This window comes from Cotesia glomerata, linkage group LG6, assembly GCF_020080835.1.
Source record: "Cotesia glomerata isolate CgM1 linkage group LG6, MPM_Cglom_v2.3, whole genome shotgun sequence".
NCBI lineage: Eukaryota > Metazoa > Arthropoda > Insecta > Hymenoptera > Braconidae > Cotesia > Cotesia glomerata.
In genome coordinates this window covers 19,787,026-19,912,240 of record NC_058163.1, presented here as the reverse complement: position 1 = coordinate 19,912,240, position 125,215 = coordinate 19,787,026, and the positions used below count along the sequence as shown (strand labels likewise).

The window sequence follows — 125,215 nt, the reverse complement described above, 5'->3', positions numbered from 1 at the left end:
AAATTTAATTGCGAAACTATCCTAACAATAAAAAAACTGTATATATATTGTATATGTATATATTTACAAGTATTTATTTATTTTGTACATGAAACCACATAAATTTAAATATAATAATAATACAATACAATACACTAAGCTACATATAGCAGTGCACTAGGCAAGTGGTCACTTTAAATTTAGAATAAAAGAGAAAAGAGATAAGAGATAAGAATAATATAATAAAATCTTATATTGAGAGGACGGACGGTGTAAAAGATTATTGCCGCGTATGGAATAATAAAATATATCGGCTCTAGAAATCGGTATGGCAGTGGGTGCGTGAGTCCCAAGAATAAAAATAAGCGAAAAAAAACAAAACGAAAATTCCATATAAATAAAAATAAAATAAAAGATTAAGAGAAAGAGGAAATAAGGGTACATATCTCGATATCTGACCGTTCGATCTCTCGGTCCGGGCCGCCCGTATATTTACATGTATAATTTATATACCCCGTCCGACGAAACCCAGGCTAAGGGCGGACACCAACGGAACCTGGAGATTTTAGTCTGCGTCCTCATGCGCACCACTTCTTTTACTTCTATTCGTTTATTATATTCGACCATCATATGCCTTTATTTTTATATTACTTTTCCCTTTAATTTTTAAATTTTAAATCTACCCGAGCTCGGACAATTTTCACTCACTATCTCACATTTAAATATTACACATTACACATAACACATATTATTCATATATTTACCACACTTAAATACCATTCATTATTACATGGTAATAAACTATAATAATAAAAATAATACATAATACATACAACCCACTCATACATAAATAATTTAGACAGCATATACAAATGTAATACATACAGGTTACATTACATTATAAGTATAAGATTACTTTTATCACACGTTATAACTATTACAACTCATTAATTTCAACTTTTAATTTACACATACTGATACGTTTATTACATTACAATAATTATATTGTTTTTATATTTTTTTTCGCAATAATTCCAGCTTGGACTTTTCATTAAAATTTCTCCCGAAAAACGAGAAATTCTAGGGAATTTTAAAACTCGTATATCTTATCAACTATAAAAGATACGGTAAAATTGATGAGCATTTTTTTTTTGTAGAGAATTAAATTTCCTACAACAAAATTTCAATATAATTTTATTGTATCTTCAATATTTAACCCAGACTTTTGATTTTTAACTTCTCTGAAACTTTTATTTTTTCTTTCTATAAAAAAAAAAAAATGTATAAGAGTTTTAAATTCAAAATATCTTCTAAACGATAAAATATACGGAAAAATTGTTAAAGACCTTTCTTATACACTGAGAAAAAAAAAGTACTACTCTTGAGAAAATTTTCTTGTCACAAGAATATATATTCTTGATAATTTTCAAGAATATATTTTCTTGTCTCAAGAATTGATCGAATTATTTTTTGATTAATTCAAATGAACTTATTCGTTTGTTAATCTATCAAAATTAATGCCAATATTTTATTATTATCATGATAGATATTGATATTCTTTTGTCAAAAAACCAAAATTTATTTTAAACAATTCTTGAACCAAGAAATTTTTTTTTGGACAAAATTTTTTTTTTCTGTGTAGAGAATTAAATTTTCTACAAAAAAAGTCTTTTACAATTTTTCAGTATCTTTGACAGCAACCGAATAAATATAAAAATAAAATCACCATCGAATAACTTTCTTCCCGAATATACATCCAAAGAAGAAATTCATTAATTTGTTTAAAATGATTGCCTAAAAAAATAGTTATCTCTGAGAACAGCCAAAGTGTTGTTGATTCTCACATACCCGATATATCTCTAATTAGACATCTGAAAATCCGATAAGCTGCCGTGTCACGGAATACCTCGCCGATCGATAAGCTTGGATACTTAACGCTTTGGGTTAACTAAGAATAAATAAAAATAGCGTAAGAGCAAGAGCGGATAAAGCCAGCACCTCGAGCTCGTGGGATTTTAAACGGTTTAAATAATGCAGAAGAAACAAACCACCGCCCTCTTGTTCCTCCACCTTCGACCTTCCTTCATTCTAAATTTTCTTATTATAATTATTTTTATTTTTCTCGCGTCGTAACTTCCTCTTTTCGTTCTGAGCTCCCTCTCCACTCTCCACTCTCCACTCGACTCGACTCCACAATGTGTATTGTGACTGCAAGGGCGCAATTAATTACTGCGTGGCTGGAAGGTACCAAGCAAGCATTGTTGCATCTGTTGCGCTTAGCAATCCTGTAGCTTCCTTTTCTTATTTCTTCCTTGCATCCTCGTACTCGTTTGACTTTATACACTTAGTACCCCATACAAATACAAATACAAATACAAATACAAATACTAGTACAATGTGTGCTGGCTGTTGTTCACCATATCGGCATTCACACACTCGACCATCCGCCATCCGGCATTCGCTTAACTCTTCTTAACACACTGCACATACATCCTCAAGAGTTACGCTAAGGTATGTAGTACACAAGAAGAATATAGTACTGGGACTTGGGACTACTTATTAAAGTAACTAATAAATTAAAACTGCGTATAAGTAGGTAGTTGTTACTGTTACTGTTATTCTTATCCCTCGTGTTCTCCGGGACCTCTGGTATATATTAACAACCGTACGAGGAGTAACTATGTTATGTGGTGCATCTAAAACTTAACTTACTACATCCCAACTAGCCACGATGTACGCCTAAGAAGCATTAATGATGTCCGGAGGGAGTTGCCAAGATCAAGGGAGATCTTTTAAATACTTCTTACACCATAACCAACCAAAGAGTAATTATGTTATTTTATTTTCATCCCAACTCCCCCTTTCCTTTTTCTTCATTATTATATTATTTCTTCTTTCTTTCTTTCATTATTTTATTTTCAACCGAGTCTTTTTATGTCTCTGACGTTTACAACCCAGTAATAATACGGTATTATATTGTATTGCGTGTATGTACCTGTTATTTGTGAAAAATAGTTAAATTTGTTAGCAGTGAGACTCTGGATTTATTGCACGACTCATCACCATTAAAAACAAACTATTAATTGACTCAATTAAATTTCTTCTTGTGGTACTTAATAAATCAGCAGTTGAATAAACTTATCTTTATTATTTATTTATTTATTTAATTATTTATTTGTGGATTTTATAAATATAAATATAAATAAGATAACCAGTTCCGCGTTAATTCGTGGTTGTATTATTGCGTGCAAGGTACAGTAATAAGAGTTATAAACCTTATAGTCTTCTTATTCTTCTTCTTCTTCTTGTTCTTCTATAGAGAGCTGAGATTTTGCGGCAGAACAAAAAGGCGGATGATGAAAGAACGACTGAGAGAAAGTAAATGAGCTGAAGAAAGAGGAGACGGTGTTCCTCACGGGCACAAACGTCGAATTACGAAACACCTGTTCCACGAAATAACTTCATTGGACTGAGTGCATTCGTACTTAAATTCGTGGTTGTTGGTGAGCCCTTTGGCTTCTGTTATTTTATTCTTATTTTTATTCTTGTTAAAAGCGAGATAGAGTGAGCTATACGTGATTACTCTTAATTCGTCGGCGGAATTCAACTCGGTCTACATAGCACTAAATCCAATACATATTGACCCTCCAGAGACTCGGTTTTTAAACCTTACAAGCTCAGTTGATGGTATGATCCTCGATGGTGCAGCAGATGTGGGTGAATGGGAGGGCCCAGATTTACACTCGATTAGATCTGAGATTACAAAAGTTCTCCGGTGTTGTTATTATTATCCTCTTCTTTGCTCCTTTGGTTAAAAAAGCTTGAGTTATCATCCACGACCTTCCTGCGCAGCATCTTCTTCCCTGTCGCTCGGGCATTCCAGTGTATTATTACTAGAGGCGGTTGATATTACGTGTCTATTAGGTTCCAATGGGTGCTCATTCATGCGTGCCAATTTTAAACAACCTTTGAAAAGTTAAACCGACGTATAACGAGTACGAGGTGTTGTTATTACAAAGCTCTTTGGCTTTTAGAACAATTTTCACATTTTTTTTTAATAACAAGTCTCCGCTGGACTAGTATTATTCATATTACTATCATTACGCGTCTCTAAAGCCAAAGGTCTAAAAAATTTATAAAATAATCAATAAAAAAAATAACAAACAATAATTTTATAATTGCACACAGAGATAAAGTTTTACTTGAATCAAGATTTTTTTTTTCTGTGTAAGGTAAAAGCCCCAATAGATGATCACGTACCAGTATATGATCACTCCATGTATCTGTATATCTATATTCACAAATATAGGTATACAAATACATGGAGTGATCATATACTGGTACATGATCATCTATTGGGGCTTTTACCTTATTTAAAAAAAATTCATACTTTTTTTTAGGCATTAAAGACACGAATTATTTATCCAATCGGTTTCAAACAAAAATTTTAAAACTTCTAACAAAACATTTCATCAGCTAATAAATATTTAAAAAATAAATTTATTTTTGACTGGTGTCTTTTTAACTTTAGCGCGAAATAAAAAAAAAATATTTAATACCAAAAAAACATTTATTTTAATTACAAACCTTTTTGGTATAAAAAATATTTTATAATAAAATACTTGAATCTTTCTAAAGCAATAGACAATTAACAAAATAGCATGATTTTTTGGTATTAAATACGGAATAATTACAATAATTATAAAAACAATAAGCAGCAGCAATAATAAATGTTAAAATTTTCGAGACGACTTGTCAAACAAGTGTTGTCTCCCACAGCCTTGTTGGTTATATTCTTAACATGTTAGTCTTGTTTCTTCTTCTTAACAAAACACATAGATCTAAATGGTCGGTGAGCTGGCTGTCTCCCTACTTAAATGCAATTAATTAGCGTAATCTAACTAGCCCTGCAATTTCTCTGGGAATATAATTAAATGTAGTCGGACGGTGTCGTTGTCTCGGTAATGGCAGCTAACCGGTACGGAGACTCCGTCGTCGTGTTTGCTTGATGACACGTTCCCGTTTGCGTTTGAGTTTGCATGCTCGAGGCGTTTGTATGGAGCGTCACTCCTGAGGACTGCTGGTGGTTGTTTGCCGAGTTTGAACTCAGGTCACTGTAGTACGCGCTGCTGGGCGCGCTCGAGAGAAAGGGCCCGTCTAGGTCCGCGTCGCTTCCCGTGTACGCCGTGTTCTGGTAGGACGGGTTCACCTCGCTTCCAGCTCCCGTTCTCAGGTGGTGATGGTGGTGATGGTGGTGCTGGTGACTCGGGTGCTGGTGACGGCTCAAAGACAACGGCGTTGATGGTCCGTTCTCGTACATCTCGTAGTCTGGTTCTTGTAACCTGGAAGTTTTATTAAATTTATTAAAAATTTTTTCTTGTCAATTTTAATTAAAAAAATTAATTCTTCCAATATTTTCTTGAAGAGTTAGACGCAGCCAGAGGCGTGAAAAAATTAGTTTTTTTAATATTGGCATCTTTGTCGGACCCTGATCTCAAAGTAGTGCTTCACGGTGACCATTATAATTCTTTATTAGTTCATTTAGAATCAATCAAACAAAAAAAAATCACTAGTTTAATAGAAAATATAGTAGATCGGATTTTTTTTTCTATTTTGAGAATTAAGAAAATCACAGTCTCTAACAGTTTACTCACGAATTTTGTCGAAAAAAAGTAATAATTTATTATCAAAAATAAATGAAAATTAAAAAAAAAAAAATCCTTAAATCAAGTACTAGTTTTTTATATTTTTAATAAGAATGAAAAAATGGTAATTATTTATAAGTGGAGTCAACCCATGCTAGTCCGTGTTAAATTTTTTTTTTTTTATCAAATTGATCAATTTTTTTTTAATTGTTCGTTTTTTTATGTACTTTTCAAAAAAAAAAATATATAAAAAAAAAAAAGATAAAATAGAAAATTTATCCAAAAACATGAGAGCCAAAATTTTTTCCAACTTTTAAGGGCAAAAAAGCTATCGAAATCTTTATTTTTTCTTTTCACGACATTTTTTTATCATAAATGCGCCGTAAAAACAAGCATAATCAAAAAAAATTTTGAAAATATTAATTTTTTTCCTAGTTATGGCCCAAAATGGAATTGACCCCACTAGTAAATAATTATCGAAAATATTTTTTTTCAAATCTGTCGAATATTTTCTAAATAAAATTAGTTATCGGCTTTGAAAATATATAATAGAGACTTACGTATTTTAAATTTTAGTCTAAAAAATTTATAACTCAACAACTAATTAAAAATAATTCAAATTATTAAAAAAAAAAAAAATTTACTCACTCCAAAAAAAATTTTTTTCTTTAATTTGTTCTAAACAATACTTCAGTTCAAATTTTGTAAGGTATCTCGGAAAATATTCATTTCATTAACTTAAAATTATCAAGAAATATTTTTGAGCTATAATACTTCAAAACAATGCAACAAATAAATTTTTTTAATCTTGACCTTTTTAATCAAGAATAAATAATTACTACAATTGTAAATAATAACCTTTGATTGTGTCGCCTTTCCTTAAGAGTCCCAGTTTGGCTGTCACCGCTGTACCTACGATGCAGCCTTGCAGCATCAAGTTCATGGTACTCGTCTTCTTCCTCATCACCAGGAGTAGTCGCTCGGCCGCCGTAGGTCGAACTTCCTCTGAGCTGCAGCTGAAGATCGCTGGCGTAACTCGCGGTTTGCGAGTCTAGTTCCGCGTACAAAGCCTCGTCGGTTTGCATGTGAGTGTAATGATTCTCCACAGGAAGATTCATCGCACACCGATGCGGTGGTAAACTCAGGGGGGTTGCTACTACTCCTGCTGCGCCTCCTCCACGTCTAGATCCCAACCAAGACCAGACATTGTGACCTGTTAATTTTAATTTCATCAATTAATAATTGTAATTATTTTTATTAATTTCTGTCAGATAGTTTCAATCATTATTATTAAAATAACGATAATTTGAAAATAAATATTACTTAATCCTTTATTTTGAAAATTTTAATCATAACTTTAATAATGAAAATAATGTCAAAATTAAGGACTGGGCAGGCTTTAACAGTAAATTATTTTTTTACAGATTTAACAATCTTGCGTTTGATAACTGTTAATAATTTAAAGAAATAAATAAGTGATAGTAATAATAATATTGAAATTTTGACCGTTCAAAATTAAAAATAATAAAAGAATATAAAAATTAGTGCACAGAGAGAAAAAATTTCTTTTGAAAAAAATGAGCAATGTTGAGATAAGAAACTAATTTGTTGAAAATTTTCTACAATTTTATTTCTTAGCTGAATTAATCAAAATTTTTATCACCTAAATTTTCTTGTTAAAAAAAAAGTTTCCTAGTTCTGTGAAAAAAAACAATTTTGGATGAAAATTATTTGTCTAAAATTATTTTTTTTTTTTTTCAACAAGAAAGCTACTGTGAGAAAAATTTTGATTTATTCGGCTAAGAAATTGAATTATTGAATATTTCCAAAAAATTAATTTCTTGTCACAGCAATGTCTATTTTTTCAAAAAAAAATTTTTTTCTGTTTATATTAAAAAATATTAACTATAAAATTCTTATAAATATAAAAATTATTATTATTTATTAAAGAAAAATATTTACCTGGAGTTGGCGTGACGTCGTGATAAGGCGGTAATTTATCGAGCTCTAGCGGGGGCCGTTCAGGAATCACGGAAACACCTCCAGCAACTCCGACCGCTCCAGGGCTAACTGGTTCCTGGGGATTCGCGTCTTCAACCCCGACTCCGCAACAACTCGCTGTAAAATAAGTTAATCAATTTATTAAATAAATTTCCCTTCTCAATTTCACAACAGCTTGAACAAATTTCGGTAAATTAAATGGTAAAATCTAATATTCTCATTCAAGTTAATCCCTGATTGCTCATTGCTCATGATCAAATCAAATAGTATAGAGGTAGTTTTATTAATATAAACTAGAGAGGAAATTAGGATGGATTAATTTCAACTTAAGTATGGTGGGTGTGGTACCTCAAATTTCGCTGTCATATTTTAAAACCGTTAAGATCCCTTTACAAATTAACAACAATAATATAATATCAGAATATAATATTCGTTCGCTCAATACAAAACCGAACCCTTTTTTTTTATTCAAGTTGTGAGTATTCCTCAAGTTTACTTGCTAACATCTGAATTTCATTGGAAGTTGAGTCTAGTGGTGGTGTAGTATCACGTTGATATATGAGTGAAACCTCCACTCTGCTCGGGACTGTCAAGTGCCAGGTGAGGGTCTACTCTTCTCTTCTTTTCTCTCAACTCAGTCACCCATCAACTCTCAACTCTGCGTATTTATATATCATATATATTTATTATTATATTATTATATAGCAGTGGATAGGAGTCTATATTTCAGTATACATATCTATACCTACATTTACCCACACAACCGACAACCGCCAGCGAAAAATATAATAAAAATAAAATAATAATATACAAAACATGTGTGAGTTGAATCCTCGAGCATTATGACATGAACTTGTATGTATGAAGGGGCGCCTCCCCAGTACAGTATTTTTTCTCTCGTCTCCAACTTCTCATTGTGCTCCCATCATCGAGCCGTCATGTGAATCGTCCCGGATTGGATTTTGTGGATCTGAGAGACCGACCAGGAATGCAAAAAGAACGTGATTATCAAGAATTTTTTCACTTAATACGCGTTTCACATCTACGTTCTTTTTTTATCGACAACTTCAATGAGAACTTCTTTTTTTTTGTTATTTTAATCTGTACTGGAGAGGAAAGGGGTAGTTTTTCAAAAAATTACTTTTGGAACTTGAGTGTGGTCGATTTTTATGCAATTAAATGTAATTTGTGACAAGTCATGCCCAAAAATATGTCGCTTGTTTTTAGATAAATGAATTTATTAACAGTTGAGAAATTTTTCTATCAGTGGGTGATTTTATTTGTATCTTTTGATAATTTTTCTTGAAAATTTAATGATAATTTAAAATACAACTCAAATTATTAGACAAAATCATAACTTAATTTAATTGTCATGATATTTTCACATATTTCTTTTATTCATTTATCATTTTGAAGAATTTTTTTGTCTTAAATCAACTAATTAAAAGTTACTTAAAGTGAGAAAAAAAAATTTTTATTTTTAAAATTTCCCTGCTTGATTTAAAACAAAAAAATTCTTCAAAATAATTTTTTGAAAAATTAAATCAATAAAATAGTATTCAAAAATATTGTGACATTTAAATCAAGGCTTGATTTTGTCTAATAATTTGAGTTGTAATCTAAACTATTATAAAATTTTGAAAAAAAACTATCAAAAGATATAAATAAAATTACCCACTGATAAAATTTTTTAACTGTTAATAAATAAATTTATTTGGAAACAACTTTTTCATTTATAAAATATAATTAAATATTTTTTAATTATTAATAAATATTCATTAAATCATCTAATGTTAAAAAATCATTTATTAACAGTTAATTATTAATAAAGCTATTAACAACAACAATAAAATTATTGTTAATTAATAATAAAGTTACGCGCCAAAAGCTCTACCAGTTGAGCTATCCGAGACACTGTTCGTAACTACTATTCGGTCACCTAATTAATACATATTAATATATTAATAAAGCTTATTAAATATTAAAAAATTCTTCTAGCAATGCAAATTCAAAGATTTTTAAATGATTTCAAATTCCGAAGAACTGTAACTTCAAGACTTAACCTGACAAGTAACAAATAGCTTTTTTTGTCTTAAAAAAAAATTTCTCAAATAGTTTTAATAAATTTAGTTTACTTCTCACAGACAAATCCTTCTATCAGTTTAACTTAAGTATGAGGATTTAGTTTTTATAAATACAAACTGTAAATTGAAAAGTGGTATATTTTTAAGCACTCTCTTAACATAATGGATAATGGTGAATGTTAAGCCAGATATCCCGGAATAATCGAGTTGACAAAGCGTTGATGGACGTGTTCCTATCCCTACCTAATAAAATGTCATGCAGTCGAAAAACTGAAAACGTCGCTCAGAGTTTATCCCCGTGTGCATGTAATGCATGAGACCGCTCACAATGCGCGCATGTACTTGTCTTCGTATGACATCAACCATCGAGTAGAATATGAGTACACAGAGATGAGGACGGGAAACCTGAGGATCGAGATTGAAGCCTAGACCGAACCATCAGGAAATATAGAGCATTCATACATATACAGTTCTATACACTACAGAGAACATGCATAGACATAGACAGTCTATACTCTACTCGAGGGGTTCGTCATTTACAACCTGAGTTGGACTTGGACGATATAATCCGATTATCCGATCCGTGACGCAATCAGCAGCATCGCCCTCGTGTGCCTGCTCGCTAAGTCTCCTTTACTTATAAAATTCACGCTTCGGTGAATACACTTTGACGTTATATACCTACTAGTTGTAGTTAGAATAAGAATAATAATAATAATAATAATAATAATAATAATAATAATAATAATTATTATTATTATTATTATAAAAAAGAAGAATATGTGAAGAATGGTGGACCGAGACATTGAAATCAAAGCTCAAGTCGTCGTAAAAAATAATTGGATTGAAGGGGAAAGTAAGAACGGGGTAGCTGCTGGCTCAAAAATTTTTGTAGATTATTATATATTTTACTTATTTATTTTTATTAAAAATGTAATATATACTCAGGTAACACTAGATATATCTGTTCTACAAAGATAAAATAAAAATATTTCTAAATATTAATATTAGATAAGAAGTTCAGAAAATATCGCGTTCCAGATGCTATAAGGGCGTATACCGGCAAAAGGTACCGGTGAAAAGCTATAGGGCGTATAAAAATTTTTTTCTCGGGAATTGACGTATTTTTGTCCGAAATGTGCAGAAATGCAGAAAAAAATTTTATACGCCCTTATGGCTTCCGGGATCCACCTCAGATGCCATAAGGACGTATAATAAAAATTCTATTATTTTTTCCAAGTCCAAAAAAAATTTTTCTCCAAACTAAAAATTTTTTTTGGAATAAAAAAAAATATAAATTTTATTATACGCCCTTATGGCATCTGTAACGCGATATATTATGCACATTAATTATGAAAATTAACTTGTTTCAAAAGGAAAAAATTTGGACTAAGATCTTATTAAAAAATTTTATTATTTTAGACATCGAACATAAAAGTTTGAAATTTTTCTGTTTTGCAAGGTTCATTTTCAATTTTTAATGGATTTCAAGAATGTATTGAGTAAGTCTAACAAACCCCTAACATCAATATGATCATTCATAATTTCATAAAAAATATTAAAAATAGCCTTTTTTGGAGCGTCTAAATTAGAATATTGATTTGATTTAATTTTACTAGATATAATGATTTTCTGCTTGATTTAAAACAACAAATCTCCTAAAAAAATTTTGATGGTTCAGTAATTTTTTTTTCTCATGAATCAAGTTATTTTTTTTGTGCATTTCTTCCTAACACATCAACTACCGATCTTAAATCCTTCCATCACAACAAAAATTCTTCCTTGATCTTCTCACAGTAAAAGCTTTTAAGTTTTTAAAATTTCAACACTTTTATGAATTAGAGACTATTAGAAATCGATTGGCCAGTGCTAGGCAGCAGAGCATTAGGGAATAAATTGACTCGATAACGGGAGTGCCGGTGTCGGAGCAGGCGTTGCTTTAAATAAAACAGATAATAACCAGATAAAGTAAGTAATATAATCTAAACGAAGAAATAAAAAAGTGTTGATTAGCATAAATCCTCGACGGGGATAAAAGTATCCGAGGCTGAGTTAAGTTAGAGTTGAGACAGAGCACGCGAGGAGCGTCGGCCGCGCGTGGGGCACGAGAGACAGGAGGTGGAGGTTGCTACGAGTGTCGGATAATTAATTCGGCTGACCCCCGATCTCAATGCTGCTTGGGAGAGCTTCACCACCAGCAACAGCAGGATCACCACCAGCACCAGCACCAGCACCACCAGCAGAAGAAGAAGAAGAAGAGCCAATGCCAGGGTACCTTAGGAAGAACCTCCGTTGAGTCAACGAGAGCTACGTCTCTTAGAGCACTCTTCTTCTTAGATCGTATCAGCACGCTCGATTTCAAATCGGAAAGTTAATTAGACGCGTTTCACTGTTCTCCTTGTCGCACGTCTGCACACTTGTTCCTTTTTTCAACATGTCGTTCGTCTTCTCACTTGTTTCTTCTTTTTCTTCTTCTTCTTCTTCTTCTTCTTCTTCTTTTTCTTCTTCTTCTTATGTTACTCTCGTTGAAGAAAAGAGTAACCCAGGAGTCAAGAGAGTCAAGATTCAACCGCTTTCATTATGGCAACTAATTAAACGCCAATCGATCCTTCGAGCCTCATGTCTTCAATTGCCGGTCATTTTCTTCTTTTCTCTCTCAGTCTCTCTGGAACCAACTTGACTTTTATTTAAACTGCTGAGCCAACAACGCCACGATGGCGACACTAAACGACGGCGCCGATATCCGGATGTTGTTGCTTTATTCGTGACACCCCTTCACCAACGAAGTTACTGCGCTCGGGGTTCTGTTACGTGAATGAGAACTTTAGCTTCTACTAATTTTCTATCATCTTTAGTTATTTAATTCGTTTAATTGTCTAGCAGTTTAGGTTTAGTTTTATTTAAGAGAAAGAATTTTAATCTGATAAAAAGAATAAAGTTGATTCAAGGTAAAAAGTCTTGAATTAAGAAAATTATTTTTATAATTTTGAATCAAGCAGATAAGTTTTTGAATTGACTTGTGTTTTCAAGTTTTATTTATTCAAGGATTCGTCTACTTTATTTATGATAAAGAATGAGTTTAATGTTTAAGATTTTTCTCTTGAATTAAGTTTATTTTTTTATCAATAAAGTAAGAATCATTTTTAAAAATTTAATTGTTTTAAATTAAGCAAAAAAATTAACTTGAACCATGAAAATTTTTTTATCTCCACAGCTTTTCTGACAACAAAATCATTTAAAATGATTTTTAGCTTTTAATCTGTCAGTTACTAAAATAATTTTTAAATTTTTTTCAACAAATTTTAACCTTATATAGTTGATCATAAATTTTACGGAGACTACCAAAAACTAAATTGATTTTTTTCGTAATTTTTACTTAAAATTCATTAAATATACTGATCGTTAAATTTTTAAATTATTAGATAGAAAATATTTTGTAAAATTTACTATATCACTTGTAAAATTCCTAAACTAATAGATAAAAATTATTCCATGAATTTGTTATAATAATATTGTGATATATTATGACAAAACTTTTATGAAAATTGAGAATAAAACTCTGAACAGTTGTAGTTTAAATTCAAATACTGAGTAGAATAATTTCAATTTAATGAATAAAAACTTATTTAAAAAGTATACATATTTTATTATTGTATTTTCCCACCAAAAAATAAAGCAAACACAATTATTTTTTATAACTTGGTTACATTTTATTAACAAAATTATTTGGAGCGTCAAACTTGAACTTTTGTGCTGAGGACTCACTTAAACTAATGATTTATTTATTTTGGTTTTAGGGTAAACTTCCCAAAGCACTCGAGGCAACCAGCAACAAGGAACCCGCAACCCGTCCTTGTTTCGTAATTTCGTATAGTAGTCGGTTGTCCGTTTAGTTCCCCACCCCGTTACTTTTACCAACGGATACTGATGTAGCTTTTGGTTTAATAGTCTATATACACACAAGTAATCCGAGCCGTTAAAGCACAGACATTCTACTATACAGCGTCGACGAAGAATGCTTTTGTTATAAGCGTGTATGTCTCAAGATAGCAATCGGATCTTTATCGGTAGTTATATGAGAGATCGGGGACGTTAGTTAATTGGGAATTAAGGAGAGAGCGAGGGATTATCGACTCTACACTAAAAGTTTACCGATGTATATATGTATGTATGTATAGAAAGAAAGATGATATGAGTGTGTTAATAGTTATTAGTTGTTACCTCGGCCTCCGGCGCTCTTCATCCTGAAAAATACAAATTATTTTATCATTAGATATGTTATTTTTTATTTTTATCAACATTAGTGCATATAAATTCATCATAACGAGAGAAAGTTTGAAAATTTCATTGTTCTACTTAATCGCAAATATTTAGGGTTAATTAACAGTTAATGTGACCATTATTATTATTATTCTTATTATTATTATTAAAAATTAAAAATAATAATTATTCGTTAAATTTATTATTATTATAAATAAATAAAAAGAATTTTCATATGCAAGGATAAGATTCAGATAATTATATCCGCATGTATTCCAACAAATTTTCTCCTATTAAATAATAATGTATTCATTCGAGGATAAAAGAGTTATCAGATGCCTGATTAATACTTTCACTGTTATAAATTACGCAAATATGACTTTTATGGGATAATGTCATGATAATCAATTGATCTATTAAACGTATACATTATATAATTATAAAATACATGTTTTTGATAAGAGCTGCAAAGGCGTAGCCGACTTTATCGCATTAAAATATTAAATTAAGTAATTTAATTCTTGCACAGGAAATAAAATAAAATTCATGAATGAATGAATGATAATTCAGGGCCCGAAATTTTCTCGTGAGAAAATATTCAAATTTAGAACACGTATCTCGGTGACGAAATAAAAAAAAACTCTAATCTGAAATTTGATATTTTAACATTCAAGAACTAAACGAGGTATTGAAAATTTCATTCTTACTTTCCAGAGATTAGATCTTTGAAGAAAAAGATAAAAGTCAACCGTTGAATTAAGTTACCTAGTATTACAATTTTTGTAGCATCAGCAGTAAATTAAGAAATATAAAATCTAAAACAATTTTGTTAAAATAATTAAATTATTTAAATTCTTTAGAAATTTACAGAAATTGTCTCTCACTTTGTAATTTATATCCTATTCACGTTTTTTTTTCTATTTTCAAAATTTTTTTCCTCAAATTCTGCTTAGTACTATTTATTAGTACATAGTATTATTTATTCAATAATTTTAAATAAATTAAAACATACATTTTTAAACTCCAAATTGTTCAATCGTTTATGATGATTTTATATATAGTTATCTTCTCGGTCACCTGAATTTTTGACAAAAAAAATTAGGAAAACGGTTGACCCTGAAGGGCATTACTGCAACTTCCCGCCAATTCTATACCTAAACGCTTGAAATTTCACTTATGACGTTTTAGAGCTCTTCGAGCTCATAAATACAATTTGTGTATTATTTTGAGCTCTCCAAGCTCAAAAAAATAGCTTTTGTATGCTTTTGAGCTCTTCGAGCTCAAAAGTTTGATAGAAGTTTGATAAAACACTATTTTTTAAATTTTCAAATCGCAATAACTTTTGAATGAATGAACCGATTTTCACGCGGTTGGTGGCATTCGACGCAGTTTTTTAAGCTTCATGAAAAACTTTTAAGTTTATATTGATAGAGCGGAAAACTTCGGAGTAATTCCGAAAAAATACTTTTTTTGGTTTTCTTTCGTCAACGATAACTCACGAACGAATCAACCGATTTTGACCGGACTGGCGGCGATCGACGTGGTTTTTTGATTTTAAGAGCTGATTAGTTTTTGGAATTGATCGGTAAAGCCGTTTAAAAGTTATTCCAAAAAAACCAGTTTTTAAAAAATTTTTTTTGTAGTTTTTTTGCGATTTCTCAAAATCTACCGGTCCGAATCGTTCCAAAGAATAAATAAAATCTAAGTTTGGTCAAGCCCTTTCGAATGGCACCAACCGCGATCAAATCGGTCAAGCCGTTCAAAAGATATAAGAGGTTTACACACACACACACACACACACACACACACACACACACACACACACACACACACACACACACACACACACATACAGACATACATACAGACATATACAGACACCATCGCGGAAATAGTCAGTGAAGCTTCCTAGGACCTCGAAACGTCGAGATTCGATGAAAACTCGATTTTCGTAAGACGGGGTGAAAACATTAACTTCCCGATTTTTGAAAATCTTCGATTTTCCTAGCGGGAAGTTAAAAATAATATTAAGATTTTTTAATTATTATATAAATTAATCAAAAATATAATTCAAAACAAATAATTTTGATAAAATATAAATAAATTCGCCGTAAAATGCAATAATTAAAAAAAAAAGTTTTTAAAAATGTTAATTTTCCAATTTTTCATGTCAAAAAAATCAGATGACTGAAACAAAAAAATAACTTTAACATTAAATAATTAATAATAAATAATTAGCTTACCTTCGACAGTGAAGAAGCGTTACCATGATGACAGCTCCGATCGCCGCGGATATGAGGGACACAATTATCAGCGTAAGAACCCATCCAAACTCTCCAGGGGCTTCTGGAATCAACAATATTAATTAGACATTCCCAGAGGATTCATTTAATTTTGATTATTTACACAACTCAAAACAATAAATAACAGTGATAATAAATAAGACAGGTGGGTTAATAAATCTTGGATATATCTTGCATTAAATATTAAATGTTGGTACGTATATTTATATTTATAATTATCATACAAGCATCAAGTGGCAATAACAAGTCCGAGAGCGGAAGTGTCCATGGTTCTTCACATCATGCTTAGAGACTCAGGTAGTTTGCTCCGCGAGTGGTTCTCGGCTAATTGCGATCAGTATAAGAAAGGCACAATAAGAAGAACAGAAACAAGAGTAAGAGTAGAATAAGAATAAAAATAAAAATAAAAGCAAAAGTAAAAAACAAAAGCTGCCCTGAAAGAGAGAAAGAACCACAGTACGGTTGATGCAGCCACCCACGTATTTGATTCTTGATACAAGCCACGGCATGGCTAATTATCCCGAACCACGAATTGCCGAGAACGCACCAGCGCACCACCCACCGCCTCCACTATTTCTTTCATCTCGTCCTCATACTTTCATTTGCTTTAGCCTCCTTAGCCTTGTTTTATTCGTTTGCACCCCACAGAGACGAATCAGCTCCAAGTCCAAGAGCAGCTCCAACTTCGGCCCTAGTCATCAACGAGGATCCGGGAGAATAACTAACACGTGTGTAGTCAAAAAATTCCGATCACCAGAGAAGAAGAGCTGCTTTTTGACAATGACAGGAGTTTAATCACCGAACCCCTCCCGGCTGTCTCAAGGATAATCTAGATTCGATTCGACAGCCAGAAGTAACCATAAACGATTAACAGATAATTGACAAAGGATTTTATCGACCGATATCATCCCAACGAGACGTTTGAATTATTATTTTATTAATATTAATGTTAATGTTAGTCTGAGCAAGAACTCTCGCAGCTCATCGTCTGTCCGGAGTTATTTGCTCATTCCTCGGATAAGTCATCAGAGTGACGTTGATATAATCCAACTTAGCAGCGTGCAGTGATAGGACTTATCGATCATCTTTTGATCTCAATTTTGCACGAAAAAAAAAATCACCAAGAAGAATGTTTTCTTGAAAGCTTCACTCTTGCTTCGAAAAGAATGATGGAATGGACTGAAAGTTGATGTTCGTGTTAATGGTGAATCGAGTTTTGGTCGACATACCGTCTACTCGCAATTGCCTCATTTTCAGACTCTTTTGGTACTTGCAAAAATTTATCCGTGTGGGTGTTTTAAGTATCTATTGCAATATTATGATAAAAATTATTACTAAAAAAAAAATTTTTGCTTGTAAATTTTACTCTTAAGCAAAGTATTCAGTTCTTGAGTCAAAAAGTTCACTTTTGGATAATTAAATTAAAATTCTTTGAAAATCAGAAAGTTAACCAGACGAATTTTACTTATACGAAGTAGGGTAGGGCGGGGCTAGTTGATCACTTTTTGGTTCGACCTTCCATAACTTTAAGACGATGTATCGGATTTAATCAAGTCATATACTGTTAGGTTCGTAATTTAGTCTTCTTCAAAAGGTCTAGCGACACAAAAACGATCCGAGTTCAAATTTTCAAGTTATTCCCGGAAATACGCGAGCGCTCCAAATTGCTCAACGTGCCCCACTAGTGAGGCTAGTTGAGCATGGGTATGAGGCTAGTTGTGCAATGGCTAAAATAGACGGAATGTATTAATTATAATTATGTTATATATTTATTAATATAATATCAATATGAGTTAATTTAATTTTTACACATTATATTAAATCGTCACATGTACAAATCAATTGATAATTATTAATTTAGTAAAGAAAAATTTCATTTTTCAATATTGAAAATCTAGTAGGGCTGATTTAACACGTAGTCAGCGCCTTGCTCAACTAGCCCCAATTGAGGCAACAAAATAAAAGTTAGGTTATAAAAGAATCATAAGAATTAAAAATAAACAATCATATGTAATCAAAAGGGCAAACATTAAGTCATATTTTAATACTTTCATGATCACGAAATAGCATTTTCAAGCGAGTGTAGGAGAAAAATTCTAAAGACCTGTTTTTTTTTTTTTTTTTTTTGACGCAAAAAAAAAGAAAACGTTTTGTCAATTAGTCTAAACATCGGACGGCAGTTGACTTTCGCGCGATGTGTTCTTCTCTCGTAACCCTTTCTTTTCACCATTTACACTTTTGTTGTAAGTTGCTTAGTTTTCGAGATATTTCGATTGCACAACTTGCCCCTACGATCAACTAGCCCCGCCCTACCCTACTTTGATGTTTTGAAAGAAGATACTCGTATACTTCATCCAAGAATTTTTTGAGGATTAAAATACAAAAAAGAATTACAACCAAAAAATTGTCCTATTTTTGTTATTTTCTGTATCAAAAAGTTTTTAATACTTTTGAAAATTTTTTAAAATGAAATTTCGTATTAGGAATAGGACCTAAAATATAAAGTTCTTGAAAGAAAACTAAATTATTTTTAGTTGAAAAGAATTGTTGGTGGTTGAAGAAGTTTTTATCGATTGAAGATAATGTACTCTTGAATCAAGTGACAGTAGTTATCGATCGACGGTATAGATCTTTTGAGCCAAGAAGTTAACAGCCAAGACAAAGAAACTCTTGAAACAAAACAACCGATTGTTTTCAAAATAATTTTGGTCGTGGTTAAAATAATGTTTCTTTTAACTTTAATATGTCGATAAATCATTTCTCAGTTCTCGATAGAATGTTATGTAAGTACATATATATTTGATATAATGTAACATGTAACATTTAACAAGTTATTTGTATTGTGATGATTATTGACCTGGAGGCAATAATGTATCGGGTATATTATTCGGTACGCAGTGTGAAAATACTAGTAGGTAACACGCTCCTCGGACACGGTTGACCAGTAGGTAACTACGTGTCAAAAACCTGATTGTCTCGTTGGATCCGCTGTCTGCCCGGATAATAAATTACAAATTTCCATTAGACATTTGGGACGCGGACTGTGAATATACAATATACTACGAGGACTGGTACAGCCAACACGCTTCCTGGTTAAGCTATAGGCATTATATTATACTATAATACTATCGTATAGGTAGGTATTTTTTATAGACGGACCAGTGTAAGTTTAAGAGGTGGAAAAATATCCGTTTGTTCGTCCAGAGTTGAGATTTTAATCTGTTGAGAACGGAGGATCGTTAATAATCCGCGTCTTAGCCTCTAAAACGCTAACGCTTATAACTGTTACCTCTTTAGTCTTTCGACGTTAGTCTTTAGTCTTTGGTAAATATATTTTAGGTTCTTAGATGGTTGACCTCGTAATTTATTGGGTACACCACTAAATCTAAGGATAAAAATTATTTGTCAAAGTTTCGAGATTAATTTACTGTAGAACATCGGTAGTTTTAATCCACCTTTTCATTTTTATTTATGGCTTCTGATTCTTGATCTTTAATTAGTTTTAAATATTTTGTCACTTTAATTCCTAATTAAATTTTAGTGGCTGTTTTAATTGGATAGTCGTCAGCATTTTTAAGTTTGACTTTAATGTTCAATTCTTTTTAAGGAAAGAAATAAATTGATGGGATCTTTTATAGTGAAGTTAATTTCCTGCAAAAAAAGTCCTTTACGATTTTTTATACAGGAAATTGGATTCAAACATTTATGTTCAATTTTACGATACTTAAAAAATTTACATGTTAAGAATTTAAAATACACTGTGTAAATTTTTGTAAAATATTGACTAAAAAAAATAAAAAACTATTTAAAAAAATTTTATTGTTTCAAATTGTTCTCAAGTTAAATTTTCGATTTCGAGTTGAATTAATCAATTTTTCCGAGTTTAAATAAATTAGAAAATTGGTTTAAAAATCAAATTTTTTAAAATCATTTTCTTAGTCCAAGATTTTTTTCTTAAATCAATATAATTTTTTTATCAGTTCAAAAGTTCTTTCGTTATTTTATACACTGGCCTTGGGCTCATAACCTGTTGAAGTTTACAAAACTCTGATAAAACGATTAACTTGATTCAACAGAAAAAAATCTTGAACGAAAAAAATCATTTTTAAGAATTTTTGTATCTTTAATCACTCAGAAAAAAAATGGTTCTGAGTAAATTTTACTTGATGCAAAAAAATTTTTGATTGATTCAAAATGATAAAACTTTCTAAAATTATGCTCTTAATTTCAGATTTATCTTCTTTAATCAAGTTAACTTTTTTATCAGAACAAAAGACTGTAAGTGAAAATAAAATAAGTATTGATTAGAATTATAAGTTAATTTACTATGATACAAATAATAGTCATTTTTAATCTAGTAATGTTAGGCCTAATTGTTACAGTTTTTTTAAATATTTAATTTATTTTTTTTTTTTTTTAATAAAAATTAGTGATTTTTGTTAATATTTAATAAAAAATATACTCGACTAACAATTAATTTAAAAATTTATAAATTGAATAAAAAATTTTTCATTCAATTACAACGATACTTTATATAAAACTGAATGATAAGACATAAATATTATAACTCACGCAAACTTTTCATAACTAACTCCATAAATAAAATACAACCAAAGATTATTAGATCCTTAATTTTTTTCCTGAAAACGATAAATAAAACTCCGGGAAGCAAAGAAGTAGGTAAATTTTTCCACCTAAGCGTATTCATGCCCCGGTTGGCTTAATGAAGCAACAATTTGCTGTATGCCCACAGACTAAACCTAAGATTTTATCAGGGTTATAAATATAACTCGTTACACACCAGATACAAAGCCAAATAAAATAAAACCAGACGACAAAATAAATTCCCGGCTAATCTAACATGAACAAAAGTGTTTTATTTAGTTGTCGTACTATATGAAGTAGACTTTCTCAACGCGACCCGATTTTGCTGGTTGAGCTCATACGCGTGTCCTGATCTAGCGCTCAATCGGTTAGAAATTCCTACTTGCATTGCCGGAAATTGGTCTCATTCTCATTCTAATTTCTCTGGCGGTTATTTTTTTATCAACTTTTTTTTACCATTTAAGTTTTAGCCAGGCCGTAATCTCTCATCAGGTATCAACTAAGCTAGTTAAGTCTGCGAATAATTTATCAACAACTCCTACTGTACTATGTATAAATATACAATGTACACCAGCACCTGCGTTTACGTTTACATTTATTTACCCAATTAACGGGTTGATTTAAGACACATTAATTATCCCTTCTCGCCTTCGGCAATTACCAAAAAAATACTAAATTAATCCCGAAGGATTTATCGCGATTAAGATAAATATAATTATTATTATCGCGACAAATGAAATTACTCGCGTGTTATTCCAGCTCGAATTGATAATACCTTAGATCGTGTAATAAGTCTACATAAATATAAATATCAATATATATATACATATAAATTTATATCTAGATATATAAAAGTAGTATAGCTGTTAATAGTTTTCCATGTCGCTGTCTCTCGGTCCACTACACCAGAAGGACTTGTCGGGATTTAGTCACCAGCAGCGACGAGTCAATCGTTGTCTGGCACGCGATAGAAAACCGGCTTTATAGAAAATATATATCTCTGCCCTGCTGTGTCCCAGTGGTGGTTTAGTGTCCCATGGTTCTCCTCCTATCGGCCTCCGCTCACCCGTCCCATACTCAAACTAAAGTCATAAGATCCTCTTACGTCTTTAAACTCTAAGTTATACAGAAAAAAGATATCTTGGCTCAAGAACAATATTCTTGCCCATAGAAAATTTTGAGCACGACGTTATCTTGATTTAAGAAAATTATTTTCTTAATGTAGAACATTTTGATTCAAAAGCTTTAAATAATTGAGTAAGGTTTAATTATTTTTCAATAAATATTTGTTTACTTTTTCATTTAAACATAAAATATTTTAGACTAAAAAATTAAATCTCTCAAAATAAGAGCTATATTTATTGGTCCAAAACTAAATAATTCAACTTGAGAGTTCGCTTACGCTATGATTGCTAAGTGTTATTACTCTTTCTTAAGAGCGCAGTCCTAAAGTACGCACTCTATGGATGTAGTTTACATTATTTTTAGTTTGTCAAAAAATTAATATTCTCAAGTCTCTTACATTGATGTTCTTGAATTAAGTGATTGCTTGCTGAGCTTAGAATATAATTTCTTAAATTTTCAAGTCCTCTGTACGTTTGAAAGAAAATGTCTCTTAGTTTAATTTAAAAATGAATTGTTTTCCAATCAAAAGTTATTTTTTTAATACAATTAAAAAAAAAATAACAACTTAAAATTATATTTTTATTTTTTTGGAAAAAATTCTTGAATTAAGAAAAAGAGCTTCTTTTGCGAAAAAGCAAATTTTTGAAGACCAAAAAAATGTTATTTGCTCAAGTTAACTTTTTTTGTCTGTGTAAAATAAAATAAAATAAAAAATATTGATCGTGATTAGATTTAGATTCCATGCTGGATAAATTGAAGCTTAAGAATTGATGTGTTATCGAACGATTGAGGATTGAGACAAAAAATGATAACTAATATATATGTATATATATATAATTTAGTTAAGGTACACAGAAGAAGATGGAGGCATAGAGCGGTAGAGCGGGCGGTAGATCTATCACCGGTGATCTAGAGATCAGTTATCCGTCATTCGATCTACCGATTGTTGAACTGTAGATGTACTGTCGAGGTTTGAGGTGTGGTTCCACAGGTAAGTTATAGTTTAAGTTGTAACATGTGAGCCTTAGACCAAGTGTTTAGGTTCCTTGTACATGTGTGTACTGTCTTTTTATAATACCAATACAGTGGTGTTAATATAAATTCTAACCCGATATTACTGGATATTATGAGGAGCCGTTTAAAATAGTTCCGACTGAGCCGAGCAGATATTATTAATCTTTTTTTTTTTCACCAGAGCTATGTAATCTCCTGGTACAATCGCCCGGTAATTGGCTGACGATTACAGTGAAAGTACACACGCTGTCTATCATTTTTTATTGCAACATTTTTACAAGGGTCCAACAGCCATATGGTTGGTTTAATTATGGTATTAGGTATCAAATTATCAAGGTAGTTAACGTGTGCATCAATGTATGTAATAGGAGGAGATCGCGGTTAGAAGAGTTTGAAAATTGATATTAGGACAAATTTTCAAATTTTAAATCGGAGCTGTGGAGATGATTAAAATTGCCCTTTAATTCACGGATTTCTCACGAAGATTGGAGGGTCGTATTTAGAGGGTAAATTTGACTTCTATTTTTCAGTTTAGACTTTAATTTAGTCTCTACAATGTATAACATTAAGGGAAACCACCAGTGTGAGCTCTACAAAAAAAAAATAATTTTCGAGAATTTTTAATAGCAAAACAATTGCAGCGATTGTTTTGAAATTTTCAGGCCACATACAAATTTTTTGAAAAAAAATATTCAATTAGAAAATATTTCTTATACAGTGACCCAGAATAGAAAAAAAATTGAAATGAAAAAAAATGGCGGAGCTTTGAAAAAAAATTCTAAATTTCGCTAAAAACTGTGATGTTTTTTGGCCTATCAAAATTACACTTTCTATGCAATCAAAAAACTGGAGGGCCATTGTATACATTGAAAAAAAAATTAACTTGATTTGAGAGAAAAATTCTTGAACCAAGAAAATAATTTTGAAGAGTTTCGTTGTCTTAAATCAAGACGAAAAATTCTTGAATCAAGTAAAATTTCCTTAAATCAAGAAAAATTTATTAGTTCAAGAATTTTTATGCTCAAATCAAGATTAAGTTCTTCAAAATTATTTACTTGATTCAAGTACATTTTTTTTCAGTGCAGAGAATTGTTATCAAGTTAGAACGGTGGGAAATTTGAAAAATTTAGTTTTGATAAAAACGTGTTCAAAGATTAAATTAAGTATCTTTCTGACGGACAAAAAGCTTCTTTAAAACGTTGTTGTGCAAAAACTGTTCAAATAACATCCTTCGAAATTTTAGTATATTATTTTTAGGAGTATCCATTATCAAGAATAAAAAAATATTGATTTTATTGGAAATTTCACAGTAGTAGTGCCCCTCAACCAATTGAAAGTTATTTTGAATTATTTTATAGAAATTTTATATTTATTTTATTCAATGTTGCAATGTTGTAATGTTGTAAATAATAATAATACAATCCCAAGTACAACTAATAAGCAGAACTTGTACTTTTACTGTTTAAAACTCAATTTAAAAGAATCGGCCCCAAAAACGAGGAAACACGACGAGTTTCAGTTTTTAAGTCTGAAAAGGCGCAAAAAAATTTGCTCTCGTGTCTGACATCTTATCTGAGATTTGCCGACGCTTGTATATCGTTACAGAAACACACTCCAGGCGAGGGCTAAAAAATAAACCAATAAAGAATAAATATAAAAAAATGAACCAAAGTAGAGTCTGAAAAGCAGAAGCACCAGCAGCAGAAGTAGCAGCAGCATCGGAACGTAGTAACGAGCTCTCTTCCACCTTTTATCTCCTCGTTATTATTTCTTCTCCTTATTGCGCCACCGTCTCTCCTCGCTGGGCACTCTGCCACCGTGTACATTTATTTTTTTTAACACCTCGTTTTCGTGGCCGGTGTAAACGAGATCGGGAAACATGTACCCCGAGATTGAATACATAGACTATTTCTTTTTTCTTCACCTTCCCCGGACACACACTCTCTCTCTCTCTCCTTTCTTAAAATAAATATAAATAAAGTACAAAGGTGGGCTTCGCAACAGAAAAATAATCAACACCAAGATCTTTTGAACTGCGCGGATTTATCGCCCGCAAGAACAAATCGAGATGAGAAACCTCAAGAGCACAACTATATATATGTATATGTATAATATTATGTTATATTATATGTTAGAGTAGGGCCTTTACTCAGCATCCTCAAAGCACACGTGCGTGAACCTCACTCACGGATGTGCGATTGCGTGAGCCAAAGAGATGCTACTGCACTGATAGCTAACTTATAACATACAACCAAAAACACACTTGTACCCCTTTCTCTTTACTTAAAATATAAATCTTTGATAACAATACCAAATTTTCTTTCAAGCTCACGACTCAAAACTCTGAGCAATTTTTATCAGAGTACATAATTTAAATTAGAATAAAAATTCTTAAAAATTGCATATTTCATTTACTAAAAAAAAATGTAATTTTAAATGATGTATTAATTTATAGAATTGCTACTGTTATTTCTAAAAATTTTTTAATGTCTATCCCACTGATTTAGATCAATTTATTTTCCTTTTCAATTTTGATTACTTTGAAAGAACGAGCAGAGGTATATAATCAAAGTCCGAGATGATCCTTTAAAGATTGGAATCCCGTTAAGCACCGTATAGCAAATCTGCAGCTTTCCACAACACACAACGCACATTTCCCTTAATATATATCATGTGCGCTGTTTTCTGCACATTTTGCGAGATGAGAAGGCGCTCCTTAGTATACGAGGTGTGATCGCGTAATTATTCTGGTAAGAGCGAGTGAGAACTGACGCGATGATTGCTACGTTCTCGCCTCGAGGATCTACAACATCAACCCTATACTATACTTGCATCCTCTCGTTCCTCCTTTCGATCATTTTTTACTCTTATAATTTATTTTATTCTTTCTTTATATCCTCCTTATTTTATTTCAGTCACCAATCAGCAATTTTCTCATTTATGACACGAAGACTTCATTTGCAAAACTTGATCCAGTTTTTATATACATATGTGTTTAAATGTACATACTTTATTTGTCAAAGGATAATGATAATTATAATTATGGCAATGAAAGTTTGAGAAATCCACGCCTTACTCCATTTTTACTTCATGTTTTTTAAAGTAATTGTGATTCCAAGCCATGAAAATTTTTCTGTTGTTTGACGGGAACAAATTTGTTAGTTTAGTTTAACGAGTTTTTATCACACAAAATAAATTTTTTTTAAGTTCCAGAATTATTCTTTATTGAATTATTTGTTAGATGATGTAAAAATTGTTTTGGTTTCGTGAACTAACAAGAGTATAACAATGAAAGTAATCTCAGCGAGAAAACGAAAAAAATCTATCGATCTTAGAGCACTCTGATACTTTCGCTCTATGAGTTGTGCAAAACTTATCGAGAACAGAGAACCTTCATACGCTTTAGCGTTTTGAAGCGTGTAAAATCAACAAGAACAAAAATAGCAATAAAAAATAACAGCGATGAGGAAATTTCGCCATTTTGGAGTTACACATGAGATCCCAGATGAACAGATGCATTGAAAAGTGGTTGCAGTGGTTGGAGTATTTATTTCTCCTCTTTTTTTTCTTGTTCATGTTCATCTTCGCGTAAGTATGTACTACCTATAGTGTGTAGTGTAGTGTAATGTAATGCTCCGATGCAAAACGGAAAAATAAGAGAAGCAAAGAGGTAGAGGTAGAATAAATGTACAAAGAAGTAAAGAAGGCGTGAGGTAAAAAATTGTAGGGAGGGGCTGCGAACAAACGGAAACCCTTGCCAACGTATTTTGGATCGCCGGCCATGTTGCCTGGAAGTTTCTTCATTGGTTGATACACCGGATGTTGCACCCCACTCGTCAATCCTTCTGTTTGTATTTGAAACGCCTGTTTTATATAACGATACCTATGCTCCTATTGTTTTTTTATTTTGTCTGCTGGATAATATTCTGAAGGATCTAAACCCATTAATTTATACATAGATCGGTGTATTTAGTTATGTCTCTATTCGTGTCCGCAGTCTCTATTTTATTATCATCCGAGTAAAAACAGAATTCCGCCGCACCACCGCTGCACGGCTATTTAAGCGCCGCACCACCGCTGCACTACAGCCGTGACAATTTTGATTATTTTACAAGTTCTATTAAGTCCGTGACTTAAAGTCCGCCGTGACAAGTAAAGAATTTATCTATTCGCCGAACTACCGCCGCACTAGCGCCGTGACAAGTAAATAAATTTCTATTAGCCGCACCACCGCTGCACCATCGCTGCACCCGGGTAAAAATAAAATTATTAATTTTTACGAAAAAATAATAAATTTCGTTCGACCGCCGCACCACCGCTGCACCACCGCCGCACCATACTGCTGTTTGATGGTATATACATTGAAATAAAATATTTGTTGATCATTCAAATAGCTTAACTAAATTTTTTTAGTTAACTATGGCTTGCAGCGCAGTAGGCAATGTTCGAGACTTCCATGCAGACGATCCAGGTTCAAATCCCATCACAGTTCAATTTTTAAAATTCTTTCAGAGTATTTCGACAGGCGTACCGCTTCTGTGCAACCCGAGGACGAAATTAAAAATCTACATCAACAATACGACTAAAAAAATCAATAATTTCGCGGTGCTTTGGCCTGATTAAAAAAAATTTTTTTTTTTTAATATTAGGCATTTGATTAAAAGGAGGTTGATCAATAGGTCTTACATTAAGATTTCTAGTCACATTATTTATTAATTAATTATTGCGTGATAAATTAATTGATACCATTTTTTGTGAAATTGTAGGTATGATTTAGCATTGGTGCGGCGGTGGTGCAGCGGTGGTGCGACGATGCTAGGGGGAGTAAATTTTTAGCGTGCGGCAAAATAGTCCGCCAAACGGCGGTCGTGCAGCGGTATGGTGCGGCGGTGGTGCGGCGGTCGAACGAAATTTATTATTTTTCCGTTAAAAATAATAATTTCATTTTTACTCGGGCAGACACCAATACAACGCCATACCATAAGTAACAATTATAATTAGAATAATTATAATGATAATGACAACGGCTATTATTCGTGATCGGTATCTGTATTTTGATTTATCATTTTCTCAGCTACTTATTCACGGGCTGTCTCACGGGTTTATTCATTATTATTTTTGTGGGTTGTTGTTGTTATTATTATTAGTGTGGATATTACCGAGGAGATTGATGAAGACATTAAAGACAATGTGTTTTTCACTGTAATTACCGCGTGGCGGTATTATGAATTTTAACGCCGGGATCGTTTTGTTTAATGTTTAATGTTCAATGTTGTGATATGGAGGTGTTTTGTTATTAACGAAAATAAATGGGATTTTTCAGGGGCCTTTAATATTTATGAATTTCTTGTGGGAATTTAATTAAAAAGAGATTAATTATCTCGAGAGTTTCAAATCTGAATAATAATAACGGAGGTTGATATCGATGCCAGGGTCTTTAATTATTGTTGTAAAGTTTCGGGCTATCGATTTTGTTGTGTGGGAACAAAGAAATAATTAATCTGCTGATGAATTGTTTTTTGTAAAATTTTAAGCTAATGACTATTTAAAGTGCTCGAGCGCTAAATATTGAGTTTAAAAACAAAGGCAATTATGTTTTATCTAGTTGATTTATTTCATTTAGGAGCGATATAAAATTTTAGTTCTAAAAATTTTCAAGTTAAAAATTGATTAGAATTGTTTCATTTTCTAAAATATGGTGTTAAAATTGAAAAAATAATAACTTATTTTTGATTTTTATATAAAAAAAAAAATTAATAAAAGAAATAAAAAATTTTCTGATTTTTTCAAAATTTGGAAAAAAAAATATTTTAATTTTTAGTTTATAGTGTAAATTTTAATAGTTAGAAGCTCTGAACAAAAAATTGAAAAATTTATCATTAAAAAAAATATTTTCACAAGCTTTAAAAAGTAAATTGTAATTTATAAAAATTTTACTTTAGACTAATTTTCCAAGTTTCTTGTTTGAAACATCGAATTCTTAAAATTTACACTATAAAAAAATAAATTTTTCTGTCAATTTTTAATTTAAAAAAATTAATTTTTTTATTGATCAGTATTATAATTTTTTTCAACAAATAAAATTAAGTAAAAAAAAAAAAATTAGCAAAATAATTATAATAAAATTAAAAGTTATTTAGAATTTTTTAATAAATAAATTGACAAAAAAATTCTACATGTAGAAATTGTCAAAAAATTTTAATGCAGTTTTTAAAAATAATTTTTCACGGCTAAAAATAGTGAACAAAAAACAGGTAATTTATAAAAAATTGAACTATTTAAAGACTTCCGAATGACTCTTAAAATTGATAAAAAAATTAAGAGTACTTATCATCAGAATTTACTAAACAAATGAACATAAATATTATTTTCTATAAAACAACTCCCGACACTAAATACAAGCCTCATAAAAATGAAAACACATTGCTCTCTTAAGATAAAGAAACTAAAGCAGAAGTTAAAGCCAAAGACAGGCTCTTGATATCCCATAAAAAAGGAGATTGATAATTTCCGTTGTAGCCTCTCACTCTTATGTTATTCCTTCCTGCAATCAGCAATCAGGAATCCGCATTCGACTTATATTAACTCAAAGCCAGAAACAGACATAATTGAATCAACTTACCGAGAGTACCATCCAGAGAAAAAGAGGAATGCCTGTCATTTCTGAGGGCCCAGGTACACAAATCGCAGGTGGTAAGTCCATCGGTAGCAATCCTTTCTTCGGGAAGAAACGGCGGCCTAGGAGGCGGCGGAACGAAACTCCCTATCACAGCCCAGAGTGAATCGACGTCATTATTAGTGTAATAGAGCAACTCTTCCTCAGCAACTCCGGCAAACCAGTCCATGTCATTTGCGCTGGGACTGACTGGTGGGCTTGGCGTTGACGTGCTTGCCACTGTCATCTGCAACATGTCAAAACCTTGGATGTTAAACATCATGTCATTTACAAACACACATTTAATACATTAATATATATTAATACATTTGCATCGCCAGTTGCTACTCGATGAAAGTTACGAGTAGTATTATTCAAAGGTTTTAATAAATTTACACAGACAAGAAAGGTTAGCTTATACCAAGAACATTTTGGTCTTCAAAAATTTATTTTTGGGCTAAAGAGGCTTTTTTTAATTCAAGAATTTTTTTTAAATCAATTGTATTGAAAAAATTGAATTATGGAAATAACTTTTGATTAGAAAACCATTTATTTATAAATTAAGCCAAAAGATATTTTTACTGAAACGTACAGGACTTGAAAATTTAAATAATTATTCTTTAAACTTAGCAAACTTGAGGCGGCGTTGCTGTCATATTGTCTAAAGCCGAGAATATCATCTTCTTGAGTTGAATTATTTAGTTTAGGAGAGATTTTATTTCTTAGTCCGAAATATTTTATGTTTTAATGAAAAAACAAAAAAATATTTAATGAAAAATAATTAAACTTCACTCAATTATTTAAAACTTTTGAATCAAGATGTTCAAACCAAGAAAATAATTTTCTTGAATGAAGATATTCCTCGATTTCCTTAAAATTTTCTGTATATAAAAAATATACTGTTCTTGAGTTTTATATATAAAGATATGTTTTTTTTCTGTGTGAAAGGTTTTAATAAATTTATATAACTAAAATCTGTACACACATAAGTAATCCAAAGCAAACGCATGTATCTTATTTCTCAAGCTGCAGCTTGCCAAGCTGTTTGTTTAAACAAATACACATAAATGCCAGATATTTTATTTAAAATCAACTAAATGTTTCAATAAACACACGAGCTGGGGAATGAAAGATTTAAGTCAGTGACTTAAAAGTCAACACATTTTTCGACTCTTCAGCGACTACCATTCTTATATTCTTGCGATGCCATCCGGTCCTGAACAAACAAATGCGCCTAATGGAGCCGGATAGGTCAAAGGCCCGTGTCTCTTTGCCTGCTGGTGGATCTGTCTTCTTTAACTCGGAAAATGGTGAATGGTAGATGGTTGGCAAACAGAACAGATTATCATTGAGAATAAGGAGGCTGGAATCGAGGGTTACGTGTATGTTTTTTTTAGAGCTTACTGGTCTTTGATGACTGCTGGGGACTTAGTGATATTAAGATGTTATGTATTTTATATGGAAAAATTTTTTTCATTTAACGGATGTCAGATTTGAACCATTTTATTGCATAGTGGATTTTAGCTCTATTTTGTAATGTGAATATAAAATTTTTCGAAGTTTGAGGAAATATCGATTTTTTGATAACAGAGTTTTATTTTTGATGTTATAATGTGACATTTTTATAAATAATTTACTAGACATAGATCAAAAACAGAAAAAAGTAGAATATAGTATATTACATACCTAGGCCAGTAAAATAAGAAAAGTCTCAGATCACATGTAATTGTAGGCCGAGGCGAAGCCGAGGTTGACAAACATATGATCTGAGGCTTTCTTATTTACTGGCCAAGGTGTGTATACTATTTTTCTGCTCGACGTAGCCGGAATGTGGCAACTTTGTTTAGCGCAGCGGCCAGAAAGTTGCCACTTTCCGGCCGGAGGGCAGAAAAGAAGTTTTATAAGTTTTTGATAATTAGGTGTGTAAAAATGTTTAAATTTTTAGTGAGGGAATAAACTTTTTCAATAAAAAATAAAATTATTGATTTAAGTCACAAATTTTCGGTAATTATTGAGAAATAGAGTGCTGCCTATTTTTGGCTATAAAAAATAATAGTATATTACACTACAAGGGCTCTCAAACTTTCTGTCCGTGTGGTGTATACTATTTTTCTTTATTTTCGGCCGAAAGTACGCTGACTTACAAATCAATTAACGTTACAGTTAAATGTTCTTAGTATGTTGTCGATGCCCGCCCGACATTTGCGGCACGAGCGAAGCGAGTGCGGCTGGTCGGGGGCGGGCATCGACTTCATCTAAATAGACAAAAATAATAGTAACTTTTTAAAATTAAATTAATTCAATTGAATAGTCTTATTTTTATTAATTTTTGATTACTCAAATACATTAAAATCATTAATTTTGTCAGAATTTTAATTATTTCGAGTAATTTGTCAACTATTTTTAATTAATTATTGCATATTTTCTTTTTCATCACAACTATTACCAGTACATGAACTATAAGAATTATAAAAATTATTAATAATGAATGAAAAAAAATGATTCAATATTATTTGATCTTCCCATTTGACATGTTCGTCAATAAAAATATTAATGAAAATTTATTATTAAGATATTTAATTTTTTGGAACAAAAGAAAAATTTTCTCAAGACAAGAAAATTTACTTCTGTCAAGAACTTAATTTTTTGGAACAAGAGAGAAATTTTCTCAAAACAAGAAAATTCTCTTGATTTAAATAAATTGTCTTGGATCAAGACACGTATTTCTTGAAGCAAGGGAATTAATTTTGTTGGAATAAGTGAAATTTCTTGTGTCAAGAAAATAATTAGGAAAAAAAATATTTTCTTGGTTCAAGTGAACCTTTCTTTCTGTGTAAATATTTATCTGCAGACTTTTTAGGTAACGTATCTGTTCTTATAATTAGATTAGCTTCCGTATCGAAATTCCTTAAAATTTCCTTTTGATGATGATAACGCATTCATTTTTTAAAATTTTTATTATTTTTCACTCGATATAATTTTTTAGATTATAAATTTCAACACACAACGACATAAGAACCCACAAAAGCAATTTTAAGGTTAGGCCTGAGTGCACAATAAACCGCGTCAGCTCTGGTGAATACTTTTTTTTCGCTGCCTCGTACATCAATTCAGTGCACAACTAGTTTCTTCCAGCGCACTAGAGCAGCGCGCATGCGCGCCCCTACCAAAGCATAAATGTCGGTCTTTCTGATTCCCAACAGAAGTAGCAAGTACGTGTTTTCGGCCGTGAATAAAGAAATAGTATATTACACTATTAGGGCAAAAAGTTTGAGATTTCTGCACTGCGTGCCATGATGCCCGAGGCGTAGCCGAGGGCATCACGGCGCGGAGTTCAGATCTCTCAAACTTCTGCCCGTGTAGAGTATACTATTTTTCTTTATAGCCGGTCGAAAGTACGTAAAATAATTAATGTACTGCATCGAAAAAAAATTGATGCCTGCCCCCGACATTTGCGGCACGAGCGAAGCGAGTGCTGCTGGCCGGGGGGCAGGCATCAAATAAAAAAAAATTAATGTAAAATCAAATAAAAAATAATTAACAAACATTTTTTTTTTTTAATTTTTAAATTAAATAAAACTGAAATTTCTTGAATTCAACAAACATAATAAAGATTATTCTCGATTAAAAATAAAAAAAAAAAAAAAAAAACGAGCATATTATCTGAAAATTAACAATAATTAATAAAAATTAAATTAAATAGTTGTTACTGCGTACATTTTTCTAAATAATTCATTAATTAAATAAAGTTGATCCATTTTACACACGTCACTGTCAAACTGAATCTTAGTACAGTACAACCTGGTTATAAGTTATACATCGGATGATCTACTCACTCTTACGGCAGTTATATCTCTATCTATATATGAAGTATTTCATGTAAGTAGAAGAAAGAAAGAAATATAACCAAGTTGTATTGTACCATCAATCGTAAATGATCAGCTTAAACAAAACATAGTTAGTAACAAATGACTAATGTCAGTCGCGGTAACGAAAGCATTTTATGCTCCCGCTGTTATAGAGGGCGAATGTGTAGCTTTACCAATGCACGAATCTTTAACTTTCAGCCTTGAAATAGGTGCAAAAGATGCGTACTTTCGACCGAGGTATAAAGAAATAGTATATTACACACCTAGGGAAGTAAAGTAAGAAATGTCTCAGATCACATGTAATTGTCGGCCGAGGCGAAGCCGAGGTTGACAAACATGTGATCTGAGGCTTTCTTTTTTACTTCCCGTGGAGTGTATACTATTTTTTTGCTCGACGAAGGCAGAAAGCGGCAACTTCGTTTAGCGCAGCGGGCCGAAAGTTGACGCTTTCTGCCCGTCGAGCAAAAAAAAATTTTATTGAATATTTCATTTTTTGGAGCATTTGAGACTATAAATTGGTTGATTGTTAAAATTCAAAATTTAACTTATAAGTTTTTAAAATTCTAATGAAATAATTTTCTCTGATTTAAAAAGATGTTTTTTTTTTTATTGAACATTGTTAAAAGTAGAACAAGTTTAATAAAAACATTTTGAAAACAATTAAATTGAAAAATTCATTTTTACAAATTCTTATTATCATTATCGTAAAATAAAATTATAAAAAAAACAGATGACCATGAAATTGAAGAACTGAAAAATTACCGAAATTAGTTAATTCGTCGATTTTTTCCAGATAATTATCATATATTTATTGAAATTTATTATTTAACAATAATTTCCACTACTAAAAAACATATCAAGCCAATCAACTTTTTTCCCTGGATTCTTAAAATTCCCCTGTACGCAACTTGAATTAAGAATGAAAGGACACGGAAAAGTGATATTGCTCTTGAATAGCAAAGAAGAGTCCAACTCATCCTCGTAATATCCAGTGTAATGAGAGATTATGTATGAAATTCGCTTCGTCACCGGCACGAGGAAGAGAAAATCGAAAAGAAGAAGGCGATACCAACAACAAGGTTTAATTACGCTGATATCATGGTAATTAAGCTGGTCAATGCCACGCATTGTAAGATCAACATTAACAGTACAGTTCACAGTGAATATCTTGTACTTGTAGTACAGGGTCCTTTCTTAAATTTTTAAACTCGGCCTCGTTTAGCTGTAAGGTGCCTGGACCGACGCTACAAAGGATCCTCTGGTGGTTAAAATCCTCGGGTGAATCGTGGATTGTGAAGAAACTCTCTTCACATAATACTCACTACAGTGTACCAATAAAAACGGATAACTCGCCAGTCACCAGAGCCAACTTTTTTCATCATATTATATTAATATATATATATATATATATATATATATATATATATATATTATTATTATTATTATTATTATATTATATTACATTAATACAACTAAACAGTAATGTAAGTGTATAATGTTAAGACTTAAGCGACGTGACATAAACACTCGGACAATTTAATCCATTATCGTCCCATAAAATCTCCCAGCTGTCAAGATAATTAACAATTTTAAAAACAAGTTGTATAGATTGACCGCTCAATTCGCAATTAAACACTGTTTATTTTATTATGCACACTATACACAACCTCAAGATCAAAAGCTGGCGGCTTTATCACCACCGAAGATATAATACAGAGTTATTATTATTATTTATTTACTTCCAACAAAGTTTTTTAAAAACCGAGAAGACAAGAGTTCATTAAATTAAGTTAATTACAAAGGCCGTTATTGTTAACATTACATTATACCCACAATGATATCCTTAATCGTCAACACGCTTTATTCTTCGGCATTAGTCATCTTACTTTCTCATAGTAGTGTTATGTGTGGTAGTGTAATGTTTAATCCACGATATAATACTCATATACTTATACTGTCGAACAGGAGAAGAAGAAGAAAAGAGGGAGAGAGAGGATACTTTACTTGCTAAAGAAGAATTTCGCTTAATATTTACTCAAGTGAAGCTACATACTCCACACAAGAAACCATTAAAACCTGCTAAGATGCCAAGATTACAAAAGTTTTAGTTGCGTGGGAGACTATTTGTTTAAGATGTACAACTTTTATTTTTTATCATGGGATGTTTTCTGTTTTCTTCTTAGTTTTAGTTACTTCTCATTCTTAAACTTTTTGTCTTCTTTCATTGCTTCTTTAGTCACCGAACATATTTTACTTGAGTACATATTGAATTATTACTCATATTTTTGTAAACAATATTAATGTAAGAAGCATATTATTGCAAAGAAGAAAACAGTTTTGTAATTTCAATAAGATTTTTTGTCTATTTTGTTTATAAAAGAAGAATAGAATTATCTTGTACAAAAGTTTTTAAAAGAGATGGTAAAAAGTTTAGATTTTTATAAATTAATCGTTTTTTTGTGGAATATTATTTTCTTTTAAAGTTCGAGAAAAGTTCCCACGGAGTTAAAAACTATTTTTGCTGATCATTCTGGTGTAAAACACTGAAATACCCTGGATATGATACTATCTACTAATGTTATCTTTATCTTCCGATCTCTTCCCTCCAATAATACAGATTATAGTTATAACGTTATAAGTCATATGTCATAATTATAGTTCAATTTGAAATAGAAGTACAACAGTTTTCACCCTTTTTATATCGAGTCATAATATTGTATCAAACAGCTGGCTTCGTTAAATAAATAAAGAGGTTTTAATAATTGTGATTAAGATATTATTACCCTCTATTTCAAAATTTGAGAACAAAAAAAAATTACATTATTATTATTATTTATATTATTGAGAGAATAAGCAAAATTTTGTGGCCAGTGTATTTATATGATAAAATGGGTTTTTATGGTTAAATTTGGTATCGTTGGAAAAGTCTTAATCTGGAGTTGTGCCTTTTCATGGTTCCATATCATTCTCACCAATAGTCAATTTATGATGATAAGTATTTAGGCTGCATTCAAAAATACTCTATCTCTAGATACATAATTAAAAAATGACCCTGTATCTCGTAAACTATTGTTAGTTTTAAAGATATAAGCTCATCTCGATGTTACACTCATCAAAACCTTTGATTTAAGTACCCACATCAATTTTTCGTACTCTCTAAATTTGAAACAGTGAAATTCCACTGATTCATTTTAAGAGAGTATACTTATATTTATTATATATATATGCATATATGAAAAATATATCAAAATCCATGTGGGTACTCAAATGTAAGCTCTTGATGAGTATAACATCAGGATGAGCTTATATCTTTAAAAACGTCAATAGTTAAAAAAGTACAGTGCAATTTAACAAAAGTCATTATTTAATAAGGCAAAATTTTATTTATTTATAGTTCACAAGTTACGGCAGTCACGTAGTGACTGCAAGGTTGCTAGTTATTATTATTATTATTTTATTCGTACATTGTAATACAAAGAACTAATTGGAGTCGAATATAGCCCATAAAATGAATTTTTTCTTCGAAATGAAACATTGAATTTTTTGACCGTTCGGCAAATAAAATAAAACATTTAAGGATAAACATTTTGACACAGATGAGTGACGTTAAATTACCGAAATAAATTTTCCGTGAGGACTTGGAAGGATTTGACAGGTCTTCAAACACTATCACCGAAACGAGTTGACCTGGCGAGTTAAGCCTAGCACTTTTATTTATGCGTCAGCGTAAACATTATTGCCAGATGAGAGTACTCGCCCAAACCAGCTAAGCAGACAACGGACCATCAGAAATAAAAGTTAAAGCTATCCGTTTTATTTGTACGTCTGTTAATCTTATTTTATCCCTCAACTCTCAACTCGCGTTCTAAGGAGAGTCCCGAGGGTGAATAAGAGCCGTCTTTTCAAATTTTTAAGGACAGGCCAGGCCAGAGGACTTTGATTTGCAACGTCTAGTCGATGAGAAATAACGACGAGGTTGCTTTCTCTTGTTTGGTTTGTTCCTTACTTACCCCGTCGTTATCCCGTAGGGTAGTCGCCACTCTCGGCATCGTTATAATTATTACGTGTTGGCGTTTACGAGGCTCTCAGACTTTCGCGCATCCGATGCATGGCTCCGATCTTTTTTTTTATTTTTCATTTTCTCGGTCTTGCTTCATTCTTCATACACCTCTTCTTCCTTCTCTCCTTATCCTCATCCTTATTCTTATTTTTATTATTTTTTTATCCTCATTTCAATCCTCTTTTTATTCCACGTGATCCAGCCTATCATCATCCTTGACTCCATGTCGAACAGTCCGAATTATTCCTCTGAAGAATAACGGCCTGACATTATAACCACCAGTCAATTCACGACCGCCTTTTTATATTTTTTTATTTTTATTATTTTCATTTTATAAAGGGTAAGGGTATTAACGAAATTATAAATATGTAGATAAGTAATTTATTAATTTACATTCAAGTATCTTCGAGAAAATAACCGGTAAATATATTTTTCAGAAACCAGAAAATTTAAGTGATTCTCTGAAGAAATTACTCACATTGCTTTCAATAATTACCCGAAGTTACGTCTTAGTTTGAGTTGAGAAATTTAGGGTAAGTATCAAATGTTTGGCGAAATTAAAAGCCTTTTTTCAATCAATAATTAAAATTAAAATTAAAATAATTTTTTTAAAACAGTGACCCTCATGAAAAGACTTTGTGCGCGCAGTGCAGAAATCTCATACTTTCTGCCCTAATAGTGTAATATACTATTAAATAATTATTACATACATCAAAAACATTTAAGGAGCATTAAAGCACAATTTTTCCGATAGTTTGGGGTTAAAAAAATTTTTTTTCTTTTCTTAGACTTTTCGAACTTAAAAATGTTAGGCTAAGAAAAAAATATTTTTACATTTCAAAATATATAAATAGTCACACACTCATATAATTTACTGATTATATTTTAATTAATGTCCAATATGCTGATTGACTATAACTCACAAATTATAAACAGCACTTTACGCGCAGGCCCTAGAAAAAAAAATGGCGGAGTCACCGTGGGCATAATCCAAATTTCAACCGAGTATAATTTAATTTACACGAAATACACGAAATAATTTTTCAGATTATATCCCGTGAAGTTTTACGCGATCTAACCAGAAAAATTAATCGATTAAATCGGAGACTTCACTAAGTACAGTCCAATAGTATATTACACACCTGTGGCAAGAAAATGAGAAATGTCTCAGAACACATATATGTTGCCCGAGGCGAAGCCGAGGTCGACATATATGTGATCTGAGATATTTATTATTTTCCTGCCATAGGTTTGTATACTATTTTTCTGTCCGACAGAGGCGGAAAGCGGCAATTTCGTTTAGCGCAGCGGGCCGAAAGTTGCCACTTTCCGCCTGGAGGGCAGAAAAAATAATTTAGTATACTTTGAAGGATATTGACTATAGTTTGAAATTTTTTTTTCTGCCCTCCAGGCGGAAAGTGGCAACTTTCGGCCCGCTGCGCTAAACGAAATTGCCGCTTTCCGCCTCTGTCGGACAGAAAAATAGTATACAAACCTATGGCAGGAAAATAATAAATATCTCAGACCACATATATGTCGACCTCGGCTTCGCCTCGGGCAACATATATGTGTTCTGAGACATTTCTCATTTTCTTGCCACAGGTGTGTAATATACTATTCACTACAAATACCACGGAGTATACTATACGAGGATGTACAGTGGGTTATTGTTCTTTCCGAGTATTTTAATTCTCAAGAAATTTTTGGATGAAATATACGAGCATCTTCTTTCAAAACAGCAAAGTACTTCGTTTGAGTAAAATTCATCTAGATAACTTTCTGCTCTTCAAAGAATTTTGATTTAATCATCCAAAAGCGAACTTCTTGACCCAAGAACTGAATACTTTGCACAAGAGTGAAATTTCCAAGCAAACATTTTTTTAAGTAATAATCTTTATCATAATATTGCAATAGATACTTATAACACCCGCATTTATAAGTTTTGGCAAGTACCAAAAGAGTCTGAGAATGAGGGAGTTGAGAGTCGACTTGGTATGTTGACCAAAACTCGATTCGCCATCAACATGAACATCAACCTTTAGTTTATTCCTTTCGGCTGTCTCGCTCGGTTCACCTTAGCCCCGTCCAATCCTTCAGCTGTAGCTTGATGCTCATGCTCAGCATCAGCATCAGCATCAGAGAACCAGATGAGATGAGAAGAGAAGAGTCTTCTCTCATCTCATCTCATTCGCCCTGTCTTTTACTTAGCTCGGCATCAGCTTTTATTTCTTAGCGTCTATACTACTCGCGTTCGCGATTCGGGCGTACGGGTTTGAGGGGTCGTTAAAAGGATGGGTTTGAGCAGTCCAGGCCGTATATAATGGATAATTGACAGCCGTACCGGCCGCCGTTTGCTTTGCATGGACATTCAATTCGCGTGGACGAAAGCCCTGTACTATGCTACGCTATGTTATGTCCTGCAACCACAATACAACCATATCCCTTTACTTTGCTTTACTTTAGAAGAAAAGAGAAGAGAAGAGAATAAGACAAGACACTGTTACTGTTACTGTCGAACTCGTTGCCGCAGCACACAACACTGGAAAATAAAAAATACATCATCCTCGAGACAACCTGCTGAGTGAAAATTTTATCAGGCCACAAAAAACTTAACGCGAGCACACCTTTGCCTTCAAGACTGGTAGTAAAAATATTAATTAAAATTCACCAACTTTTTCTTCTCATCTTCTGACCGGGATAAATTAGCTCCAGTTTGATTTCTGCTTTATCAGCTTCAGGGACATGCAAAAAATTATTGCGGTTTAAGAATAAATCGATTATAAAAATTTTAATAAAGTTCGTTTAATTTATAAATATTATTTTTAAAATTAAAAAGTACGGAATTATAAAAAAATAAATTCTAGTAATAAATGACTTTACTTAGAATAATAAATTAATTAGTTTTTTTATACATTGTTATTATATCTGTTTGTTGTTACAATTAAATTATTTCTTTATCATTACTTAGCTATCATTGTTGTTATTACAAATTTTATTTGTTGCTTTAACAAAATCTATTTGTTGCTATATAAAAATTTATTTATTACCGTAACTATTATTCTAATAAAATAATTTATGTACTTTAACAGCAAAATTCGTAGCACCATATCTAACGAATTTATGTTACTCCAACAAGATATTTCTTGTTAAACCAACGAAAACATTTCTTAATTCGACTCGATAATTTCGTTGCTTCAAAAAACCGATTTGTCAATTCAGAAAAACGGTTTTGTAGAATTAACTAAAGTGTTTTGGTATATTAACAAAATTGTTTCGTTGATAAAATATATAAATTAATTATTGCAACTTAAGTTTTATTATCAAAACATATGATTTATTATCCCTATGCTAATATAATCATTTGCTATCACAACTTGTCTTGTGCTGTCCTAACAAAAATTTTTTTTAGTGTATAATATTGCGTGCCGATGGGTTTTATTGCGTGTCTGGTGTCAGAAGATTTGTTACTTTTATAAAAGTTTACAGGCCAGATAAAAATAAATAAATCGATAGTAAAAATTGATCGTAAATTAGCGTTTTTAGTGTTAATTCTCAGTAAAGGATAGGATATTTTTATGGCGAGTAAATTTTACTACTAAATAATACAGTCCTCCGTAAGACTATTAGTGTCGTCATTGGCAAGATGCCCAATATGCAAACAAGACAACGAACAGTCTTCAACTATTTTAATTAACCAAGGTATTTCAAGTTTTAGATTTTATAAATTTAATAGACCTTGTTGAATGTTACTATATGACCTATTAAAGTTAAATTTACTTAAAAAAATTAATAAGTATCTTAAAAAAAAAAACTACTCAATAATTAGAGTAAAATTATCGAAAGGGCTAAAATAATGTTAGTCTGCTAACTGGTTAGAAATGTTTTAATTGTATAAATTTCCATCAGAATTGATTTGTGCGATTCATCAGGGGAGTTCTTTGTGTCAGCTTTGGGAATATTAATTACCCGCGGGATATTTAATACAAATCGACGGGATACAAATGACCCTGCGGTACAGATTAGAGATAGTTTGCATTGAAATTTCTATGCCCTCAGAATTTGATGGTGATGAGTAATGATTGCGATTTCAAATTTTCAATTGTTAATATATTATATAATGCAATTTTGAAATTATTCACCTTCATCAGTGACATTGTCAATAATCAGTAATAACTATTGTTCTCGACATAACAATCAATATCAACAATTTTATTAATTGTTCGCATGTATACCAATGATTATAATAATTAATAGGTCTATATAGCAGTATTAAAAATTTTTGATTTGAACTTTAAAAAAAATTAATAATATTAAAACGAGAACAATAATAATAATAATGCTTTCAGTTCGTAAAAATTCTTGTTTAATTTTCGAATTTTTTTTAAGTTTAAAATTTTTTTAATCAATAATTATAATAACAATGGAAAAAATCTCCAATATAATAGATAAATTTCTATGAAAGTACTTGTAATTTTTTGTATGTCAAGTACTTATACCAGCGTGTCGATTAATTTTTTTCTTGGCCTAATCACTTGAAGATATAAAACCAGCATTTTATCTGTTCACCGTAACACGATATAAAATCCATTTATAAAATAAAGTTTGTAATAGAGTAATTTACTGGGTTTTATTGTACCGGAGTAACTAGACATAATTTATATTGAGTGAATGTCAGTAAAAAATTAGACAACAACCAGATCGTAAAACCTCCAGTGAGGCTCAAGTACGCAATAAATAAAATAAAATAAAATAAGTAATTATTTCTCGACAATAAAAAGTAACAATAATAATGATAATAAAAGCAAGTATATAAAGTTGATTACATCTCTTCTCGGGCAATCAAAATAATTGGGTCACGGGCTGATTGGGTGGATGACATTGCCCGATAATGAAGTCATCAAGCATCTTTAAATTGACCGGTGGAGGAATCAACGAGATATTCTCAACTCGATCATCAACAGAAAGAAGAATAACCCCGAGGGAATAATGACTCTCAGAGCTCTGGCACCTGCGGCTAGTTTTGCTAACGATTCTCCGCTTCTCTCATCCTTCCACAATTTTTTACTTTTTTCAGCTCTACAAACTCGTCGTCTTCATTCTAGACCTCTACATCCATGTACATGCATACATGTATATACCGATAGGTAGTCAAGATTTTAGAGAAACAAATGCCGACTTTAATTTTACCATTTTCGAAAAGGTTAGCAGGTGTATGTTTCCATTAATATCTCTTTCGCCATCTTCTCGTATAGTTTGTAGATCACCGCTCCAACAAAGTCCAATTTTTTTGGTCAATGTGTAAAAAGAAGTGTTAAAAATCATTTTTTTTTGCAATCATACAACTTGAAAATTAACCAGATTTAATTTTTTTTAACAGTCATCTATTTTTGTTCTTGAAGATCATCACAAAAATTTTTCCGAATAGAAAAATTTAATCAAATTATTTTATAAATAGTTTAGTTTTGATAAATTTTAGAAAAAAATTATTTCATTACTGGAAAAAAATTTGAGTTTAAAATTTTAATATACTTAAAATAAAAAAATTTGTATAATAAATTCATATTAATCTCAATTTTTCAAAATTTTTTGTATTTTAATTAAAAAAAATTTTTGTTGTGTAGCACCAGTTTAAGTTCCAGTTTCAGGTTTAGTTTATTAAGCCAAAGTTGTAGACTACACCAGAATCGGAGATCAGCAGGGCTCAGATTTCTGCGAAGACGAGGCCCCAGGGAAACAAAAAAAAATAATAAATAATAAAATAAAAAATGTAAAAATTAACTCGTCAAGCATTCTCGAACGCCCGGAGAGCTACGACTATCCATCTATTGGCGTCTCTTTTTTCTCATTCTCATACTTTTTTAACTAGCCGCTTTGGTCGGTAGACCGTTTTAAATACATTATATCTATCCTATCCGTACACCTTTTTACTTGTATTGCCCCAAGAACCAGGGAATAGAGAAAAAAAATAATAAAAAAAAGTTAGATCTAACCGTATTACTTTATCTTTCCATTAACAAAAAAGGACTTATTTATTTTTAATGTCTTCATTAGACTCTTTATGCCCAAACAGATAAAAAATGTTAAGATCTACAGTGATTCTATATAATTCTTATTAACACCAAAAATAATTTAACTATCGGTGATGTAGTGATAGATACTCTTTATTTATTACTGTTTGTATTAAGCTCGTTAGCTTTTTCAACTTGTAATTAATAATACTTGTTTTTTTTTTTTTTTATTTGAATATAATTATGAGATTCTATTAAACATACACGGAAAAAATTTTGAAAGTTTGGAAAACCAAAAGTAGCACACGCCGTAAAATAAAACATTAAATTCTTCGATTCCCAATGAAATATTTTTGAATTGATTGAATTGTTGTCGAAGAAGAATAAATAATTGACCGTGTTGTATTTTTTGTAAATTACTAAATTATTGTGATTATCTCACAGTGAAAAGAGCCAAAAATTGGCTTAATTAGCAAATTATAGGCTCGTTGAATTCAAATGTGTCAAGGTTACTTGTACTATAATTATTAAGACTTGAGACTTTTAATGAAACCGGCCCAAAGCCAGCATGTGTTTTAAACTTTTAAACGCGCTTTTATTTTGACTTTTTTAATTTACAAACTTTCATTTTATAATAAAGAGCTAAAAGGATTCATTTGCATAAATTATCAAAAAATTTCCTTTTAAACTCGATAAACTGTAAGAAATTTTAATTTTTTTAATTTTTTCAGCCTTCCAAAAGACCGGGACAATTTTTAAAAACTTTAAATTTATCAAATGATCAAACGAAAAACTATAAAAGTCGACACTAAGGCGGGATTCGAATCCGGACTTTCCAATAACAAGCCAAGAATTTTTTCATTTCTTTAAATAAGATTTTATTTTATTATTTTTAAATAACTTCTTTGGGTCAAGAAAACTTTTGTTATAAAATCTTTCATATACAAAAAAATTAACTTGATTCAAGAGAAACAAACTTCGAACCAAGGACATAATTGAAAAAAATTTTCCAAAAACGATGTTCCTGATTCAATATTTTTCTTCTCAAGTAAAGTCAACTTTTTTATCAGTATCCTAAAGATAAATATAAAAACATTTAATTAAAGACTATTTCAGCTGCAAATTGGTCCGCAGGTCAGATATACAACTGTAATAATTGTAATCATAATTAGGAAAGAAATTATCATTAAATACTCGGAAAGCTCATTAAAATTAATCAAGAACACAAAATGACTTATTGACCAGGTCTCAAAATATGGGTTGAAAGTAGGTATACCTTTCTTGAGCATAAAGCATAAACATACGAAGTAAAGAGTAAGTCGGGTGATGTTGAGCCGGATCGAACGAGGCCTGTGGTCTCTCTTCTTTTACCTCTCAAGTATAATGACTCAATCCGCGATCTACCTTCTTCCCCTTCCTCTCCACACCTTTTCCTTTATACTTTATACTTATGGTATATATATCCGTTTTTATATTATTTTCTTCCATTCTCTGATCCTCTGGCAATCTTCCTCCTCATTCTCATCCTCATCCTCATCTCCATTCTCATTCTTCACTCTATTCGGTACTGGATGCACACAACATGTCATCGCTCTTCTCGTTCTACTTATTCCTACTCAACTCAACGGAGTACGAGTTAACTCTGGTTGTTCTTTTCGCCATCGGCATCGGCGTAGGTATAAGTTAAGTATCTATACACTCCTCGCGTGACCGATACCCTCTTTTTATTTAAGCGTTTTCCTTGATGCAGATGCTAATGCTCTTGTTGCATATGCATCGCAAATATATACTATACTATACCATTAAATGTAAATATAAATAAAACCTGCTAAGATAATTTATGGCTCAAGGATCGACAGTGATATTTAGCGTTTGTTTGTGATGGTGAAAATTAAGGAGACACTTTATTATAAATACTATTGCCTCGGGATTATCATGCACCACTTGTTCCTATGATCTCTTTTCATTACGCTCCACTCTGATGCTGTCCACTTTCCACTTATCCGGCCTTCATTTTACAGTCCTACTAAATTAACGGAGTTAACGCAGATTAAACGATCACTCCTGAATTTTTTATTCTGCTTATGTCTCAAGAAATTTATTTATAGTATCTGGAGTTGAATGGAATTGAATAAAAAAAATTTAATGGTCTAACAACGATTATTTTGTTCTTATTTTTCTTCTGTGTTAATAAAAATATAAATAAGTTTGGAAAATCCAAATGAGCATGCCTTAAGCGCTCATGTCATACATAAATTATTTAGATCATAAAAAAAATTATTCGTTTTTAATTTGAATTTTCCCGCGAGTAGTATTATCCCCTCTGTAGGTCGAACTAAAGAAAAATTTTAACAGATGATAAAACAGTTAGTAATTATACCATCATGTATGTATGTATAGTTTCTGCTTGTTTATAGTTATTTCAATTCTGTTTATGAAAAATAATATATATGGCTGCCAAAATCGCAGAAAAAGTCACCGAACTGACAATCGAAAAAAATTAACTGTATCGAAACGGAATTATTTTGACACGCAATTTTCACAAGGGTTTTGATAAACTTCCTCAGGAATAAAACAAAAAAAAAATTGAATCGTGAAAGTGATTTTTGACAAAGTTGTAGTGTTATCAAGCCCATAGCTTCCGTGAATACCACGCTCTTATTCGTTTAATTCATCAGAAAAACGAGTTTTTTCTGAGAAATCTTATTTAATCGATAAGAAAATTTTTTTAACGTGTTCTGTAGTTACTATTATTTATTTCAATATGCTTTTTAACCATAATTTTTTTCGTTTAAATTATGAAAATCACGTTTTAATCGAAATCACGATTTTTAAGCGAGAGTAGAGCATACCTGCGCGCTTCGCGCTTAAGACATGCAATAATCAAAATTATGAGTTTAACATTGAATATACGAAAAAATTATAAGAAACCTTTTTATGAGGAAATTAAATTCTCTACAAAAAGAGTTGCATCAATTTTTCCGTAACTCTTATTTTTTAGGAGATATACGAATTTTAAAACTTTAATCAAAACAACAATACTTATAAAAGTTTAAAATCAAAATTTTGAATTAAGAATTAAAAATGCGAAAAAATTATTAGCGATCTTTTTTGCATGAAATTAAATTTTTTCTAACAAAAGTCCTTATCAATTATCCAAAATCTTCAATTTGTAGAAAATAATAACAATTTATTATGTTAAAAAGCCATAATTTCAAAATTCAGACGTTCAAAAGATATTTATCAAAAACCTCACAAAAAAAAAATTTCGTAAAAATAAAAAAATCAACAATAGCTCGCACCTTTAGCCATTTTAACTTAAGTCATTCAAAACGACAAGATCTTGTCTCAGATAAATTTAAACGTTAAAAATCCGGATTAAATTAAAGCCTGAGAAATTTTCCGTGAATAGTGATTTTGAAAAACTCGGAAACTCTCCCGTGAATTCGGCCTAAGGATTCCTTCTTGATCTTCAAGTGCAATCCAAAGTCCAAAGGAATACATACCTATGCTTATACTTATTTATAAATAAAAGAGTAAAAGAGGAAGGAAAAGTTAAACATTATGCAGAAAGTACGCGACGCCGGTGTCTCGGTCTCTTCACTGCGCTCGGATCTCAATCTCCGCGTGTCAACCGCATCGACAGGTTGATCCCTGCGGCTCTAATGACCCCATAGAAATGCGGACAATCGGACGTTTGAGGGACAACAATGGCGAAATTCAATCGAATGTGACCATTCTTTGCGACACATCAATACTTGTCCCTTACTTATTTTCCTGGTCCCAATTCCTACCCGCTGGTCCTGGCCCTTCAAATACTTTTATTTTTTCGACGAACCTTTTTTACAAAGTGTTTACTGTCGACTATTTACTTTTATTATATAGTCAGGCATTTCAATGGGGACCGATATAATATAATATGTGATGAAAATATATATCTTTATATATATTTATAGTTATATAAGATATACGTCTTTAAAAATATATCAAATTACTTGTGACATTTTTTTTGCTGTCCTACGCAAATAATCATTTTTTTTTTTTTTTTTTATAATTATTTGTAAACATCCCGTCAATTTTTTTTTTAACATAAATTTCGTCTATAGCTAAACGCTCTAGAATCAAAATTATAGGCTCAAACTTTGGGAATACGCCAGTCTTGGACGTATTTTTTATATTATTTTTAGTATGTCATGAAATTAATATTTTTACGCCTTGAACATTAATGCTGTTGAATTAAGTATTTACTAGCTAATGAGTTTAAAGAATAATTTTTTAAATTTGTAAGACAAAATTTATTTTGGAGCAATAAGAAATTTTTTTGGTTCAAGAAACTTTAACTTTATTCAAGAAATTTTCAATCTTCCTTAATATTTTTTTGAGCCAAGAAAATTTACCCTCCATCAGTGAAGAATTTTTTTTTTCAGTGTGTACATTTGAATAAAAATGTCTTTCGGTTTAGTTAAAAAGTAAATTGTTTTTCAATCAAAACTTATTTTTATAATTTAAATTTGTTATTAGTATTAATTTTAAAAAATTTTCTTGAATTAAGAAAAAAAATCTTTTTTAGTTTCAAAACAAATTTTTGAAAACCAAAATGTGGTTGGTTAAAGTTAATCTTTTTTTCTGTGCGTAAAATTTTTCTACGTATACGGGAATTGGGCCCATTTTGAAAACAAAGTGTGTATGTGTATATTTATTTCTATATATAATAGAAAATATAGAGATCGGTATGCAGATATTTAATATATTCCACCTACTCTAAGAAAAAGAGACCCCAAGACAAAGGAAATAAATGGCGCATAAATAGATGAGCTGTCGGCTGGTGGGTACGCGGATAGAAGGTGAGGAGGGGGAGGGGATATAAACGCCGGGCGGCGGAGTAGAGTGTATTGAGGAAAGAGGAGCGAAGAGAGCGCGAAGGCGAGATGATATCTGGCTCGTCGAGTCAGGGTGATAAATCTGTCCCAGGGTCCTCGAGGCCTGTCAGCCCGATACGAGCTGCTCGGACCGGAGAAAGGGAAAAGGGAAAAGGGAAGAAGGCTCTCTTTTCTGCCCGGTATCCTTCAGCGAATAAAACTACGGCTCGATGGCCTACGCCGCGAACCGCGAACTGAACTTTTATTTCATTTGCTTACACATATTCTGTATATTTATATTTATTGCATATATGCGCATGTGTTACACAGCAGTAGAGTGATTTCAGCAACCAGCAACCCGGGTAAGAGTATTCGGTCGTATGTCGTATCGGGCCTTTGTAAGCTGCAATGTGTTGCTGTGGTTCAACGGTATCCGGTTGCTACTGAACTACAGGTAGTATAACGCTCTACCGATCGCCCCAGTTGATCAAATTCTACGAGACCGTTTCGAATCATTTACACTTTTTAGCTCTGTTGCTTTTTATTTATTCACTATCCCATTTTATTTTGTTGCCTAACTTGTTTATAAGACTTTGGTTTACTGTTTATGCCGATCTGATAATTATTTGTTTTATGTATTTAAAAATAAATAATAAAAAGATAATGGCGTGTATTTGGCAACGAAATGAGGATTTGTATGCTTCGATTCTAAGGGATTGTCATCTTGCAAAATGAAAACTGGAGATGTATCTCAAATATGTATGGATTGTTGATTCATTTACTGATTATGTATGCATAGAAAAAAACATGAAAGTTGTGAAAAAATTAATGAATCTGTTATTAAGTAGCTTGAATGTAAGGTTGTAAACATGAATAGACTCGAATAAAGTCATGAATTTGGTTGATTTTTATGTTAGTATGTCCGAATTTATCGAAACAAGAAACTTATTGAATACTAGCTGTGTTACTTTTGTCAATTGTACTTTATACACCGAAAAAAATTTATTTGATTTAAGTGAAAAATTTTTGAGTTTTTGTTTAAATCGATCGGAAACATACAAATTTAGAAGTCGGATTTCTAACTTCTTTTTTCATTTAAAAAACGTATAATTTGAAGTATGAGAAAGTAAAATAAAATCAAAATAAAGTTAATGTTGATTTTTTATTATTAAAGTTGAGAAATGTAAGAATTTTTAAATTCATTTAATAAAATTGTTCTTTCAAATAATTTAAAGACTAAGTTGTTGTATTTTTTATGTTTTTGAATTTGAAAAAAAGTAACAAAATTCATTTCTAGAAATCAAACATTAAGAATTTATTTAATTCTATTTTTATAAAAAATATTTTTTGTATAAGCAATTTAAGAAAAGTATTGTTAATTTTCTATGGTCTATAAAATCCGGAGCAAAAAATTAAGTTCTTGTAAAAACTAATTGCTGCAAAAATCTTTTTTAAATGTATTAGTAAAAACTTCATAATTATTCAACCATAAAATTTATTGCGTAAGGTTTTACACCTAAACATAATTACGTAGCGAAATTAAATTTCTAAATTGTAAATAAAAATTTTTTTTATAAAATTATTCGATCAAGTTTTTCTTGTATTAAAAAATACTAAAAGGTTAAAAAAATTTTTGTTTATATAAGACTGTTATTAATTATTAAAAAAAATTTCCTCAACTAAAGTAGACCAGTCAAAAAAACAAAAATAAATCGGATCTTTGATAAATGTTTCTGAAAGGTCAATAATTTTGTTGTGGCAAGTCCAGAGAAGACCCAGAATAGAATTAACAAAATTCCATTTTAGATTAAACTGTCACAGTTTTCATTATCAATAATAATATATAGCCGATAAATGAATCGGTAAGTCGGTGAGTGGAGAGTATCGATCACCAGCAGAATCAATTACACGTCAATAGGTTAGTACACAAGTGACGAGAAGATATTGATGGAGCTAGAAGCTCGTTGTACGATTGATTAACGAGGTATTGAGTATTGAGAGATGTAAGATGTGAGATGTGAGATGAGTTAAGTCAAGCCGAGAAAAGCTATTTCTTAATACATTATTATTAGTAAAGATCAATTATTGAGTAATGAAAAAAGATTATTCAACGATTTAATCCAGTCTGCTCTTTTTTTTTTTTTTTTTTAATTCATTTTGTTTATTTATTTTCGAAAGATTGATTGAGCGATCTCCCGCTCGCCACCTGCGAGCTGATCTCGGGAATCGACGATTCGTCAAGGATTTTGGTAGCGGATACGATCGAGAATCAGAATAAAAATAAGAACAAGAATAAGACTAAGTCCGTTCACGGCAGGAGTAAAAGGAGTAAAAGAAGAGCTAATATAAGACGTTACTATACAACCAGAGAAAAGAGAAAAAGAGCCTTAACGTCGAAATACTACGCGGATAATCCTCCCAAAGGCGAGACCGCTGGAGACCATCATTTGAAGCGTATACACGTCCTTCGGTTTAAAGTTTCTGTTAAGTTTAACATAATCTAAATTTTATGTTCTATTTTCAATAAACATTTTTGATTTTTTGTGTTGCAACAATTTTAAAAAGAAAATTAAGTTAATTCTGGATTCAATTTTGAAAAAAATTCTAAGAATACTTTTTTGTAGGAAATTTGATTTTCGGTAAAAGAGGTCTTGATCAATATTTGCCATTTCTCTTATTGAGAACTGTTTTTGAATTTAATCAAAATAATAATATTTGTGAAATTTCAAAATCAAAATTCTGAATTTAATTTTGTAGGTACGAAAAAATTATAAAATATCTTTTTTGTAGTTTATTGAATTCTCTATAAATATATTTTTGTCAATTTTCTCGTGTTTTTATTCTTTAGCCAAAATTTCGTCTAAAACTTATATAAATTAAAAAATTTTACAATCGTGAATTTTTTACCACATTTTAAATCTCTAACATTAAATTTATAATATTTTTATCAAAAAATCTCAATAAAATTACCAGTACAAGGCCTCAAAAAAGTCTTCATCATATACTATCTCTCACAATAGTAATCGATAGCCCAATATAATAGTCACCTATAATAGACAAGTTTGGAAAATATGCTTCACTGAAAGGTTCGGGAGGGACTCCTGACACACAAACCCAAAAGAAACTCCGTATATCTATCTGTACAACACATATAAAGTGACAAAAGTATTAAGACTTCTTTCCGAACAGGAATGGCAGCCGTGTCAAATTAACCAGAAAACGGGACGACCCGCAGCGCGATCATTAGGAGATATTTGTCGCCCCTTAGAAATATTTCGGAGGTCCTCCCAACTACAAAACCACTATTATAGCAGTATATACTTATACTTATATTTTTCATCGGGCACATAATACGCCGACACCTTTTTAGCTTGTAATTCTGGGTGGCAACCCCAAGAAGAGCGATAAAGATGTGCCGATGGCTTTCGTTGACCTCCTGGTACTGGATTTAAATCCTCGACGACAATTTTTCTTTTGTTCAGTAAGAAATAAAACTTTTAAAACCTGTACTATAGTAGAATTAATATAATGAACGCCGCTGCATTATATATTATATCATGCAAATGTTCAATCGAAGTGTATATGTGTAATACAAAAATCCATGTGTGGGTTTACATATATACATAGACATATACGACGATCGCGTACAATATACGTGGTGAAATTATGTGGGTATTTTAAAGGTCAAAAGTACCCCGAGGAAAGATCCTTACACCTCCCTGGTGGTTTCCCGTGCCCGTGAGAGAGTGATCTGAATGGTAGAGTAAGAGCAAACACGCGTGAGTTCATATATACATATATGTATGTTTTTTTAAAGAAAAATGTAGAGAGGTATAAGCGTTTTCTTCTTCGACTCTTCTCCTTACACTTACATCAGATCGCTCAGAATTTACTCAGATTGAGAAGTTGAAGTTAAGTATAAGGACTGAGCAATAGGCAGAGGATTTTTAGCCGCTATGGGGCATAGTGTGCGTCGTTCATCGATGTAGAATTAAGTATAAATATAATATTAAGTCTCAAGACTGAACTTGGTTCAGTAGATACTAAAGCACGCAGTCAGGAAGATTGCTCGCGAGAGCTGCTAGGGTATAAAGGTTAATGAGCGCAGGCGCAACCTATTATTTCAGAAAGCCCGTTGGCTTATCCCTTCTTTTGGTTTTTGCCGATTTTTCTTATTGTTTATTTATTTATTTATTTATTTGTGTGTGTGTGTGTGTGTGTGTGTGTGTGTGTGTGTGTGTGTGTGTGTGTGTGTGTGTGTGTGTGTGTGTGTGTGTGTGTATGTGAGATGCAACCCGTCTCACTTTACCGAAGCTGAGAGGAAGGAAAATAAAAGGTACGAAGGAGAAAGATACTGTAGAGTTAAGTTTGAATTCGTGAGAAGGAAATATGTGTGTGTGCTTAGTTGGTGGGTATACAGGGCTGGGATGTTGTTAAAAGGTAGAAGGGGAAGTGGGAGACCTTGAGCTGCCATCAAGCTCGAGACGTCTTCATCGTGTCTCGAGAGCCAGAACAAGACTCAAGACTCAAGAGCAAAGCAGTCCTCCCACGAAGTACTGATCCCTCCATTTTAACTAGACTTTGGATGGTAATGGTACCAAGCACGACGCCTTCATTAATTTGAATTGTATCGGTTTCCAGGATTTGGGGAGAAGAGATAAAATTAATTTGAGAAATTTGGGTAAAGAAAGGTAATTTAGAAAAGTTTGAGAGAAATTTTTTGACGTTATTTGGAAATTTTTGGAATGATGGGTACTGGGTTTGTTAACAAACGCATCGTTCAGCTATTGCTGACTCTTACCGGTAAGTTAGTTGCACCAGTCAGCGTAAAAGTTTTAGAGTGTTTAGTATTAAGGTTTGCTACTTTGTTCGTAAGGTTTTGAATGTTACTATTGAGTGAGATAGTGTAAACTGTTATTAAATTAGTAAAATAGTTTATAAAGTATAAGTATTACAATAAAAAAAAAATATCGATTATTACACTAATAAAACATTAAGTTGATTCAAGAAAAAAATATTAAATATAGAGAATTATTTTGAAGAATTTTAAGTCGAGCAAAAAAATTCTTGAATAAAGTAGAATATCTTTAATCCAAGAAAAATTTCTCAGTTCAAAAATTTTTCTACTTAAATCAACACCATAAAGCTTTTTAATAAGATTTTCTTGGTTCAAGAATTTTTGCTGAGAATCAAGTTATTTTTTTTTTTTTCAGTGTATATATTGTGCTATGTAAGGAGTAACGACAAGTTTATACTTGCATGTGTTGCGATTATAACTAAAAGACCCTTCTTAAGATTACCATAAAAAAGTAAACTAACATTAAGCAGCACTTATTAAATGAAAAAAAGTCTAATTCATGATTATAACAGAGTTTCTAAGATAAGATTAATAAACAAGTAAAGTATTCAGAAATACCCATGAGTAAAAGGAAATAAAAAATGATAAGTGATAAAGTAAGAAATAGTATAAGCTATAGTTTATTCATAACCTTTCAAAATTATTATTCAAAATTCGAAAACTGTCAAATGTCTGCTAATTTCAGTATCACAAATTAATTCTATTTTTTTCTCTAACGGAACATTTAATCACAAAAAATTTCTTGGTTCAAAAATGTTTTCTGTTTAAGACATTTTTTTTCTCGAATCAAACTAATTTTTCAATGAGTGTACAAATGAATATTTATGGTAGTCGTTAATCTGTTAAAAATGTGCTAAACTGTAATTATTACTATTTCTAATAACGATAAATTTTACAGTATGCAACCCTTGAAATTCTCCCAAGATTTTTCCGTGACAAATGAACGAAAGAGTACCTTAGACTGAAAGCTGGGATGTTTTAAAGGTGTTATTTTGTATGAGCGACAAAATCCATCATTTGAGGATTTACGTAGTTTATTGGTTTGGGCAGAGTGTGTTATCTGTCAGATAGTGACAGCTGGTCATTGTTGTGAAGGGTTCTTGTTCTCGGTCTGAGGGTGCAGAGTGCACAGGGATGGAAAGCAGGAAGCACGTGCCGCACACGTTTCCCTGCATGACCGCCCAGGCAAGTACAAGGACGTGGGATGAATTGAAACATTTGCGGCACGTCGCCTGTCATATCTTGATGATCTACCTCTTTCGCCTCTTGTTAGTTATCTTCTATCCCTTTCGATCTTTACACTATTCTATTGTGCTCTGCATTGTATATTTTATATTGTATATTGTATCGCACAATGTACATCGTACAGTAACTCCATTATATTTATATGGATACATCAGTCTTTCCGCTGACGATCTAGTAGTTTTAATTCTAACCAGCTTTGACGAGGATCAAGAGGGTGTAACTGGATACATACAGCATTATTTTATCGTGGCTTTTTGCTGGGTAAGCCAGGTGGCTGAATTAGTTACTCCTTTCAAAGAGTTATTAGTCTTTTATCTATACATTTGATATTATAATTATAATAATAAAAGTGGGAATGGCTATCGCGATATGTCCGTACGTGCCTCTACCATATGCACAACAGCAATTGTATTGATTTTAGTAATCTTATAATAAATTTTTAGCCACGCGTTGCTCTATTATTTATCCATATTTCATGTATATATATAGTCTTCTTTGAATATAAAATAATAATATATAAAATATTGTTATTGTTGTGTTACTTTCAATTGACGTGTTTTGACATGTGTCAAAGTACCAGCAGTGACCTGAATATCAAACTGTCTGTCGTTTTATATTTTTATACATTTTATTTTGCTATTCTTTACCTCAGTAACGTACTTTTTAATTCATGTGTAGTTATTTTATTGTTAACTTTATATAAAAATAAAATGTCATCGTTTATATGTTAGTTTACGTATGAATTCGTAGAGTTGATTTTGTTTCACATTGCAAACTTCAGTTGAGTGTATAACAGTACAAAAAACAATTTTTTTTGTCAATTTTATACTGTAAGATTATTATTGTGGCGATTCGTGAAAAAAATTCAGTGATACGCCTTAATAGTTTCCGTAACGAAAAAAGTTGATATGAACTAAGAAGATTTTGGCATTCCAAAATTTTTTCTTGAATTAAAAAAGATCTTTTTTTTTGTTCAAGAAATTTTTTTTTAATTAATAGTATTAAAAACTTGAACTAAATGAATAAATTTTGATTCGAAAACAATTCCACGGGAATTGTTTTATTTTAGCGTTCAGGACTTGAAAATTTAAGAAGTTATTCTTTAAGCTCAGAAAGGAAATACTTAAGTCAAGAACATCAATGTTCAAAACTTGAGGATCTCGATTAAAAACATAAAATAGCCGCAACAGCGCCGTACGGAGTCTAAGTGCCCGCAACAGCGCCGCAACAAATTTGTGATAAAATAAAAAAATTATAATTGCCGCAACACTACCGCAACACAGCTGCACTATAATAAATATTTCTAAAATACTTCTTAAATCCCACAACACCGCCGAAACACAGCTGCAACAAATTTGTGACGAAATAATAAAATTGTGATTGCCGCAACACTTCCGCAACATCACCGCAACACGGCTGCACTGTCCCGAGTAAAAATTAAATTATTATTTTCTACTAAAAAATAATAAATTTCGATCGACCGCCGCAACACCGCTGCACCACCGCCGCAACACCGCTGCACTATCTTCGTTTGGTGATATACATTGAAATAAAATATTTGTTGATCATTCAAATAGCTAAACTAAATTCTTTTAGTTAACTACGACTTGCAGCGCAGTTGGTAATGTTCGAGACTTTCATGCAGACGACTCAGGTTCGAATCCCATCGTAGTTTAATCATTATATAAAATTTTTCTAGGGTATTTCGATAGGCGTGCCGCTTCTGTTCAACCCAGGGGACAGAATTAAAAATATACTTCAATAATACGACTAAAAAGAATCAATAATTTCGCGGTACTTTGGCCTGATTTAAAAATTTTTTTTCGTTTGAATATTAGGCATTTGAATAAAAGGAGATTAAACAATAGGTCTTACATTAAATTGTATGTTCAAGTTATTTATTAATTAATTATTGCGTGATAAATTAATTATGATGCCATTTTTTGTGAAATTGTAGCTATGCTTTAGCATTGGGGTACAGCAGTGTTGCAGCGGTGTTGCGGCGACGATTTGAATAATATCAAGCAGCGTGCAGCTGTGTTGCGGCGGTGTTGCGGTTATGCGAGTCGAGAATAAAGATTTCGTGTTGCGGCGATTTTGTCTTTCAAACGGCTGTAGTGCAGCGGTGTTGCGGCAGTGGATAAAAATTTTATTTTTTAAAAATCAATTTTTATTTTTAAACGGGATATTAATGTTTTAACAAACTGAAAATAAAGTCAAATACGCCCAAGAGTGGAATCGCACCCTAATCAGACCGCGCGTTCAAGAAAGAGTGATACTACTTAGCCATCACCGTGTAAGTGAGCTCATTTCGAATCTGTTGATATATTAGTAATGTGATATTTTGGGCATTTTGAGGCAGTGCTGCTGAGGGATTGTCTGAAGCCAAAAACATTATCTTCTTAAGTTGAATTTTTTAATTTTGGAGTAAGTGAAATATAGATCTTGTTTCGAGAGATTTAATTTTTTTGTCCAGAATATTTCATGTTTAAATACAAAAATAAAAAAGTATATATTGGAAAATAATTAAACGTCAATTAATAATTTGAAACTTTTAAATCAAAATGTGCGATATCACGAAAATAATTTTCTTGAATCAAGATATTTGTCGTCTTCTTCAAAATTTTACGTAGGCTCTAAGATAGAGATATCTTTTTTTTTTTTCCTGTATGAGTGCCATAAGAGCAATTATGAGAGTAATTAAATACCCTTATTACATATAACATGATTTAATTCTTTACTTAAACTCTTTCAATAAATTTTTGTATTAATGTAACTTTTTTCTGAATAAAAATTCCTCATAAATTACCACTTAATTAATTATTTTACTTTAATAAAATCGTATAAGTCAATAACCATGTTAGAGATAAAATTTTAGTTGAGGGCTGTTACGTTTAACATTAAATTTCTTATAACAGATCTCCAACTTACTTTTAAACTGGTTGTTTTTTCAAAGGGTGAGTGAACATCTATTATAAAACTGTCCGCAAGTGTCGAGAGCGGTCAATAAAAGTGAAGTAAGTTCACACGTTAAACAGTGAGTTTCAAGAGAGTCTAACATTATTATTATATTATATATTATATAAATTTGAGATGATCGATTAAACCCATTATATTTATGCACCGACAGATAAAATAGCTCGAAACTCGTCCAGGTGGTTCAGCCACATCTCAGCTTTTTTGTCTATTGTCGAAAAAAGAATTCGTTCCACATATATACGGATGACTTTTGATTTTTTAACGGTAGATCACGGCCTGTGGTTTTCTGCGGTGTATTTAGATTTCAGGCATTGTCTCAGGGGTGAATGCCGCAACTAGTCTATAATTTCCCATGGTCTCCCAGGTGTGGCTGTAAATTTCACTCCCTCATGTGTGGACACTTTCCAGCCCATCCGACACTAGATTTAGGAGCGCGACACATGTAAGCCCGCTTCCAGGTGTCAATTAAACCTCCCTATTTGTAAATTTTTTGTCTAGGCGTAGTATAGGGGACTTAAATTTATGTTATCTGTTGATCTAGGCTTAGAATACACGGAAATGAACAAAAATAAAAATAATGGCTGGCAACTAAGAGACTGGATAATTTATCATTGTCCTTTTTGTGAATTATAAAAGACCCACTTTATAAAGTAATTACTTTTTGACAATATTTTTATCTCCACGTATTTTTAAATTGTAATTTTTCTACAATTCTATTTTTTTGTGTATAGAAGATTGCCTAAAATAATTCAAGTCCACATAACGAATTATTAACTATTGTATATTTTAGTTATAGAACATATTCCACAAAATGATAAAAATTTCTCTTTAATTTTCAGATGTTGCCATAAAAATCCAGATCATATTAGGCCCAATATAAGAAATGGCCATATCAGAAAATTCTTCGCCAAATGTTTCTTTACTAACTCAAAAAACTCCCAATAAATATCAATATCACCAAAAATCGATCTTCCTTTTATAACCAACGATTATTCGCGTCTTAACCTCATTTTTCCCTTGTATCTCTCTATTAAACCTCACAAAAAATAGTATAGTACCAGAAATAAAGCGTATGTCAGGATACACGATCGGTGTCATGAACTCGTATGACATTTATATATATTTAAAAAATAAACAAAAAAACGTCTTACATTATTCCCGTTCACAAGGGGAGATTTCAACTAAGCCGAGATCCCAAGTAAGGCTTACTTACTTAAGCAAGTACTGAATAAATTCCTCTTATTACAATTTTTTAGGTTCCTTTTGAAATTTTCCTCGTATATTTATGTATATCCTCGGCGTTGCTTTGTACCCGTGGTTCTCGATTCGAGCGTGACGTACCCTGTCGAATTGTTTGGGCTTTCTCCCTTATGCTCCCTTTTACCTATAGCTACTTCCACATACATATTACATATATTATATATGACAAATATACAATCACTACACAAACATAAGTATCTGTATACACATAAGCCTCACTTTTATTGGACATATGTAATACATTATACATACATACATATCCATAAATTTGGAAATTTGTAGATCCACATATGAGTCCGTATGTTATTGATTTTGGACAAAAATCCGGTGCTCTCAATACGCTCGTTAAATTGGATCAAAGGTGCCCATCTGGACAAGAAACGACGTACTGGAGACATTAATTTTCACCGTAAATTATATACGCACGAGTGTACCGATAATGCGGGGCATATTTGTAGCCCATAAAAATATTTGTTACTGCGTGTCCCTGGTATTGGTTTGGTAAAAATATTAAGGTGATTAATAGGTTCATTTGCACGTTGGACCCTATTACCGCATCAATATCGCAAGTCATAACTTCAGCAATAATCTATAACAATGTTATAGTCTGAAAATTATTATCGAGCATATCCGATACGAGGGAATTAAATGAACGAACGGTAACAATAAAATTTAAACGTAATGCGTGATGGTCAGTGTACATTACTTAAATTACCGACAGCATAATTCCGCACGGGGTGAGAGCCTCCACAACACCAGTATGTATATGTGTTAATATGTGTGCAGTATGTAATGTATGAAAGAGAATGGAATGAATCGAGAGGCGTATCAGGAAGGAGAGAGCAATCAAGGTCACGCCTATATAGCGGTCGAGGTTTTATAATTACAGACGAACAAACACTGAGACCTTATAGCTTTTATACATTATACTTCTACTTATTACTTGCAAGTATACTTGGACAAGGAGGATTCTACTATATGATACAGAGAAGTCTTGTGTGAGACCGATGAGATGAGACCATCACTTCGAAGATCGATTTCTTATTTCCACGCCGTACTCTTGGTCATCATCAGCGCTTAATGATAATGGTAACTGCTATTCGCGAGATGTTGAAATTATTGTACTGGATTTATTTTTTAAACTTTACTTTAATAATTATCGTTGAGATGTAATAAGTCAAAAGATTAAAAATAGAGACTTTTGATCATTAGACAGCCGGTGAAGAAAAGTTCTGCATGACCGGCAATATAATTTATAATGCGAATCATCAAAGCGCGCTCTATGATCAAAAAATATTTTATCTCTATAACACTATTTATTCTTATGTTGTTCAGGAAACCAGAATAATTTGGATTAGTAAAATATTTAATAATATTTAGTAAAATATAATTATATTAGTAAAATAATTAACAATAAATTTTTCTTTTTTCACTTTACTCTTATAAATTAGCAATTTACTATATTTTTTATTAACAATTTCAATATGAGTCGTGGTTTTTTAGGTTTTCAAAATTTTATTATCAATCAAATTACTGAAGTAATAATTATATTCTTGACTTTTATTAATTTCTCGTTATTACTTTCTATTATTGAGTATATTTTCATATAAAAAAATTAAAACTTTTTTGATATTAAAATTCAAAAGTCGCTTAAAAATCCAATCTATATCAAGTTCTTTTCTTCAAAAGTTACAAAAACCCATATAGTGACACCTATAAATTTTCGATTTCGCGGATTTTTGGATAAAACTCTTTAATCACGGCCAACTAATATATTGTAATCAAAGACTTGCAAAATAAAAACATAATTTTTTTGCACCACCCTAGTGTCCGATTTCTCACTGAAAGCGCAGCAAATTTTGAATTACCTGGCACACTTTGCCGATTATTAAAAGTGACCTACACAAGCCGGGGTTTATAATCCTTATGAGTTTCGCCCAATAACACGACTTACTGCTCTTTAGCATCATCATCTCATAAAAAGCTGATATATATGATGTGGATGAGTAGAATTTGGTATCTGGTTGATTGTCCATTCAGCGACTAGGCTACCCAAGTCAATGTTAAGCCAGCGAGCCTCGAAGAAACTAAATTGAAGCAACACTAAAAGAAGTTGAAGCAGAATCAGGCCTACCTGATCCTGATCCTGAGGTTAGGGTTGATCCTGAATGCGCTGGTTTATATAGTTTATATATAGTCGGTGCCCTGTCCACGGTGTTGGATACTGCTCAGACTCGAAGCGGTTTAAGAAGAAGGAGAAAGAGGCAAGAACTAAGATCGAATGTGCGATCGAGTGTGTAAGTGCGAGCCGGGCCACCAGCAGAGTCGGGGACCACCGCCGGTGCTACTCTGAAGCAGCTTATAAGACCGAGAAACAAAGACGGTGAATATATGCCCGTATACTACCAGTTGACCATTCAAGAGAGAGGTGGACCGATATAGCTGTATGTTTCTCTACATCTATACTCTGGAACTCACCATGGTGCTGGTGCTGGTGCTGGTGCTGGATAAGGCCATCGAGGCTACGAAGGAAACGAGGGAAGTAGAAGGCTATGCGATGAAAAACAACAGAGGATCTATCTCAGTCTTTGTCTTTGATCGAACTATGCTCAATCCGAGATTTTGATTGGAAAAATTGCGTAGGATGCTCGGCCGTTGAGCAGCAACCATCCGATCCAGAGACTGGACCTTGAAGTCTAGCTGCTAATGCTTCTACTACTGCAGAAGTTGGTCAGCTTTGGGTTTTGATATAGATATTATGTTGTTCAGTGTCTCAGACCAAGAGAGTTGGAATAATGCAAAAATTTCTAACTCGTTGGAAACAAATTAAATGTATAATTAGATACTGTGGTAAGTTGAAAGGGAAGAAATTGGATTGCTAATTAAAATTTAGCTGGTTCGTTGAAATGAAATATCTGGGTTTATCACGAATTACTAAACGGAAGCTAGGATGAACTTTTGAAATAAACTATTACCTGGTAAAAGCGTTGCATTTTACGGGTATTAATTAAAACTTTCAGTGAGATAAAAATATCATCGTTTGATGCTGTTATTATGTTACCAAGAGTTTAATGAATGGAACGGATGGACATGAACGAGCTTCCGTTCGCTTTATCAAATGTTAGAAAGTTTTGTTCTGGAACAATAGTTTAAACTTATTTTATTCATATTATTTATGTTGAGAATTTAGCCTTGTTAATACAGATTTACATAAAAATTTTGGATTTTACTTTTCCTGATTATTGATTTATATTGAATTTTTAAAATAAACTGTATTAAATTTGTAGAGTGAAGTAGAAAAAAAGAAAATTTATTGTTGTTAATTATTGAAGTAATTTATATTTTCAATATTTCGCGGTATTTTACTTACTCAATACAGCTCCAGCTGTTATTATAAAGCGCATGCGCACAAGGAACAAAATTTATCGTGTATATATTATGTTCAATAACAAATATAATACCAAATTACAGAGTTAGATAGCCATTTGAGAGTCCAAATTCTGAAAGGGACAAAGTATCAGTCTATTAATTAAATAAATAAAAAAAAAATTGACTTAAATAATGGATTTTCTGTAGAGTCACCATAATTTCAAGGTACGAATATTTTTCTATTGCTGGACGGGAACAACTTTGGTAATTTTTATGATTTTTTCATATCTATTACAATAAATAAATTATTGCAAATAACAGAATTAATCCTTATTGAATTATCTGTTTAACAGTATCCTAATTATTCTGGTTCTATGATCAAACAAGAGTATAACAATGAAGATAGTTGCAGAGAGGAGGCTAAACTAATTTTTCGATCGTAAAGCATTACGAGGCGTGCAATATTCATTCGGGATCATTGAAAGTTAAGAAAATCGTGAGGAGCTTCTAAAAATTAAAGTTTCGATTTGAAATCGAAAACACCATAAACTAACATATTTTCCGAGGAGAAAAAAATGGTCCATTTTTTGCACTATTCTACTTGATAATAAAAAGTAATTGAATTGTGCTTAAATTTCCGTCGATTTTTACACATTGGAAAGTGTTGATTCAAACATTTGTTTTCACGTTTCTGATAAACACTTTGTTCGGACCAAATAAGCGTAATGATCCCGATTGTGATGAAAAAATAGAGAAAATAGACGACAATACAAAGTGAAATTTGTTTTTGTTGTTATTTTTATGAGATAAACGGCATATTTGCTCGCCGTGTAAGCCGAGGTATCGGTGGTTTACAAAAAGCCTGTAGCTGCTGAGGACCCACCGCAAAGCTTACATATTCGAGTAGTCTCAATCGTCCAACTCAGACGATTCCGGGGAACGAGAAACCCTGTGGAACTTTAATTTAGAGGTGGATACTCTTTTCAGTGCAAGAAACACGAGGAATGACGCGTATAAATGTTGATCCGAGTAGCCGTTGGTGGTAAAGATTCTGAGGATTAATCGCTCGAGATGAAGAAATACGAGAAAAAGCAAGCTCGGTGAGTATGAGTAGTTTACAGGCACCAACAGTCGCCGTGTGGTGGTTTAGGTTCGTCGCTTACATTTATGCTTGTTCTTGGACTGTTTGACAAGACCCGAGTTATCATTTACCAGATATATTTACGAGCTGTTCTACTACTTCTACTGCTACTTATTATACGGCAACAGCTTGAGATCTTTATGTTTATAGCTTGAATATTTTTATGGGAGTGATTTCAGATACCGAGTACCAGGATCGTATCGAATGCTACGTAAGAACAAAGGAATTAAGCGCGAACGAGTTTGATAAATACGCGATAACTGCTACTATTCCTGTTAAATAAAGTTAACACAATAGTTAACGCGTTTATTGCCTCGAGATTTAGGTCTTTAGGAGAAAGTGCGTGCCAGCTGTTTCTGATAAGCTTTACACTTTATTTTGGTCTGATACTGACCGACATTTAATTGATTTTTTACAAATATCACAGCTCAAAATAATGACCACACCATAAATGTCTACAAAGTTTCTTTATTTTACGTGAAGATTTTTGAGGATTAAAGAGTAATTTATAAGAAAAAATCTATCTCACAATGTTGACCCAAAGTACACTTGGTCTCATCAGTATGGTCATATACACTTACTTTCACATACTGTTCATTATTAGACATCAAAGTGATTCTTGTTCTCTTTTGTCCCATCATAATATTTGGAAAAGTTTAAAATCAAATTTTCAAATTAAATTATGAAAATACGAAAAAATTGTAAGATATTTTTTATCGGAAATTAAATTTTCTACAAAAAAGGTCCTTGTGAATATTTCCATAACTCTCATCTTTTCTTCAAAATTTTGATTCAAAGTAGTACCGATAAAAATTTCACTTTTGAAAAATGAACTATTAAAATAAATAATTCACATCGGTGAGAATAATTAAAAAAACATTCGCGATTTCCGTTAAACAATTTCATAGTTAAGCAAAACCTCTTAAGCTAGTGAGAGAAAGCGGTGGCTTATCGATATTTAACGAGCACCCACCCCACGGATTCACAATCGAGCGGTTCGTTAATCAAGTTAAGACCATTATATACAACTGGCAGGGCGGCCGAGCCGAGAAAGTATTATATGTAAAAATAATAAAAACAAAGCACCTCGAGAAGAGCAAAACAGGATTTAACGGCGCCGACTACGATGATGCTCTTGGTCCTCAGATCTCATTCTATTCCTCAGTGTTGATCCTCAGGTATCGAAGTGGTTCGCATTAACCTAATCGTTGGGGTCCTCGCGAAATAAATTGACTGATTTGCATAGGAATTGGGAAACTCGGGAACGACGGACACCTCCCGGTATTCGTGGATCAATTTTTGTTCTTTATTTGTTAAACTTCCCTCTTGTCCTATCATACTTTGGTGTAGCATTTTCTCGAATCTTGTTAAACTCGAAAAGGATTCCACAAGCGATCGTACCACTGTAAATTTTAATTTAGCTTACAAATTTATACCGCGATTAATTTTATTATTAAGCTTTCTTCGGCTGATGGTAGCCGCTGCTCGCTCGTAAAAGAATTATCGAAGACATCTTAGGATCGTTAAAAAAATTGTTCTCCAGATAATTAGATAATGCTAAGACTGTTTTTTATATACGTGTTCTGTAGGTAAGATATATTTTATTGTATTTTTATTTAAATTATTTCTGTCAGGTTTAATACTAAATTTTATAAATATATTTTTTTTGTTTCACCAACCACCTTTTTTATTATTTTTTTAATTATTTTATTAATTAATATGCGGCTTTCAAGTGATAAGCTGATAACGTAATTGAGAGATGTATATTAATGCTGGGCATTCTGATGCTGATGAATAATAAATGAATAAAATAATAATAACAGTAATAGAAGTTAGTAATATTTATATATAGTGATTGAGTGTATTAATGAATAATATAACCGAGGTGAGAAACGACAATTCATGGCTAGCTACTAACAGTTTATTTAATCTGATCGTTAAAATCACTTTTTGAATTAAGCGGCATTTACTTGAATGCTTTAAACTCCCAGATAGTCGGATTCTTGAAGTAGCTAAGCATGCCTTTACTAGTGGTTTTGAAATACGACCAGACGACCACAGAGATTTTATAACAGCAACTGTATTTTTGCTCTCCAGCTCTTCACTCGGTGATGTCTTTATGAACCATTTATTATTACTATTATAATTATTATTATAAGAAAGTGAATTTTTTAGTTAAATCCCATCAAATTATTATGGAAATTGTTATTTCTTATCATCGATTGATTTTAGGAAAAAATTGTAAGGGACCAAAATTCTAGATTAGGAAATTAAAAAAAAAAAATGTTATCAACACTACAACGTTATCTTTGATATTTTAGAAGATATTGCAATTTAAGTAGTATTTACACAGTTGACTCAATCATTTTCTAGTCACTATAAATATGGTATGGCTGCAACTTTTGAACAATTGATTTTACAAATGAATTATAAGAGACCAAAATTGTAAATTAGAAATTTTTTTACAAGAAACGTTTATATGTTACAGCATTATTTTCAATATTTAAAAACATAGAGCGATTCAAGTACTGCTATGAAAAATAAAAATAATGATCCACAGATTCGGTAGAATCTGGCGCCAAGTTCCGTTCAAATCCGTTGTAAACGGAGCGCCAGACTACCGACTGTGTTTACTGTAAGCAGAACGGTATTTCGAGGTTGCAAAATTTTATTTAATTATATGGTTCTCCTTTTTCCAAAATGATATGTTATAAAAGTAATTTATACTTTATTTTACTGATATTAATTAATTATAATCAATTATAACACTTAATTCACTTAAAATTATTAAATTTTATCAGCACAAACTGTAGTAAGCTCAGAAATTTCGATCCTGACTTTTTTTCGATGGGGAATATCAGCGCCACAGACTAGATAAAATAAAAATGTGTAGTAATCCTTCCTATAGACACGCAACTACAGTAAAAAGTGATTCATAGCTTGCATCTATGGCCGCCAGGGTGCACTGGAATTACATCTACATAAACTGTAGCTTCAAGGGGATAGTTTGCAGTAAAAAATGCAGTCAACACGAGATTTAAGTTGTTATCAATTGTAAATTTTCATTATAATTACAAAAAATACTAAAATCCGAACAAAAACAGTTTCACTGTAAAAAAGTCGCGCCAAGTCCACGTTCATAAGACTATTAGGAAAAAAAATTTTTTTTTTTCTTTACAAAAAGATACAAAATAAAAAAATTAAAAAATCCGAGTGACCAATATAATTGTTTATGATTTTCGGAAATTAAAAAAAATTTTATTGAAAACTTAAAAATTAAAAAAAAAATTTTAGAACGTACTTGGTGTGCGTCATTGTGTATTTCAATTTTTTTAAAGTCCTAGTAAATAGATTTTACGAATTTCATTAAAAGTAAAATATTTTGCGACCGCGCACACTAAATACGTTCTAAAATTTTTTTTTAATTTTTAAATTTACAAAAAAATTTTTTTTAATTTCCGAAAATCATAAACAATCATATCGGTTACTCGGATTTTTTAATTTTTTTATTTTGTATCTTTTTGTAAAGAAAAAAAAAAATTTTTTTTCCTAATAGTCTTATGAACGTGGACTTGGCGCGACTTTTTTACAGTGAAACTGTTTTTGTTCGGATCCTTTTTTTTCTCTAATTTGTTGCTTGAATAAAATACCTGAAATTAAAGAAAATGATATTTTATTGAAGGTTTACGTTCAAAGCAATACCTTACGGTCTTAAAAAACCTGGTCCTTACTGAGTGTCGTAATATTATTACATTATCCTGCAATATTTTATATTTATATTTATATTACAGCCAGTTGAAGTTGTGAAATCCAAAAATTTAAGAGCAGGACTGGACACCCAGAGGCAGGTGTTCTACCAGTATTTGCATCTAAAATCCATTATTTATTCGCTCGCGAGCAAAATACTCTGCGGAATTTATGATTTCTCAGAGATTAAAATCGAACTACAGTAATTTTATTTATTCCGTACACATTATTTTAATTCTTCGCTAAATTTACACGCAATCCGCTTCGGGAATTAATCATACCCACGCAGATCCTAGCGAGCCATAAATTAAACTAATTTACGAATTAATAAATAAAGCTTTTAAGTAGAAATCAACACTTTCACCAAAATAATTCTTATTAATATTTAAATTTTTTCTGTGAGGTTACACCGACAAAATCCACTTATTTATATAAATATAAATATATGTGTGATGTTGTGTGATTAAGAGCAAGGATATTGACACGGGTTTATTAATAGCTTCTAACGTTTGCTGGGAACTATTAAACTCTTTGCCAAATGCTCAACTTATTGGCTTTTCGCGGTGTTTTGTTCTCGACAGTCATTTACACGTTTTTTTTTTTTTTTTTTTTTTTTTTTTTTGGTAGATGTTTATAGATGGGAATAAATGTGCAGACGTGTGAAATGCGGTTTATTGTATAACTTTAACTAATTTTAGCGTAGAAAAATCTGACAATTAAATTTTATAGCATAAATAGTTTTACGAGTCTAAAATTAAAATTTTAGCCGAAATATTGAAGATACAAAAATATCATAAGAAGCATTTATTTTAGAAAATTAAATTCTCTACAAATAGGACCATGTCAATTTTCTCATATATTTTATTCTTTAGCGAAAATTCTCTATCAAAGTAATTTCAATCAAAATTTTACTTTCAATGTAAAGTTAAAAAGAACGATCCTCATAAAAGAACAAAAACGGTTCAAAGTGAAGTAAGTATAAAATGAATGACGCTATAACTTAAGTTGTTCATCGCAGATAGTTGGTCGTTCATAACCGTGTAGTACGGTAAAAGCTGTTGTGCTAAAGTTGCACTCGCAAAGCCGTTTGTAATTTCCGCGTAAGATGTCCGCTTTCCATCACTAACTAAACAGCACAATACTCTGTGCTACAGAGTTCCTATCCAGTGACTACAAAATATATATAGTATGTAACTACGTTGTTGTTGTTGTTGTTGTTGTTGTTGTTGTTGTAACTTCTGTAGAGTTATAACATACAACAGCCAGCGAGTACGACACCAAACTAAAGCTAGTACATTTCGGATTATAGACATGCAAATGTGCTAAGTAATATGTGAAGTATCGCAGGATTTTGTTAGGAATAAAGTTAAGGATTAGCTCGAGAAACTAATGAAGAAAATAATAATTTAGGATAGTATACCTTTATTTATTCTCTTTTCTTCTCTCTTTCTTCCTCTAGATTACAAGTCTGGTAAATAAAAACGCTTTTACGGCGAAGGTTTTATGACTCCAATTATTGCAGGGTTGAATTCCCAAAACTAGAAATGAAACAAGCCGCTTCGTTAAGATCAACGTTGAGTAAAAAATTTTTAAAACCACCGTGCTGAAAATCCGGAATAACACCAAGAAATGTTTGGCTATGGAGGTCCAGATTTTACTCTATGTTTATATATTTGATGAGTAATTTTACATGGAAATTGTAAATGTATATCTTACGTGTTTTCGGTACTAGAACTATCTACTGGTTAGGACTAAACTAAACCACATGGTTGTGCTCGCTGTCAAAATAAACCAGATGCCCTTAAAACAGGCACTAAAGTCCAATCTGTGTCTCTTCATATCACACATCTCAATTACAACAAATATTTGTAAGAAATTTGGAGATAAATTGTCGTTATCTCGAGGGAATATTTATAGATTTTCTATTACGTAAAGTTGAATTAATTTTTAGACAAAAAAAGTTTAAAGCAATCTCTTATCATTTGAAAGATATACGAGACTTAAAGTTTTTAAAAAAATGTTTTGCCATCAATTTACTATCAAATTTTTAAAAATTAAAATTTTGGACTAAATATTGAAGATACGAAAAAATTATAGGAAACCTTTTTTGTAGGAAATAAAACTTGCTGTCAAAATGAACTAGATGCCTTTAAAACAGGCGATAGAACCCAATCTGTGTCTCTACATCTCACACGTCTCAATTACAACAAAAATTTGTTAAGAATTTGGAGATAAATTTCCGTTATATTAAGAAAATATTTACTTATTTTTTCAATAAAACTTGGTCGGTAATTAAGTAATAAAACGGTTATCTTGAAAATTATCTTTTAGGGTACACATAGCGTTTGGAATTTCACGGTTAATATTTTAACGAGCTATAAAACAGTGTCTATCTTTTCATAGATCAAATACTCTTTTTTCGGAAAACATCGTGTAAACTCAGGTAGAAAAATTTGAATAAAAAATATATTTTCTCATCAATCTTTAACATTAAAATCTTAATTAAATTGTAAATAATCAATAGAATATTTAAAAATTCTTAATCATGAAAAAAAAATAATTTATGAAAAGGAATCATCGTGCGTCTCTCGGAATAATTTTTCATTTTCTCTAACAAACTTTGGTACTAGCGGCCCGGCCTCCCGATTAAATTAAGACGTAAGATAATTTATTCCCTTTAGCATGTACCTCTTATAAATAAACGTTACCGGTATATAGTATAGAAGGAGGTATGAGTAACTAATGTAATGTTCGAGCAGTATAAAGTATAGAGGAGAAAAAAAACTAAAAGGATAAGGAGAGTGCACAGGGATGTACGTCGGAGGTCCTTGTACACGTGTTCTTACCGCGGTGCCGATATGTTGTTAAAAATAAAAGTTTAAACTACCGCGATTCAGCGAACCCTCACTCACATCTACACATTTACCTCTATTTTGAAGATATTGAGTACCTTAAGTTAAGTTAACTAAATCCGGTACCAGACGGAGTAGAGCTCACACACACTGAGTAAAAGTTCAGAGTTGAGTTATATTAACTTGTACTTAATTTCACAAGCGATCATACAATCAAACATTTTTTATTTTTGTCGTTTAATTTTTCTAGATAATAAAAATTAGAAAAAATAATTTCAATTTTTTTTTTTTGAAAATTTATTCCTTCAACTTACAAAAATAATATTTAAAATCTTTGTGAGTAAATAATTTTTTTTTTTTAATTTATTTAATTAATCGAAAATAGGTCAATTGAAAAAAAAAAAGATTCATTATTAATAATGTTAATATTTTGAGAATAATAATTTCTTTTCAAAATGTCGATAATTTGGTAAAAAAAACTGTTTTTTAATGATAAAAATTTTTTCAAGTAATATAAGAAATATATTTTTTTTAATTCAAAATTTTTGTTAATATTAAAAGCTTTAAAACTGAATAAAAAAATTTTTTTTTACAATTTTTTATGATTATCATCAAAATCCACGATGAAATAGAAAAATTAAAAAAAAAAATTAGGAAAACGGTTGACCCCAAAGGCCATCCCTGCAACTTCCCGCTCATTTCATATCTAAGCGCACAAAACTGCATTTATTACGTTTTTGAGCTCTTCGAGCTCAAAAATACAATTTGTGTATTATTTTGAGCTCTCCGAGCTCAAAGAAATAGTTTTTCTATGCTTTTGAGCTCTTCGAGCTCAAAAGTCTGGTAGAAGTTTAATAAAACACTATTTTTCGAATTTTTAAACCGCAATAACTTTTGAATGTATGAACCGATTTTTACGAGGTTGGTGGCATTTATCGCAGTTTTTAAAGCCTCATAGAGAAGTTTTAAGTTTAAATTGATCGAACTAGGAATTTTAAAGTAATTTCCAAAAAACGATTTTTTCGATTTTTTTCGTTAACGATAACTCACGAACGAATTAACCGATTTCGACCGGGCTGGCGGCAATCGACGTGTTTTTTTATGGTAAGAGCTGATTAGTTTTTAGGATCGATCGGTTAAGCCATTTGAAAGTTATTCCAAAAAAACCACATTTGAAAAAATTTTTTTTGCAGTTTTTTTTAGATTTCTCAAAATCTGCTGCTTCGAATCGGTTCAAATTATAGTCAAAATCTAAGTTTGGTCAAACCCTTTCGAATGGTGCCAACCACGATGAAATCGGTCAAGCCGTTCAAAAGTTATAAGATGTTTACATACGGCCGTACACACACACACACACACACACACACACACACACACACACACACACACACACACACACACACACACACACACACACACACACACACATGCATACAGACGTACGGACATCATCGCGGAAACATTCGGGGAGGCTTCCTATAGGACCTCAAAATGTCAACATCCGTTGAAAACTCGATTTTCGAAAAACGGGGTGAAACCAATAACTTCCCGATTTTTTTTAATTTTCAATTTTCTTGACAGGAAGTTAAAAACAGTATTTGTAAGTTTTAATTTTTTCGAACAAGAACAAAAACAACGAAAAGAAACAGGTGACCGTAAAAGGAAAAAATCACCACAATTTTTCTCAAAGTTTAGTAGTTTGAAAAAAAAGTTTTAATTATCGTAATGGAAATTACTAATCAAAAATAATTATTATTAGTTATTCTGCAAAATAAAAAAAAAATTAGGAGTTATACTGAAGAGTAAAAATTTATAATTAATAAAATAAAATAGTACGGATTTTTATGAATAATAATCAATAATCAAGTAGAAGTCTTCCTAAATGAAAAGAAAATAGCGATATTATTAACAAAAATACTATTCTTACCAAATACTGTTAGATACTGCAGTTCATCCCGACGTACCACGACCACGGTGAACCTGTGTTAATACTTTCATCTCATAGATGCAATGTTGATAGATAGTACTCGTAGAGTCTTATAAATAGCAAACGCATTACGCGTCGGTAAATTACGATAAAATCTAAAACGCCCGTTATTCCTCATATTAGATTTATAATTTTTCAATAAAATTATTATCCACAGAACGAAAATAATTTAACAGGACTTGGAGAACACAACGGCGGATAAAAATTTATGAGATAATGTGCAATTACTCAGAACGACGGGGGGGAATTCAACTTAATTAACCCCCGATCAGAAGCTAATTGCCGCGACTAGGAAGCGAGTAGCCGATTACCATCGCGATTCGCTCGCGGTGGTTGCTGCACTATGAAGTAACATCCATCCAGAAGGGACGTGTACTTTAGAGTAAGTGAACATCTGAGCTAGTATGAGGCTTATCCCCGATTACAATCCCCGTGAGCAATGTTAGTTTGTGGTTGTGGTCAATCCACGGAACACCGTGAAACTATAGCCGAGAAAATATACCAGGAAAAGAAGAAAGAAGAAGACTCTCTCGATAGATTAACTGAGGACCAGATATGGACGAAGATACAGATATAGATGCATCGTTATATACGCGTTTATCGCACAAACACACTCTAGCCACTAGTATGTGTACACTCATCGCGAGTACGGTATCAGATGAATTAGATGCCCGCAACATCATCGCATTTATCCGTTATCCTTTACGCTGGATCTCGCGGATAGAAGACCTATCGTATATAGTAGAGAAGAGAAGGTTTACGAGCAACAGGACGTTTCTCATGCTCATCATATCATACGACGGCTTTATAGGTCAATAGTTGGGTGATAAAATCATTCGAGGTAGCATCCAGATTGACTACCATCCAAGCAGATATCTCATTCTGATGATAAAATTAAACGGAAGGTATAATGAGTTGACAGAGAAATAAACTAATACTAGGCTATTAAAATTACTATTTATGTTTCGTTGATTTTTTTTTGTATTAGACAATGTTGTTTTAATCAATGTTTAAAAGTATTACAGATTCATTTGGTAGAAAAATTAACTTAAGGTAAAAAAAAGAACTCTGATAATAAAAAGTAAGTTGATTGAAGAAAAAACTAGTTAAATAAAAGTCATTTTGAAGAGCTTAAGCGTCTTAATTTGAGTGGAAAAATTCTTGAACTGAGAAATTGTCCTTGATTTAAGTAAATTTTACTTGATTCAAGAATTTTTTGCCTTGATCCAAGACAATGAAATTCTTCGAAATTATTTTTTTGGTTCAAATATTTCCTTTTGAATGAAGTGAATTTTTTTTAGTACTATGGTTTAAAATTCTTTCGCTTGAATTAAGATATTTTTTTTTTCAGAATGTTGAAAATAACTAATATTACAATTTTTATGATTTAATATCAATTTTAAGAATTTGGATTTTATAATTATAATTATAATGATCATTATTTAAAATGGTATCAGTAGGGTAGTAGCAGTTTTGATCATATTTTAATGCCCTTTTTCATCACTTCAAATTTAAGTTAATGTGTAAAAAATAACATTTTCAAACTTTGAAACTAAGTTTACCAATCGAATTAATCAAGTTTTACATTTATAAAATTATTAATGCTGTAATGTAGCCAAAAATAGTACTTATGTAAAATTTTATAGGGGAATTATATAGGGATATATACCCTATATATATAAAATTTATCATAAATCAAATAATTGAATTAATATAAATGGAAATTCACTATAATCTTACTCATTGTTCAAGACAATCCATCAATTCAAATTCAAAGATACAATAGTATATTCACTATTAAATAAAAAAAAAAACATTTTAACATTTTTGACTAACATCCGGCAAAGTATAATAAAAATAACACAAAAAACAAATCACCAATAGACAAAGAGTCGCCGGTTAGACTTTAAACAATCAATATGGCATTAGATGACTCATCATTCGAGTCTGAGTGGTGAGCAAGCAAGAAAGAGAAACCCGGTGATTATTCGAGGGTTGGATATATTCGGTAGTGTTGTAATAGACACCCTTGAGACTGTAGGCAGGGCTCCTATCCAAGGTTCCTTGATATTGAGTGTGAGCGCGAAGAGGCGGAGGCCCTGTGGGATACCAACTACATTAGAGCTCAATTCTCTATTGTATTGAGAGCAAACTCAGGGGCTAGATCTATAATATAAGAGTTTTCGCTTCCTCCTCCCAGCTTACGAATATATACCATACCTATCTGAAATGAACCTGATATTTGAACTTTGAATAAAAGAATAAGTTGAGATATCTGAGAGCTAAGAGCTCTGAGAACAACTAAAACCAACTTTTATTTCCCTCCGAATATTGAGAATCTACTTCACTCTATTTTACGATCAAACCAATCTATTTGCACACCTCGGATCACCTTCCAATAAATCCATCTAATCTAGAACTCCTTGGCTTTAGATTCTCTGTTATCTTTCTCCCCAAAGATAATGTCAAAATGTCTGTCCAGAATTGAACATTTTCTCGAATAAGCAATTTTACTTTTACCTGCCTCGTAGTGCGAAACATTAGATAAAACTACTTTTATTTTTGTAATCTTAAAATAATTTGAACTGTCAAACAGACAATTTAATCAAAATTAATTCTACAATTTTCGAAAAATTATTTAATGTAATAGGAACGAAAAAACTATTAAAATAATAACAGTTATTAAAATATTGAACGAATATTACCGTCGGAACTAGTTGCATCAGAGTCATATGATTGATTTCAAATCAGCATGCTACATAATTTATTTTTTTATAAAGATTAGTTGTTGAGAGTCAATATTTTACAACTTTACAGTTTTATACTGTTACAAAATTTCATATTAAATTATTGTACTAATTGGTACTGTATTCCACCCACTAAGTATTTTATATTTATATATTTACGGCCCTTGGGGAACACTTGTTCTAGGGCAGTTAAACTTAATAAATAAGTAAAATAAACTACCAAATTTGTTCCGGTCAAGTCATAGAAAAATATTGGTGGGGTATAAACACAATACAATTTACAAAAAATCGATCTTTTAGGTCCTTTTTTTAAGACTATACTGAAAAAAAAATTCTTGACTTGAGGATGAATTTTCTTGGCTCAAGAAAATATTAAGGAAGATTGAAAATTTCTTGAATGAAGTCAAAATTTCTTGAGCCAAGAAAATTTTTTCTTGCTCCAAAATAACTTTTGTTTTCCTTAAAATTTTCTTGGTTCAAGAAGTTTTTTTTTCTGTGTATGTAACTTGATGTCGTTTAATTATAATTAATTAAAAACTAAACTGGTATTTTCTTTACAATTATACATAAAATATACACGGTAAATTTTGTTCTTAATTTTTCTAAAAAGAAGTTATACCGCGAATTAATTGAAATATAAATTATCTAAAATAATTGACAATAATTTAATTTTTTTAAAGTTAATTTTTTTTTTCAACTTTATCAATCATCAATATAATATATTTTTTATAAAAATTTAATATGAATCGTGCACTTTTGGATGTTCCAAACTTTTACATAAAATTAAAAACTCAATGTTTTTTTCTTGAATTTTTCTTCCTATGACGCTCAAATAGAGTGATCGCAACCTTGGCATCAGGTTGATCGTCATCGAATAAAGGATTCTGAATAATAAAATAAATTACAGTATCCAGAAGACGTTGCACTTGGTTCGAGCGATTAAAAAATAACAGAGGAATATACACAGGCGATTAGCATCTGCCATTAGCTGGTGGAGCTGTCTGACGTCGGAAAGAACGACACGAGTCAGTTTAATATTCGAGGAATATTTTTTGCATATGCATGTAAATAAGCTCATACCAAACACATACAACAACAACAACAACGGTGATGGTGATGGTGATGGTGATGGGTGATGTGATGTACGCATTCACTTACATATTATATGTGGCTCGTCCTCGTCCTACGCGTTTGCATAAACGAAGCATCTGAATTCCCATGTCAACCGAATAAAACGCTAAACGCTATACCTAACCAAGACCGAGTTGAGAGTAGAGAGCCAAGATTGGTTATGTATGCATCCATGTATGTTCGCATATGTGCGCATATGTGAACATACATGTTTAGCTCTGTGCTACGGATATTGTGTGCTACAGAATACACTGTGTAACGTATAACAGTACAACAGTAGTAGCGAACATCAGCAGCTTCCAATTTATCTGGGTATTATTCATCACCGCTTTTGTTCTTTTGGTGTCATGTGTTGTCCGCGGACGTGTATTACACACTCTGGACCAACTCTGGAGGTAGTATGTCGTATGTAGTTTGTTGTATGTTTTCTATGCTATATTATATACGCATCACACGCGAAGAAAAAAAAGGTTAACATAAACTGAAAATATTTCGGTCTTCAAAAATTTGTTTCCAGACTAAATAAGCTCTTTTTTTTTAATTCAAGAAATTTTTTTTAAATTAATAGTGTTAAAAAACTTGAAAAAAAAATTAATTTTAATTGGAAAACAATTTATTTATAAATTAATCTAAAAGACTTTTTCATTAAAACGTACAATAAATTTAGCAAGTAATTACTTAATTCAAGAACATTGATGTTCGAGACTTCAGAATATCAATTTATGACAAACTAAAAGTAATATTAAATAAGTCGAAGACCGGACTCGAACCCTGATTGATCTGCATTGTGATAAAAGAGTGATACCATTTAGCAATCACAGGGTAAACATAATCTTTTTGAATCTGTTGATATATTAGTATTTGTGATTTTTTGGGAATCTTGAAGCGGCGCTGCTGTCGGTTTGTCTTGAGTTAAAGTTTTAATTTTGGAGTAAGTAAAATATAGCTCTCGTTTCGTGAGATTAAATTTCTTCGTCCGAAATAATTTATGTTTAAATGGAAAAATAAAAAAATATCTGTAGAAAAATAATGAAACTTTATTCAATTATTTTAAATGTTTGTATCAAAATGTTCAAATCAAAAAAGCAGTTTTTTTGAATCAAAATATTCTTAGCCTTCCTCAAATTTTTTGTAGACAACAACATTGAACTTGATCCAAGATGTTTTCGTTCTGTGTCGTGTAAATGAGTGAAGAGATGATTATACGTAAAAAGATACTGTGATTAATGGAAAACAATACCGGTTGAGGAACAATCCCGTGAATTAGGGCGAGTCTGAGTACCGAGCCGAATCGATTGGCCGAGGCTTCGAACACTATTGTATGGCTTATCGGTACCGTGCTGCCACTTTACAAAACTAAATGCCGGTGAAAAATAGACAGACACGCGGTCAAAACCGTGAAATTCTTGAGCTATTTATTTATCGCGGTGGTGTGCTGGTAATTATATTGTTTTTATTATATCTGGTGGAAAATTTTTTTTTAAATTATAGATGACTTAGCGGAGGTATATTGTATTTATATTTGTTTGGTTTCCCAGGTATAGAGCTGGCTCGAGGTAGACGTCAGGGTTAAGTTATTTTATCACGTCAAGGTTTTATGGTGTGCAATAAACACTCGAAAAATATGTTATGTGTTGGATGTTATATATGAAAATAAAATATAAATACTTGATAATGGGATGGGTAAATAGGAAAAAATATTTGTTTTTTATTTTTTGTGATACAGAGCTGGTTTTTTGGTGAGAAAAATTATTCAGGATGTGAAATTGCTTTATTACTCAGGTATAGATTTAAATTTTGAATTACAGGTTTTATTTTGCTTTTTTAATGCATATAAAATGTAGAGGCTGAAATTGACGAAAAAAATTTCAGATAAAATAAAAATTAATCTTCAATATTTTTATTTTAAAATAAAAATATTCATTTTGAAATTAATCGTGGAAAAATATTTCGACTCATGATTTTAAAAAATTATCAATTTAAATAATAAAATTTTGGATAATTTTGTTTAGATTTTGTGATGAAACAAAATTTTTTTTTGAAAAATAATTGTGTCTAATCACAATATTGATTGATAAAAAAGAATATTGGTGTAAATTTTTAAGTTCAATATTTTAATTAAAAAGTAAGTAAGTATTAACAAAAAATTAGCCTAAATTTTTTGCTCATCACATTTTATTATCATGACTTGATTAGTGCAATTTTTAATCGACTCGAAAGTACTTGCGAAAAAATTAATTTCTTCCTCTAAATAATCGATCGTAAAAGTTTTAATTAACACTCAGCAATTAAGAAATTTAAATTAAAAAAAAGTTGAGTGAAAATTACACGCCCCAGTAAATTAAAACTCCTTGAAAAAACTAATGGCTCCTCCATTTCTCTTCTATAAAAAATTTTTCTTCATAAGTACACGGCATATATAAAATAAAAAAAAATCATTGAGTCATAATATTATTCTATTTGAAAAATTATCTATTAAATCAAACCTTTAAAAATATTATTTCATTCATTAAAATCATCAATAAATTTTTTTTTAACCAAAACAATAATTATAATTATTATTTCTGCTAAAAAAAATTAATAAATTGTTTCCAAATAAATTAATTTATCAAAAGTTTCAATAAATTGTCCCATCAGTATATCATAATCATAATTATTACAACAATCAATTTTTTATTCCCTTTATTATAAATTCTCCCACAATTTCTTCAAAACCGTCGAAATGAAGTTAAGGGTTTAAGAAAATTGTTACGAAAAAAGTAAAGCTAACTGAATGAGTATCATCAGCCGGTGGCATGAAATCCGATCCGGTGTTTAAAGCCTTCCATTATACAACAATACCACCACAGCGACTAAACATCTACACTATTATTATAACAACAGCAACAACAACATTAAAAGAAGACGAAGAAGAAGAAGTGAGTATGCAGTAGATGAAGAGTCTAGGATCCTTGATCCCTCCTCTGGATCCTCTTGGTTCTTCACTACATTATATTATGTCCGTAGTTTTTAACGAATAAATTTATTTACCCTGTACATGCCCCTCAACTGGGCATTTACATATTTCTTCCTTTTCACACGAGAATCTCAGCTATTGAAGGTGGTGCGGTGTTTTAAATAAATGTCCATTTGTAAAGAGGCCGCTTGGAGTTGTGTGTAGTGTATAGTATCCTCTTAACACGACTCGGAGTTTAAGACTAAGGAGTTGAGACTAAGGCGGCTTAATTCTCTTATTTTCTATATTCTTACCGGACTACTGGCTACTTTCGCGCTTACAAGTTACACGGCGAGGGAGAATTGCACTATAAAAAATCGAAAGGTAAAATAAAAAAAAATATATAAGTATGGTCTAAGGTCTACACAGACTGGACTGTGCGTACATAAATAAATAAATACATATATGTGTAGACAGAATGTAGAGAGAACGGAAGGCGATCCAAAAGGATAACGCGTTTCTTCGTATAGATCGCGACGTAGATTTATCTCTCCCTTTGCTCGTCTTCACCACAGACTACTACACAGTCTACAGCCTCCGAAGATTTCTACAGGTCTTTGGGATTCCAAAATGCCGCAAAAGTTAAGTTGAGGAACGAGGAACCCAATATATACTGCCAGGCGAAGAGGTAAAGAGATATAGAGGTAAAGAGAGCGCCTGCCGAATAAAAGCGTAAACGTAACCAGGGTGAGAACCTTTCGGACACCGACACCAAGTGTGAGAATAAAAAAACATTTCAGACTGGTGACTGTCTTCTGAAATCGGTTTCGATGCCTATCGGAATTCAGAGTAGCTGAGAACAGACCAAGACCAAGCTGAATTCACCTTAAGATTTACCGATGCGATGACACTCTAAAGTAATGGGAAAAAAACTAGATTATTTCGGGAATTAATCATTCGGAAGTTAGAACCTTCTGACACCGAGATTTAAGGTTGCTTAGTTATCCAAAGCCTCCGGATAAAAATGTTGAAATTTTTCATTTTTTCTCACAATTAATTCGTTTTGAGAATTTATATGTCGAGAGAATTGCTTTAAGTATTTTATAAGTTTAAATTAATTTAATGTATAATTGCATTCGTAAAAGACTTTCTCACATTGGGAAAGTAATACGTGAAGTTTATTATTATGTTTCATATATTTTTTCTAATGTATAATGAACGAAAGTTGTTAAATAATCGCTAAGAATATTCAAATTTTCACACTATAAAGGTTATAAATAATTTTATTTTAATTATTACATTATATTTTCAAGATTTTATTGATTAAGAATATAATCAATTAAGATTTGAGTACTAAAACAATTTTTCGCTACTTTAACGTTGGCAATACGGGAAATGACATAGATAGATGGCGTATAGATTAGCATGCAAAATTTGAATTTTAATTAATATAATTTTCGTATTTATTAAAATATTGATTTTAAATAAATGATTCGTAATAGATAATTGTTGATCTTGAACTATTGAAAAAATTATTTTGACTTTTAAAAAGATTTTTTCATCCTAGTTTGCATCTTCACGTTAAAAATAAATTAAAATGGAGTTAAAAATTAGGAGAATAGAATTTTTAATAGTTTAAGTAACTGTTAAATTAATATTATCAAATTAATAGAAAAATAAAACTGTTAATAAAGAAATTTAGCGTACAGTCGGAGGTAAAAATATATTTCTTGTTCCCCTTTATTCTGTGAAAATGTTTGTACATATTTAACCTCAGTTTCCACGCAAGGAATGAAATTCATAAATAATAACACGCGAATCAGAGTATAATATTGTAGTGTGTAGTACTGATGGCACAGAAAGAGTAAACTCGTTTATATGTGTATTGTAAGAAGCCCTAGCACAGAAACACGGATCGGCGCGGGGTAGAGACTACAGAGGGTACGGGGGATCTCATTTACAGTACAAATTAGTTGTAGGCCGGTCTGCTCCGACCGCTTAATAGCCTTAAAGCACGCAAAGAGGTTAGGTTTAATGAAGACCGCGCGTTATCCGTGACGAAGACCGCGGCAACCCGCGTGGTTTTAGTACACACGCGGAACCCTAAGCTGCGTTTGTATTATATGCCGTACTATACAGCTGAATGCAACAACCAACAACCAACAACTGACCTCTCTTTCTTCTTCGTGAGTCCTTGTTCTTCGTTTTCTTCATATCAGCTGAAGCTTTAGTACAACCTGACTTTCGCGGACAAGGAGAGAATGACCAAGAGCCATCGGACATCGGAGAATGAACAAGCCGGTAGAGTTGAGTCTATACTCACAGAACATATATAGAGGAAAGTAAAAATGTGCATACTGTTATAAACTTAGGACCTGAATGCAAGTTAAACGAAGATTTATGCCACGACGCGTAAATATAAACAACAATATGCAATCTTAGTCTCATTGTCCGACACGTACCGACGGAGCCGCGTTATGCGTTATTATCCTGAGCTAATATGCGTGACCGAATCATTCAGCGATGCATTTAGCTGAAATTGTTTTGGGAAACTTTTATATACGCTGACAATAAAATACCAACGAGTGAAAATTATATTTTTTATGGTACTGAGTATGAATACGGATATTAGATTTTCCATTATTATTTTTTTTTAATTTTAAATATTAAAGATTTTCAATATATTTTTGTAAAAAAATTTTTTTTCAAGTTTTTTTTTATACATAAAAAGAAACTAGAAATTTTTTCGAATTTTTAACTTTCAAAAGCAACGAATTTCATTCGCTTGAAGTGACGTTACTTCATAAGCTTGAAGTGACGTCATGAGGCTGAGATTATGAGTGCATTCTCAACAAAACCGAGTACGTTGTTATCGGTCGAGCGAAGCGAGACCAGATAAAACGTACGAGGTTTTGTTGAGAATGTATTTATAATCTCAGACGAGTGTCATCACTTCAAGTTTATTACCAAAATACCAACCTTTGCGGATTTGTATCGAACAAAATTTTTTGTAATAGCAACGGCGAAACTCGGATTTGAGAGGATGCAAATAAAATGTTATTCATTTATGAAATGTCACACGTAAATAAATGACCAACTAAAATATTAGTAAAATTGTTTACAAGAATCGACTTGTCGCCAAGATTTTTTTGTCGATTCATACTCTCCCTGGTGGATGATTGTAGAAATAAACGAAACTAAATATCCTATAGTACTTTTTAGCATCCATGCGGGAATGTAGAGACAGATAGAGAGAGAGATGTCACTTATCCTTACGTGTGCGTGAAAAGTAGACTCAACTATAGATGACCAGATATCATTCATTTTACCCCTCGTAACTATAGCTCGAAAATCCAAGTTTCGCGGTTGGTATTACAAAAAAGAAATTTTAATGATTTTGTTTTTAAATCTCATTATTTTTGTACTGTCACGAAAAACAATTATTCATAATTTCCGTAAAACAATTGTAAAAAAACTAGCACACTTTTGCGCTCTGTTTTTTTCGCACGCACTAATTACTAATACAATCACCGAGCTCTGAAAAATATGAATACAAAATAAGCAAACACTTCGTTTTTAATTTATTCCGATAAATATGAATTTAATTGCAAGAAAAGTAATCTGAAAAATACCGTAAAAGAAACTTTTCAACAGATTCCACCGCATTTTTCCATATAATTATACTTTTGTAACAAAAAAATCACCTGCTGCTTTCACACTCATTAATACACACAATACCTCAGAAAAAGATTTTTCATTACTATTATGTCCTACAAGCTCATGAATTTTTTAAATTGGACTCACTCCAATTTTCCGTAGAAAATTTAAAAATAAAAAAAAATTCTTTACCAACAAACCGGTTATTACTTATAAATTTAAATATTTTCGCGCCATTTGTATTCACCTCAAGCGTAAGAGAGCTGAAGAATTTACTTTTACCGTATTTTTAATAAATTTTTCCGACACATAACCTGTCACAATTGTTATTTTTGTCTCGCTTTTTTCAAAAATACTAAACCTTCTCCTTTTTTAATTCTCAACTAAAAAAATCTCGATGAATCCGACACACTGATAGAAGGATTTCTTAGCATTTAAGAAGATTTCTTTGTATTTAAGAAATCATTTCTTAAACATCATTTCTTAGCATTTAAAAAATATTTCTTAGTATTTAAGAAATATTTCTTTGTATTTAAGAAATATTTCTTAGTAGTTATATTTCTTAATATATAAGAAATATTTCTTTGTATTTAAGAAATATTTCTTTGTATTTAAGAAATATTTTTTAAATACTAAGAAATGATGTTTAAGAAATGATTTCTTAAATACAAAGAAATCTTTTTAAATACTAAGAAATCCTTCTATCAGTGCATGCTATAAATTAGCAGCATTTAAGAATTTCAAGTAATAATTTATAAAATTATCATTTTAAATGACACCTGACACTTTTAATAATTTTTTTTAACAAGTGAATTACTAAAAAAAAATTTTCACATATAGTAATAATAAAAATCTACGATGGACATTTTTTAAATATTTTATCAGTATTTAATTATTTAATTTAAGAAAAAATCAAAATTAGGTCAGTAAAATTTTTTTTTATTAGGTAGACTTTAAATGAATAAATATTAATTTTCATTTAACAATTGCTATTTTTTTTTATAAATAAATTTGTACTAAAAAAAAATATTTAAAAAAAGCCGATAATAATTTTTTTTTTTTATTTTTGCATGTGAAATTTTTATTTAATTTTTTTGCACAGAAAAAAAGAATTTCTTGTGCCAAGAAAATTTTGAGAAAGTCCAAAATTATTCTTGAGCAAAGATAAATTTTCTTGGCTCAAAAAATTGTTTTTCTATGCAATAATTAATTGTTTTAAAAAATCTTAAAAGTTTCTAGATATCTGTTAATAGTAGTCTCATAAAAACTGAATTCAAAATAGCGGATTAATAACTCTCAAAATCAAGCTCGAAAAATGATGTCGTACATCCTTAAACTTAACTCAGGTATTACAAACGGAGATTGAAGCCTGAATTGCACTTAATACCCCAGTGGTGTTATTCTCGCAGCGAGGCATAATATCACGGTGTCAATAACTTGTTTAAAAGAAACGCGCCTTCTCATTGACCGTATAATAGTCAAGAAAATTGGCAGGTGGTAGAGACCTACCAATTACAAAAAGACCAGGTATCATTACATTACATTACCATTACCATCATTTTGATAAATACATGCAAACAAAAAGTACTTACACTCATGTTCATGCTGTTTTCCCTTTCCTCGATGGGGGAGGTTTTAATCCGTCTGGTTTCAATGGATGCTCCGACGGCTTTCTTGGTACGAGTTCCCGTGCGAAAACGACCAGGACACACGCGATCTCATATGTGTAATGTGTAACGCGTAACTCACTTATTCCTTTCCTCTGAAAATTTTTATTACTTGATTAATATCATAAACAATAAATTACAACATTAAAACCATTTGAAGAATTTTGAAATTTTAACAACAACAATAACACTTGTCATTGCGACTGCGCACTTTTATTTTTTAACAGTAACCAACTCCCGGGTTGACGGTAACGATAACAATTGATAATTTTTTTCAATTGTCGCTTTTATTATCTTGATTTTCATTGTGTGAAAATCACACGCACAAAACACATAGATGCAAAAAAACTTTTAATTTTATTGCCACCCGGCTTTTAAATCATTTCAGCGAACCGGAATTATTAATAAAACACACTGAGTAAAAAACGTTGGTATCCTTTTTTTATTTTAATTTTTTTTTTTGAAAGAGAGTAAAAATATTTAATAATTTAATATTTTACTCCAAAAAAACACAAACTCACTTAATACATCCAATTCTCCGAATGAACCACCGGATTAGAACAAAAAACTTATTTAAATTGCGTTTTTTCTTAAAAATTGCCAAAATAAAATGGCGGGCATTGTAACTCACTTTAAAAAATTTTTAAAATTACAAAAAACTAATATATAAATTCAAAAACACTTGAGAGTCAAGATCGAGCGGCCACACGCAGTCTTTCGTCTTATTCTCTAGTTCTCCACTTTTGAACAAATTAAAAAAAAAAAGAATGAGAATTCAATTTTCCGACTAGTTACGTTTTATTAAAGTTAAGATATTATTTATTTTTTATCAGTACGTTGGTTGTAAGTGATAAAATATAAACACAGATAGGAGCGTTTGTCATAATAAGCGGGATATTATGAACGACGAAACACTCGGCACGCCGGTCGGAGACGCACTGACTCTCGCGGCAAGCGATCGGGAGTTGAGTTGAGTCGGGTACTTGGTAAGCAAAGCGAAGTTTCGAAGAGTGGGGTGGAGAATGTGTGCGTAAAGGGACATATAAACACGTGTACCGAGGGATAATTTAATATAAATGTGAGCAAGGGCTTTATTGCTCTGGCTTTACGTCAAAAGATGTTATATAATCTATAATGTAATATTAAATGTTATGTGTAATGTAATGTAGCGGTGAAGCGTTTTGGGAATCTCGTGTTATAATCTTATTTTCAAGGTCCACTTACTCTGCTAACGCTAATGCTACCCTTGTTAACAATGGATTACTTACCAGTGGTTTCGCTTTAATTTTATTGAATTAAGTAACTTTTTGTGGAAATAATTGATCTTGTTAATAATTCTACGGGTTTTAATAAGCGTGGAGAAGTTTTTGTTGGGAGTGAAGAGATTTGATCATTTTGGAGTTTATTTTTTTTTTATCGTGTCAGAGTAAATGTATTTTTAAAAAATTTTTGGAGATTTAAATAGATAAATTTGATTTGAATATTTGTGTGAATATTTGGACAATCTTCAAAAATTTTAGTAATATTTTTTTTTCTAATAATATGTCAAAGATTGTTTGAATTTGGTATGAAAGGAATTTTCTAAACTTCAAAATTTTTTAGAGCTTGAAATAAATTATAAGATTCAAAAATGCTTTAAAATTGGAAAAAAAAATTTCAAAGAATTAAAATTAGAAAAAATTTTTGGAATCGTCATAAATGTTTCCAATAATTTTAAACAAAAAAAAATTAAAATTTTTAGAACATCTTGAGGTTTTTTTTATATAAAACTAAAGAAAAATGTTTAAAAGTTTTGTACAAACGGAGTTTTCTAAACTTTCAAATTTTTTGGTGCTTGAAATAATTTAGTTTTTAAAAATACTTTCAAATTATTAAAACGGGTTTGAATGTTTTAAAAATGCATAAAATTGTTGAAATTACGTTTTGAAATCCTTTTTAATTTTTCAAACTATGAAAAAAAAAAAAAAACCTAAAATTTTCAGAATGTCTTAGAAAATTAAAGAAAAATTTTAAAAAAGTATGAGTAAATTCTTAAAATTATTTTTAAAACTTCGATTCTAATAAATCTTGTAAATTAATTTTTACTCATAGAATATTAATAAGTCGTTACTTGCGCTAATAAATATTGACTTAAATGTCAGGAACTAATATATTAATACCAAGATGCATTTTAATAAAGATATCGAGTTACAAATGCCATAAGGGCGTAAAGCGATTATATACCCTTATGGCATTCGGAAACTACGAGGGCGTAAAAATTTTTTTTAGGATAATTATAACCTTGAAGCGTAGAAATAAAAAAGTAAAATTGCTTATATTTAACATAATAAGTTCACTCAAATTTTTTTAGTTTCAAATTTAGAATTTTTTTGTTCGTAAAATAATATGTTCATTTCATATTTTAATTACGTAAATTGAAAATAATAAAGGCCTTACTTTACATAAAAATGGAGTGTATAATAACATATTTATTTTTTGTAATTTATCAATTAATTTTTTTCCATCTAAAAGCTTTACTGATAAAAAGTTTATAGGAATTATATTTTTTAAATGCTGCAGACTAGGAAAATCGGAAATAATTAGAAATATTGTCTTGTTATAGCATTTTTGAAAAGCATTATTTAGCTTTGAGGCATCAGAGTTTTTTTAATGGAACTTTTATTCAAAATCGGATGAATTTGTCTGTTTATGACAGAATTTGTGCTCTGAATAAAAGAGAATTTATATAGGACAAAAGGAGGATAAAGCATTCTACTATTATTATTCCCTTTGTATAAAGTTGGTTACTCGTAAAGTTGGTTGTTAGCTACTGCATTGTCGGGCTTTATTTAACTCCTGTTCTGATTGGTTTAAATTTCATGTCGTCACGTTGTTTAATTTGGATTGAAGCAACTAACTTTTTCAAAATATGGAGAATAATTGAAATTGATTCTATCGAATGACATTCTTCAAATTCTCACAAATTTATATTATAAATTATAAGTAAATAACAAAGGGTTTAAGAGATGAAATTTATTTTTATCCTCATATAATAAGTTCTTAGTTAAAATCATTCCGTCAAAAAGAGCTTACATCACAAATAGACCAAGGAACAGGATCAGATAAATTACTTTGAGTGCATAGTAGGGTGGTCGTTAAAAATTAAATTTTTTGCGGCGCCCCCAAAAAAGCTTCTTTTTGATGAAAAAACACTGGGAAAAAAATTTTTTTTTTAATTCAAAACAACACGTGCCTCTACACGATCTAAGTTAATTTTTTGGGTATAATCATCTTTTTGGGGAATTTTTCAGGAAAAATACAATTTTATTCGAAATATAAAAAATTATAGAACTCAAATCAATAAAAATAACAATATTTGATCAAAATAATAATAAATAAAAATCCAAATTCAAAAATTTTCCCAGTTGATTTTGGTCTATTAAGGGGACCGGGTGGTCTAACGGTCTAAAATTTAAGCTATTTTAAAAATTTTATTTCTATATGAAGGTAATGACTAATCCTTTCAAATTTTTTTTACACTTATTCTATTGCTTATCAACTACACAAAAATGAAAATGGAGACGAAAAAAAATTTTTTTTCAAATTAAAAAAATGGCGCTGAAGTTCGCCTCTCCAAAAAAAATGGACCTGACTGGCGGGGGTTGATTGATCTGTACCTCTGATCTGAAATTAAAAAAAATGACGGATTTTGAATTAGTATAAGTATAGTTATCGCAGGAACTATAATGAAAAAAAAAAAAAATATTTGAAAAAATGGCGCGTAGTTAAAAGTATTTGCTGAAAACGAGTTTCAGAATTGTACTTTTAACTAAGTGCTATTTTTTCAAATATTTTTTTTTTCATTTTAGTTCCTGCGATAACTATAGTTATATATATAAGTATATATATTTACACTAATTTAATATCCATCATTTTTTTTAATTTCAGATCAGAGGGAAAGATCAATCGACCCCCGCCAATCAGGTCCATTTTTTTGGAGAGGAGAACTTCAGCGCCATTTTTCTAATTAAAAAAAAAATTTTTTTTAACTTCCCGCTAAGAAAATTGAAAATTTTCAAACATCGGGAAGTTATTGGTTTTAACCCGTTTTTCGAAAATCGAGTTTTCATCAGATCTCGACGTTTTGAGGTCCTCGGAAGCTTCCCTGACAATTCCCGCGGGGGTGTCACTATGTCAGTATGTGTGTGTGTGTGTGTGTGTGTGTGTGTGTGTGTGTGTGTGTGTGTGTGTTTTTTAACTTAGGGGAGGGAATCCCTTTTACGGATTCCAGACATAGTTGTTCAGCCTGGATATGTGGCGACTCGTCGCAGCGTCATACTAAAACTCGACGCTAACGCCCCTACCCACTAAACCCTAAACCCCTTTTCTTCTTTCCTCTAATCCCTCATGGAAACCGCCGTCAGGCATTACTTCGTGAGGGGAGGATCTAGCTACTGCTATTCCTTCTGGTGGCTAAGGTGTTATTTTTCATTCCTTTTAGTATCTGTCATTTGCCCTTTTTCTTTCAATGGAACGCAGCTCTGTAAGCACTTCGGTTGTAAACGTGCTTGTGGCGTTCCAGGCAGCTTCGGATGACAGCATTTCTTCTACTATTGACTCTGGTGTGATTTTCTTGTTCAGGATCTTCTCCAACTCATCACGCTGTGGGTTAAAACGAGGGCACTCAAAGAAAACGTGCTCCGAATTTTCAGCAACTCTTGGGCAAGACGGACACTTTGGGGAATTATCGTGCTTAAAGCGATGAAGGTACTCCCGGAAACAGCCGTGTCCTGACAACATCTGGGTCAGATAGTAGTTGGCCTCGCCGTGATTCCGGTTAAGCCAAACGTCAATCCTTGGTATAAGTCGATGAGTCCATCTTCCCTTCTCCGCAGCATCCCATAGTTGTTGCCATCTTGCTATACTATGTTGTCGCTCTTTAGTTCTCAGTTCTTCAGCGCTCAGTGTAGATGACCTCTTTCGGTGGTATAGGTTCCGTCTTTCCTCAGCTAGGACTCTAAGAGGCAGAGTTCCAGAAATGATGCACACTGCTTCCTCGGATATTGTGTGTGTGTGTGTGTGTGTGTGTGTGTGTGTGTGTGTGTGTGTGTGTGTGTGTGTGTGTGTGTGTGTGTGTGTGTGTGTGTGTGTGTGTGTGTGTGTGTGTGTGTGTGTGTGTGTGTGTGTGTGTGTGTGTGTGTGTGTGTGTGTGTGTGTGTGTGTGTGTGTGTGTGTGTAAGTATGTAAACCTCTTATAACTTTTGAACGGTTAAACCGATTTCATCGCGGTTGGTGCCATTCGAAAGGGCTTGGCCAAACTTAGATTTTGAATACAATTCGGGCCGATGGATTTCGAAGAATCTAAAAAAAAATGTAAAAAAAAAATTTTTTCAAAAGTGGTTTTGTTGGAATAACTTTTAAACGGCTTTATCAATCAAATCCAAAAACTAATCAGTTCTTAACATAAAAAAAACACGTCGATTGCCGCTAATCCGGTCAAAATCGGTTGATTCGTTCGAGAGATATCGTGCAGGAAAGAAAACCCAAAAAAATGTTTTTTCGGAATTACTCCGAAATTTCTAGTTTGACCAATTGAAACTTAAAAATTCTTCATGAGGCTTAAAAAACCACGTAGAATGCCACCAACCGCGTACAAATCGGTTCATTCATTCAAAAGTTATTGCGGTTTGAAAATTCAAAAAATAGTGTTCTATGAAACTTTTATCAGACTTTTCAGCTCAAAGAGCTCAAAAGTATAGAAAAGGTATCTTTTTGAGCTTGGAGAGTTCAAAACAACACATAGATTATATTTTTGAGTTCGAAGAGCTCAAAAACTTCGTAGGTGCAATTTTAAGCGCCCAGGTATTAACGGAATTAGCGGGAAGTTGCGGGGATGGCCTTTAGGGTCAACCGTTTTTCTAATTTTTTTGTCTTAATTTTCATTTTTGTGTAGTTGATAAGTAATAGAATAAGTGTAAAAAAAATTTGAAAGGATTAGTCATTACCTTCATATAGAAATAAAATTTTTAAAATAGCTTAAATTTTAGACCGTTAGACCACCCGGTCCCCTTAATAGACCAAAATCAACTGGGAAAATTTTTGAATTTGGATTTTTGTTTATTGTTATTTTGATCAAATATTGTTATTTTTATTGATTTGAGTTCTATAATTTTTTATTTTTCGAATAAAATTGTATTTTTCCTGACAAATTCCCCAAAAAGATGATTACACCCAAAAATTAACTTAGATCGTGTAGAGGCACGTGTTGTTTTGAATTAAAAAAAAAATTTTTTTTTCCTAGTGTTTTTTCATCAAAAAGAAGCTTTTTAGGGGGCGCCGCAAAAATTTAATTTTTAACGACCACCCTAGTGCATAGCTAAATATCATTGAAAGTAAAAGTAAATAAAATTACGTGCGTCTTTTAATAATTATGATCATTAAAGAAATTTACGTAATCGAAAAAAAGATACAAATTTTTGAAAAAGAGAACTTAATAATCATAACTTTATCGAAAGTTGATTTTTCGGGGTGTTTTTGTTTTCTTTAAAATTTTTGGTTTTAAATTCCTTTTTCGGAAAAAAATAGAAAAAAACATACCTATCTATCATTAGTGATTATTTTTATTTAGAGAAAAAAAAAATCAAAAATTTTTCGATAAATGTAATTTTTGATTTTTTTAATCTTTTTATACGAAACTGTGTTAAATAAATAATTTAATTTGTTAAATAAATTATTTATTTATTCTTATACTGAAAAGGAAAATTAACTTAATTCAGGAGAAAAATTCTTGAACAAAAAAAATCATTATAAGAAGTTTCATTTAATTTTACTTAATTAAACCAAAAAATATTTCTAATTAAAGAATTTTTCTTCTTAAATTAAGACGACGAAGCTCGTCAACATAATTTTCAATTCAAAAATGTTTCTCTTAAATCAATTTTATTTTTGTAAAAAAAAAATTTACTTTCAATCGTTCCAGTTTTTTCAACTTCCTTCCTTTATATTTGAATTCAAGGAAACATTTACAAGATTACAACTTTAATTTAATAAAATTATTCATTAAATTCCACAACAAGTTTACTAACTACTAACTCAGATCAATATTTACTCAGCAAAAGTAACTTTTTAACTTCCCGCTAAGAAAATCAAAGATTTTAAAAAATCGGGAAGTTATTGTTTTCACCCCGTTTTGCAAAAATTATTTTATTAATTTATAAATATTTATTTTAATTCATGTAATTAATTTGTATTCAATCACATGTTATTTTATCCCTATCGATAGATAAATCATTCATTGCATGCTTCACAAGCAAAGCGGATAAGGTACTGCTCTACACTCACCTTACAAAAATCACGCGATTTTTTAAAATTAAATTTTGTTTGAAACAATTTTCTAGGTTACTTTTAAATAATTAAACGAAAAAATCAATTTAAAAATAACCGTGAAAATTGTCCAATGAAGAAACACAGTTAGAACGATAATTTTAGAAGAAAAAGATTAGACAGACTGCGATATCGCAGTGTCGAATATTTTAAAATATTTTATTTTAATTTCAGTGTGACCCAATAGTGGGTGGTGTGATCAGATTCAAAAAAATTTATTGTTACAATACTGGTAAAATTAATTACGTGCTAATTGAAATATCACATTGTATATCACATAATTACGTTTTAATAATGATTTTAATAAAAACGCCACAAACTAAAACACCTTATTCGAATAAGATTAATATTTCTAAATTTAAGACGTGTGAACAGGACAAAGTCTGTCGGGTCCACTAGTCCGCTAGCTAGCATTAAAATATATCTTTGCAAATTGTCAAATTTTATATATAATTAATAATTTATAATTATTATACACGACTAAAATCAAATCGAAAAATAAAGGTTACCCGATAACATATTTTATTAAATCATAATAATCCTTTTTTAATTAGACATTTTATACATTAATTATAATAGCGAAGATGGGATTTCCATCCGTTGACTTGAATTAAAAATATACTAGTTCACTTGACCGCTCGGCGCTAAAAACTTTAATGTACATATATATGTACAAACTTTAATGTACTTATATATACAATACGGTCGATAAAATAATTCATAATTAATTATAACCTTAAAACGTCGAGATCTGATGAAAACTCGATTTTTGCAAAATGGGGTGAAAACATTAACTTTCCGATTTTTAAAAATCTTCGATTTTCTTAGCGGAAAGTTAAAAATTAGGAAAACGATTGACCCTGAAGGCCATTCTTGCAACTTCCCGCTAATTCCATATTTAAGCGCTTAAAATTGCACTTTTGATGTTTTTAAGCTTTTCGAGCTCAGAAATACAATTTTTCTTGAAATTCTATTCTTGGTGGAAGTAATTTTTCTTAATTCAAATTATTATAAATACTTGATACAATAAATTTTTATATTGGATCAAGATTTTAGATACTTTAGGGAAGTAGCGCCACCTACTTCAGCTGAGAAAAAAATTTTCTCACCTTGAGAAAATTTTTCTTTTGAATATTTGATACCCATTTTAGATTATTTTAGCACGCAATTGTACATATTGAATGAAAGAAAATGGTTCAATATTATTTGAAAATTTATTATTGAGATATTTAATTTTTTGGAGCAAGAGAAAAATTTTCTCAAGACAAGAAAATTTACTTCTGTCAAGAACTTAATTTTTTGGAGCAAGAGAAAAATTTTCTCAAAACAAGAAAATTTTCTTGATTCAAATAAATTGTCTTGGATCAAGATACGTATTTCGTGAAGCAAGAGAATTAATTTTGTTGGGATAAGTGAAATTTCTTGTGTCAAAAAAAATTTTTTTTTCGCCCAAGAAAATAATTAGCAAGAAAAATATTTTCTTGGTTCAAGTGAACCATTCTTTCTGTGTCCACGTTTTGAGGTCCTCGAAAGCAATTCCGAACATTTTCCTGAGGATGTCACTATGTCCGTATGTGTGTGTGTGTGTAACCCTCTCATAACTTTTGAACAGCTTGATCGATTTCATAGCGGTTGACGCCATTCAAAAGGGCTTAATTAAACTTAGATTTTGAATACAATTTGGACCGATTCGGAACGTTAGATTTTGAGAAATCTAAAAAAAACTACGAAAAAAAATTTTTTCAAATGTGGTTTTTTGGAATATCTCAAACGGCTTTACCAGCTTAAAAGCATAGAACAGCTATCTCTTTAAATGTCGGTCCCTATGAGTGCAGCTTTTTATTTCTCTTCTAAACGAGTGCAACAAGGATTGTACCGTTTCTCTCCGTGAGTGCGACGCGAGAAAAAGATGGGACCGGTACTTAAGCTCGGAGAGCTCAAAATAACATATAAGTTGTATTTTTGTTGTATTTTTAAACATCATTAGTGCAATTTTAAGCGTCTAGGTATGGAAGTGGCGGGTAGTTGCAGGGATGGCCTTTAGGGTCAACCGTTTTTCTAATTTTTGAAGTGAAACTTCTTTATCGACGTACACGGAAAGAAAATTGTACGAAAAATTACAATGCAAACATCGTAATTTTTAGTATAGGACATTGCAGTGCCGGGCCAGAACTCAAACATCGTAATTTATACGATGCAACATCGTAAAATTCTATCACTCAAATTAAAAAGAAGTTTAGGTCATCGAAAAAATAATCCTGTATCATTCAGGAATCGAACCCGGTGTCCTCTCCGCCTCAAGTCCAAGTTTTATCCCCTCACGCTGTCGGAGGGAATATTTAAAGTTTCATATATGAGAGAAATTTTGTAGCAATGTAAAAAAAATCTTCACGATTTTCCGTTACGCGCCATGTTGTTTTTTTTTTTATCAAAGTTCAGTATAGCGCCGTAAAGAATAAATCTAGTAAGCATTATTAATTCTAAAAACAATTAGAAAAACAAATTAAATGATAATTTAAAAATAAAACAAAACAATTATTAGTAAATAAAAATATGTATATGTATATATTTTTTAATTATTCGTTTCTAATGATTTATCTATTCATGTTGAATTCTATAAAATCATTGCATGTCTACAAGATTACCCTAGTAGAAATAATCGAGTTTTCACTGGATATAAACCAGTAACTGGCCAGTGATATCGAGTAAAAACTTGAAATCGCGCCACCTACAACTAAGTCATAAACATTGGTTACACCGACAGAGTATCTTTACTAGTGTGTGTTTGTTTACTTTTTTTATTAACCTGTACGCATCATTATTGTAATTATTATTCAAAAACAGTAGAAATCAATCAAAATTAGTGTTTATTAACGTGTAAATAATTTCCAATATATATTTCAAAATGGATGCATTGAAAAAAAATGACACAATATATAAATTGCGACTGTGGGCATTAAAAACAAATCTCCAATTCAAAATAATTATTTTCTTATTCTATTGTTAGATTTATTATTAGTCTATCAGTCTAATGATGTTATCTATTTTATAATGTACACATAAATGAAACTTTTTTATATCATATCGTTTATTAAACATTATTTTGAATTTATTTGACAATTTTAATAACGCCTAATAACCTCAGAATTCGAAACTGAAAGTTTCACTAAAGCCGCCATAATGTTTTGTTAGATCTCTAGTAAAACTGGCCAGTTACTAGACAGAAACTTGATATTACACTGGCCAGTTACTGGTTTAAGTCTAGTAAAACTGGCCAGTTACTGGCTAAAAACTTGATTTCATTTCTACTAGGGTAACTGTCATCAAATAATTGTATTACTTTGAATAGATAATTCCAATTATTTACTCATAACTTGTGTAATTGAGTAAGTTATTAAATATCTACTTTGAATCATTTTTACTAAGTTATGGCATGAAATATGAATATTAAAGTTCTTTATATAATTTTTGTAAACTGATTAATTAATTTTTAGATTAAATAATGGCAGAATCTAAAAAATGACAACAATGGTAATGACGATAAGATCATAATTAATGAATTACAATAATTATATCTAGCAACCTTGCAGTCACTATGTGACTGCCGTGACTTGTGAACTATAAATAAATAAAATTTTGCTTTATTAAATAATGACTTTTGTTAAATTGCACTGTACTTTTTTATCTATTGATATTTTTAAAAATATAAGCTCATTCCGATGTTACACTCATCAAGAGCTTTTATGTGAGTACCCACATGCATTTTGATATATTTTTCATCCATACATATTAGGGTGTTTCAATTTTAGGCGACTTTTTTTTTTCAGCGAAAAAACAGGCTGAAAACTTGTATGAAGGTGAGAACAGAAGCCTGTTCAAAGCGGAGCTTTTAATATTAATATTTAGAGGTGTCTGTCCCTAATTTTTCATTTCCCATTTAAATAACATAGGAAAAAAAATTCTTTTTTTTGTTTATTTTTCTAGTCTGATAAAAGTTTCGATTATTTGTTATAAGTGCAATTTTAAGCGCTTAGATATGGAATTAGCTGAAGTTGCAGGGATGGCCTTTAGGGTCAACCGTTTTCCAGATTTTTTTGTGATAAATGAGCGTTATAAGACGTGCACTTTTCTGATTTTCCAAACATATCTTTCCCTCCGTGTAAAGTAATAAATTGATAATTCCGTGAAACATTTTAAAAATTTAATTCATTAAACTCGGGTCATGATTTTCTTACAGTAAATGAAATAAAGAAGAAAAAAATTTGATACATGAGTATTTTTTTTTTAGCTTTATGAAAATGTTAGCGCACCAGAACCAATTTTACATATAAAAATAATTTTTAAGACAGTAATAAATTAATTTGTATCAGTTTAATACTTAAATAATCAAAATTTTATACATTTAGAAGTTTATGTCTGAATAACTTTATAACGGCTGTCTTTATGAAAAAAGTGTAAGAGACCTTTTTTGTAGAGCGTTGAATTTTCTACAAGAATATGCTATGGACTTATTTATATAAGGTGCATATGCCAAGCTAGAAAAATAAACAAAAAAAAGAATTTTTTTCCTATGTTATTTAAATGGGAAATTAAAAATTAGGGACAGACACCTCTAAATATTAATATTAAGAGCTCCGCTTTGAACAGGCTTCTGTTCTCATCTTTATGCAAGTTTTCAGCCTGTTTTTTCGTTGAAAAAAAAAGTCGCCTAAAATTGAAACACCCTAATACATATATATAATACATATAAATATATGAAAAATTGTTGTAGGTACTTAAATTAAAGGTATTGATGATTGTATCATCGGGATGAGCTTATATCTTTAACAACGTCAATGGTTCACTAGGGTCAATTCTTAACTATGTATCTAGAGATAGAGCATTTTCAAATTCAGCCTTAATACTTATCATCATAAATTAACTATTGGTGAGAATGATATGAAACCTTAAAAGGCACAACTCCAGGTAAAAACTTTTCCAACGATACCAAATTTAACCATAAAAACCTATTTTATCATATAAATAAACTGGCCACGAAATTTCGCTTATTCTCTTAATAATACAGATAAGAACAATGATAAAATGAATTACTTATATTATTTATATGCATGTCTATAATACTAAAATAGCTTTAATTTAATCCGGAAAAATTCTTTTTTCTTAAGTCTCATCCACCCAATTTCTGTGAAGTTGTAAATTGTAAAAAAATGATATGTCATAAAGAAGTTTCACTTCTTACCTGTGTATTCTGGTACACATACATATTTTTTTTTTTTTTTTTTTTATAAAAAACGACATTTATATTTTTTATAAAAAACGACATTTATAATCCTGTAAAACTGGCTGCATTCCAATGAGAGCTCTGTCCAAACAAGTTAATTAAGTCATTATAACTCCACCGTAACTCTGTTATAACAGAGTAATCGATAATCGCTAATCGATAATCGATAATCGATATTCGACCTAATGAAACACTTGAATTCAAAGCTCTGAGTGCATGCCAATCTCAATCTAATCAATAATTACCGTGAAATTAAACGCATACTCCATATTGACATTAACTTAATTTGATATCATTAAAATGACTAACACACTTTACATATTCACTTCTTACAAATAAAATAGAATTTATATGATTTACGATATAAAATGTGACTAATAAAAAGTGAGTAATTTACAACGAACCCACAAAGTTTCGGGGAATTTCGGTGACCAAATAAAATAGATAAGCCGGGTCGGGTATTGTGTCGAGAATTGATTCAGCAGAATCATCAGATCTTTAAGAAGTTTAGCTACTGAATTTAATTTAAAGTCCTGGCACGAGATAAGAAAAGGAATTAAAAAGCCGCTTCAGAATCAAGATATATATAGATCAAGGTCTATATCTACTGGCTACCGCTAAAGTTAACCGAACCTTTCTTTGTACACCTATACATCAGTAAGAAAATTTTTTTATTCAAGGTGCATCTACACCCGCGATGCAATCGCTGGTTTCCTCTCAGATTATACTCATCCTCATCCTCCGTTTTATTTGTGTACGGCGAAGCTGAGAACGGGCGAAGACCGAGAGGATATTCGATTACCCAAGAGGGCTCTCGGGTCGACTGCCCGGCCAAGGCGAACATACTGCCCACTAAATTAATTCTCTTTTAATTGTTGCGTTATCGATCGGTAAAGGATCCAATCTTAATAATAGACCTGCGAGCTCATCCGGATGATGATTAAAGTCAATATTGATTCAACGGTTTATTGCCTCAAACTTATTATTTTGACATGTAAATAATATTCACCTTTTATTTTTGGGTTTGTAAATATTAACACCCATTCTCCAATCACCCATTCACACGGTTGGGTAATAAATGTTTGAGAATTTATAGAAATTTTTTTTTACGTAAAATTAGTCAGAGTAAATTAAAGATAAAAACTTTTTATTTATCGCGTATTTGAAAGTTCGGAATTTTTAATTTGGGACAGAATTCGAGTTTTTTTTTGAGGAATAAGTGAATGTAATGTAATGAATATTGTGTAATTATTTAGTTTCACGGTTCACGATTATTTAATCTATAAAAATTATTTTTAAAAAAATGTGTTGGTTAAGAAAAATTTGAAAGTTTATCAAAAATAGAATAATGAAAAAAAAAGTTTTCAAAAATTTTAATATTTTAATAAAAAAAATTTTGATAAAATTAAAAAATTAGCGCTTTTGAAAAATTTTTTTTCGACCTTGTTTTTTTTTTTTAACATAGACAATGCGGAAAAAATATTAGAAATTACTAGTCACGTCGACATATTGTATTACTGATATTCGGCCGACAATAGATATAAAATTTTTATTAACACACATAAGAAAATCTAGAAGTTTTTTTTTTGCGCAGTGATTCCGGAGTGAATATGGATTTTGATTATTATTTTCTAATTTTCAAAATGTCGAAGTACGCTTTTTGTAATTTTGGAACCAATAAGAACTTCTATTGATTCTTATTCAATAAAAAAAGCAATAAATTTACCCCGTGGAGTTTATTATTGTTAATAATAGGGGAAGGGGGGGGGGCAAAATGGGCCCCTAGGAGCAAAATGAGCCCCCTAAAATTTTCAATATTCAAAAATATTTGGGAGCAAAATGGGCCCCCAACATTTTCAACTCTCGAAGTGTTTGGGAGGTATAATAGGCTGATTAGACTTTAAAAACCAAAGAATATTTTTCAGTTAAACGCGTTCTAGAATTTTTGAATTATAGAAAAAATTATATAGGTAAAGTACGAACTAGGTCGCGAGTTAAATAACAGCATTATTTACTATATTTTTTGTTAAAAAACTATTTATTTTACAGAAGCTTCCCTGACTATTTTTGCGATGGTGTGTGTGTGTGCGTGTGCGTGTGCGTGTGCGTGTGCGTGTGTGTGTGTGTGTGTGTGTGTGTGTGTGTGTGTGTGTGTGTGTGTGTGTGTGTGTGTGTGTATGAACGTAAACCTATCGTAACTTTTAAACGGCTCGACCGATTCAAACGGAATTGACAGCAATCGAAAGAGTTTTTTTGCCCCTAGATATTTTATACTATTTAAGGTAATTCGGGCCAATAGATTTTGAGTAATCTCGAAAGTAAAATTTTCAGAAAATTTTTTTTTTTTTAATAAATTTTAATCTGCTAAATCAATTGTTTTCAAAAACTAATCAGCTCTTAAGCTTAAAAAACTGCGTCGATCACCGTCAACGCGATCAAAATCAGTCGATTCGTTTGTGAGGTATCGTGAACAAAATATTTGGGAAAAGTGTTTTTTTTTTTCTTACAGAACTCCGACATTTATTCCTGGATCGTTTTTAATTCAACGAGATGATTTTTAGAGCTTAAAAAAATCACTCCAATCGCCGCCAATAACGTCAAAATCGGTTAAATGGTTCGAGAGATATTTAATTTTAAAAAATTAAAAAAAGTATTTTTTTAACATATCTTTGAAATTTCACGTCCGATTGTTTGGTTAGTAATAAATAATCTTTTTGTTCTAGAAAGATTGCATAGAATGCCTTTAATTTTTTTTAAATCGGTTAATTCATTTGTGAGATATCGTTGTCAAAAAAATTCTAAAAAATTGTTTTTTCTTGTGACACATTTTTATTGGCTTCACCAATCGATTCTAAAAACTGATCGGTTTTTAAGCTTGGAAACCCGCGTTGATCGCCGCTAACCCGATTGAACTTGGTTGATTAGTTTGAGAGATACCGTTGTCGAAATAATTCAAAAAACGCGTTTTTTTGAAATTACTCCGACATTTTTTACCTTATTTATTATTGCTTTTGGCGTGAAATGTGGAGCGCTTAGGTATGGAGTTAGCAGGAAGTTGCAGGGATGGCTTTGAGGGTCTACTGTTATCCTAATTTTTTATACTGAATACATAATAAAAAAATTCAAAATATAAAACAAGTAAGAAACATATTGAGTTTTTTGGGGGGTCCGTTTTACCGCACTTTTCTCAATTTTTTGATTTCGATATACACAAAAAAATTAATACCATAAACTCAATAAAAGGCCAAAAAGTAAAACGAGCTGATAAACTCATATTATAAAAATTTTCTGAAGGTGGCCCATTTTGCCCCACATTTTCAATTTTTTATTTTTAATGAATAGAGCAAATTGAGGTCAAAAACTTGGCGAGGGACTAAAAAAAAGTAAAACCAGAGAAAAACACTAAAGATATCAACATTTTTTTCTTAAAGGGCCCATTTTGCCCACCCCCCCCTTGCCCTATAAATAAAATTTTTTTCGAAGCAAATTTCACTCAAAAAAGATTAAATTGATTAAAAATCATCCACTTCACATTCCTTCTGTAAATTTTTTATAGAGTAATATCAACAAAAATTCATAAAGAATAAACGGTAATTATTACATATTTTTTAGATGATTTTTTGAAATTTCGAAATAATATACCCGAGGCAAAAATTTGAAGACTGGAATGAAACTGCCAAAACTATCGATTACTATATTTTTTCACTTTTCAAATTAGTATAGAAAACTGTATTTGAAGATAAAACTGAGTTGAACCTTCTAGTTCCGAATATTCGACGATTTAGGAGCATCAGGTTGAACTTCAACCTGAAAAGGTTCATTTTGATGATAAAAAAAAAGACATTCAGTTTTAAAACAGGTTGATAATTTAGGCAGTCAGAGAACGATTTTCGTTAATAATAATTTGGTGTAGTTGATTGTGTTCGCGGTTGTGATATCAATGAGATGTATTCTATTGATGTCGTAGTTTTAATTAATGAATTTAGAAAATTGAATGGCGACTTTTATAATAAATTAAATATAATAAATTTTCTAAAAATATTATATATCTGCTTACATTTTTTTTATTAATTTTTTTTTTTTAACTTCCCGCTAAGAAAATCTTAGATTTAAAAAAATTGGGAAGTTATTGGTTTTACCCCATTTTAAAAAAATCGAGTTTTCATCAGATCTCGACGTTTGAAGGTCACAAGAAGCTTCCCTGACTATCCCCGCGAGGGTGTCACTACGTCTGTATGTGTGTGTGTGTGTGTGTGTATGTAAGTATGTAAACCTCTCATAACTTTTGAATGGCTTGACCGATTCGATCGCGGTTGGCACCATTCAAAAGGGCTTGTCCAAACTTAGATTTTGAATATAATTTGGACCGATTCAGACCGATAGATTTCGAGAAATATAAAAAAAACTGTAAAAAAATTTTTTTTCAAAAGTGGTTTTTTTGGAATAACTTTCGAACGGCTTTATCGATCAATTCCAAAAACTAATCAGCTCTTAACCTTGAAAAACCACGTCAATCGCCGCTAATCCGGTCAAAATCGGTTGATTTATTCGAGAGATATCGTGCAGGAAAGAAAACCCAAAAAAGTGTTTTTTCGAAATTACTCCGAAATTCCTGGTTTGGCCAATTGAAACTTAGAAATTCTTTATGAAGCTTAAAAAACTGCGTAGAATGCCGCCAACCGCGTAAAAATCAGTTCATTCATTCGAAAGTTATTGTGGTTTGAAAATTCAAAAAATAGTGTTCTATAACTTTTATCAGACTTTTAAGCTTAAAGAGCTCAAAAGCATAGAAGAGGTATCTTTTTGAACTTGGGGAGCTCAAAACAACACACGTTGGTGCAATTTTAAGCGCCCAGGTATTAACGGAATTAGCGGGAAGTTGCAGGGATGTCCTTTAGGGTTAACCGTTTTCCTCATTTTTTTTTTAATGAATTGAAATCACAACGATAATCAATGAACTTCATTATGAACTGTACGTATGAACATTCCATTTATAGACAATTAATTAATAAAGCTGAAAAATCAAATAGAAGAAATTTATTCTGGACGGGACTCGATCGCGGAACCTCAGGATTCGAAGTCTGGAACGTTAACCACAAGGCTGCACTCAGATTTAAAAAACTTCCATTATTCTTCACTTTTAAGACTAAAAGATATTTGACTTAGAAAATCAGGTTCTCCAGTTCAAAAACAGAACATTCAATTTGATAGGATAAAAGAAATGAGCTTGATTTCAACCTTATCAGACTGACTCGAGCAAATAATTTGGTCAACATCAATTCAGGTTCATATTTTATTGTACAGAAGGTCGTTCAGTGTCAAAAAAGCTCTAAAAGGTGATGCTGGTTTGAAACTGGAAAGCCTAAATAATACTCTGGTTTCATTCAGTTTCAAATAAGTTTGAACCTTAATGCTTATATCAGGCTGAACAGTTTGATTTCAGTTTCAATTCAGCTTAGTCAGTTTCATATTATGTTCAATTCAGCTTGAACAGTTTAACCTAAGCTTGAAATCAGTCTCAACAGCTTCAATTCAAGCTTCAAATTCTTGCCTCGGGTAATAGTTCAAAAAAAATTTTTAATTTATGTTTTTCACATATATAAAGATATTTCTGCAAAGGATCCCGAGGCAAGAATTTGAAGCTTGAATTGAAGCTGTTGAGGCTGATTTCAGACTAAGGTTAAACTGTTCAAGCTGAATTGAACTTAATATGAAGCTGACTAAGCTGAATTGAAACTAAAATCAAACTTTTCAGCCTGATATAAGCATTAAGGTTCAAACTGATTTGAAACTGAATGGAACCAGAGTATTATTTAGGCTTTCCAGTTTCGAACCAGCATCAACTTTTTGAGCTTTCTTGACACTGAACGACCTTCTGTACAATAAAATATGAACCTGAATTGATGTTGACCAAATTATTTGCTCGAGTCAGTCTGATAAGGTTGAAATCAAGCTCATTTCTTTTATCCTATCAAATTGAATGTTCTGTTTTTGAACTGAAGAACCTGATTTTGTAAGTCAGATATCTTTTAGTCTTAAAAGTGAAGAATAATGGAAGTTTTTTTAAATCTGAGTGCAGCCTTGTGGTTAACGTTCCAGACTTCGAATCCTGAGGTTCCGCGATCGAGTCCCGTCCAGAATAAATTTCTTCTATTTGATTTTTCAGCTTTATTAATTAATTGTCTATAAATTGGATGTTCATAAATTGGATTGTCTTAAACAATGAAGTTCATTGATTATCGTTGTGATTTCAATTCATTAAAAAAAAAAAAATAAATAATAAAAAAAATGTAAGCAGGTATATAATATTTTTATAAAATTTATTATATTTAATTTATTATAAAAGGCGCCATTCAATTTTCTAAATTCATTAATTAAAACTACGACATCAATAGAATACATCTCATTGATATCACAACCGTGAACACAATCAACTACACCAAATTTTTATTAACGAAAATCGTTCTCCGACTGCTTAAATTATCAACCTGTTTTGGAACTGAATGACTTTTTTTTTTATCATCAAAATGAACCTTGAGTTCAACCTGATGCTCTTAAATCGTCGAATATTCGGAACTAGAAGGTTCAAATCAGTTTTATCTTTAAATACAGTTTTCTATATTAATTTTAAAACTGCAAAAATAATAATCGATAGTTTTGGCAGTTCTATTCCAGTCTTTAAATTTTTGCCTCGGGCGAGTTAGTCAATTTGCTAATTAGAACTTTGATATGTCCAACGAAAAAATTAACTCCATAAAATTGTAACCCTAGCCCTGAAATAATTGAAACACATGAAATTTATTTTAGTTTTCTTTATTTATTACTTTTGTATTCTTCAAAATCTCTTATCTCACAATAATCAATGACACTCCATCGTTGACCTCAAACCCAATTTAGTCTTTCTCAGTACCCTAATAAATAATCACCTCTATCCGTCAGTTAACAAACAAAGAGACCCGATGATAAAATAATTAATCATAAAATAAAGTGTTTCCAGAAATCTTTTGGGAAGGGAAATCGTTTGTCTCTATCTCGGACAAATGGACGCCACCGGTCTGGCTTCTCTTTTAGTAGTCTGTTTAGTAACATTGTTGGCGAGCTCTCTGTCCCTCCAAAGGCACTCGAGTCTTTAACTACAACTAGTAAAAGACAACTCCGACTACGTCAACGATGTAATGCAGCTAGCAGTCCCGATTGACCATGATCGAATAAGAAAGCCCGTACTGGTATCTGTACTGGTACTTGCTCACTAACTACTACAACCTCAGTTACTTTACCTCTACCTCTGCTTCTACTGAGAGTTAACCACTTGTGTGTGCTTTTACAGAGTAAAGAAGAGAGCAATACACAAGACGTGATTGCTGGCCACCCGCGAGAATCTCTAGCCTTGAGGGCCATATAGACTCGCTGCTATGCTCATACTCAACCAAAGTAGACCCGTACTGTGTGAGGATAAGAAATCGATTCTCACTGTCGATTTTATGTACACACCACACACACAACACACACACACACACACACACACACACACACACCACTATTAAATACTTGTACATATATGTAACACGTCCTTACTTATAAAAATTTTTTCTCTACTATCGCATACGTGTTCATAATTTCTCTCTATAACTTGATAGTTTTCTTTCTTAAATTAAAGCAACTTGACGGCTTAAGTTTAGTTTTAGCTGAGAGTTAAAAATTCACGCCAGAAATGACGGAGGTAAACAAATTTTTTTTACTTTTTTTGTAATTATTTTCTTAATGATTGACACCCTTGTTAGTTTTGAAAAGTAAGATTTAGTTTTGCGTGCCATCGAATAGATAATTTAGTCAAAATTAATTCTGAAATTTTTGAAAATTGGCTAAGAGAAGTAGAATCTTAAAAAACATCGAAATAGTCCGAAAATTTTTTCCATAAGCCGGAAAGTGTATTATAATATGATAATTAAACAAAAAAATTTAGTAATTTTTAATGCCACGCAATGATGGAAGGATTTCTTAGCATTTAAGAAGGTTTCTTTGTATTTAAGAAATTATTTCTTAATATTTAAAAAATATTTCTTAGTATTTAAGAAATAAAATTTAAATACTTAAATGAAATTTCTTAAATACACAGAAATCTTTTCAAATACTAAGAAATTCTTCTATCAGTGTGGTAACCTGCTTTTTTTCAGAATAGGAAGTCAAAAATTAAAATTTAACAGTGAATATACAAATGAATATACTATTATTTTTATTGAAAATCTTCTGAAAATATCTATTTTTATAGATGTGAATAATAAAAATTATCTTATCTTGCCTGTAAATAACATAGAATTTGAGTGTTAAATAAATTCACTGGTATAGAAAAATCATTTAATTCATTTATTAATTTTTTTTTTATTTATATGAAAGCAACTTGAGAAGTTATTGAGGCTTTGCTCAGTTTCGAAAAATATTGAGATTCTCAAGCACCTATTGAGACGCTATAGGCTTTTAAGGCGTTACTAAGGCGCTAAAAAGTGAATTGCACTTCCAACTTTGGGCATTAGAATCTCAAATGAGTTTGAGACGCTGTTGAAGTGTTAAAAATGACAGTTCCGGAAAAAAACAAAAAAATGAGACCTTTGAGGCGCTATTGAGACGGCAAATTTCGATTCAAGAATACACCTTCTGAACACTCGTGAATTGATGCTCAAGGCAAGCAATATTTGTGTATATATATGCTGTAAACGAGTGAGCGGCTGAGCAAAATTCTCGCGGCTCGATAAACTCTGGATACAAAATTCAAAAGATGTGGTTGAAGCTCGGAAGATACCGGGATAACACACATAGACATAACAGGGGATAAAAGGATTGTGGATAGTAGATAGGATGTGAGTGTAAAAGATGCATATAAGACTAACAACGGGTTTGGTCCCAAGTACCAAGAACGCGCTTCCTAAGCTTACGATAATCTACGTATGCGTAGGATATATTTTACGTGACTTATGAATGTAAATGCACATATGCATAGCTGGATGGTCTGCACACCATCAGTATAAGTATAGGTATAACTATGTACAACCACCATCATATTACATATTCTGCACCGAGTATGAGTATGAGTATGAGTACGAGTATGAAGCAGTCGTGTGAGTTTCCTCGCTTCTTCTCGCTTTCTCCAGTAATTCCGGCTCATAGTAATAGTTATAGTCATAGTGATGTTTACCGCTTGCCGCTCAAGCTAAATAATATTGCGGCGAACTCTCTACAGGTTACAGTAAATAAAAGTTTAAGCCGATAGCTTAAGACTCATCGGGAACCCAGGATCGACTTCCGTGGGTAGGAGTTAGGAGTTGGGATTTAAGATTGAGGATCGAGGAGTGAGGCGGAAAGATGTAAAAGGAAAATGTCATATAATATGAGCAAAGAGAAGAAAAGTTAATACAGGTATGAGGAGGTCGAGAATGAGGTAATGTTTATAATAAAGCTTTTCGTTTTATACCTACTCAATTACACGGCAGTCTTTCTGTTATTGTCGCGACGCTGCTAAATTATCACGTATGTTAGCGATTAAGTACCTATTGCTGGGGTTTATTGTACGCTGAAAAAAAATTTTTGTTGGCATAATTTAAGACTAATTGTGATAACGAATTATTATGTTAGCAGAGGGATAGCAAATCATATGTTATGATAACCAAAAATAGGTTTTGAGTAATTTATATGTTATGTCAACAAAACAGCTTTGTTACTATACCAGAACATTTTAGTTAATTTTACAAAACAGATGAGCTGAATTAGTAAATCGGTTTGTTGAAGCAACAAAATTGTCAAGGGATAACAAATATTTTTATTGCAGTAACATTAACTAGTTAAACGTTGTCACACAAATTTTGTTGTATATTAGTCGAATCATTTTATTTAAATAACTAATAGTTACGACAATAAATTATTTTTGTTATTGCAACAAATAGATTTTGTTAAAACAACAAATGAATTCTATTCTAACAACAAACAGATATTATTGTAACAAAAAAATGATCGTTGTTAAGCTAACAGATTGATTTAGTTGCATTACAAACTGATTTATTATTGCAACTTAGTTCATTTTTTTGAAAAAACTATAACCAATTTACTACTATAAGTTAATCAATTTGTTATTACAACATATCGCGTCACTAATGTCAATAAAGACGTGTCTCAAATCATACGCATTTTTGATTTTGCAGAGCCAAAAAATTATAAGGAAAAATTGTTTTTTCTCCAATCAATTTAAAAATGTGGATAAATGTATAATTCTCTGAGAAAAGTGGAAAAAAAAATTTTTTTGACGTGTCCTTTTGGCTTTCAAAAAAAAAATTCTTCAGCCAAAAGGGTGTACATAGAAAAAAATTCATTTTCATTTTCTGGCTTTTTGTTTCAAAAATTGAACGTTTTGAACTTTTGGCTATGAAAACTGAAAATTTTCGAAACATTATTGAAGTCAATTAGATTGTTTTTTTAATTTTATCGTCCCAAGAGTCTTTTTTTCTTAATTTTCAATTTTTATCGCCAGAATTTCAAAACGTTCAATTTTTAAAGCCAAAAGAACGTATCTCAAAACAGATTTTATTATTTTTTCTAGTAAATTTCAAAATTCGAGATTAAAGCAAAAAAAATTTTTATACGCCCCTTTGACATTAGTAACGTAATATTTTTCTGTAATCCCATCTTTTGTTATTTTAATGACATTGTTTTACGAGTGTACTTTGTCTGAAGAAACTTACTATGACTTGTTGCTAAGTTTTGCATACTATAGTTATATCATTATCACTTTTCATTATTGTTTTTCTGATTGTTATTATTAATGTAGTTATTGGTTACACAGTTGTCGTCGTCCATCTGTTTTTTACTGGCACATAAACAGTTTGATAACTTTTGAAGCAGATAACTTCGACGTTTGATAAATTTTTATTATCCGGTAAATATTGTGAGTAAATAAGGATGTGAATGTGACAATCGCGATTACTTGGAAGTATGTTATCGGATATGATATGATATGAAAGGGAGGAGGTTGTAACATGATCTACGATAAATTATTATTATTTTTCTAACAATGTTTAAAAGTATTGAAAAATATGTTTATGAAAATGCTGTTAGATTGATTGAGTAACAAGTATGAATTAGAGTGAAACACGTACTGCCCTAGTTTGCGTGAAAGAGAGTGATTATGTGCAAATGATGATAATTGATGGTATTTGCTGTTAATGAATCTAGTACAGTGTACTATAGTGAGTGGGTGAAGGAGGGAAGGAAAAATGGCTTGTAAAGTAAGAGGCGTTTCGTTTGGTTGGATGATTATGAAAGGCTCATTAATTAAGTGTCTAGTGTATCACCTTCTTAACATAATTTTATTGAATGTGTACTTAGAAGTTGATAATAAAATTAAAATAATGCATTGTTTTGAAGAGTTTTATTAATTTTAATTAAGTAGAAAAATTATTAAAGTAAGAAATTTTGCTTAGTTCAAATAAATTTTACCTGATTCAAGAGTCCTTCTTCTTGTTTTAAGATGATCGTATTCTTAAAAATGATGCATTTATAAACATTTTAAAAATAATTTTTGATATGATCATTCCAATATATGAGCTAATTTGGTCGTATATTGTCACGTCAGACTATGAGAATAAATGAAAAAAATAATTCAAAATAAGTTTTTATCGTTTGCAGAAATTTGTACAATTAATGTGTCAAAAATTGGCTTGGAGATCAATTAAAATAAAAACTAACAAAATGATTTTTAATTTCAAACTTAATGCCTCAAAATTAACTCTCTTGTAGGGAGATGATTTGACGATCATGCGTCTTCTATTGGAATTTTTTAGCACTACCTTTAGTCGAAAAATTACATATGGGCATGTCAAGTCATATCAAGACATATAAAAAATTACATGTGGACATCTCAAATTTTCTGATGTATGGACATATGGTCTTATCAGAAAATTTTTTCACAAGCTTGGTTCAGAATTTTTTTTTTCAATTAATTTTTTTATCGATGGATCTTTTTTAAAAGTGTAACAATGTTATTTGTGATTTATTTATTTTCAATATATTTTATTGTTAAGTAATATAATAATTTGTATATCAGGAATGTGGACAAGATAGGATCATAATAACAAATTACATTATTATTTCTGTGACGTTTCTGTCATTTATTAGATCTTTCTCAGGTATCTGAAAATTACACATGTTAATAACCAACAAAATAACATAACAATTGTTACAATTACAATATTTACCATAATACAAATTCTAACAATCACTATCTTACATTGCACAGTTGCCTTTGTCATATAAACCATCACAAAATTAACAAAATTGATAAATTTATTAATTATTATTAATATTTCAGAAATAAAGTAAAACATGACACGTTTAAAATTATTATTGCATGGCAAGTTAAGTAATATGTTTTTTAAAAATTTCATTTTTTTGAAAAATACCGGAATAAAACTCTTGAAACTTACAATATTTTGTTTATATTCATGATCTTCAATTTATTTCAATATCATTAATTTTTCAAGAAAGACTTTTCTCAAAATTTTAGGCTGAATTTTAACAAATACTGCTTTCAAAGAAAAAAAAAATACTTTGATATCACGATTCAATGATTTATATTATGAAATATAACATATACTTATTTTTTATCTTCCACTGTTTCAAAACAGTAAAAGTACTCCCGATTTTTTGCAAATCAACCTTGCGGTTAATATGAGTATCGCTATCGCACACGTATAAAAACATAAATACATATTAAAATGTAGGCCGAGAACGGAATGTATCTTAGTGTAAGGATGTGAAGTGAGATAAACCACTCAATTTCTCACTTATCAATCCCGCAAATATTTACCTTCCTGCTATTGCTCTTCGTGGTAATCATTACGACAGGATTACCAGACTAAACACGTACACGAAAGATATAACCGAGAAATTTCATCCATACTTCTTCTTCCTCTTCTTCTGTTCTGTCCTGTTATATAATAATAAATAATAAATATGAGCGTGTAACTGTACATTATCCCATGAAGCTGGTAGTAGAAGCCTCTTCTCTCGGTTAGTAAAAAACCATTTAAATGAAGTAAAAATAAACTAAACGCTATAAATACACAGAGTTGTTTTTCTTGGCGATTCAACGCGAGTAGCGATAAGACAACATAACAAAGCATCGGCTCGTTGTTTAACCGGGGATCTTACGATAACCTCCGCGTCTCCACTTAACCGCGAGTAGAGGCTTGAGCTGCCGGTAGAGGTAGAGTGTATATGATACTATACCCTGCCATGAAGAGGCTTTGGGGCTGAAGGCTCAGGACTACTCAGTAGCAAGTTAAGACTACACTATCGCAACATTACAGTGCTGTTTAAATGAATAGAAACTACACTCTCGGGTGGTATATTGTACTTGTTGTATGTATAGTACGAGGGGGGAGGGGGTTAATACACCTCGTATCGACGCCGATGGCAATCGTATACGATATCCTATCGGTTTATATCCCATCGATAAGCTCGTTCTTGTCGAAACTCCTCTTATTTTCCCATTTCTTGCATTTAGAAGCCACTTTAAGCAAAAACTATCCTACCTTATCATTATTATTTCTTATTTCTTATTTTTATTTTAGTTTACCTCGCTGGCCTATTACCGCTTCGCTAACAGCCTGAATTCCAATTTGTCGGTTGTTATAAAACTTGTGATAATTTATTATCCCCATAAAAAGATTTTAGCAAAAAAGTTTCAACACCTCATCATCTCGGTCATTATATTTATATTTTCATTTTCTCGCTGAGAAATAAACCGAGTTCTTTTCTTTTTTTTTTTTTTTCATACGCCTCGAGCGGAGTGTCAAGACTTTCTTGAAGTCGATTTTATTGTTTTTTAAATTTGTAGAACATTGGAGATAATTAATCAGCAATTTGTTAATTTTTTGTAAATATAAACGCAAAAATTGTGGGAAATATTTATCATGTCGGAAAGTAGTGATACAAAAAAAATGTCACATTAATTGCCAAATTTATGAGTTTGTTTGATATATATTGAAAAAATTTTTCAAACATTGATTTTTTTAACAAACGTTTTAATTTCTCCCGTTGAAAATTTGGGAAGTTATTGGTTTGGGTTAGATTTTATAAAATCGACTTAATTAGATCTCCATAATTTGAAGCCTCAGGAAGTGATTTTGATTTTTTACAAGAAGATGTCCGCATGTGATTAAAAAGTATGTGTGGAAGTGTAACTTTTTTTGTTGTCTATTGACCAAGAATTTATTTTTTTCTTTGTAAGAAAACTTTTAAATCACCTTAAGACTATACATTTCTTTTACTTAAAAATGACTTTAAATGCTCTTCTTCATTAAGAAAATCAGAATTAAACTCTTTAAAAGATATCGCAGTTCAAATTTTAGAAAATGTTATTATGCGACAACTCGGATTTTTGAGCTTAAAGAATTCAAGATTTTATTAATTATGAAATTTTTGTGTTTGCAGAGATCACTGTTTTTCAGAAATTTTTTTTGAAAAATTTTTGAATTTTAAAAATCTTAAAAATTTCTGATGTGACCGATAAAATTTATCTTTTGGTTAAATGTTGAAATCCAAAAATTAAAATATCGAATTGACAATAAAAAAAAACTTTTTTACATGAATAGTTTAATTTTGTAGATTTGTAAAACTTTTTATATTAATTTAAGTAACTCAAGGACTGTAGGTTTATAAAAATATATATATATATATATTTACAATAAGAGAGATTGCTTTTTAACTTATCAAATAACTTGAATAAATATTTATAATAGTGTGACGGTGGAAAGAGAACAATTGAGTATTTGATGTCGACGAATAATAATGTGATTGCATTCTCAAGTAGCTGCCGGTGGAGCCAAACGCTGTTGGTATTACATATGTGAGATGTGAGTTGTGAGGCTGCATTAACTTATTGTGTGCAAGTAGTTGTACTTGTATGTATTATAAAGAAAGGCGCGTATTTCGCAATCGAGAGCACAAATGTTTAGTTCGGAATTATTTTATTGAATATACTTCTGCATTTATATATACATATATACCTGGATGGATTCAGAGAGTGAGACGGAGCATACTTATTCGTAAGATTCGAGTGCCGATATGCTGGGGAAATAATGGTAACTACCTTCAGCACGTTGATATGGTAATGGGTGACGCGGAATCTACGATTTCCTCGCATTCTCTGTGCTGTCTTCGCAATTGTTTATATCTGCCTTTACTCGTTTACTTACATTTATACATTTATATATATACATAGATCTATATGTGTAGTTAGCGCTGCATTGCTTTTGATTCCCACTATACTCTACACTAGATCCGATCGAATTTCTCGCGCTAAATCTACGACACATGAGTAATTCAATGGAATATTTTTCCCTTATAAATTAAGAAAAAACACAAACACGGCTACTGTGTTTTACTTTAAAAAAAACCATTAACAGTAGTTTTAGTTTTAATGGCTTTGTTTCAGCATATAGGGATATAGGGATGTGTTGAGAAATAGCTCGATTAAAAATTAACTCTACTATCCAGGACTCAAAGAGACTGAGCATTAGTTCCGCAAAATTTAAATTTTATTGAGTTATTTTTAGTGTTGTTCAAACTTTGATTCCTAACTTTTATAATTTATAAATTTATAACTCATATGATGACAAAAAATAATCATCCAGATGAAAAAGTTATATAATTATACAAAGTTGTATTTAATTTTATCTATTATCACTCACTTTATTACATGCGGTTAAACGTTAAATTTTGAAAGATATACAAAAAAATTGATTGGAATATTTTTCTTACTGAACAGTTTTTTTAAATTATCTATGAAGCAAATAGCAAATTTCTTCATATGTGGATAAAAATTTTATGGAAAAAAGTCATGAAGCAAACAAAAATTCAATTATCTACAAATTAGGATATTAAGGAACAAGTCATAAAATTCGAAAGGAATTTTTTTATCATCAGATAGAGATATTGAAAGAAAAGGCCATAAATAATAACATTAATAAAAATTCTTGTCTGCAGATGAGAATATTACGAAAAAAAGGCTATAAAACTTCGAGTCAGTAAATGTTCAAAAATGGGAACTTTTCTTACCTACATTCATAAAAAGGATTTTGTTTAAATAATAAAAGAAATAATTGCAGGAAAATATGTTATGGTATTAAATGAATTAAATTATGATAATAAATTGATTAATTTTTTCAACAAAGGGAACTAAGTTGCAATAACAAATCAGTTTGTAATTCCACTAAATCAATTTGTTTGTTTATCAACAATAATTTTTTTCTTATAGGAATATGTTTGTTGTTAAATTATTTCTTTACCATTACTGAGCTGATGTTTTTGTGATAATACAATTTATTTGTTGGCTTAAAAAAATCTGTCGATTGCCTTAACAAAATTAATTTGTTGTCTTCATTATTAGTTATTTTAACAAAATGATTTAGCTGCTTTAATAACAAAATTTGTTAGATTCTTTAACTCGTTAATGTTAATACAACAAAATATTTTTTGTTAAACCAAAAAAAAAATATATTTGTTATCCCCACTTGACAATTCAGTTGCTTCAACAAACCAATTTGTTAATTCAGCTCAACTGTTTTGTTGAACTAATCAAAATGTTTTGGGAGATTAACAAGACGTTATCCTAATCAAGAAATCTTTTCAGTATAGTAACATCAAATTTGGTGTATAACATTATGTATAAAAATCATGAATTATAATTAACACCCAATCAAATATAAACTACCTTAAAAAAAAAAAAATCTAGACGAGTCTTTTTTTACGATCGAAAGTTAAATAATCCAAAGCTCATGTAAAATTTCATAAAACTCCATAAACTTTTCTCTCTCTGGGAATTTAATACGTTTTTCCCCCAATACAAAAAATTTTTCCCTTGCAAAATAAGTTTGAAAGAGAATGTAATTCAGGAGAGATGCAGTCAAAGGCGTGCCTTAGGGAATAGAAACACGGGGGAGAGCCGCAAGAAAGGGATAGGAGGCCACCCTGTTTGAAGATTACCATAAACACTCCTCGCGCTAGTTCTGCCACCAACACTACATTATCCGCGGGAGTTTTATTCATACATACATACATACAAGCTGCATTGAGTGACTCATACCCGCGAATTCCCAGTTACTGTTCTCTGGTGAAACTCGCGGTCTCATATGTATAATACAGCGAAACTCATACAGTAATACTCAATCCCTTTTCCTTTTGGGTTGTTCTTTATGCTGAATACTCCCAAGCAAATGTAAAAGCTCAACTGGCTTATGTACACGTGTAAATCCTCGTGTTTTCAGGTCTCGCGATCTTGCTCTCGGCAAAAAAGCAACACATCTTTCGAGGCCGCCGACGCTAAGACTAAATAAAGGCTCAAGACTAAAGACTACAGCCGGCACAATATAACTTTAGCTCGCGTGTGCATGCTCTTATTCACCCAGCCCGGCCCCGGGGTTGGTTGAGCTCCTTTAACTGTTAAACTAGTAAGTTAACATTTAAATACGCTCAAAATAGATTCTCTGCTTGGCTTTTACTTACTTACTTCATTTATTTATTTACTCATATGTTAATTTTTTATGGTATGACATTGGATACTGCGTGCATTTAAATGTTATTACTCTAAAAAATAATTGTTGCATGAGCAACGTCCAACAAATAATTGCAGTTTTCATCATATCATAATTATCTGCACGACTGACGACTGTGCATCAATAAAATCAGTTGCTTGGGGTTACTTGGGTGCTATGGTAAATTAGAACTTTAATTAAGCCCTTAAACTAAACCAATTTCCATTTTCGCTTCTGTGCTTAAAGGGCTATGCTCTAAGCTTATTTTATGCCTGTATTTACTGGTTTAATGTCTTAACAATTTAATTTAGAAATTTTCATTTCCATGGGATAATTTATTAGAAAAAAAATGTGTTTCTTTTTCAAAATGAACATGAAATTCATGATCGAACTGAAGTTTAGCACCGAAACATTAAATAGAAATTAATAAAAATTTTAAAAAATACGTCTAAGAAATAATTAAATTCTTGATAAAAAAAAAATATTACATTAATTGATTATAAAGTAAAATGGCACATTGATTTTTGAAATAAAAATTAATTTAAATTTTGGGTTTTAACGGAAAATTCTTGAGATTGTTCTAGAAACTCTAGGGTGTCCTCTTTTGAACTAAATTCAAAGTTTAATTTGAAAAAAAAAATTTTTTTCCGACTATTGCAATTTTGAAAAGAGTAAAAAAATGACATGCTTCTTTTTTTACATTAAAGCTAAAGCTGAGTTGAAAATTATCATATTTATTCATCCTGAGATGCTATCAAAATTTCTTAGTCGATATAAAAATTTTCCTTCAAAATCAAAAAATTAATTTGTCTATTTTAAAAATTAATGGGCTACCTCAAAATGCTGATAAAAAAATTTTTATTTATCACTTCACCCTAATGTTGTAAATACCATAATGAATGAGCTAACATTAATCAATTGTTAGTTATTTTGAAGAGTTACTAATAATTTTAAAATTGAGTCTACTTCTATTTTAGTAGCATTAAATGCTGTCAAGTTATAGGAAGTTGAGAAAAAATTCTAATTTTCGATGTATTTTAAGTGAAAAAAATTTATAATAAAAGAGAAACGATTAAGAATTAAAATTAAAGGTTTTCATTTTTAAGGAATTATTTTTCAATATATGGAACAATGTATTGTTGTGAGAATAAATAAAAATATAATAGCTCAAAACGAATTATTCTAATAAACACAAATGATTGGAAAGCTTATTTTTAAATAAATTATAATTAACGGAGTTAAAGAGCTTCTGAGTTAATTTTGAAAACAATTTTTATTGTGCATCTCATTTTAGTATAAGCTATACACTTGAGTTGACTAACTCTCTTCATGCGAAAACATTTATACAGATACACACGACGACTTTTTATGGAGGATATTCAATCGCATACCGGGGATTCCCTGGCCCCCTTCAGCACAAATTTAGACTAAATCGGGCTAAACGGGCTGCTGCTGCAGTTCGACTTGTTTTATTGCGCCGGCGATAAAAAAATGATCCACCCAAACGAGACACATATTGGTCTATACGCTATATATACATCCTATCGTAAATAAAAAGGTAAATTAAATTAACGAGGATGTAAAAAAAGTCGAATAAACAAACGCGAGGGATGCTGACTTGTCAATTTATTTAACCGAACTAATTTTAAAATGTTTTAAACAAACTTTCATAGTTTTTTCTTTTCTACAGTGTGGTAATTTCCCAGCGGATTTTAATTAATTGCCGGAATCAAATTTCGCTTTGTATTTTTTTGAGCGCTTGACAAAAGAGTGAAGTTGTCTGGTTTCGACACCCCTCAAATTCAAGCACCACGTGCTCGTTATTTCTAGTAAAAATGATGGAGGTAAAAAATTCTGTTTTTTTTTTTTCTTTTTATATGTGTATTTTCGCTTTAAAATAGTATGGTGAGTACGTAGTCTTATTTTCGAAAGCCCTTCGAGACGCGTAGAGATACTTTCTTGGCTTCCGTGATTATTTGTAAACGCATCGATGCCTTTCTCTTGCATATTATTCGCGAAAACATATCCACCACGTAGATCGCTTTTCTACGCTTTTAAAATTTTGTATTGTGCTATGTGTCGTAGGGTCTATCGCCGAGGAAATTTTTTTTAACATCATTGTTTTAAAATCAAATTAAAGTGTTTTTAACGTCACGTCTTTACAATTAAAATCAAATTTTTTCCTATTTTAAATTGAAGTTATTTAGATACAAAATCAAAAAAAAAAATATTTTGTAATTTTTTTAATATAAAACCGAAAAAAAATAATCAGAATTTTTTTGTTCCAAAAAAAAAAAAACTATTTAATCCGAGAAAATATTTGTTTTCAAATTTCACTTTTGCTTCGAGATTTTATTCAAAAAATTTACATTTAAATTGAGAAAAAAAATTAGAGATGAAGACAAAAAGTTTTTTATTACGAATTCATTAAAGTGTTTTGATATTTTTAAATTATATAATTTACTTGTTACTCAACAACTTTTTTTTCGAGCATTAAAATGTTTACTATTTTTTAAATTTTGTTTTTAATATTTTGTTATGAAATTCTTAAAGGAAAAAAAATATTGTTAATTTCGGAGAATTGTTGAAAGTAATTTAGTATTTGATTTAATAGTCGTTAAATTTTTCTCACTGACAAAATGAATTTCAAGACAAAAAATACTTGAATGAAATAAGAATATTTTCAAAATCTGTAATTTTTTTTTGGATCAAAAAAATTTTATTTAAATCAAGTAGTTTTTTTCAGTGAAAGGATGTTGATTTAAACGAATGAAAAATTCATTTAGAGCTGAACAATGTATATATGAGTATCAATGTCATCCCTTTTGCAGCGTTCGTAAGGAAGGAAAATACAGTACAACCTGGCTATAAGTTACTCGATTATAAGTTACTTCCCCTCAATTTCTTTTCACTCTTCTCGGGATGGTTCCCCCACTACCGTTCTACTGACAACGTTTTTCGGTTGTCGCTGAGGAGTTTGTTCCTGTAGTCCTTTTATAAGTTACTCTTATATGTTCTGCATATACACAAAAAATAGCACTATTATACGTAAAGAAATTATGAACGTCAAGTAACTTATAAAAGGAGTGCGGCTGCAAACACGAACACAATGCACACATACGCATCAAACCGAGCAATCTAGGAGTAAAACATAGTGGTGGGGGAAAAATTTTTCCGAGAATTTTTTCTCCTACAGCCCCAAACAGTAACTTATAACCAGGTTGTACTGCAATAAAAATTTCCTTGGATCCAGAACTAAGATTCATAGAGCTGCGCCGTGTAAACTCGTTGATTCCGCATAATGAGTTGTGTCTCGCCACCGATCACCGCTGGCACTCGTGACGGCTCCACCAGCCGAGGGCTAATAATGACAACGGTGATATATGACCACAAGATCTCTCACTGAACAGTAAAGAGAGAAAGTAACATACTCTGTAATAACGTATATACGTATAGTAAATATATAAGCAAAGTTTGTTATAAGTTATATGCTATATGCTGTACTCTTTGTACTTGTCGATAAGACGTGTGTGGGTACGTAGATATAGAGCCCTCGCCGTTTGCTTTCAAGAGGTGTACCGAATGCTATTTACGTATGTAACTGTACGAGTGAGCATAAATTTTCTTACGAATGCTACAGTCACGGAAATGTTTTGCCTTCAATGATTTTATCTGTACAATAATCATTGGATTCTAACGTGGATATCGGATTAAATAAGCTCGTTTGAATATCTGTGACTTGGGATGTTCTCGATATCAAAATTTTATCCCACAGTAACGAACTAGTATTGAGCTTTGGATGTAAATAATTGTTAATTTGAAATGTTGATTTATAAATCGAGGATTTTATTTATTTTTATTTCATATTTCAAAAGTCAAGGTCGCTAAAATTAATTCAATGAAACGGTGTATCGAGGAAAACTTACGAGATTAATGATTTCATTTATCGATGAGCATGAAGATATTATATTAAGAAAAATGATTCAAGAGAAAAATTGTTGAACCGAGAAAATTTTTTTGAAGAGTTGGGGTTATCTTAAATCAAGTAAAAAATTTTGTAAACTAAGAAATTTTACTTGGTTCACGTAAAACTTACGTGATTCAAGGATTTTTCGTTTTGATTGAAGATGATCTTAATTTTTCGACCAAAGATGGTACTAAAAATCTTCGACAGGCGGCGCATGATTACAGAAACGTTTTCTGATAAGAAAGTTAAATTTGAGGTATTAAGTTTTAAAATTAAAATCAATTTCCTCTCCTCTTAAGGAGCTTATTTGAGATTGATTATTATTAATTCAGTCAAGTACTAAATCAAATTTTTAACTTCCCGCTAAAAAATAGAAGATTTTCAAAAATCGGGAAGTTATTGTTGTCACCCCGTTTTGCAAAAATCGAGTTTTCATTAGATCTCGACGTTTGAAGGTTACAGGAAGCTTCTCTGACTACTCCCGCGAGGTTGTCACTATGTCTGTATGTATGTATGTATGTGTGTGTGTGTGTGTGTGTGTGTGTGTGTGTGTGTGTTTGTGTGTGTATGTGTGTGTGTGTGTGTGTGTGTGTGTATGTGTGTGTGTGTGTGTGTGTGTGTGACTATGTGACTCGCTTATAACTTTTGAACGACTAAACCGATCGGAATCTACTAAACGGCGTTCTAAAGATTTCCTTCAAACTTAGATTTCCTGTGAATTTGAACCGATTCAGACCGATAGATTTCGAGAAATTTTGAAAAATATCAAAAAAAATAAGAAAAAAACTTTTTTGGAATAACTTTTAAACGGCTTTATCGATCAACTTCAAAAACTAATCCGCCCTTAAGCTTGAAAAACCACGTCGATCGCCACCAAATTGGTCGAAATCGGTTGATTCGTTCGAGAGACATCGTGAACGAAAGAAAACCGAAAAAAGTGTTTTTTTGACATAACTTTGTCATTTTTTCACGGATCGTTTTTGATGAAATAAAATAATTTTTAGAGCTTAAAAAACCGCGTCGATCGCCGCCAAGAACGTAGACATCGGTTGATTGGTTCGAGAGATATCCTCGATAAAATATTTGGAAACAAGAGTTTTTTTAACATAACTCCGACCTTTTTTGGAATAACTTTTAAACGGCTGTACTGATCAATTTTAAAAACTAATCAGCTATTAGCATGAAAAAATTAAGTCGATCGCTGTCAAGCCAGTCAAAATTGGTCAATTCGTTCAAGAGATATCGTGAACGAAAGAAAACTGAAAAACGTGTTTTTTTGGAATTACTTCGAATTTCCTAGTTTTATCAACTCAAACTCGAAGATTCTTTATGAAGCTGAAAAAACTGCGTCAAATTCCGCTAACCACGTGAAAATCGAACGATTCATTCAAAAATTATTGCGGTTTGAATATTCAAAAAATGTTGTTCTATGAAACTTCCATCAGACTTTTGAGCTCGAAGAGCTCAAAAGCATAGAAAAACTATCTCTTTAAGCTCGGAGAGCTCAAAAGCATCATAAGTACAATTTTAAGCACCTAGGTACGGAATGAGCGGGAAGTTGCAGGGATGGCCTTTAGGGTCAACCGTCGTCCCAATTTTTTTAATTGACAAGACATATTAACTGACTAACATATTTCTGAAAAAATTGAAAAATTTTAATAAATAATTTTTTTATCTTCCTATATAGCCTGATATGGCCTTATATGAAACTTTTTTCATGGGAAGGAAAAAATCGAAATTATCAGGAAGTAGAAAGTATCAGAGAATATTCAATGAAGTTTCAAAATATTTACCGATTTAATTATGGACAAATTCTTCCACACCGTATACAAAATATGCACTGACTAAAAAGTTTATGTGATTGAGAACAATTTTTGAACCAATAAAATTATTTTGAAGAATTCTACCGTTTTGTAAGTAAATTTTTTGGTTCAAGAATTTTTTTAAAGTTAAAAACAATTTTTTCAATTTCATAGAACTAGAAAACTCTCTGATTTTAAAATAGCCTTAAAAAGCCTTCTACTTAGACAATTATGTCATAATCAACGGTATCTAATAATAAAATCATTTCGTCGCTTTGTTTCTACTTTGTGCTCTTCCTCACTCGATAAAATCCCACTGGTAACATCTCTATTACATCCGGAATAAAAGTTAAAGACTCGTATTAAAAATAAAAAAAAAAAACGGTGAAAATTAAAACAAATTATTTTTGAATGAAATATAGAGTTGTCACTTATTAACCTGACAGATAACACAACTTCGGATCCAACAAACGTTCCGAGTCCCAACCAAATGAAAATAAGGATTTTCCGGTGATTGTTCAAAAGCATAAAAAAAGGTTGAAGGTATTAAAAATCTAATTGAAACAAAGAATATAATTCACGTGTATAACCAACTTACCTGGAACGCCTAATTCACCTCGCGTCGGAGCAATTAGCCGTGGTGACGGGTTAATTGGCCCAGAGATCTTCGATTTCGTCGCGTGACGAGCCTCCAATCCAGGCTCATGCAGAATGCAGGCATAGACGGCGATACTTATTCTTCTTCGTCTAACTTTCTTCCTCCTATTCTACTCTCTTCATTTTTATCTCAACAACCTCATCCTCTGCCTCATCTTCGTCCTCTCTGCCGTCCTCTCTCCCTATCACTTTCTCATTCACGATCATCGCGAAAGAAAATCGAAGACGCACATCAATGTATTATACAAGCATACACAGAGCTACAGACCAGCATCATTCCCACGTTTACGGATTGGATGTACCTGGTGAATTTATTTCACCCGATTATACACTCGCCGTGACGTTAAGCCAACTCTAACTTCCAACACGACTAGAAGTTTTAAATGAAGTAGAAGTTGAAGTTTAAATTTAAGGTAATTTTGTTCTCACAATCCTAACTCATGAAAGTTTCAATTTTTGATTTTTTCTTTAATTATCCGAATCGAATTATTGAAATTTAATCTTAGTTATTCAAATATTCAAATGTGAAATAAAATTCAATAAAAGTTTTTAAAGATTGAATAACGTGAAATTTACTTCAAATTCTGAAATTTTTTCACCAAAACGTATAAAATATTATTGAAAAAATACATTTATTTTGATTTTGGAAATTCGGTCGGAATTGTTTTATGCCAGAAAATGTTTTCTTGGTTCGAAAAATTTGATTTAGGCCAAAATAATTATTGTTTTTAGTCAAAAAATTTTTACTTTTCTCAAAAATTAATTTTTTCTGTGTATAATTCTCAATAATTTAATTTTTTTATCAATTAATTCTTAATTCATTAAATGATTAATTTCATTAAAAAAATTGTTTTCATTGATTTTTAATTTTATTGGTAATTTTTTAAAAAAATATTTATCCAATTGATTCTAATTAAAAATAAAAATATGTAAATGTGTACAGCTCACTGGTCCACTGACTCATTTTAGTTACAATCGTTAATACGTTTGATGGATAAACAAACTCATAATCAGAAGTCCGGTAGTGAGTCCTCTGTGTCACGTCGTATATCTGTAAAAAAAATTGTTTTAAATGATTATTTTTTAAATCTTATGAAATTCAAGCAAATTTTTCAATTAATTAAAACTTTTTCCAATAAAAATATTTTTAAAATAAAAAAATTTGGCAGAAAGTCTAAATAGTTTTTTTTTTTTTTTTATCAAGTAAGTTATGCCTCAACTTTTAGTCTCGTAGAAGTATAATTCATAAAAAGTGTGGAGTAAAATAGCTCGAACTTTAAATAAGACTTCACGAAGCGGATTCATCTGCTGACGAGTTCGGTTAATTGACTCGTATTATTTTTTTTAATATTTATTTATTTTTATTCTCGAACTCTTACTCTTACTCGGGTAATTATGAGGTTACCGCTCTGCTCCATGCACACTATATAGGTACAAGTACAGAGTATATAAACTGCCACGGAGCCGGCGGATTCTTTGTAATAACTCAACTAAGTACAAGAGAAAATAACTTATTTGGGTAAAATTGTTTCTCAAAGAAACCTCCGCAAAATTACGAGTTAATACTCGACTCGGTAACTGTTTTTTCGTCCGGTCAGGCGTTAAAGTATCATCTTTATTTCTTTTATTTTAAAGAAATTTTATATATATATATATATATATATATATATATATATATATGCTGCTATATATATATATATATATATATATATATATATATATATATATATAAAGGACGATATATTTTTATAAAATATACCAAGAAATTAATCTTAATAGTGGCGAGCCGGCACTTAAACTCATCAATAAAATCCGAGATTGTTGGGATCTTGAACCTGTATAGCTCTTTTGTGGATGGAGCTCAACTTCCTCTAGTGTACAGTACTTACAATCATCTTCAATACCTCTCGTTCCTCTTATATCTTGTTCCTGTTGTTCCGAGTAGAGGCCTGAACCTCTGGATATCTGTTTGTGTTTTATTTGTATACAAGCATTTTCATCTCTATCCACCGCTCGAATAATATAAGAAAAAGAAGACTCGCGCGTTTCATACCAGCCATGACTAAGTTTACGTGGCGCACGCTATAATTCCGCGGCTCTTATACCACTAGACACGTAACTCGAGCCTGAGAGGAATACCTAGTGTTTAATAGGCAAAAAAGGTTCAGAGAAATTTTTTTTCAATTGTGAGTAAAATTTAATGGAAATGCATTCGCTGTCGTGGTAAAAAGGTTGGCAAATTTTTATATTCTATGGAAAAAAACTCTGACTTGGTAAGTAGAATGTGCTTGACAGTTTTCTAAATTGATGATTACTTGCATTAGTTTAAATATATTTTAAGCAAGTCTATCCAAGTATTTTTCATTTAACTTGTAACTTCTTTGAACAATATTTTTTCCATGATTAATTTTAACAACAATTTGTATTAAATTTTTATACTTGGATTTAATTAACCTGGTTCCTGTAACTATGGTAAACAACAGTAGTGACCAAAATTGTCAACAGAGGGTACATGGTCGCTAAATTTTATCAATATCGAAGAGTTGAATCAGATGTTATAAATTACAATAAACGAAAGTTAGTTTGTTTATAATGGTTGAATTAGATTGATGTAAAATTTTTATTTAGGAATGAAAGATCAAGATGTTGAAAAGAAAAATACAAAAAAGATATTTTATACTGTGATGTGGAGCTTCTAAAAAAAAAAATTTTATAATTCAATTTTAGATATTAATTTTTACAGTTTCGAATGTAATTCTTATATAATTTGTGAAAACTGTAATTTTTTCAGTTTTTTTTTTTTTTTTGAAGCCTCATGTCACAGTATAACATGTCATTTTATTTGATTTTTGCGATTAAAGAAGAAAAATGCGATTAAAGCAGAAAAAAATAATTTTTCTAACCTTGCGGTGTGAGATTAATGAATTTTGAGTTTTTTTCCGGATCCCTGCGAATCATTTTTACACCAAATATAACATTGATACGTACGTATTTTTTGTTTAATTACAGGCAAAAAAGAAAGGCCTCAACACGATTTGAACTATGAATGATAATATCGAATTTTTAAAATGAATTAATATCTATTTAAATTGTATATAATTGTTAATAGAGAAGGCGTTTTATTCACGATAGTATCATTATCATAATTTAAAGTACACTGTAATTTATCAAGTCATGATTTCCACAAAAAACTAAATGATTGGTTTAATTTCAATTTATTGACTGTATCAACTCTGAATTTATAAACTTTTTCATTAGTATGTAATTAAGCATCATACCGTGTAACTTTAACACTTTTTGCAAATTAAACTCCATCCATAAAATCTCAAATACATCCTCATAACAAAACTTTTCCATTGACCAGTTTAAGTATTTAAAAAAAATAACATCTTAATATGCAACCATAATAAATTATAACTTTGAAGACCTTGGGGCCAACGAGTGCACTTTTTTACCTGAATATAAAGATCTCCATCTTATAATGTGATAATTTAAACCTCTTATTAACTCATTACAGCCCATAAAATGATTTTTCCCGATAAAAACAAAGTGGGATGTAAATTATCAGCGATTAGCATTAAAATAAAACCTTTTTCGATGTCCTTTTACCTTTTCTGAGCATTAATAGTTATGGGTTAATTTGAAGTCTCAAGCCAGAAGCTCTGTCGTTTGATCGACGAATGAGATCGCATATATTTACACACACTACATCAAACATGAGCAGCTATTAAATATGTACATATGTAGCGATGTCTTGTCGTAGTCATCCTCAATCTTGAATCCTCGTTCTCGTCCACATAGACGGACTGACGGAAAGATGCCGTTCGACTTCCGGCATTAAACCATTTATAGAGAAATATGTTTATAAGTATAGAATAAAGTAGCTAGCTAGTTTTTAGTTTACTCCAACTCGAATAGTTTTAAAGCAGCAAATAACTATGTATAGTGTATATATATAAGAAACCAAGTGGAATAATGTCTTTATTCTCGCTGAAGCCGCCACATTCTCGTGCTTGTTCTACCCGATAATTATACGTTACCGAAGCTCACCGAGTCCCCTTCAATTAGGCCGCGCTCGAATCACCTGCAACTCTTCTCTTCCATCCTCAAAGTTCTCTCTCTCTCTCTTTCTTATCTTTGCAACTGAAGCATCAACCATTAACCAGAAAGAACAACAACTTATAACTCTGGTCTATAGAGTGTAGCGACGGCTTAGTTATTTTATTTTATTAAATGCTGCCCAGACAGATCCCACAAAAAAAGTAATCGTCGCTGCTGCGTAGAGTTGTCGCCTGAGCTCGTCATCGTGTTCTGGCTGAGTTATCCCTTGTTTGTGATCTCCAACTGCACTCACTCTTGGCTCAATCAACCTAACCCAAGGCTTTTCTTATTATTTTTTTGTGGCTTATATCATATATTTTATAGTTTATATTATAGAGCTCGGTAGAAGTCACAAGTCTTACTTTATGATATCGAAGTAATTATGTCGGGCTTTACTTTAGAGGAAAGTTGTCGCTCTACTAGA

General features: G+C 31.1%; 1 protein-coding gene across 2 annotated transcripts; it reads right to left on the bottom strand.

The window, feature by feature from the left end:
* Positions 1-4,589: 4,589 nt before the first annotated feature.
* Positions 4,590-84,970, bottom strand: LOC123267418 (TSC22 domain family protein 1). 2 transcript variants are annotated; one of them, XM_044732038.1, is made up of 7 exons: positions 83,968-84,970; positions 29,639-29,918; positions 16,213-16,312; positions 13,931-13,953; positions 7,587-7,742; positions 6,483-6,837; positions 4,590-5,321 (listed from the first exon to the last, which is right to left on the bottom strand). In XM_044732038.1, the coding sequence occupies exons 1-7, from the start codon at positions 83,977-83,979 to the stop codon at positions 4,910-4,912; spliced, it is 1,338 nt and encodes a 445-aa protein (XP_044587973.1). In that variant the 5' UTR covers positions 83,980-84,970; the 3' UTR covers positions 4,590-4,909. The 2 variants fall into 2 exon arrangements, with proteins under 2 accessions (XP_044587973.1, XP_044587972.1); XM_044732037.1 differs by having other exon boundaries at positions 4,591-5,321; positions 16,213-16,315.
* Between the last annotated feature and the right edge of the window lie 40,245 nt (positions 84,971-125,215).

Coding starts and splice junctions, on each gene's coding strand:
- LOC123267418 (XM_044732037.1), bottom strand. Junction 16,316..29,638: donor TTCTCTGGATGGTACTCTCG/GTAAGTTGATTC, acceptor TGTTGATTCCAG/AAGCCCCTGGAGAGTTTGGA. Junction 7,743..13,930: donor GAAGAGCGCCGGAGGCCGAG/GTAACAACTAAT, acceptor CTTATTTTACAG/CGAGTTGTTGCGGAGTCGGG.